Source organism: Argentina silus (assembly GCF_951799395.1).
Source record: "Argentina silus genome assembly, chromosome: X".
Taxonomy (NCBI): Eukaryota; Metazoa; Chordata; class Actinopteri; order Argentiniformes; family Argentinidae; genus Argentina; species Argentina silus.
In genome coordinates this window covers 33,516,119-33,625,715 of record NC_139653.1, presented here as the reverse complement: position 1 = coordinate 33,625,715, position 109,597 = coordinate 33,516,119, and the positions used below count along the sequence as shown (strand labels likewise).

Genomic DNA, 109,597 nt, shown 5'->3' with positions numbered 1-109,597 from the left:
AAAAGAGGAGATGCATTGTAAAATGTATTATAGGGAATACACAGATAGATATTTTTTTTTTTATCAGGTTGATACTTTGAGTTGTTACATTTACAGTTGGATTGGTGTGAATAGCTTAACAGGTGTAAGAGTAGCGGTGGTTCAAAAATGTCATCTTTTTGGTTCCCGTAGACCTCCATGTTAAAAAGTGCACTTTCAAGGTTGTATAGTTTAAGACGTTGAATAGGTATCAAAAACAAAATTCATAGCAATGAGAGTCAGACCACTCTGCACGTTGTGAAGTTGGATTGGTTTGAATAGATTAAAAGTTGGAGGAGGAGTAGCACTGGGAAGAATTGGAACTAGAAAAAGAAGTTCCAGAAGAAACTTTGTGGGCTTGTGGTTTTTGATAGAGAAAAAGTTTAAAGCTGGGTAGTTGAAAGAAAGTGATATACGAATGACTTCGGAAAGTGTTCAGACCCCTTCACTTTTTCCACATTGTGTTGTGTTATAGACTCAATTTAAAATTGATTCAATGGATTCAATCCACACACAATACCCTAGAATGACAAAGCGAAAACAGGTTTTTAGAAGTTTCAGTAAATTTATTAAAATTGAAATACAGAAATACCTCATGTACTTAAGTATTCAGACCGTACTTAAGTATGTCATCAACAAATCACTCAATGAGTTGAATTGCAAGGATAATAGTTCATGTAATTTTGGAACTAATATCTGTTTTTATAGTCTCTGATTTGCATAGAAATCAATTCACACACTATTTCATGCAAAAAGGTTAGAAAGAGAGAAGGGTTCAAAAAGTAGATAGATACAGCTAAATAGATAGATACAGCTCAAAAAGTATTTAAAAGTTGATTTTAAGTTAATAGGTTAAACGGTTTAGGCTATGCACACAGTGGTACAGACATGAATAGGATTTCAAAATCGAGTAAAGCTGAAATTACTAACCCTAGTATCAAAAGTCTGACTAGAGGTTCTTTAAGTGGGGTCTATACAGTTACAGTATGATGTTTTTTTATGCTCAATGTATAAATGGTATGAAATAAATAAATAAAAATAAATGAATAAATATAGATAGATAGATAGATAGATAGATAGATAGATACACATTTTGAGGTTAATCAGTATGGGTTAGAAGGTTAGTTAAATATAATGTTGTAAAATTGTGGAGTTCAATAGAAAAAAGCTTAATAGGTATCAGAAAGCTTTTATTAGGGTAGAAAAGATTTTCTAGGTAGTTCAAAAAAAGTGAGTCTTGTTATGGTAGCAGATAAAGTTAAAGATGGTTTGGTTGGATGGATGGAAATATAATAATAATAATAATAATAATAATAAGTATGTTGAAGAACAATAGTTGGACTTGCTGAAGCCTGTGAACAATTTAAGGGTAGGCTAAAGTATTAGACGTAAAGCAAACATATTCATGTTTAAGATGTCTTAATACATATCAAATACATCTATGCACCTATGCTGCATGTTTCCATTGATATTTGACAGGCTAAATCTGTTTAAAACAGTTGAATAAACTATCAACATATGCCATCAGCAGAACTGATTTTAGAATCATATTTGATGAGCAATTATTACGACAAAATTACCTGAATTTGATCGAAGTAAAAAACTGAAAGTGTGTGCACCGTGGCAAGGGAAACTGCTGAGTTGTTTAGATATCAGTTTGGGATGGCTACGATGTGACCGGAGTGAAATGTGCGCTGAAGGATCCAGTACTGGGTCCTCTGCCAAAGATGACTTTGGCAGGTATCTAAAGTGGACTTCAACTTCTCCTACACTATGGAGACAGCTTTAAAAATGGCAACATGAAAATCGAGTTCCGGGTCAAGAGAAAGTGGTAGTGGAAAGGAGAACTTTTTTCAACTCATGGGACGCACCCAGAGATAATGCATGGCTTGGAATGCAGTTTTAGCCATTTTCCCATTACTCAGAACCCGTTTTATAACTGAATAATAATCTTTATTGTTATGATTTTTGCCTATGATAATTGATGTGAAGCCTAAGTACAAGATAGGATTTGTTTGTGTGTGAGAATGAATAAACTCGATAAGTAGACATAACACACTTTATTACAAATATACATAGGATTTTTTTATTTTTTTTATTACAGATTACAAAAGTTTGTCTACGTACAAACACACAAACATACACAAACTATAAAATAAAGTTCAATAATCATCGTGGAATCTGCTTTGCTCGAAGCTTCTGTAAGGTTTTCTGTGCAGAGAGAAGACACACTATTCATTATGCATTTCAAATCAAATTGACCAACATTCAAATTAATTCACTATTTGGCCAGATATAATGTATATAATTTCTTTTTCTTTGGGTATTTGAATGTTACCTTATGGAACTCTTTGGCCTTCTCTCTGTTTTTGACATAAGACTCCTGTCTGCTCCTGATCTCCTTAAGATGCTTCACTTCCTCCAGTTGGTTGTATAACCTGCCAGGACAATCACGAGTGAGGTCAGTAAAGAGGAGCGTAAAGAAGGAAACCAGGCGACACATCAATGGAAATGTGTAAATTGGTGATGTTCCAGTGGCTACCTCTCTGTTCGCTGGTGCATGGCAGCCACATCCAGTTTCCTGTCCTCAGGTGTACTGATCCTCACCTCCCCCACCTTCTTTAGTTTGGCCTTACTCACTGAGGAGGGAGGGAGAGGGAGAGAGAATGTAGTTACTCTGACTCGGTAGTTGTAGCTACTATCTAAGTAGGACATTTTTCTGTGAGCAGTTACCAGTTACCTGGAAAGGCAGGCTGCAGCTTTGGCTTTCTCTGTTTAGAGTCCCCTGCAGCGTGGCCCAACTCTGTGCTCTTTCCTTCTCTCTTGGCCATAGTGGTAGAGTGGATCCTGGTGTCAGACTTGGTCTCTGCCCTCTTGGCCTTGATTTCTTCCACCCTATGGGCGGACCGGTGGAGGAGCGCTCTCCGTTTCAGCTGGAAGGCGTCCTGCAGGGGAACGCTGGGAGACGACTGGAACTCCAGCAACATCACTGGTCATGGGAGAGGAGGAACATCAGAGCATGAGGGGGAGTGGGGGGAAGATAAGGAGTGTGTGTGTGTGTGAGTGTGAGTGTGTGAGAGAGAGAGAGAGCGAGAGCGAGAGCGAGAGAGTGACAGAGTGTAAAGAGGCCCACCTGCATACGCGGGTGTTGGCTTCTGCTTTAGGTTGGTGTCCTCCTCTGGCAACAATGTATACTCCAACTCCTAACAAAATATAAAACCAATGTCATACAACCTAATGACTTGGTCCCAAACTTTCAGATTCAGTTTTAGATGGTCCAATTATCACAAGTGTCTATGACTGACCTTTTCCACCACTTCATCTTTCTCAGTGTCTTCTTTCTCCAATTCATCCAGACTCTCTCCCCCCTCCTCTTCAGTGAGTCTAAGCTCCTGGTCCTGTAGTGTGGTGTCTGTCAGGTGATCCAGGGTCAAGTGGGACTCCTCAAGGATCCCCTTCTCACTGCCCATCTCCTGAGGGAGAGAGAGTGGGTGACAGACATCAAACACACAACTCAACCAGTAACACCACACAATGCTCCTCTCAAACACATTTTTAAAGATAAAGACACAAATTGGCCCACCAGAGTTTGATGGATGAGTACAAGTTAAGTTAAGAAAATAATTGAAACATACATACCATTATCTGCTCCCAGAGTGGTAAGTTGGCATTTGAGTGTGACGGTAGCTGGACATTGGACTCCTGTTGGCCCAGGTCTTCAATAGTCAAACCACATCCATGTTCCTTGTGAACAGTCTGAGGTGTACTCTCTATATCAGCATCCCCTGCCTCAGGTGGTAGGTCCAGAGTGGGAACATCTTGCAGAGAGAGACCAGAGAGGTTGTGTGCAGCAAGCCTCACCTCCTCTGCCACTGGAGACACCACCAGATTCCAGTCATGGGGGAGGCACTGAGACGTGGTTAACTGGTACAGTGAGTCCTGCAAGGCAGACTGGGACTGAGATGGCTCCTCTGTTCTCAGGCGTTCAGGAGAGGGGTCAGAGTTGACAAATGGGTCTGTGTGCTCCTCCAAATCTCCACGAGGGGGTTCCTCTGAGCATGGAGAGAGATTGAGCTCCCCCACAGGTACATGGTCGCCTCCATTAGGGGAGCCCAGCTCCTCGTCCTCTTCTTCAGGGAGGTGAAAGGTCATGGAGGGCTCTGCAGTCTCATTGTGAGTGACTTCAGCCAGAAGAGGTTGGAAGGAGTCGGAGGCCGGATCCATGCCCACAGTCCTGTCTGGTTCCAGGGAGCTGCCAGAGTGCTGCAAGGTCTGGCAGTGTGGATCTAGGCCAGGGGGAGAGGAGCTCAGTGACTGGGCTTCAGGTGCTCCCTCTGTGCCGGAAGACACACCTGTCTGGGTTGAACCCCCTAGATCCACCCAAGTTGAGGAGTTAGCACCATCACCTCCTGCTGAAGGGGAAGACGGTCAGTTAGCATTAGCAACTAATTTGCTCTTGCATATATTCCTGTATTGTATATTCACATGGACAGGTTGAAGTAATGTTTTACTGTTCCGTTGTCTGTATACCACTTAACATACCGTTGATAAAAGTTATTACCTGAGCTCCCACTCTGGTGGGCAGCAGACTCATCAAATTCACCAACCAGAGGCCTCATCTCGTCCTGCCCATCAACTAGCCACAATGACGACTGATCCAATCCTATCTGGCCAATCAACTGACTTGCAGAAGACTCCCTCCCTCTGCCCAGAAATTGAGAGCTTGATGACTGATTTAAGAGCCGGCCAATCATCCGACTCAAAGTCAAGTCCCACCCTTGATCCACTCCCATTGAAGTTGACTGATCTGAGAGCTGGCCAATCATGCGATTAAGTGTGGAGTCCATCTCCAAGTCCCCATCCAGAGAAGATGATTGAGCTGTTCGTCGACCAGCGGAGTCCCTCCCCATGTTCATTCCTAAGCAGGATGACTGATCTGAGAGCTGACCAACCATTAGGCTGATAGACGAGTCTCTTCCCTGGTCTAGACCCAATGAGGACTGGTCTGAGAGGCGTACTATGATCCGATTGATGGTATTGTCCCATTCCTAAACATGGCGAAAGTGGGTACTTTGTGTTAATCGATGTTGAGGCTACTGCAGTAACACATCTATTCTTTCACCTTCTATTGCACGACATAAGGGGTACACAGTGTGTGAGTGTGTATGTATGTATGGATGAACACACACCTGGTCATGCCTCTGAGCTCCTGACTCTGTATGTGAAGGGAGAGAGTGGGGGTCAGCCCCCCATACCTGAGAGCTGTCTCTGCCCCTGTTCTCCAGTACCTTAGACCAGGGATGCTGGGACACAGAGGAACCAAGCTCCTCCAACACTGACACCTCTCTCACTGTAGGGGGGGGGAGAAAGAGTAAGAGGTCAAATGATAAAGAACTGATCAACCTGAAAACTGATCAAAGTTTTACATCACATGAATGAGAAAATATTGTGGTCGAGCGTGTGTGTGTATATGTGTATGTGTGTGTGTGTGTGTGTGTATAAATACCTGTTGGGTTCCCAGCCATGCTAAGGGAGACGTTGAGCTCCCTGGTGTATTTATCAATGATGCTTTGGATGCTGCTGTTGTGTAGGAGGGACTCTTGGGTGGGTGAGGCAGGATCAGACATGTTCCTATAGGATCTGTGTCTGGAGGAAGAGGAACCATTCAGCAAGGCTCCTCCACCTGGTCCAAACCCAGCAAAGACCAGGGAAGTATCTTCAACGAAACACATAAGAGTGAGAATCATGGATATTCAAATGCTTTAGGCCTAGAAAACCGGCGTGCACGCACATGCACACACACATTTCACCAGCTCTTCACCATGCACCTGCCTCACCTATTTCAGTAGAGTTGTGGTCCGGGTCAGTGGTAGCGTAACTACCAGAGGAGATGGTGGTGGAGGACAGACAGTCGGGCTCAGAGGGTCTATGGGCTGACTGAAGGGACAAACTCTCCAGCTGGACAGTGACATCACAGGGAAGACAGACAGATCAGGGGAATAGACAGAGGGCCTCTGACACAATACAGCAAATACTTACCTTACTTATAGGCCTATACAATAATGTGCAAAGATCTCAGGTTAAGTTTGAATAAACTTTAAATATACACAATGGCATGATAGCCTAAGTGCCCTGGCATTTGGCTTTAATGCCCTACCAAATTGTGCCCTTTCCAAGGCCTGGAAGAAATCATCATTAAATATGTTTTACATATACTTCAGGGAGAAAAAACTGTTCACCATATTTACATCATGGCTCACACACTAAGGGGCATACATTACTCTCTCACACACACACACACACACACACCAGTTCTAGTGTAGAAACGATCATGAAATATATAAATACAGTGGGGGAAATAATTATTTGATCCCCTGCTGATTTTGTTAGTTTGCCCGATTACAAAGAAATGAGCGGTCTATAATTTTTATGGTACTTTTAGTTGAACAAATAGAGACAGAATATCAACAAAGAAGTCCAGAAAAAACACATTATATAAAGTTATAAATTAATTTGCATTTAATCGAAGGAAATAAGTATTTGATCCCCTACAAACCAGCAAGAATTCTGGCTCATACAGACCGGTTATATGCCCGTGAGGCACACAGATTAGTCCTGTCACTTTAGGAAAAGTACTCCTAATCTCTGCTTGTTATGGGTATAAAAGACACCTGTCAATAGAATCAATCTCTTCCATTCCAACCTCTCCACCACCATGGGCAAGACCAAAGAACATTCAAAGGACATCAGGGTAAGAGTTGTAGACCTGCACAAGGCTGGAATGGGCTACAAGACCATCAGCAAGAAGCTTGGTGAGAAGGAGACAACTGTTGGTGCAATTATTAGAAAATGGAAGAAATACAAAATAACCATCAATCGCCCTCGGCCTGGAGCTCCATGCAAGATCTCGCCTTGTGGGGTAAGGATGATTATGAGAAGGGTGAGGGATCAGCCCAGAACTACACGGGAGGAGCTTGGTAATGATCTCAAGGCAGCTGGGACCACAGTGACCAAGAAAACCATTGGTAACACACTACACCGTAACGGATTGAAATCCTGCAGTGCCCGCAAGGTCCCCCTACTCAAGAAGGCACATGTACAGGCCCATCTGAAGTTTGCCAATGAACACCTAAATGATTCAGAGAAGGCTTGGGAGAAGGTGATGTGGTCAGATGAGACCAAAATTGAACTCTTTGGCATAAATTCGACTCTTCGAGGGAGAGAAATGCTGAATGCTACAATCCCAAGAACACCATCCCCACCGTCAAACACAGAGGTGGAAACATTATGCTTTGGGGTTGTTTCTCTGCTAAGGGTACAGGACGACTTCACTGCATTGAGGGGCCAATGGACGGGGCCATGTACCATAAGATCTTGGACGAGAACCTCGTTCCCTCAGCCAGAGCACTGAGGATGGGTCGTGGATGGGACTTCCAGCATGACAATGACCCAAAACATACAGCCAAGGCAACAAAGGAGTGGCTCAAGAAGAAGCACACTAAGGTCATGGAGTGGCCTAGCTAGTCTCCAGACCTTAATTAAATTTGTGGAGGGAGCTGAAGCTTCGAGTTGCCAAGCAAAAGCCTTGAAACCTTCAGGATTTGGAGAGGATCTGTAAAGAGGAGTGGACCAAAATCCCTCCTGAGATGTGTGCAAACCTGGTGACCAACTATAAGAAACGTCTGACTTCTGTGCTTGCCAGCAAGGGTTTCTCCACCAAGTACTAAGTCATGTTTTGCTTGGGGATCAAATACTTATTTCCTTCGATCAAATGCAAATGAATTTATAACTTTATATAATGTGTTTTTTCTGGACTTCTTTGTTGATATTCTGTCTCTATTTGTTAAAATAAAAGTACCATAAAAATTATAGACTGCTCATTTCTTTATAATCGGGCAAACTAACAAAATCAGCAGGGGATCAAATAATTATTTCCCCCACTGTATACAGTATATATAAATAAATAATGAATGAATGATAAATATAATATATATAAAATATATATACACTTCAGGCACAATTGATAGTCATCATGCGAGTATGTATACACACACACACACACACACACACACACACACACACACACACACACACACCTCAAGCATAATCAGGGGTATTCATAGTCCACAGAACCTCATATTGGGCTGGATTTCATCATTGAAATGGACCTCAGAGGGTGTCAATACATCAGTACTGCACAAACAAGTCAAATCTAACACTTGTTAGGCTATGGCTAACACACTTACCTCTGTGGGGGATTTGAAGGTAGTGGTTGCTGGACCATGACATCCAGGAATACCTCTCCCAGAATGTGAGGAGTGTTGAGAATGATCTGGGAGAGCTGGGGCTGGATCTACAAAGACAGGTAGCAGAGTGAAGGTAAATAGCTGAGCTGATTTCATCAGTCTAAATCTCACATAACTGAAATGAGTTGTCTCTAATATTCCCACATAACGCTGATATAACCTCCATGTCCCCTTCCTCACCACGTTCTGGAGAGGCTCCTGCCTCCAGCCTCAGTCTCTCCCTCCAGGATAGCTTTCTGGATCTGCCAGTGCCTGTCCCACTCCCTGTCCCTGTCCCTGTCCCAGCTGAGTGCTCCCCTGTACTGGACATAGAGATGCTGGACTGACCCCTCACTGAGTGCTCCTGCTCCTCTGTCTCTCTCCCTTCTGTGTGTGATACCCTCACACATTCCTCTGGGGCTGGGGTAGCAGAATCAGGCAATTAGAGACAGCATTCCTTAAGACATGGCCATAGGTAGGTTAGACAGGTACAGGGCACAGTTTACACAACACACAAGGGGGGGGGGGGGGGGGGGTTCACTGTAATTGTGTCAACATGTAAATGCTATGGATTTATTTTAAGACATGACGTACTGCATAACTAAAAGTGTATTTCCACCAAATGGATGTAGAAAAAATATGAATTAACCTGTTGTAGAATATAGGCTAATACAAACCTGGAGACTGGCAAACTCACGAGTCATTAGAGAGAAACGATGCTGCTAACTTTGGTGTACTCAATGATGTGTAGGCTAAAGTACAGTCAATATGCCTATGCCTACAATTTGAGATGCAAAAAAACAAATACTCACGTTACCAACAGGCTCATGCTAGCACAGCTCGTCAACATGAAAATGACATACTGAATTACATGTGCATTATAAGTAGCCAGGCCATAGATCAATAGGCTTAGGTTGCTTAGTTTGTCCCATCTTTCATGAAAAAAAACACTTTGGGCCCCATTAGTTAACACGGTTAATTATGCAGCCTAATCATCGCTGTCATCATTTATTAACTTGAAATTAATTGCCATCAAATGATGCCCATGGCAAAATCTGAAATTATAGCCTATCAATTTTTATTGGGCTCCTATATTGTCATCTTGCATTCATGATTGTGCGGTATAGCTACATGTTATTAATTAATTAATTAATTAATTAACTATTATTGAGAATATACAAAAGAATAATGCATGTACTGGGCTATACTGCACACAGAATTGGATTTTATGTACTTTAGTGCTAGTGTGGAATTGTTGTGGTACTTCTGGATGCAACGCGCCAAAGTCTAGCATGGTTCATAAGGTTTCCATGGTCGTTCTCAATCCCTCGCTCGTGCTGATAGAATCCCTGCGTGTTCCCGCCCCGTGGCTGGGTCAGACTCTTACATATGACGTCAGTGCTTTATAGAGGTAAGAGAAATGCTTCTATCGTCCGATCTGGGCTATTAAAAAAAGATTACACCGCCCAGGGCATGAATTTATGGATCTTACATATTTGTAGAACATCAAAGTCACCCTGGAATCAACTTCATTTGGCCAGGAACAATACAGACTATTTTTTTTTAATTGCATTGGGAATTGTTTACATTTATATTTAGCAGACGCCTTTATCCAAAGCGACTTACAACAAATACATTTGTTTAAATAAGTGAATCATCTATCCATCAGTCATCATAAGACAAAGTAACCAATGCTCAAACCAGGGGCCATAGGCAGTCACAATGCTAGAAGAAGGAATTTTTATTTTATTTTATTTATTTATTATAAATATTTATTTATTAACAGGGGTAGTGGGGGTGAAGAGGTCTTTACGAGGGAGGAGGGAATTGTCTTTTTGGGCAGAACTAAAAGTGAAAATTCTAATGGTACCATGAGTGGCCACTAGGTTTTGCGGCGTGCCCACCAGATGAGCGATTGATCCCCTGGTAGTAAAGCACTTTGGAGCATCATCTGTACAGTATTTTTCCAAGATGAAAATGACAAGGCTGCAAGAGATCGCTGTGAGGTGTTGGCAGCCCTTGTGGGCATGGCTGACCTGTGACCAGGCTGTTATTGATGGGCGTCTCTACTTCCTGGATGGCGCTGAGCTCATGCTGCTCCATCATCATCGTGTCTAAGACCCCCAGCCTGGCGCGGGCCACAGGGGGTTTGGGAGCCCGGGGTATTTGGGTATTTGATGGTGGGTGAGGGGCAGGTCTGCTCAGGAGCTCATTCTGGGAAGCAGGGTCTATAGAATATGAGAGGAAAAAAAAAAAAGAGATTTTATTTACATTTAAGTCATTTAGCAGACAGTCTTATCCAGAGCAACCTGCAATAAGTACATTTGTCTAAAGTAAGTGAATTAACTATACATCACAGTCATCGCGCGACTTTCAATAAGAATAAGTGCCACAAACAGTGCTAGAGAAAGGGAAGAAAACAATTGTTAGTTAGTTTATTTTTTTAATGATGTTGGATACTTAGATATAAATATATTTATTTCTCAGACACACCAAAATGTTCAAGATAAAATACAGGCATCCATTACAGTCATGAGAAAAAATTAGGACACCCTATGAAAACCTTTGTCTTCTTCAACATATTCAAACATATGGACATTTGATATTCATTTGAACAATATTGAAAAATTGAGGTAATATAACTAAACAAATACAACTGAAACAAATTATTTAAAAAATGATTGGTAAAATGTAATTAATAGAAATGCAATCTTCTTGTGAGGAAAAAGTTAGGACACCCCCACATTTAGTTCCACTTAAAATGCCTAAAATTATAATAAAGAGCACCACATCAGGTGCAAATGATTAGAACATCGTTACAGAGGATTTTGGAGGAGCCTGTCCTATTTAAGCCTCAGATATTTAGTTTGGTTTGCTCTTGATTGTTGAAGTGAGTTGCATCACCATGGCGAGATCAAAAGAGCTCTCTGAGGCCTTCAGAAGAAAAATTGTAGATGCATATGAGTCTGGGAAGGGATATAAAAAGATCTCCAAACTATTCGAAATTGGCCATTCCACTGTCCGGAAAATAATTTACAAGTGGAGAACATTTAAAACCACCACCAACATGGCCAGGTCAGGCCGCCCAAGCAAGTTCAGCATAAGAGCTGACCGAAAGATGCTTAAAGAAGTCTCCAACAATCCCAGAATGTCATCACGAGACCTACAGGTATCTCTTGCCACAATTGATGTCAAAGTACATGCATCCACCATAAGAAAGAGACTGAACAAGTTTGCATTACATGGGAGGTGTGCAAGGAGGAAACCCCTGCTGTCAAAAAAAAACATCAGGGCAAGACTAAAGTTTGCCAGAGAACACCTAGAGAAAGACCAGAACTTCTGGAACAATGTGCTTTGGACAGATGAATCCAAAGTTGAACTATTTGGGCACAGTAAGAGTAGACATGTTTGGCGCAAAACCAAGACAGCATTTGAGAACAAGAACCTCATACCAACTGTGAAGCATGGGGGTGGAAATGTCATGGTTTGGGGCTGCTTTTCTGCAGCAGGGCCTGGTCAGCTCACCATCATAGAATCCACTATGAATTTTGTATTGTATCAGAGGGTGCTTGAGGAAAATGTGAGACCATCTGTTCGAAAGTTGAAGCTGAAGCAGATGTGGACCATGCAACATGACAATGACCCAAAACATTTCAGTAAATCTACCAAGGAATGGCTCAAGAAAAATAAATTGAGAGTTCTGGAATGGTCAAGTCAAAGCCCGGATCTTAATCTTATTGAGATGCTGTGGATTGATTTGAAACTGGCTGTGCATGCAAGACACCCCTCGAACATCACACAGCTGAAAGAATTCTGCAAGGAGGAGTGGGAAAAACTTTCTCCCAATTGATGTCAGAGACCTGTAGACAGTTATAAGAAACGTCTAATTGAGGTTATTTCAGCCAAGGGGGGCAATACTAGCTATTAGGGCATAGGGTGTCCTAACTTTTTCCTCAGTAGGAATTGGCATTATTGTTAATTTTTCGTTAAATAAATGATTACAAAGTTACATTTTCATAGTTTTTTGTTCAATTACATCCCCTTTATCTATAGACATTGTTAGAAAGAAGATAACATATTGATATGTCCATATTTTTAAGAGAATAACTTAATATTTTGGGGGGTGTCCTAACTTTTTCTCATGACTGTACCTATTAGTTCTACCATGTCCAAAACCACTGATGAAATAAGAATAAACTGTAAAAGGTTTCAATAGACAGTCTTACCATTGGATACTGGCTGGAGGTGGAATGTGTTGCTCAGGCTCTGATTAGCCTCTACAGAAGAAGAGGTGTGCCCATTGGACTCCTCTATGGCTCTTAGAAGGGTTGACATCAGTTTGAGGCGGTCAGGCCCCAACCCCATGTCTTCTGACCCTGGGATACAATCAGCAGCCTCTGGATCAGGCTGGAGGTCCAACAGACACAGAGGGAGAAACAAAAATCAGTCAGTTAGGATTTGCATTCCTTAAAACGATTTAATTAACTTACAGTATCTCTCTTGCTTCTAGTTTGTGTTGGGTTATTAACATTCTATGTTTCCCCTAGATATTTCTTAGCAGAATGCAAAGACCTCCAAAGCAACATTCAGAGCACCAAAACATTAACTTGAAGCCAATAGAAGAAGTGCTGAGCTGTTCCCTCACCAGTGGAGTGACCAGTGCCTGCAGGGCCTCTTTCTGCCTCCTCCTCTGTTCCCTCTGCTCCTGTAGTAAGGCCTCCCTCCGGCCCTGCACCCTTCGCTGGGACTCCCGCAACTCCCACTGCTGCCTCTCCACCTCCTCCCCATAGGACAGAGGCCCAGGCCCAACCTCTGACTGGGTTAGCCTGATATTTTGGATGTGGTCAGTGCTTGATGGGTGCGGGATATGGGGACATGGGCGATGGGTAGGGAGTAGTCTGTATGGCAGGGGGTCCAGAGTAGAGGGGGGTCGCAGCCTCTCAGAGGGATGCTCTAGGACTCTTTTAAGTGTCATATCTTCCACCAGCAAAGCAGTAGCATCTGGTCTTTGGTCTCTGGAGCTTTCTGCAGCAGGTTCTCTTTGCATTGGTGAGTTCGTAGAGTCTATTTGCTGGCTGAATCTTGTCCTAAGTCCAGAGCAATGAAGGAAGGGAGTTTGAGCCAAGATGGAGGACTCATGTGTGGGAATAACCAGAGGGGTTGGAGATTGAGCATTGATGTTAAGTGATACTGGGAGCCCTCTATAGAGTGGCACAACAGGGCCAGTGGCAGGTTCTAGAGGGGATGCCAGGGGCATCACCACCTCAGCACCAGATGGTAGAGGATGAACGGGGCCTCTAGTACCAGTAGGAAGCCCCACTGCTGTGTTCATGCCTGGGTAATGGCTTCTCAGTGCGTGTTGGTATTCTTCCAGACGTCTGCGAGCCTGCTCCACTGACTGTTCATGAAGTCTATGACACAGAAGAATAATACAATAAACCACCTGAATAATCAAAACATCAAACACATTCATGAATACTTTGGAAACACATACATCAACATACAGTGCCCAGTGTAAGTAAGGGGACAATAAAACATTTTTTATTATTTTGGCTCTAGACTACACAAATTTGCAAATACAATTACTATGAGGTTAAAGTATAGATTCCCATCTTTTATTTGATGGTATTTGTGAAGAAATGACAACACTTTTTATACATAGTCCCCCTTTTTCAGGGCACCAAAAGTAATGGGAAATAGTCTAAAGCACTCATATTTAGTATTTGGTTGACAATCCTTTGCATGCAATAACTGCCTGAAGTCTGCAACCAATTGACCCCACCAGACACTGGGTATCTTCTCTGGTGATGTTTTGCCAGGCCTGTACTGCAACCATCTTCAGTGGTGTTTTTCCCTAATATCTTAGGAAATTAAATCCATGTTCAATCTGAACATTGACATTGAACTTCTCATTATTTGGCCCTGAAAATCTCCCTAGTTTATACTGCTATGGCAGTATGTTTTCAATGTCTATGTTGTATGATGAAGCACCATCCAATGAATTTCACAAATTATGTGGTATGCTGTAAATCTTGGGCAGATTTCCCCCCCAAAATTTCCACTTGCAATCATTCTAACATATGATAATATTCATCTCATCAGTCCACAATAGCTTTTTCCAGACCTCTTTTTAGGTACTTTTAACAACCTGACCATCCTTTTCGAGGATAACTAGTGGTTTGCACCTTGCAGTGAAGCCTCTGTAGTTCGGCTGGTGCTGTATTCTGCGGATGGAAGTTTCTGACACATTCAGGTCTACCCCCTGGGGAGTGTTCCTGATCTGTGGGACAGTTGTTTTGGGGGTTTTCTTATGGTGAGCATTCTTTGGTTATCCACTGTAGAAGTCTTCCATGGCCTACCAGCCCGTTTGTGATAACTGACCTCACCAGTGTTTTTTTTTCTTTTTAATGATGTTCCAAACTAATGATTTTGGCAAACCTAAGGTTTTGGCTATGTCTGGTTCTAATAATGGCTTCCTTGACTTTCATTGACACTTCTTTGGTCCTCATGTTGACTTGTTCACAAAGCTTAGAATCAATATTAGACATTGACAGCTCTATTATACCTGCACAAATTATGTGACGGAACACACCTCACTTACCAGAAACACTTGTCAAGCCAATTTTCCCACTACTTTTGGTGCCCTGAAATAGGGGGACTATGCATAAAAAGTGTTGTCATTTCTCTCTCTTTCGCTCTCTCTCCTGCTGGGCAACCAACATGTACAAAAATACCATTAAATAAAAGCTGACAATCTGTACTTTAACTTCAATTGTTTGATTTTAAATCTAAACTTTTGGAGTATAGAGCAAAATTAAGAAATAAATTCTTCACTGTCCTATTACTTACGCAGGGCACTGTTTAACATGCAGAAATCCCCTTAACCACACCTGTTCTGTTCCAGCAGACGCTGCTGGAATTCTCGAATTCTTTTGGAGTGGTCATCCTCATCTACTGAAGATGTTGGCTGTATGGAGAGGACCTAAGTGTTGCAGAGGACAGGCATTAAACCTCTTTATAGGAATGGTATGCAATGGGAAAGCCATAAATGGTTATGGACAGGTTTTTTACTAAAAGTTTACAAAGGTGTCCTGTACTTGGGTATTACTGTGATAGTTATGAATCATAACTATTGAAAGTGCTTAAGCACCACACACACACACACGTATGCACACAAACACACACACACACACACCTCAGGGACTGGAGGAAGGGTCACAGATGTCACTTCCTGGTCCTGGGCGGGTACTTCCTGTGTTCCAGCAGTGTCCTGGTGCACAGCAGCCTGCAGTACCTCTCTCTCCTGCTGGGCATCCTGAAGCAGCAGCTCCAGCTTGTGCTTCTGCTCCTCCAACTCCTCTAGCAGAGCTATCTGCTCCTGCTTCTCCCTCTCCAGCTGATTCTCCTGGACAATGGGAGCAAGAAAAGGTCTGAAAGTCAACTCACAAGTAGGGCAAAGCACATCGAAACACTCAACCTAACACACTAGACCACATTTAACATATTGCCTTACCCTAAGACACAGTGCACAATCAAGCTATATATATATGTCTATAAACATACAAATAGTAAAACACACCCTTCTCGTCCGCTCTGTTTCAAATGCATAGATCTTCTTGGCTTGCTCATCTGGGGGGAACAGGGTCCCAGCCACTATGGATTCCTCTGTTGTGTTCAAAGCTGAACAGATGATGGAAATAAATGATTTTTGGGGGGGGGATTTGTTTTAAAATCTTACATTTATTCAGGTACAGTTATGATTCTTATCAGTCTTCAATATGTAGCATTCAATCAATTCTATCTAACAGGGGCTCACTGACCTTGGGGAGGCTGAGAGGGGGCCTTAGGGCTTGTGGTCAACGGGCGGTCCGTCTCCTCGCTGGTCAGGGAGCCTGTCTCTATGGTCATACCATCTGTGGTCATAGCCAGGCTGCAGAGTGGGACATCTGATGGGCGATCATGCGCACCCTGAGTATTCCACTGGTCCCTTTGGGTCCTAATGCGGTTCAGGAGTCTCTTCAAAGCCTGTCTGGGAGCTCCCTCTAGAGGCCTGGATGGCTCTACTAGAACAGACACAACAAATCTTTTAGTCTCAGGAATTAGTTTATTTTATACACACTATCTAAAAAAATGTATTCAGCAACTCCATAGTTCCAACATCAGAGTCTTCAGCTCTTCACCTTGTGTTTGGGCAGATGGATCATTATGTTGTTCCTCAGATGTGACCTCCTCCAAGGTCAGGTCCAGCTCCTCGTCCTGGCTACCTGTGGTCATGGACATGGCTGGTAGGGGCTCTGGGACCAGCTGCAATACCAGGTCCCCTTTCACCCCTGCAGTCATAGGAGTACAAAAAAACCATTACTCACAAATATTTCATAATGAGAAATAACTGTACACTCACTACACATTCCTGACATAAGATCATGTTTCAACTCCCATCAATGATAGCAAAATCAACAAATAGTCTATCCTGCTCAGGTGCTGAGTTAATAAACATGCTGTAATAAAAATGCTGTCCTGTTTGGAAGCCCGCCCCCCCCCTTACTCCTCTCTCCCGTGTACATGTCCTCGAAGGCAAACTCCATGTCTCTCTGCCAGTCCTCCCTCATCTCCTGCCTTTTGTAGAGCGGCTGGAAGATCTGAGCAGGCATCTGAGCCACCACCTGCCTGCGCCTCAGCAGGTCTGTCTGCTGCATGTGCTCTAGCTCCACCAGGAGGCGCTGTCGGTCCTAACACAGGAACAACAACACCATGGTTACAGACATTCATTGAATGGTAATGTCATATACCTGTATTGTGTATACATGTGCATTGAAAGTTGACTGCTTTTAAGATGGAACAGTTTAGCACATAGCTTAACCATATTGGTGCTATTTTATTTTTTTACCAAAGATTGGTTTTAGGCTACATATCACAAAACGTTTCTATCACGTCAAACCAAGAGCAACAGTCTTCTAGATATTGTGCACTAGCATACTAGGTGTGCCTGGCAGTAGCTGTGCAACAGTACATTACCTGTGTGAGTTGTTCCCTCCTCAGAGCATGGTTGCCCCTAAGGCGCGCCTTCTCCAGCTGCTCCTGTCTATCCCTCTCCTCCTCCACCCTCAGCTCCTGCAGCCGCTGTGCCTCTTCCTCTGCCACCTCCCGTGCATTAGGCTGATAGGTCAACAGATGGTGGATAGACCAAAATACATCAGACACAAACCTCTATACAGTGCAGGGATTTGATGCTGTTGTTACAGTAGGTAATCAAGTTCACACAACACAACTAGTATACAACTAGTCAGATGGGCTAAAGGTTCAGCAATTTCAACTCTGGTTGTTTGAGATTATCAGTTGTTTTTTTATGTATAGAAAAACTACCTGCGTTGTATTCACCTCCCTGTCCACAGCAGTCTCAGGCATGTGATAGTGAGTCACAGAGAAGGCACCCACATCTGATTTCTTCACTGCTGGCAACTTCTTGGACTGAATATTCTATTAGGTGGAAAACATAAAATTGCCTTTCAGATCAACAAATAGTGAAAAACATTTCTGATATAGGTTTGATAGCCTCCAAGCATGTACTTACAGAAAACTGTCAAGTTATGTTTGTAGAATGTTGGGTGGAATGGATAGTTCTATATTTAATTAAGCAATAAAGTACGAGAGGCTGTGCTTTATCATGAATAAAGTCACAGCTGAGGGGCGTTGTTAGAAAAAACTGTCCCAGTGGTGTCACTTTGTCACTTTGTGACGTATGAACGGGCAGAAACCGAATCACAGTCCCCTCCCCGATTTCATTGTGGGAGACAATAAGAACTAAAAGTAATGCTACATTTTCCACATACTTCGATTGGGTTGGGTGGAGGGGGTGGGAGACTGGCCACTTTTGCTGCTCTCTCCTTCTCCACTTGTATGGCTTTACTCTTAGCCTGGATAAAACTTTAGAGAGGGAATAAGAACATTAGAGATTTAGCTACAGTAATGAAAGATGCCCATGATCATTTACTAAATTTCTATGATGCCAACCAGTAACAACATTCTTAGAACGAAGTGAATACAATCCTTTCATTGAGCTCACCGGTTTTGTTCTTTTTGCTCTTTCTGTCTCTGTGATTTCAGCTCTTTCAGGGCGCCTCGATACCGCTCTGCTGCTCGAACATGGTTCTCCTCATTTTTCTGTGCAATTGCCTCCCAGTCAGGCTCCTGTGGAAATATGAGCAAAATACAATGAAGAAATAAAAAGCTTTTCTCATAACATGACAGACCCATGGTAGAATAGAATATGTTTATCAAAAATATGCTGTCTTTTTTGACTTGAGGAATTGGGTGGGGACATTTTTTGTTAGCAACATTTAGGACTTCAAATCAAACTAAAGGAATATGCAATTTTGAAAGCATTCCTACATTTTCTTTGGCACTTCTGTGTCCCTCTCCTAGTACACGGAGGCTGTCCTGGTATAACTTCTGCAGAGTCTCCACCTTCTCCTTTTGCTGTCTCTCCCATTCCTCTTTCAACTCCTCGGCCAGGTTCTGAAGCTCACGTTCCCGTCTCTGCTGGACATCCTGGCGGATCTGCAGCGCGATGTACCGCTCCTGTTCACGCACCTGCCAGTGACAGGAGGGAGGCAACGAACAGCAACTGTGAGTGATAGTGACATTGAAATGTGCGACACACAACGATCATGCCAAATGTATTTATCAAATTAATATGAGCTAATAGTAAATAATCCAATGTATATCAGACACCAGCATTCATATCCTGCTGGTTGATTGGAGACCACGTTTGAGTTACCTCACCTGTTGTATTCGCAGCTTTCTTCTCCTCTCATGTTCTTCTCGTATGAGTTGAGCCTCTTCATTTGGACTTAACCGCAATCTGGCCACTTTTCTCTTCATTTTAGCATATAACCATTAGCGGTGTCTTCTCAAACAAAGCAAAGGCAGGTGGTGCATCTAGCTAGTGAATGCAGCTGGAGTTCAAAAGCAGAACATAATATATCGACGACGTTTAATAGTACTTGCACGTTTTTGCTGTTACAGGAAGGCGAACTTCAAGATGCATTCATTCAGCGAAAACAAACACATCAATAGAAGTTCCGAAAGTTCCTAAAATGAAGTAAAACCATCTTCTAGATGATCGTCAAAACAAACTGTTGTTTAGTAGCCAACGTCCATGCCAACGATAGACAGCGTTGAAATCGTCGTTTGACGTCATATCCTAATTCCTATATTTTAAACGGTCCACCGATGAATCAGGAAAAAGTTGTGTTCCTATGCTGTGTTCCAGAAGTCCCATTAATTGCATGCAATATGTCATAAATCTATCAACTATAATTGCTACTATATATCTGACTTTTTCCATTAACCTGCTCTTTGAACACAATATTTTTTTTGGTCTACCACACTTGCACTGTAGGTGGCACCAAAGCGTACGTGACATGCCAACACTGCGGGACTTTACGGACACGAACAAGACAGCGAGGCGCGTCTACTGCTTCCCCGAAGGTACTGAGCTAACTAGCTAATATGTTCTCCATTATTTCTTTGCAATATGTTTTTGTAGCTGTTCATGGAAATGAACTTGTCCTTCCCCTCATTAGTTGAGTTGTTTGTCGGTATAGATAAAGTACAATGTTACTGGCTACTTGGCTACTTTGCTTTTGTTGTGTGCCCATTTGTGTCTGCTAGTGTTGGCTAGCGAGCACCTGATTTTCAAGTGGGTTTTTGTGTTCCAATCATAGGTTTTCCTAAGTCTTCCTAGCCGTCACCATGTCGGGTGGTCCAGCAGTGCGTGTCAGCATCGAGTCCTCTTGTGAAAAGCAGGTGCAGGAGGTGTCTCTGGATGGGATGGAGACATACGTCCCGCCTCTGTCCATGTCCCAGAACCTGGCCAAACTGGCCCAGAGGATTGACTTTGGCCAGGGATCTGACTCAGATGAGGAGGGGACAGAGGCTGAGCCCAGGGACCAGGACTGGGGGAAACAAGAACTGGAGGAGGATGAAGGTGTGACACAGTCATAGACTGTAGTGTGAATTTGTCAAAAGCAGACAAACATATCATACCCAGACACCACTACTATACCTCTTTTGTTCCTGTAAAAAACATCAGCAACACTCATGATTTTAAGTAACTGTGCAGTGAGTTACACAGAACTGGTTAACTGTTAACTCTCTCTCCCACAGCCACAGTGAAGTTCCAGCCGTCTCTGTGGCCCTGGGACTCTGTGCGTAATAACCTGCGCAGCTCTCTAACAGAGATGTGTGTGCTCTACGATGTCCTCAGCGTGGTCAAGGAGAAGAAGTACATGGCCCTGGACCCAGTGTCCCAGGACCCCTCAGCTGGCAAGGTAAGCTAATTCTTAGTTTGTTTTCACCTATCCTGTTTCTTCAGATCAGTGTAAATGAGGGAGATGAGGAGAGTTTGCTCCTCTAGGGTAGGGTAGTTTGATATTTATTTATATTCTCTGGACCATTCTCACCCCTGATCTTCTCTCTCCCTTCCTTAGACCCCCCAGGTGTTCCAGCTCATCAGCAAGAAGAAGTCTTTGGCTACTGCGGCACAGATGCTCTTGAAGGGGGCAGAGAAACTCAGCAAGTCAGTGGCAGAGAACCAAGAGAACCGCAGACAGAGGGACTTTAACTCTGAGCTTCTCCGGCTCCGCTCGCAGTGGAAACTCCGCAAAGTAGGAGACAAGATCCTAGGAGACCTCAGCTACAGGAGTGCGGGTAAGGAGGTGATAGTGTGGACACAAGCTTTATGATATAGGATTACTTAATATGTCAGGGTCTTATTCTTATTCTGCTCAAGACTACATGCAATACATTCAAGTAAGGTTCTTCAAATGAGCAAACTGCATATTCCTTTTGCATATTTCTTAAATGAAAATCACAACATTATTGACTACCTTTGATATCAACTCCCATCATTATGCCTCTACAGGGTCCTTGTTTCCTCACCAGGGCACATTTGAGGTGATCAAGAACACAGACATTGACCTAGACAAGAAGCTTCCAGAGGACTACTGCCCACTGAATGTGCAGATTCCTAGTGATCTGGAGGGATCAGCTTACATTAAGGTCAATGCAAATTGCTAGTTATCATAGAAGAGTCTTGAATTAAAGTTGATATTTTACCTGGCCAATAACATTATTACATCTTGTCTTCCAGGTGTCAATACAGAAACAGGCCCCTGACATAGGTGACCTGGGCACAGTAAACCTTTTCAGGAGGCAACCTAAAGCCAAAGCAGGTATACACAGAGGATTTCTTGTAATCCTAGTCTAGCCTTGAATCATAGTGATTCAAACAGAGCACTATATTCTTTTTGTATTTCTACATTTTGTATTTGATGCACATATTAGCCTTTTCCACTCCAGATCATGCCAGCTAGAAAACCTTGAACAGTGGCTTCCCTCTCTCTCTTTCTCCTCAGGTACCCAGCCGTGGCATGTGAAGCTGGAAGCAGCCCAGAATGTCCTCCTCTGTAAGGAGATCTTCGCCCAGCTGTCCCGTGAGGCAGTCCAGATCAAGTCCCAGATCCCCCACATTGTAGTAAAGAACCAGATCATCTCACAACCCTTTCCAGGTGATGGAAGTAGACTTTAGACTTTTAAATAAATTATATATAGCCATTCATGTTTGAAGAATATCACTTTTAAATGGCTCATGAGCTTCAACTGTGTTCAACTGTCTAACCCCACCAAGAGTCCAAAATATAAGCTTTGTTTCACTCCATTGTTTGTAAACAATGTAATTCTAAACAAACACTCTATAGCTTAGATCTCATGTATGGTCAGTCCTTGAATCCTTAGCTCTATAATTTTATAAGTGGTTACATTTCTCCAGCCCCATCCCTCAGGTGTTTACCAACAAAAGTGGCAGGGAGACCGCTTTGTTGTTGTTTGAACCCCAGATTGCCCCCTTAATTCTTGTCTTACCAATGCCCTTCATCTGTTGTACAGGTCTCCAGTTGTCTATATCTTTGTGTCACTCCACGGGAGAAAAGAAAAACCAGAGAGCCTCTCCAGAGAAACCTAAACCAGACGACCACCTCTATGTCCTAGAACACAACCTGCACCAGCTCATGAGAGAGGTTAGACTAGTAGTTTAAAACTGGCCACCCAGGAATTTCTTTATTATTTAAATCTAAACATTTTAGTATTACACTTTTAACTCAGGCCTTCATATCTTTTTTTTGTCATATTGTTTTTTTTGTAAAAAAAGTCCCCTTTTTTTTGAGAGAGAGAATGCCTATGTGTACTCCTTTTTCATGTTTGTGTAGATGATGATCTATAATGATAAGCAATATCCTCTAACAGTTCCACAAGCAGACCCTGAGCTCTGTGGTGATGCCCCACCCTGCTAGCGCCCCCTTTGGCCATAAGAGGATGCGTCTGGCTGGCCCCATGGCCTACGACAAGGCTGAGATCTCCTCCCTGCAGCAGAGTGAGGGACTACTGGAGAAGATCATCAAACAGGCCAAACACATCTTCCTACGCAGCAGGTAGGTACACATCTCAATGGCAACATAATGGAGCAGGATGACAGTACATTTAACAGTTAATCAGTCTAGTTCAGGCTTTTATTTGCTCCTCTCTTTTCTCTGTTTCAGAACAGCGCGGACTATAGACAGCCTAGCCTGCCGTATTGAGGACCCTCAGATCCAAGCCCACTGGTCAAACATCAATGACGTGTATGAGTCCAGTGTGAAGGTCCTTATCACCTCCCAGGGCTACGAGCAGATCTGCAAGTGAGTTGACCACAGCCAGGAGGACAATTTTGAGGAGGTATGGTTATGTAGCCTAACAGACTGCGGCCTGTTGGTTAGGAAGTCCAGAATCCAGTTGCAGAGGGAGGTATTGATGTCCAGTTCACTGAGTTTGGTGATCAGTTTGGAGGGGATGATGGTGTTGAAAGCTGAACTCAAGTCAATGAACAGCATTCTCACATAGGTGTTGCTATTGTCAAGGTGGGACAGGGCGGAGTGAAGTGCCGTTGAGATGGCATCCTCTGTACTCCTGTTCTGACGGTAGGCGAATTGGAAGGGGTCCAGTGTGGGTGGTAAACAGGTCTTGAGTTGAGCTAGGACCAGCCTCTCGAAGCACTTCATGATGATGGGCGTGAGTGCAGCTGGGCGGAAGTCATTAAGGCTTGTTGCAGTGGAGTGTTTTGGCACCGGCACGATGGAGGTGGTTTTGATGCACGTGGGGACAGCTTCTTGGGCTAGGGACAGGTTGAATATGTCAGTCCAAACCTCAGTCAGCTGCACAGCACAGGCCCTGAGGACGTGTCTGGGGATGCCATCAGGACCAGCAGCCTTACGTGCATTAGTCCTGCTCAGTGCCGCACACACGTCGGAGGGAGAGAGTGTGAGGGGCTGGTGATCTGCAGGGAGCACAGCCTTGATGGCCACCTCCTTGTTGTCCCTGTCAAAGCGGCCATAGAAGTGGTTCAGCCCATCAGGCACGGAGGCGTCGATGGAGGGGGGGGGAGGTGTTAGTGGGTTTGTAGTCTGTGATGGCCTGGATGCCTTGCCACATGCGTCGGGGGTCAGAGTTGTTCTTGAAGTGATCCTCGATCCTTAGCTTGTGGTTGTGCTTGGCCTTTTTGATGCCCCTCTGCAGGTTAGCCCTGGATGAGCTATAGGCCTGAGCATCACCTGATCTGAAGGCAATGTCGCGTGCCTTCAGCAGGAGTCGGACCTCACTGTTCATCCATGGCTTCTGATTAGGGAAAGTGGTAATCCGTTTGAGGGTGGTGACACTGTTGATGTTGGAATTGATGTAGTCCAGAACGGAGGAGGCATATGAGTCAATGTCCGTGTGGGAGTCATGGGTGGCCTGTGTAGCAAACACACCCCAGTCAGTGTTTTCAAAACACTGCTGGAGCGCTGAGTCAGCTCCCTCTGGCCAGACCTTGACTGTCCTTACTGTAGGTTTCACCCGTTTGATGAGTGCTGAGTACTTGGGCAGTAGGAACAATGAGAGGTGGTCAGATTGACCTTGGTGGGGGAGGGGAACGGCTTTGTAAGCATCAGCCACGCTGGTATATACATGGTCCAATGTCCTGTCTCCTCTGTTGGGGCATGATACATTTTGGTGGAATTTGGGCAGTACAGTCTTTAAATTGGAGTGGTTGAAGTCACCCGCGACAATGAAGGCTGCCTCGGGATGCAGAGTCTGTTGTTTGCTAATGGCAGTATGCAGTTCTTTCATGGCAATCTTAGCATTAGCATCCGGGGGAATATAGGCTGCCGTGATAACAGTGGATGTGAACTCTCTGGGCAGATAGAAAGGTCTACACTTAACCATGAGAAACTCTAGGTTAGCTGAGCAGTGACTCTTGGTGATGGTAGTGTCCGTGCACCACGTCTTGTTCACATAAATGCACAAACCTCCACCTCTGGTCTTACCAGAGTCACCCGCTGTTCTGTCTGCCATAATCCATTTGTGTGTGGTGATCCGCAGCCGCAGTTCATCCATCTTGTTCGCCAGGGAACAAACATTGGCGAGGAAAAAGGCTTGGTAGTGAGAGTCGATGTGGAGTTAGCTTGAGCCTAGCTCTCAGCCCACCTCGGCTACCACGCCTGTGTTTACGTTTCCGAGCCGGTCTGGGGTTGCTTCCTGTCGGTGTAGCGGAGTTAGCTGGTCCCGCTGTTTTGGCAATCTCAGGTATTACGTTGATGGAGTTGGAGCTGTGCGTGGCCACGCAGTCGTGGGTGAACAAGGAGTACAGTAGGGGGCAGGATCCAGTTGCATAGGGAGGTGTTGAGACCCAGGTCCCTGAACTTGGTGACAAGCTTGGAGGTAACAATGGTGTTGAATGCTGAGCTGTAGTCAATGAACAGCATTCTCACATAGGTGTCCTTCTTGTCCAGGTGGGATAGGGCGGTGTGCAGGGCGCAGGCGATGGTGTCGTCTGTGGATCTATTGGGGCGGTATGCAAACTGAAGATGGATCCAGAATGGCAGGTAGTGATGAGTTGATGTGAGACTTAACCAGCTTCTCAAAGCACTTCATGATGATTGGGGTGAGTGCAACGTGTGGTAGTCATTGAGGCAGGTTAACTTGTTCTTCTTGGGGACTGGGATGATAGTGGTCGCTTTGAAACAGATGGGTATTACAGACTGGGACGAGGATAGACTGAATATGTCCATGGAGACAACTGACAGCTGGTCGGCGCATACTCTGAGGACATGGCCACGGATGCCGTCAGGACCGGCAGCTTTGCGGGTGTTGACGTGCTTAAAAGCCTTCTTCATGTTGTCCTTGTGAGCAGCGAGAGCCTTGATTTTTGGGGGCACAGTGTTGCTGCCGTCGAACCGAGCTTAGAAGTTGTTAAGCTCGTCCGGTAGCGCAGCTTTGTTACCCAAGCTGTCAGCTTTCTGTCTATAGTCTGTAATAGTCTGTAGTCTGCGCCACATACCGTACACATACTTTTGCACTATGCCACTATTTGCCACTATCTGGTTAGATGCCAAACTGCATTTCATTGTCTCAGTACGTGAACTCAATGACAATAAAGTCGAATCTAATCTAATACCTCTCACATCAGCGCCCTGGTATAGTGTTTCGACCTTGCCTCTGTAATTCCTTTTTGCAGTGTTGATGGTCTTGCACAGATCGCCTCTCGATTTCTTGTACTCTTTGAAATTGCCAGAGTTTAATGCGTTGGTCCGTACTTTTAACAGAGCACGGATCTCACCATTAACCTAAGGCTTCTGGTTAGGCTAAGTACGAACAGTGACAGCGGGAACACAGTCACCGATGCATTTGCTAATGAAGCCGGGAACAGTGTCTGCGTAATCGTTGATGTTGTTATTGTCCTTGAATACATTCCAGTCTGTAGAATCAAAGCAGTCCTGTAGCATAGAGTCAAATTGGCTACTCCAGTGCTGGATTAGCATGGAACACAGGGTTGTCACACTTGTGGCGATTGCATTTCGTTGTCTCTGTTGTCTCTGTACTTGTACTCTGCACAATGACAGTAAAGTTGAATCTAATCTAATCTAATCTAATCTAAAAGATTGGTGATGATAAACTACAGTATTTATGTGGCCAATTGTCTAGCTATATAAGTGAAATCTAGAAGAAAACCTGACTATGAAGAAAGGATATTCAATTACTCCCCATTCTGGTGTCTGTAGGTCTATCCAGCTGCAGCTGAACATCGGGGTGGAGCAGATTCGGGTGGTGCACAGGGATGGACGTGTCATTACCCTCTCCCACCAGGAACAGGAGCTCCAGGACTTCCTCCTTTCTCAGGTAACAACCATCTCACCACCACTCACTCACTTCAACCACTTTCTTACAATGTATTGTACTCCACCTCAAATATTAGACATGATTTAGAAAACAACAATACCATCCTTGGATATACACTTTGCCATCTTTTCATTAAAATAAATTCAAAATAATAATGACACCTTTTTGCCAGACCACCAGTGTGGCTATCTAGACCTACAGCACCCCCCTCTGTCTGTCTTGTGGTACTACAGATGTCCCAGCACCAGGTGTATGCAGTGCAGCAGCTGGCAAAGGTGATGGGCTGGCACGTGCTGAGCTTCAGTAACCATGTGGGGCTGGGCTCCGTAGAGAGCATCGGCAACGCTTCCGCTATTACCGTGGCCTCCTCCAACGGGGAGTACGCCATCTCAGGTAAGAAGGACAGATATTGGTACTGGGCTGGGGGTTGCATCTGGCAATGATGATGAGTGATGAACTAATGTTCATTCTCTCTGTAACCCCAGTACGTAATGGTCCAGAGAGTGGCTGTAAAGTCCTGGTCCAGTTTCCACGCAGCCAGAGCAAGGAGGTGCCCAAGAGTGACGTCATCCAGGACGGAAAGTGGAACCACCTGCGTGGCCCCTATAAGGAGGTCCACTGGAGCAAGATGGAGGGACGCAACTTTGTCTACAAGATGGAGCTCCTCATGGCTGCCCTCACGACTTGTCCTTAGGTCTGTCTCTCTTTCTCTCTCTTACAGAACTTGAAGCAGTATATACCTCATCAATAGTTGAAAATAGTAATCATGAAAATAACAATCATGTCTACATTGCGTTCTTCCTAGCCATTGCGATTTAGGGATGGATTTAATGAAAGAAAAGTTATCATACTTGGTGTATTTCTTGACCTTTTTATGACTTGTATGCAACTCCAGACAGCCATATTGAAAAAGCTGATAAATTGATATGTACGGCTTTGACGACATGGTTTTGAAACATTTTATTGGAAATGTTTTTTTTCTTCTTCTATTTTTAACTTTGTTACACAAATAAATGATCTGAAATAAATATATAATTTGTTTCCCTTGTGTTTCTATACATGTAATTGGAATGTAATGGCAGTTGTTTTGTAATATGTACAAGAAAAGAAAATATGCAGTTAGTCTTAAGGCACAGGTTTTCCCATGGTTGACAGTCCTTCATCTGTCCCAGGTATCAGTAACTTGATGAGATTAGACACTGAAGGTTTTCATTGATGTATAAAAACAACATTGATTCATAAAGGTGTAGGTCTCAGCCCTGATAGGCTTTTGCATAGATTGGCCTTCATATCAGAGAGGTTGCAGCTCAGTTTCATCATGCTCTGTGAAACAAAGAGGAAATGTTTCATAATACCAGAAAACAGCACATGGACAGGGCATCACCAATAACTATTATACTTTTAAACATATTTTACTAGTCAGTTTACTAGTTTACTAGTCAAACAACAACGTTGACACAGTGCAACAACGTAAAGTACAACTCCAAACTAGCCTGTGAGAATTTGTGTCAGTTTTACCTGGCATCTGTCGCCTCCGTCTGCATGCCTTCAGCTGGTGGTAGGCTTTGTCCATGAGCCACATGGAGGCCATGAGAAACCCAGCCATGGCGCTCAGCACTGCCGCAAACACAGACAAATACTGCAGATCCTCATATAGGACCTCTACAAAAACAGAAACGAACACAATACACCATGTCAATACTGAAGAACTGCAGTTCAGTCAGACCATAAGGCTAGATATAGAAACACTTTTGTTTCTTGGACTGAGGAGAAGTCACCCGTTTCATCAGAAGGGACACTTGCATACATTTATTCCACCACATTTAGGTTGAGTCCAAGACCGACCAACTCACCGTTCACCTTTAGGATGAAACCTGCATCTTTGCTGCTCCCTGATTGCTCTGTCACAGTGATTACATAGTAACCGGCGTCCTGCAGACGGAGGTCTGAGAGACCCATAGATCCATTGGTATGGGTGTGCACTCTGTCCCTGTAATCCATTGTAACATTGATAAAACCCCTGGGTTGCCAGGCCCCAATGCTCCTGCTCACACTGCCAGACATGTATGTCCAGTGTATGGTGGGAATCTCATGGCAGGAGATGTCCACGGAGAAAAGCACATCCTCTTGCACCGACCGGATGAGATTCTTTTGAGGAGACCGTATAGAGATGGCTCCAGCTTCCAGCATGAATGAAAGAGGGGAAGGGAGTAGAGAGGAGATGAGAGTGAGAACTTTTTTTAACTGTCAAACAGGCTGACAAATTTTATTTTGAAAATTTCCACTGGCCAGTTGGTCATTACCATTTGAATCAAAGGCTAACATACTAGAGGTCCAACTAGAGGTGTGTGACATTACACAGGATAAAGCATCATACACAAATATGGTCATCAGATAATAAAAAGATTGACAGAGGAACAAGACGTCAGCCAAAGGCATGTCATTAAGCTGCTGTTCATTGTCTCATAATTATGCTAAATATCAATTTACTAATCTAATACAGTATACAGGTTCAAAACCCACCAGAATATACTATTTAGGATGTAGGGAAACTATGTTAAACAGTGTGCTGATTCCAGGGCAGAATTTTTACTGACACAGCTGGGCATACATTTACTTTCAGGCAAACATAGGCCTGAACTTAAATACAGATACACACACTCATATTGAAACACTCAGACAAAGCACAAAGAAGAGTTCACATGTATGAATACTTACCTACATGGCACACATATAAGGTGATGCTGATAAAAAGAGCAACTTCCTGTGTATCCCAGAGCCTCAAAGGCCACATTAGAATCCCTGATCCATCAATATTATCACAGCTACGGAATGTCTACTGGGTCATTCTGCATCCTAATAAATGGCCTTTCTCTTCGCTGTTGCCTGTGTTCCTCCTTCCTTTTCTTCTGGATTGCTGCTTTTGTTCTGTTGCCGTATTTGGCCTTGTCGTTCTCCTTTATTCCTCTAACCTCTGTGCTCTCTGGCTACTGTCACTGCTCTCCCACGCATACCTGTGCATGGGCTACACCAGATTACCGATCAGACAGGTTCAGCAGGAGATTACTGAGTAAACATTCACACAAAGACACTCACTCTGAAAGAGAAAGAGAGAAAAAAGAGAGAGAGAGAGAGAGAGAGAAAGAGGAGAAAGAGGGGGGGTGGGGGTGGGGGTGAGGGTGAGGGGCAGGCAATAACTGAGTAAATACACACACACACACACACACACACACACACACACACACACACACAGGACCAGCTGAGGAAGAATAACCTACTGCTGGTATTCAAACTTGGACACACCTTGCTGAGCAGGTCAGACAGGGATATGTGTCTATTCTCATGTCTATTTTGAGCTGACTGCATCACAGGTACAAGTGAGTTGCCTGTATTCACTTGACTATTAGCTGCTTATTGGACACCGGTGTACTGGTGTTTCTTTTTGTGGTGGAGAACAATGTTGTGCATGTAGTTATGTTTATGAACAGTGGTGCAAAAGTGAAAATGCACAACACTGTCAATATAGTCAATGATTATCTCAATGTGTGTGTGTGTGTGTGTGTGTGTGTGTGTGTGTGTGTGTGTGTGTGTGTGTGTGTGTGTGTATCTACATCAAGGACCAATGCATACACTTTGATTAAGTCTACTGTACTGTCCTTAAATCAAATTATCCACCTTGTTGGATTTTCTCTTTAAAGCCCAGAAGAATTGTAAGTGTTGGTCCCAATTTTGATATGTCTCTGACACAGTTTTGCTCCTTTTGAGATGAAGGTGTCTTCATCAGTCATTGGGCAACATGCCAGCATTACTACATTTGATCTGAAGAGCGCACCACTGACCAGCCCACTGAGGCCTGCTGACCAGCCCACTGAGGCCTGCTGGGTTCCTTCATCAAAGCATTAGCAACAGATAGCTGTTGTTCTGAAAGTCATACTGTGTTAATGTATCTGCTGTTTTCAAGAATGGCTTCAAGAGAGGTAACCCTAATCCACAAGACTATGCAAACGTTGTGACATTCATGACAGTGTTCATGATAGCATGTCTGATAACTTATTTGACACATGTTGTAATTGGATAATTAGGTAGATCTTCCACAAAGCCAAAGTGTTTTTCTTATGATGACTGATACAAATGTACGCTTTCGATAACAGCATCTGCTAAATGTCAAAAATGTAAATGTAAAAATTGTGCTGATGTGTAGCACTCAAGGTGAGGAAACTATATTCAGTTCACCATTTAGTGTGTGATGGAGAAACTTTGTTTTCTTACAGTAATAGGAGTAGAGTCTTTGTTGGATTGTCAGTAAACCTAAACCATTTTTTGTGGCGTAAATCTTGCCTGAAGTTAATGTCACAGCAAAGTGATATAAATTAATGTTGACTTATGCAGTGGATTTACTGTATGTATTTCGTAGAAATCAAGCCATAGTTCTTTCGGAAGAGTGAGAAGAGTGAGAAGAGTGAGAAGAGTGAGAAGTCACCTACTGACTGAGTGCCGAAAGACTTGGGAGATTTACCACTCATGATCTTTCTTGTCATTTTGTACGTTTCTAACACAACTCAGTAATGTTATTGAGCCAGAATGAGCACGCCTCTCTGTTCCCCACAGTACACACTCTCAAATGCTTCACCTGTGATGGGGATGACAACTGTAAGCAGGAGACAGAATGTCCCAAATCAAGCTCATACTGCAGAACCGTGGAGACAGATAGCCTACATATTCTGCTCTTCAGGCTTATGTTACCACACAATAATTTAATCAATGTAAAAAAAAATGTGTAGACATTCAGTTGTCCTCTTCCTTCTTTCCTTAGCAGCGGACTCAGTGTCCCGTACTTGTGAGGAGATGTGCACCCCTGCTTTCAACCTCTACTGCTGTACAGAAGACTCAGTGTCCCGTACTTGTGAGATGTGCACCCCTGCTTTCAACCTCTACTGCTGTACAGAAGACTTTTGTGGAAACTGACATCCACTGACATCCACTGAAACCCAGCACATACTACAACTCACTTTCACTTTCTGCAACATAATTAATATGTTATAGGGAAATACACATATGTTTATGGAGATGATTATCAGTTCTCTACAAACTTATTGATTAAAAGCTATCCTTTTTTCAATTACAAACGTTGACTTTTATTTCAAAGCTTGATTTGAGTTGATGGTTTGAGACATTGATATTCACAGTAATGTCGGTATTATGGTAATGGGCATTTTCAATGCCTAGGCTTTGATGCTGGTGTAAATGTTCATGAATTAATACTAAGAGACAGGCCAACGAGCGTAGCCACTCTTAATCCCTGCTCCTGATGTTCCTGAGTGAGTGGGTCATCATGACGGCCTGTTGGGATGTGGGTCGCCAGATTGTGACAATGATGTGATGCTGCCGTATGCATCTGGGCTGGCAAGATTATCTAAATCCCCCCTTCCACTGAGGAGAGCTATGAGAACCTGCATTTCTCACCTTGCAACCCAACCCAAATCTCTCCCTCTGCCAGGCAACCCAACCCAACTCTTTCTCCGTCTGGCAACCCAACCCAACCCAACCCAAATCTCTCCCTCTGCCAGGCAACCCAACTCAACTCTCTCTCCGTCTGGCAACCCAACCCAACCCAACTCAACTCTTTCTCCGTCTGGCAATCCAACCCAACCCAACCCAACTCTCTCTCCGTCTGGCAACCCAATCCAAGTTTCTCCCTCTGAGGCTAAGGCAAACATGGGGGAATGGGATTAAAAGACTAAGAATAGGATTTACAAGTATGGTGTACATTAACATATTAACTCAGAAATGTGTATACTTAATGTTGTAGCTTTGCTTTTCTTTTTTTTACGAGACAAGCCACCTTCACACCAGAATCCTCAAGGAACATGAGACTGTGGATAAGGCCCTCCTTCTCCATATGCGAACTGCCGCCCACCTCATTGCTCTATTGATTGAAAAGATAGAAAATCAGGGACATGGCAATACAATTAGTGTGTTTCATCAAAACAATGTAACACCTATAAAAACCATCTCAACAAAGACATCATTTCAATTCTATATCAATATAAGAAACGTACCTGTACGAGCTGAATGTCAATGATTCGGTTGGTGTCGAGGCCCATTGTTGAATAAGTCCTTTGCAGAGTGCCCTGTGTGCTTGGGAGGCTGCACAAATTTGTTATGATAATTACTGAAATGCAGAAATCATTGTTAATTTATCATAGTAATAATATCATGCATTCAGTAATGATATGGTCCCTGACCCCAATGTCATGAGTCTAAACCAATCAAAATGTTCTACATTTAGTTTAGTTGAATATGGTAGAGACACTGGACACCTGGACAGAGACACTACAGCCCCTCCCCCCCGTCGCACCTCTCTCCATCCAGGAGAGAGACATTAACAAACTGTTAAAGAAACAGAACCCCTGCAAGGCAGCTGGACCAGATGCTGTCTCCCCCTCCACACTAAAGCACTGTGCAGACCAGCTGTCTCCAGTGTTTACGGACATCTTTAACACTTCACTGGTTGAATGCATGGTACCTGCCTGCTTCAAAACATCCACCATCATCCCAGTTCCCAAAAAGCAGAGGATAACAGGCCTTAATGACATGAATAGATGAATAGAATAGACAAATGGATAGATATAGGTCAGATTAGGTAAATGGATAGTTCTAGATTAGATTAGATAAATAAATTGAAAAGAGCGTGGGTCTCAAACGTTAAGAGGCAGATAAAGAGGGGCCGAGAACTTTTATTTGACTACTGCTGTGGGCGGAGGATAATGTGCAGAGACAACTTTCTGATTGGTGCATGCAAATGAGTGGAGAATCATGACGAAAATGTGCCCCTGCGTTGATCCCGCCCAATTTAGGCCCAGTGATTGTATGTGAGGGAAAATGGGGAAATGTTTAGATTGATATATCTCGAAATTGCAATGTAATACATTTCTCATACCTTTTTGGTGCTTATTATATGCGTACAAGTCTCCAAATAACATATTTACAAGGTGATCTGGCAATTGACTTGCCAGGACCTTTAAGAAATAAAAAAGAACATGATGACATATTTGAAGGCGTGCTGTAGTCACAGAGTAATACATTTTAAGTATGTGTGTAATGTTACTGATATTGTTTGTCTAATATTATAGATTAGGCCTCTGATGAATTTCTTCCCCCTATGTCACTCCATACATCTCATAAAGGTAAGGGGTTGACTATCATTTGCAAATGAGAAATTACTAAGTGAATCTCGACTATTCATACATGTGTGCAATTTTTTTAAAAGGCACTTAACATGTCAGTTGTCTGGTGAGTCAAACATCTTAATCAAACAGAGAAATATGGGTCAGATGTGTATTAATCTTCCAGCAGTTATTTTCTTTTCCATTAGAGTGTTCCAGATATTAGAGATTGAGGATTTGTGGATGAGTTAATAAATAACCTCTGGGGCTTTAAAGACAACCTTCACACTGTAACATGAGTGAAGTGTGCTTCATTCATCCACACATCCATCCTACACATACACACGTGAGAGAGCGCAATGGGGATCGACCAGATGACATCCCAGAGCCTTACTTTCTCTGAACAGACTAGGCAATTTTCTTACAGAAAATGAATTTAATTTCTCTCTCTACAGCACTTAACTGATTGAATACAGTGTGAGAGTGAAAGCATGGATATTAGGAGTTTCTGATGAGTAAAAGGCAGATTTTTTTGCAATGCTTCAACACCATCACTTTTCAGTGGTCAGCTGAAATGCAGCTTTGCATCATTGATTAATCTCTATTTAAAATAATTCAAGCATTATTAGGCAAGTGTTATGATAAACCAAATGTAGCCGACAGTAAGTGCAAATGTGACCATAGTGTGTATAATGTGTAAAATGCCATGCATGAGATATAGAGAATGATATTGAGGGTGAAAAAGCAGTGAGCTTTAAGTATGTCCCCTGCTGTGAAAATACCATACTTTCCCAATGCAGTGTGAGTACAGTAGTGTGCTTTACTGTATAATAAGAGCACAGGTCTCTGTCTCCCAGCCTTGACCTACTTCACATCCTAGTAGTGTCCATACCAATAACATGTAGCCCACTGTTTCTGTCCACAACATCCTCAGGCCACCTGCTTCTGTACACTAGGTAGGAGCTCATGCACTATTCAGTTTTACCTACTGTTTTACTTATGAAGAATACAAAACTTGATAACACATTCTATAAAATTAACACATTATGCACTGAGAATTGGGTAAACATTTCAACAATTTTTTTGTAGTTTTAAACTATTTATTATTCAGTATTTTGTATTTTTCCACTGAGCTTTGATAGTAGTTATTCTATTTCTATTTCCCTACCAACTGCAGTATTACTGTGATAATACTGTAATACTAATGCATTTATGAAATGTCAGTTTAACAAAATTAAACAAATCAACATTATGTTATTTACATTTACATATCTAAGGCTGAGTAACAGATGTAGTGGCATCAACATCCAAACCCAATTGAAAAGAGCTTTCCAGGATTTATCAAAAGTTGATAGTTGATGGTTTGAAATCTGTGTTGAGGCAACATTTTATACTATTCATTCTGATCACCGGTCTATAGGAAATAACTTCACTGGGGTGTGAATGATGATTTGAACTGCATATGAACTGTTGTGGAGGTCACCGTTTATATTTACAACACAGTCAACTAAACTCAAGTGCTCTATGTTGATACAATGATGATTTCACTTTTTACCTCAGAAATGTTAGCACATATCCATGTATCCATAATTACAGACTGAAAAACAGAAACATATTATATAAATATATAAGACTCATTATAGCCACATTATAGTACCAGCACAAAATGTCTAGTTTCTATCCATTCCATAGCTGAATCTGGCACTTCAGTGAGGCTTCTGTAGTGAGACCTGCCTTAGTGGAGTAATGGTCCCCCCCTCCCCATCTATTGGATTATAGGAGGGATTTCATGTGGTATTAATCTGAGAAGACAGCAGGCGGCCTTGACTTGCAAGAGCTGTTCTCTCTGTCTCTGTCTGCCCACAGCGCTCACCCACTCTAGAGGGAAGACATATAGAGATCTCTCCACCAAGATGAACCTTTTTTGCTTTTCTCTGGTAAGGCAACATCTCCTTCTCTACATCTCATCTGTACTGCTTCTATCTGAGATGTGTGCGTGCTACTTCTATCTGAGATGTATGTTTTCCTGGAAAGAAAACTACATGAGACATGGGTGGTTGATTTAAGATAAGCAGGGACATAAAATAACCAGAAAGAAGTGTTACTGCAGTGGCAAGATATATTTCTGTGTACTCTTAGGTGCAATTTGAGGCTCTAGGTATTTACCAATAATGTCTGTTATTATGAATGGAGATTTCTATTCAATAAAGTGCTACTGTATTACAGTAGAGAGAGAGTAGGCTTCAACATCAGTTTTCCAGATCACCCAAACATTAGTCTCGAACCATCCGTACGAGATAATGCCGTACGTCTGGAAATAATGGATCCAACTTTTGAGAACTTCAAGAAGGGATAAACAATTCTTGTTAACGGGGAGGTCTTCTACAGACAGACACCTCTACTGACAAATCAACTGAGTTGGGGTAGTTGGGGTTCAGAATGAAGGTGGAAATTGCGCTCTCTACAAATCAAAACAAATCTATATAGCTAGGACTGCTAACATCGGCAAGCCTCTAGAAGTTAGCGACTCATTTTGTGTTCGGGGGAGATGTTGACGATAAAGCACAACCAGAATCGGAATCCTTGCGTGTGCATGTCCCTCCGCATCTGTCTATAGGACTTGGAAGACAATTAGGTTTCCAGACGGTATGCCGGGAGCATATGCAATTCGTGGGAGGCAACAAATCTGGCCCCGCGAGACTACCTATACATCGGAGATTACATAGAAAGTTAATAGCAACGAAAACAACTTCAGATGGAGGAGTGTAACATACAAACTCCTCTGTTTGGACAGATGTTTGGGATGTTGTACACAGTTGAGGATTAATGACTCACATGTGATTAGACTTCTGATTGCAGCCCTGTTGTTATTATTCACCATCACGTGTGCCAGGACCTTCTGACAAGTTTCCCAATACTCAGTATTCACCAAGGATCATAGTAGATCATAAAAAGATCTAAAATTGCTGATTGCATTGTGTATAATTAATACTGCCCCAGTGATGGCTGATTCGATTTTTTTGCCTACTGTGTATCTAGCATTGCTTTGTACATATGCTTTAACATTAAATGCAGTAAGGGTCAAGAGTGAGTAGTTGTTTGTCCAGATGTGATGATGGATTAAGACATCTGATCTATATGTTCTTATAAGAAGTCCACCCAATTAAGTTGAATGTGAAATTGTCTTGTTTCTGGCACTGCAGTTTGTGTGATTGTGTGAACCTCTGCCTGTGTGTGTGTGTGTGTGTGTGTGTGTGTGTGTGTGTGTGTGTGTGTGTGTGTGTGTGTGTGTGTGTGTGTGTGTGTTTTGTTCAGGAGGGTTCTATGGACAGTCTGTATGAGGCGGTGCAGGACTCCAGTGATGCTCCAGTGTACAGCATCCCCAGTCGCTCCTCCAGCCGCTCCTGCAGTCGCTCTTGCAGCCCTGCTCTCCTGCTGGATGAAAACACCAAGTGGCGTGGCTCAGGGCGATCCATCTCCATGGTAATCACACACAGACACACATAGACACACACACACACACACACACACACACACACACACACACACACACACACACACACACACACACACACACACACACACACACACACACACCCATACACACACAAAAATGTTGTATATATCCTTTGTGCAACCAGTTAGATAAGAGTATTTCATGTCTGGAAATGATCAACTGCATTGTGTTTAATTTGTGTAATGCCGTGTCATGAGTGTCAGTTGTAGCCATCTGGACAAACAAAACCAAATCATGTGTGGTCTGTTCTCTCTGGAATTGGGACTTTTGGCCACCAATGGATCAGATTGTACCCTTACAAAAAGCTGATTATGAAATTATGATAATGAAAACAATCCATTAACAGCTGGGTCCTATAAAGTCAGATCACTCTATTCTGTTTAGTTGTAAAATCATGGAGATCACAGCCAATATTTTCCCATATTCGTGCAATCTTGACTAAACCACAAAGACATTATTCACAGAACAATAAATTACACTTAACATAAACATAAATTTATTCAAAAATTATTGAAGATAATTTCTTTACTTTTAGGAAATATCCCAAATGCAGAACACCAACTCAAAAAAGAAGAAGAGAAGGTGAGCTGCTATCAAACTTTGCACTGTTTATTTCGACACAGTGTTTGTGCAGGATAAAATGGAAGGTCAATGTATCCATACAAGTGAAAGTGCAGCAGTCTGAGGAAAATGGCTGCAAAGACACTCTACTCTTCCTGAGGGATAATACTTTAAGTCACAGCTCCATACCAGGCTTTTTCTGCCCCTATGTAGATTTCACACTCTAAGCCCCCAAGCATCTGTCTATTTATACAACGCTCCCTGAAGCAACAGTCGGGGATTGGGAGGAACATAAACCTACTATTATAGTACAAGTTATAAAATGTCAGACACTGTATGCAACGTTTTCGTTTCGTCATCAAACCAATCATGTTGAGAGCAGATTAATATTGCATGCAGAGAGACGACCCCCCTGGTGATTGTCGTGGAAGCAGGAGCTTATGGCTTTGTGCTAGTTTGAGTAAGTGGATTCAAGACCATCCACTTGCAGGTCTCAGCCAACACCTGAAGCTTTATCTGCATTTGACAGGAATCAGGATGTTCTACTCTGAAAGCTTCATCAGCAGTGCTTTGGAGCAATCTCTATGACCTTGTAATCTGTAGACTAACTGGACAAAGAAATGTTGAACCTCAACCATGCCTACATGAGTGAATATCATGAGCAGTATCTCTTATTTTATCACCTTTAAATACAGGTATAGCTTGGGCTATCCTGTCATCTGTGTTGTGGTTAGACAATGTTTTAATGCCTTAATACATGTTTTCAAATCTACTGCAAATGTCCCTGGGACTTCAACTGTTAGTGCAGTGCATCCCCATGCTATTGTATTGTGAATAGCCAAAAACATGAAGTGAAATACTGACAACTGTTTCTGATCATTTTGCTTTTAGAACACATGTATCGAAATCAGTATCTGACAATGAAGCACTAGGTATGTAATGGCAGTTCTGTATTGTCTTGTTTATTGTACTGACTGCAATGAATATTGGCAGGCTATTGGTGGCTATGATCCCAAAGTGTTTAGTATCGTAAATCAGGCAAAAGTTACGTTCTTCTCTTTAAGCTTATAGTATGATTGAAGACATACTAATATTCCACTCCAAAAGGGTAAATCCTCAGCAAAGAAGCATATATAACATTTAGACCAACTAGTCAAACCACAGAATGCATTAATAAACAGTCAATTACCATGAGAATGTTTGACCTTTGAATGTGGTTATTGTGCTGTGGGTAAAAAGATCAGTAGGTCTGGTGTTTGGCTGAGAAGGCTACAGTATTTGTGCAGTGTCATTGCAATGAAGTAATCCACCTTTTTGGAGGCCACCAAAAAATAGACAATTGGAAAGCCCAGCTTAAACTCTGATTGCTAGCCGTCATAACCTACTTGGCTGTCTGCACTCTGCGCCAGTCACTGACTCCATTTTGATTTCACTGTGGCCTCCTTTGACATCAGCCTCCCAAATAAACCCATAATGGTTTTGATTTTCCTCTGTGCAGATCATGCCGGCTGCGATACCACTCTCTGGCTGTCCACCAAAGCCCCAGAACATTTACTCCACATCAAGAACAATCAAAACCAAGGTATATTGTGGCGAAATTTGGGGGTTACATTTTACATTTACATTTACGCTGATCTATGTGCTCAGGTTCATTTGGACACTCCACAGGATCTGTGGAGTAGCATACAGTAGGGTCCTATGTCTGAACTGATTCAAATTGTACTAAATCCTTCTTTCAATGTGTGTTTTACAGACTGGGGTTTTCTTACCACATTGTCAGGCATTGGATTAATTAAATGCTAGCAGGGAATTAACACTGTGGGAGAATCATAAGAATGACAGACAGTACACAAGACAGACAGTACACAAGTGTGTTTACAGTTACATGCACCTATATGTAACTTTATTCACAACAGTAAAGCATATCCCAACTGGACATACAGTATTTGAGTCATTTGGCAAATTTCACAGCACACAAGCCCCAATGCTATTTTGGAACGACAAAGATACAAAACGAATATGTTGTGCTTCACATAGCTGAAACAGTGGGTCAGGATCACTATGAAGAGAGTACTTACTGTATTTGCCTAGGTTTGGGGATGTCAGAGAGACTTGGGGATGTCAGAGAGAGATGTCAGAGAGACAACAAATGCTAGTTTTCACATCCAAAGACGCTCTTGGCCTAAATGGGAGACTCAGAGTTGGTATTGTTTTTCCACTCAGAGATGGGTAAAACCATACCCAGAGCAGATGTCCAGGCAAAAGGAGGAAGAACACGTCAGTCGAGCACAAAGAAGACAGAGAAACCACCACCTCCACCACCACCACCACCACCACCACAGGTAAACAAATGATAACCCTCTGTGTTTTTTTATTTACATCTTTGCAATCTAATTCAGTCTGCATCTGATTAATACATGTATGCAGAGTAGAATCCTCAGTGTTATGCATAACCTATAATGTCCAAAAAGTAGAGCTAAAGAGATCTAGACTAACTTGAAATAAAGTTGTATACCATTTGAAAAATATATAGAATGGTGTTGTTTTGTTGTGCACAGGGTGCAAGTTATGAAGGGTGGGCTCTGGCTCCAAACCCAGATCGACCCAACAGCAGGCAGAGAGACTTGGTGAGTGACCCTCTGAGTGCCATCCCATGCCAGCTCTGAGCTGAGTCTTACAATGGCACAACAAATGCTAGTTTTCACATCCAAAGACGCTCTTGGCCTAAATGGGGCAATCAATTAACACAAATGCTGATTGAGTTTTAGTGCAGTACAGATGGTCCAGGGAGAGGGGTGCCCCCGTAATCTCTGGGCCACATGACAGAGAGAGAGAGAGAGAGAGAGAGAGAGAGAGAGAGAGAGAGAGAGAGAGAGAGAGAGACAGACAGACAGACAGACAGACAGACAGACATAGAGAGAGGGAGAGAGAGAGAGAGAGAGAGAGAGGGAGCGAGCGAGCGAGAGTTGCTGGGTAGAGGGTGTTGCCAGGACTCTCACTAATGCCCACCACAGTGTGAACCAGTCGCTGGTACTGCTGCCAAGAGTGGATCAACACTTGGGCACTCAGAGCCTAACAGTCCCAGTGTTGACAGCTTGGCACAGAGGTTAACAAGACTAGTGCAGTGTGCTGATAGCCTAAAATGGGATTTGGCTGCAGTAGTGCCAATATGTCACCCAAACAAAATGAATGAGCTCAGGACAGTTTTTGCATGTGTGTGTGTGTGTGTGTGTGTGTGTGTGTGTGTGTGTGTGTGTGTGTGTGTGTGTGTGTGTGTGTGTGTGTGTGTGTGTACGAGCGTGTGAGAGTGCGTGTGTGTGTACGAGCGTGTGAGCGTGCGTGTGTGTGTGTGTGTTTTCTCCAATACATTTACAACCTCCCACACTGGCATATGTATATTGTATGTACTTTTATGGCGCACAGATTGTTCATGCTAACGGTGATGTGATAGAACCAAGAGAGACAATCAAAAGGAGTCATAAGGCTGGGAAGAAAGGCAGTGGAAAGACTGGAAAAGAGACGGGCAAGAAAACACAGGACAGCACAGGTAAAATCTGAAGGAACACAGAAGAAAGACGTCAGACTATAGAATTCCAACATTGACATATAATAAAGAATAACCGTCTAGCAGAGCAAGATAAAAGCAGATTTGAAAGCATTTACAATTACATTGTTTACACACAATTGAGTAAAATAAGCTCATATGTTGGGTTATGATGGGGTAAGACAGTTGAACTAATATCCACATTTGTCAAATTCCCTTTTCCCTTTCTCTCTCTCTCTCTCTCTCTCTCTCTCTCCCTTCTTCCCCCCCCCCCCAGGTCATCGTCCAGCAGGGCCCATCCCAGTGGTAGGGCCCTACTTGGATGTGGATGAGGCTCAGTGGCCAGACAGGACATCAGTCCCTGGTAGAGAAGCTCTGCTCCCAGCACAGGAGAATGCCACCCCGGGGTTAATGGAACTGAGGACCGGGCCTGGAGGGGCCCCCGACCACCAGCACTGGAGCAACCCAGCTGAGAATGCCCCGGCCTGGGGAACCTCCTACCACATCTGCCGCAGGCCCCTCACAGAATACCGTGTCTACGCCCATGACTATTCCCTGCCCCGGGCCAAAGAGTGCGAGAAACTCCAAGGGTTGGCCCATGACGGGAGTCTGAAACGGGACCCCTCATCTCAGGGTGTCCCCCACGCCATGCCCCGCTCTGTCACCGATGTGGATCTCTGTGACTCCAATGTAAGTTAGTTACTGTTAAAACATGGCTGCTCTTATAGATCAGGCCTCATGTGGAATTTTGACTTACATTACTTATTCCAGGCTGATTGAATCTCATGCTGCCTGTCCACTAATCTTAAATACATACAGTATATGATTTATATTTATATAACTATATAATAAATATGATTTAGCATTACTGTATGTATACATCTGATATTCAGTGAGCACAAGCTCTGAGTGCTCTATATGACACAAAGCTATTATTTTACGGTGCATGTGTCATAAGGATAGATTATCATCCCACATTATACATCCCAGTGTTGTGATTGCATAGGCCCCTATAGATTTATCCCCTCATTTGATTCTGAGAGGCATCAGGACCTATAGGTGTCACTGTCAGTCCATTGAGTATAGTCATAATACTAAAATGCCTTTGTCTAGATACTGATTGTCACTGTCACTCCAATGAGTATAGTCGTAGTGTAGGTACATTTAAACGATACCCATGCTGCCCTCTAGTGACATCGCTTCACTGACTTACATTCATGGTGGAAAGAACTTGTAAATTATTTATTGTCTTATTGGGAAATCTGGGAGCAAGATCTTCTCCTTACAAGAGATCAACAACTGCCGTGTATTTCCAAGGGTGGGGAGGGCCTGAAGAAATAGATTAGAAACTATAATCCTAGATTGAGACAATCATGGCTGATTGTATGCAGTGGGATTAGGCAATGTTATTGTCCATAGCATTCTCTTATTCACCATTGGTCAATTGTAGTTCTACAATGTAGGCTAAACACTGCTGTAAATCCTCTCCCTTTAACATCAGAGGAGAGTTCATTCTGTATGTATGATATCTGAGTTCAACAAAAGCCAACATTTTATGCATAAACTCTCACATGTGAGATTTATACCTTTATACCTTTAAAAAAAAAAACAGTCCAGGCTAAAGCCAAATAGATAATGATGAGTTGGGACATTCTGTAACCAATATGAAGTATTGTAATCTTATAACCCATAGATTATATAAAATATTGAAATTATGATTGGTTTATTGTGGCGATATACAGTATATATCAAACTTGTTTTTAAAAAGTTAGTGAACAGTTAATTCTGTACATTTTCCATACTGAGGGTAGAGGAAAAGGCAGAAACTATTTCGACATCAGAGAGTTGCCAATTTTCAAAACATCCTGTGTCTGCTGTTCATAGCCTTAACACTTCCGTTATTTCATCTTTCTGTCCTCACCCATGATTTTGAAATTTGAACAAATAAGAGAGAAGGATAGAATGGATTTATTGTGACAGCATCAGTAATAACCTAATTTCCCTTTTCCCCTCTGGCTTTTTTATTTATTTATTTATTACAGATTAGGCCTAATGGTATGCTTCTCCCATGTATCTTTTGCATTTTGGTCTTAGAAATATCCATATTAAATCACACAAGTTTATCTTTCATGATTCAAGTGTGTGTCTGGGAGACTTTTTCTGTTATCCATGCAGAAGCCCAACCACCACCATGGTGACAAGGTTACAAAACTGTTGCACGTAAATATAAACTGTCATCACGGTGTTTCTAGAAATTACTGTCAAGGTTTTGAAAGGCAGACCACAAAGTGCTCATTTAGCAAAATGTGTTTTCCCCTTTTGGAACCGATACCGTGGTAATAGACAGAATGTTTAATTGCCTCACATCCTGTGTGTTGAGGAAGTCAAGCAGTCAGTCTGAGTTGCTGCATTTAGCAGCTTGCTGTTATTCAAATTGGTTAGAGCAAAAACAGGACCCATTTGTGAACAAAATAACAGAAAATGTTACAAAGAGCAGCCTCAAATGTCTCAGACAAACCAAAGAGCATCAAACCAAAGGTAGGTGGAGACAAACTATTTCTATCTATCTATCATAGAATGTCAATTTCTGTGACTGATGGTCAGTCTAAAGTCTTCATTGACATTGAAGTGCAGCAAATACAGTACGTGGTCAACGTTTTAAAGGGTCAATCAAATTCATCAGAAGGCCTTGAATGCCTCGCTACTCTCCGTGTGAGTATGGCCTTTGTATTTAATAGGGATTTTTCAGGGATTAATACATTCATATAATCATTTTGATGTTCTGATGCTGAGCTAGTGGGGTTTTGGATAGAGTATAACTACTTTTAGTTTATGAACATTTTAAAAATGTGATTTTTGAATAATAGAAAGCATTTGAGAGAACATGATGGAATAGACTGTTTTTAGATAGGCTACAATTTAAAGGTTGGTCACGCAACTATAATCTATATACAGTATTACAGTACAGTAGGCTATTTCACAAACACATTATGACAGAAGTGAATTAAAGTAGCGTGCCAGGATTCTAGGCCAAAGGCACTACAGCTGTTGAAAACAGCAGTGTAAAATAAAGGCAGTGTAAAGACACATTTGTTCTGTTCGTAAGACTGTTACCATTGAACTAGTACTTCATGTATAATTCAAAATGTAAAAGGATAGTAAGTAATCATTAACCCTTGTGACGCCTTGGGGTGGTGTAGGGGAAAACCAACATGTACTGTATTATGAAATGTTCTAGATTGATTGTACATCTCACGTAAACATTACATCATGCATATACACTCACGGGGCACTTTATTAGGAACACTATACTAATACTGGGTAGGGCCTCCCTTTGCTCTCAAAACAGCCTCAATTCTTCATGGCATTGATTCCACTAGATGTTGGAAACATTCCTTTGAGATTCTGGTCCACGATGACATGATTGCATCACGCAATTCCTGCAGATTTTTCAGGTGCACTTTCAAGCTGTGAATCTCCCGTTCTACCACATCCCAAAGGTGTTCTCCTGGATTCAGATCCGGTGACTGGGAAGGCCACTGAAGAACACTGAACTCATTGTCATGTTCATGAAACCAGTTTGAGACAACTTTTGCTTTGTGACATGGTGACATGGCTGCATTATCATGCTGAAAGTAACCATTAGAAGATGGGTAAATTGTGGCCATGAAGGGATGCACATGGTCAGCAACAATACTCAAATAGGCTGTGGCATTCAAGTGATGATTGATTGGTATTAACAGGCCCAAAGTGTGCCAAGAAAACATTCCCCATGCAATTACACCACCTCCACCATGAGAAGGTGTACAGGTGTTCCTAATAAATGCTCGGTGAGTGTAGATGCCACATGTCCTCATGCCACTGTGGCAAATATATTTAAAATCTGTAACCACTAATGTCTCCATACAGCGGTCCACCAGTTTTGGCAGATTTGAAGGTCTCAGAAATCAACCATCACCAGTCCTGAAAGAGGAAAATGGAACAGTGGTATGACTAATACTCATTATTATACATTTAGTCTTGTAGGCTACATGTACTTATTGAGTAATCATTCACATTGAGGGCTCTAACCTAATTCCCTTAGGAGTCACGCTAACAAAAAGCTGAAATATGATACTCTTTTTTAACACTGTATTTACAGTGTATTATGCATTAACTGATGCTTGTGTGTGTGTGTGTGTGTGTGTGTGTGTGTGTGTGTGTGTGTGTGTGTGTGTGTGTGTGTGTGTGTGTGTGTGTGTGTGTGTGTGTAGGTTACAGAGGAGTCCGGCTGTGAGAGTTCTGATCAGACCAAACCAGGAGGACTGGGGAAGAAAATGAAAGCCATCTCACTGACCATGCGCAGAAGGATGGGCAAGAAGCATGTTCAGTCCTTCTCTGAGGAAATGGTGAGTCACTCGCTAGTATGGCTGCCTCTTCATATCCCTCATACACTATGCACTGTGCAGTATGATGCACATCATGTTTTTTTCCCCCAGTTGATATCTCTCATTTCTCATTTCTAAGTACCCACATCCTCAAACACACCGTTTACAGGTTTGGTGACGCAATACGATTTAGTGTTATATAACTGAAATTAACCTAGCAGTGAATTATTAAAGTTGGTTAGAGAAATGGTATCATGGAACCTTGTCATTATTTGCTATCTACAACTGGAATCAATGTCCATGTCTTTTTTCATAAACAAAAATCTCCTTAAAATCTCCTCAAAACCATATACTCATTTCAACAGCATCTTGGAAGGAATCAGCTATGACATCAAACATTGTTTTGATAACTCTCATGTGTGCACATGTGTGCACATTTAACATTTTAACATTTAAGTAATTTAGCAGATACTTTTATCCAAAGCGACTTACAATAAGTACATTTGTCTAAGTAAATGAATCAACTAGTCATCATAAGTAAAAGTGCCATCAGCAGTCACAGTACTAGAGAAAGGAAGAAAACAATTTATTTTTTAATATTTTTAATTTTATTAAAGGTCAGGTAATTAGGGGGTTGGGGGTGGAGAGGTCTGAGAAGGAGGAGCCCAGATGCCCAACACTCTTGTTATTTCCTCCGCAGGCTGAGGACACAGACAGAAACCCAGAGGGAGAAGCTGAAAGCAGTCCCCCCTTAGAGAAAGGCTCTAAGGGGAAAACTAGCAACTCCCTGGAGAGCCTCTACAGTGGCCAGAGCTCCTCTAGTAAGCACACACACACACACACACACACACACACACACACACACACACACACACACACACACACACACACACACACACACACACACACACACACACATACGCACACACACACACGTATTCTTTTCTGCAGTGTAATCAAATTGTGTTGTATTGTGGTCTGCTGGTTCAGGTGGTGTTACCAGTGTTTCAGATGGGTCCAATAACAGGGACAGCCTTAGGCTGGACGAGGTTGGTTCTTACAATGGACAGTTCTGTGGGAGAGCCCGGGTGCATACAGACTTTGTCCCTAGTCCGTATGACACAGACTCCCTCAAACTCAAGGTAAACACAACAAAATACTATTGCAGTGACTTGTAGTGTGAATTGAGAAGAGTACTATAAATGTGCATGTTTGGAAACACATGATTTAAGTTGAGTTCAATAAATCTTACAGTTTCTCAATATCTCTTCCAAGGTTGGAGATATTATCAGCATCATCAGTAAACCTCCTATGGGAATATGGACAGGCATGCTGAACAACAAAGTGGGCAACTTCAAGTTCATCTACGTTGACGTTCTCATTGAGAAAGAGAAAGATGACGAGGCCCCAAAGATCAGACCTCAAAAGCTGTGCAAGAGACCTCGACCAAAAACACTACTGGAACTACTAGAGCGCCTTCATATGGAGGTGATTTCCCTGACTCAGTCAATATGGCTGTCAGTTAGCTGATCTTGACAAAATAATGATCTTCATTCAACCTGTATTGAAACAGGAAGTATAATTAAATGAGACCGAAAGTACAAAAGTCATCACATTTGTGTCAGCTGAGCGATGATGAAAGGCAGTGGGTGAGATAACATAGGTCATGGGGAATGCTTTCTTTGTTACAGAAGTATGCATCTGCATTGCTCCTCAATGGCTACCAGACAGTGGAGGACCTAATGCACTTGCAGGAGAAACACTTGATAGAGCTGAACGTACTCGACTCGGAGCACCGTCAAAGGCTGCTGGCTGCTGCAGCCTGCCGCTACACTGAGAGTGAGTGTCACAACAAGTACTGTACTTCTTTTACCTCAGTTAACCATTTTTACTGCAGAGTGCATTCTGAACTATGCTCCAAAAAGCAGCATCTTGATATTTGCATAATGAGATGCTTATCACTGATTCCCTGGTATTTGTGCCCATGCTACATATTTAGCACTACTCAAAGAGAAACTGCTTAAATAGGCACAATTCCTTCCTCTAACCTAATGTCTTACACAACAAAAAATCAACTGACATAGTGTATTGATGTTTACATCCACAAAACACATTAAATCATGTATGTTGGTCTAAATTGTGGCTAAAGCACATTGCATGGCTGTTGTCAAGCAGAGGTTATCAGCCAGTCACTTAACCAAGCTTAACTCCATTAGACTGATGTGAGAATGGCAACCAAATTATCAAATTGACTGGGTTTATTGCAACCCACAGGTGTGTCAGATTGTAAGCAGACTGCATTGTTCTTCTCCCCACAGGTGATGATGTGAGGGAGAACGAGGAGCCCAAGTCTTCATCATCACACATTCTAAAGGAGGAGAAGAGCGACTGTCCCAGAGACTCTGGCTGCTTTATTCCATCTGAGTGCCCAGAAAACAGCAAAGAGGATACAGAAAATCAGCCAGACGCACATACAGCTGACACCTAAACCTCTGCAGATATACCTACATTAACATATTTTATAATGAGTGTATTAACCATAATTGGATGTGTAATTATGATGATGATTATTATTTCCCACCATGTTTCTATGTTTTATGTCTGTATTTGGTTTAGACTGCAATGTGAGATTTAATTAATAAAAGTTTCCATATATTTATTGTTCTTTAAAATGTAAAACATTTTCCCTCATAAGCCTTCATTGTTATGCACCTGTTTCTCTTACCTTCTAGTCTATTTTATTATGATGTCTTCCTTTTTTGTACAATACTTAAAAATCAACTCCATTGTGTGTGTGTGTGTGTGTGTGTGTGTGTGTGTGTGTGTGTGTGTGTGTGTGTGTGTGTGTGTGTGTGTGTGTGTGTGTGTGTGTGTACATTCATCTCCATGTATTTTCTTTTACACATTAGGCCTACTGTGTGTCAATAGTACATAAAACTCCAAATATAATGTTATCTATGCTGTGTCACATTATATAAAATATATTTATGCATCAAATTCTGCATATGTTTTTCAGCTGAATGTGATTTCAATGTTTTATTTAAATAAATAAAAACGGAACGTTGTGGTCTTGAACATACCCATACTGGCTCGATCATTTTCATGGGAGATGAAGTTTTTATGTGCGTATAGCCAGTGACGTCTATATTGGACTACTTTACCCAGAAACGCCAGACCGCAATCTAGAGATGACGTGTGGTTTACGGTTATCATCTAAAATTTTCTGAACATACAACCTGACTGGTCACAGCACCATTCATAGACTGATGCCAGTCGATTTGGGATTTAGTTTGACCTCATCTCATTGTTCGGTTGTGACCAGTATATACAAATGGCTGGAGAAATGTCTATATTTGGTAAGTAGGAAGTTTAGCTCATACATTAGTTTTGTTACACAGTGAGCTCTCAAATCAATAGCCATCTATGATAATGATGACGTCCTTGTAATTCAGACTCTTCTAATTCAGAATTTCTATGGTCACACTCAGAGTCTTTTGTCGTCACGACCTCTTCTACTAGCTATATGATGATTTGCTTTGGTTTCTAAGCCAGCTTTATTTTGTAAGGACATGTACGGGGTTAGCAATTCAGCACTTCCTTAACAAATCCATGTTGCAGGTTCTGCCGTTCTGGCTCTGTTTTTGGCCGGCTATCTGGGACAACAGTACCTGCCTCCCCCGAAACCAAAAGTCATTGGTTTAGATCTGGGGACAACCTTCTGCTCCGTGGGAGTATTCCACCCGGGGACTGGAGAGGTTGAGGTGATAGGAGATGAAGAGGGGAGGAAAAGCATCCCAAGTGCCGTGTCATTCACCTCTACCGAGGTTCTCGCTGGTCACGAGGCTCAGGATCTGGCTGACAGCAATCCCCAAAACACCATCTACGATGCTAAGCGGTTCATTGGGAAGCTATTCGAACCTGATGTCCTTGAGCAAGAAAGTGCTCGTTACCCATTCAAGGTATATGACAGCTACTCTCCCAGTGAATACATGTAATTATCCACAGGGGACAATGACATACGATCAGTCTCCGTTTGTATGTCACACACCACTGGGACAATTTTAACGAAACTTGTTGAAACTTGGTGAATGATGCCTCTTGCCGTGAAGATCGGGCATTTCCAAAATTACACTGATTGGCCCAAGGGGGATGCTACATCATTCGTGGGGAACAACGTTTTTACTGTGGATTTGATAGTACTGGCCTAACTTGCTGAATTAATTGAAGTTACAGTACACAAAAGCATTGGCCTACCAAAAGCTCATAACCTTTTGTTATTTGGCTGCATATCTCTAATCTTGTACACTAGCCTATAAATGTTGCATTATAATGTGTATTACATTGTGTACTGCATGCTTAGCTGTCTCCTGGCTTTAACACCATCTCCCTCTATTTCAGGTAATAAACAATAATGGCAGTGCTGAGTTTTTTGTCTTCACAAACCAATCCTTCACTATTACCCCTGAGTTTATCGGGTCTCGGCTGCTTCTGAAGATGAGGAAGATGGCGGAGCGGCAGCTTGGTGTTCCCATCCATAAAGCTGTCATATCTGTGCCCGCTGAGTTTGATGAGAGACAGAGGAACTACACCATCAGGGCTGCCAACTTGGCCGGTCAGTCTGTCACTATCCACATTCATATTTTATTTGATGTGTACACACTGTCTCTGTAATCATAGGACTACATGGGATGCTTTTAGTAGGCAGATGCTAGTGAAATGTTTCACATTTCAGAATACAGTAGTCCAGACATTAGGATGTAGTGCCCATCTTTAATGCTTTAGGCTATTACTTATCATAGACAGATAGACGAGTAGAATCATACTCACCAAATCCTAAATCACATTGCTCTAATCAAATCTATACCCCATTGTTATTAATGCAATTTACAGTATGCCTGACATCTGTCTCTTTGGTACCCTCAGGGCTTGACATCCTCCGTGTGATCAATGAGCCCACTGCTGCTGCCATGGCCTATGGACTCCACAAGGTGGACGTGTTTAATGTGCTGGTGGTGGACCTAGGGGGAGGCACTCTGGACGTGTCCCTGCTCAACAAACAGGGGGGCATGTTCCTCACCAGAGCCATGGCAGGTAGGCAACTAACTGAACTCTGTTCAGCACCTTTCTCAGACGGTCCCTCTCATGTTGTGGATAGTGTGGTTGAGGTTCAGTTTCAATTCAACTCTTGAATTAGATTGAATTGGATATGCATTTTGAGTGGATTGTCCCATGTTGTAGCTAAACAATGATCATTAGCCATACAATCCACTAGGGGTGTAACGGTTCACCAAACGCACGGTTCGGTACATATCTTGTTTTTTTGGTCACGGTTCGTTTTGGTTTTGGTACAGCGCGGAAATGAAATGCCAACAGTTACTAGTAGCAGTCTGATGAAATCAGGGAGGGGACTATTGATCGTTCTCTGTCTGTTCATATGTCACATGCTTCTGTCCGTTCTTATGTCACACACTTTATCTCTGACACCACTGGCACAATTTTGACGAAGTTTGGGTGAATGATGCATCTTGCCGTAGAGATTGTTAACAGTTGAGGTGACGCCGATTCATATTGTGATGGTGCTGCTAAAGTCATAGGTTGTTATCATTAAAAACGTCATAAGATGGTGCAAAGAGGAGAGAGCACCTCAGACAGTACCTTTTGGCCAATTTACTGTTTTCTGTAAAATCCTTGGAAATTAGTCAAATTAGCACTACACGTTCTGGTAACTAGTCATATGTTTGAATTATCACCAATTCACACAAGGAGGGGCACTTCATCATTTGTGGCGGACAACATTTTTCCTCTGCACTTGTTATTTTTTGTTTATTTGGCAAAATAATGTTTTGAAATGCTGTAAAATATGCCCATTTGAGACTAGCTTTCTTTGTTTACATCCCATAAGGTTACCCAACACTTTAAGACAAGTGTTTTTCAAAAGAGATGTACACCTTTATAGTAGGCTTATTGCTTCACTCACATTACATGATTCCATTTAATCAAAAGTTAAAAAGTAAACTCAATGAGTTTATAACTGAGCTCTGATTTTGATAAGTTCTGCGAGTTGTGCCATGCGACTCACGATTCATGATTTCTCACGTAGCGAAACTTCCACAATTATCAGGGCAGTTACTGTTGTACATGAGCAGCAGTGTTTGAACGAAATGACAGTGGGGTAATGTAATGGGCTGTCACTGTTAAGTAGCTCTCTGTAGCCCTGGAGGTTCATATTCATCTGTAGTAAGTGAACAGAAGGTGCATTAACCAATTCCTGGACAACTTGGGCTTGCTTATATTCAGTAGAGTGGGTAGCCTACTACCTGTTTGCTGAAATGGGGGTGAGAGGGAAGTTTATAACATGGCTTGAGCACTTTCTATTGTTGGAAACCCCCTATTCTCAACCACTGAAAATGGACGCATATCTGCTGATAAAATGTATTTTAATTTTGAATTAATAGACTGAAAAGCTGGTTAATTGCGTTGGTTGCGCATAGACTCCAGTTGTTTTAACCAAATAGCCTACATTGCTTTTTCAGCCTCAAGAGGCATACAACGCAGCATAGGCCTATAGTGGTTTTAAAAAATTAAAACAATTAATTTAGTTCACAGTGCGAAGCGAACCGAGGTCCCTGTAATGAACAGTTCACCATGTACCGTTACACCCCTGCAATCCATACATTACAATTAATTGAAATACAATAACTTTACCGCTCTTTAATAGATGGTACTTATTGGTAGCTAATAATGTTTATCCTCTATCTACAAGGTAACAACAAGCTGGGAGGCCAGGACTTCAGCCAACGGCTGCTCCAGTACACCATGGAGACAGTCCGCCATGAGTACGGCATTCAACCCACCCTTAAAGAGGACATCCACCGGCTCAGACAGGCTGTTGAGGCAGCCAAACTAAACCTCACCCTGCAACCCAGCGTCCACCTCCAGGTACCTCTCCACCTGGAGCTTCAGGGGGGTTCTGAGGTATCACAGGGGTCAGTGAAGGAACCAGTCATCTTTCAAGTCTCCATCACCCGCAAACTGTTTGAGGAGCTCAATGCCGACCTCTTCCAGAAGATTCTGGCTCCTGTTGAGACTGTGCTGGCTGAGGGCCACCTTGGGAAGGAGGAGGTGGATGAGATCGTTCTGGTGGGAGGATCCACTAGGATACCGCGGATCAGAAGGCTCATCAGCGAGTACTTTGGGAAGGAGCCCAACACCTCTGTGGACCCAGACCTGGCTGTAGTTATGGGGGTGGCCATTCAGGCTGGCATCATGGGGGGCTCCTGGCCCCTGCAGGTCAGTGCCATCGAGATCCCTAACAGGCACTTGCGCAAGACGAACTTCAACTGATAGGCAGCAGTGAAAAAATGGATGCCATAGAGACTTGCTATATTAAATGATGGTCTGCATTTTAACTGTATCATGCTTCTCCATTTTCACCATGTGTGCAATAGTATGCTGAGGTATGCAAAATATCATCTCCGGCAGTAGTAGGAAATATTCTCCCTGAGAAGCTAATTTTACATTCCAAATGCTTAACACCATCACAGGTAAACTGTTGACATAATTATGTTGGGCCTCTCACTTAACAGCTGAGGCAATGTAGATCATTGTGAGGGTGTTCAAATCAGGGAACACTTTTTTTTAAGAACTGTGACCAGCCAATACATCTTCAGCTATTTATTTATTTATTTCCAAATAATAGAGCTGTGAGTGTTAATGTGTGTATGTGTGTTACTGAACGTGTGTTTTATTTTGTATACGCCCATCAGTAGATGACACAATGTACTTGTGCCTTCTCAGAGAGCTGCTATAAGGTTTTAGTGAAGTGCTGTACTGTAAGAGGCTGGAGCTTTGACCAGATACCAGATATAATGAAGATCCACCATTCCGTTGGTGTTCTAGTGACTTGGGTAGCATTCAGACTAGCCTTGTGGACACACAACCCACCTCTTGCCATGTTCAGCTTTAGACTGCAGAACTCAAGGTGGACTGTCACTGGGATACTGTATGTGATGAAGTTGTGAGGAAAACAAGAGACATACCAAGTATTGCACTTTTGGGAATGTAACTTGTTAGTCAACTTCATAATCATTCTGGTGCAATAGCATGCATGATTATTTTAATGATAAGAATCAAATACACTGGCTGTCCCTTACACCACTTATGAAATGTACTTATGAGTGTATAGAAGTATTCTGGTATAGGATCAACGGCTCAGCTTATGGTGCCTGAATGTGTTACTGCCACATATAAACCTGGTAAACCATATTTATGGTCCTTAGTAAGCCACTGGATTTTGAGAACATTGTATGATTTACTATTAATTGTGAATCTTGGGCAATACTGTACACTCATTTAAGACCATATACTGTACAGTCCATCATACATTCCAAAATCACAATTGAAGTGTTTTACTTCAGGGCTTATTGATAAAGCAACAAACAAAAAGGACATTTCAATACTGTATGCCTTGGATATTGTACTTATATTGTACAGAACCTTATTATTAATAGGAATTCCAACAGATTATCTTAGATTTAAAAGATCTATTTTTGTACTGCAAGATTACTCTATTGTTTTCAAAGCACCCATCTCATATTGCACCCTTGGATGGATGTTTGACCAGCTTTTCAGTCTATTAAAATTCCATTCCTCAACCCTGTCTGAATTTCTGCTTCACGAATGTTATGTTTTCTATGAGGGATTTTGTAGAGCCATGAACAAAATGAAAACAAGCTTTAATACACATGCAACAACTCAGAAATGATTACAAATCCATTTAAACATGAACTAGTTCATGTCCAAACAGTTGAAATACAGGTTAATGCTTTTGCTTTCCATGAAATAATTGTAATACTTATATAAATAAATTAAATACTAAACAAAATAAAAGCAATTTGTGATAAATTAAGATGTTTCCAGCACATCTATTTGACTGATCAGATCCAGCAGATTGTCATCCACTAGCCTCTGGGGAATGTAGGAAAATCTTGAGTAACTTTCACATTACTGTAAAATAATATATCACAAACACTGAGATCCACTGTGGTGTTAATGGCATGGAGTGCATAATATAACATACACATATTAAAATGGGGTTGCCGTGAGCTACTGCTACTCTATAATGACCAATATCTATAAAAATAACCTGCACAGAAAAAGCACAATCACTTTGGTATCAGAAGCACTTTAATGTTGACTTCTGAGGCACATTAATATCAAAAGAAAGTGAATGAATACACAGCTTGATCTATTTCCTGACCCTGTGTGAACCATTATGATACTCAATGTCCCTTCAACAGGTTATAGCTTTATTTTCACAGTTAATACACCATACTCGATTAGCCGCTTGACATAACAAATATTTTTCATGTCAACCGGCTCACATAAACCAAGTGGTATGGTGCATTTAGCTTTCTAACACCATACCTTAAGTACAGGTGTAATTCATTTAGCTTTCTAACACCATACCTTAAGTACAGGTGTAATTCATTTAGCTTTCTAACACCATACCTTAAGTACAGGTGTAATTCATTTAGCTTTCTAACACCATACCTTAAGTACAGGTGTAATTCAAAAGCGGTTTATCAAGTAGTGAAATGACATGACTTCCAGAACTTCCTAACACTTTTGCCATTGTTCTGCATCACCTTTCAAATACACCTTTCAAATACAATTCTCTGCTGGCCGTTGCATCTAAAACAACTATATATGTACAGCACACACTCACTTGTAGAACTGCACACTGGGGTAAAATGTCTACACAGCCATAAAACATACAATACACTATACCTGTATCCTTAAAAATCAAACCACATTCACATGAACCAAAACCATCACAAAACTCATCCAGTAGACATCTCATCAGTTCTCTATGCCCAAGAGCGCAGCTCACAAGTCACTTGATATGGTCACCATCACATGCACGGATATATGTCCAAAATGTGTACTAAAATAATTATCTTACATTGTGTAAATATTTCACTGTGAGGAAAAGGCAGGACCCTCTGTAAACAGCTTGATCGTGTTTTTGTTTTTGTTCCTACAATAATGTAATAATAATTATAATGATACAGCACGCTGGAGTGCCAAAAGAAGGCAGGAGCACGCTATGCTGCACATGTCAGTTTCATGCTGAAATAACGCCTCTGAAATAACTTTTATCTGCCTGACTAAAACTTGTGTCCACAGTGCTACTACAGCTTTGAGAAAAGAAAAACAAAACAAGAAATGATCACTATTTTGAAACAACTCTATATTAACAAAATAGTCTTGATGTAAGAGAGCATTGATAACTGAAGGGCCTCAAAAGCATCTAGAAGGGAGGAGAGGCCACAGATTTGGCGAATCGGTTCGTAGTTCCACATTGTATATGACAAGCAAAACACAACATATTTACACAATGTACAAAGTAATAGGTGGTTTCCGGGTTTCTTCAGCAGTCTGTCAATCAATCAGTAGCTTGGATGGACAAACTAAAAACTATCTGGATGCACTGAGTAACACAAGAATAATCTGAACACAGACAAGCAGATCACTTGTAAATGCCTCCTCTTCCTGGTCTCAGTTTCCACATGCTAGTTGAGTGTCTTTTCAGTAGATTCACATTGGGAGAGTCAGAGTCAATGGCCGATGCCTTCGTTAGTGTAGTAGTCATAGCCATTCTCCATGTAGAGCTCCTCAGCACTGCCCACTCCATTGCTCACCTCTGGGGGACACCAGAAAGAAGGGAAGTCAGTATATATAACTAGCTCTTTCTCTCTCACACACGCAAACAGGCATGCCCGCACTCACAAAATGAACTGTGAAACCAAACCAATGTCACTGCAACATCATAAACAAATCAAACCATACCACTCAAAATCACAGATATCTCTCAATTATCTTCCTTTGGTCTGGCTCTGTTAAAACCTGGCTGACCCCGCATCATCATTAGACTCACCTTTCACCCCCACCATGAGTGGCTGGCTGGTCAGAGAGGGGAAGGCTATAAGCCCCCATACATGACGCGGGTCTCCGGTGGGGGATGAGAGGGGAGGCAGGGCAGGATGGGCAGGTACACAGAAACAGAAAGGAGGGATGGGATGGGATGGAACAGAGGGTCACTGCCGGAGTGGAGGAGGATGGAGAGATGGTAGGATGGAGAGGAGTGGAGTGAAGAGGAGTGGAGGTGGTCACACACGCAGGATGAGGCTGCTACTGCGGCTGACCTTGGGAGGGACATTCACAAACATTCAGAGAGATGCATGCTGGGATAGGGTAGCACACTGACTGTGTCTATGGCTGTCTTCCCTCATCTCATTTTCTATGTGACCACTGATTGACTAAAGATGAAAGCAATATAAGAGAATTCCCAACCCACCATCATTTGACCTATCCATTGCTTTCAGATCAGTGGTGAAGTGGGAAATGAGACAAGGAGAAAAGCCTTTCTAGAGTATTAAGACACAGAGACTCACAACGCAGACCAACACAAAGACACACACAACGTGCATTGAGAGGGACACCTATGAGTGGGTCCTCTGGGGGGGTCCTTACCGGAGAAGATTAATTTCTCCTTCATGATGTTGACGTCTCGGCTGGACCTCCTGACAGCGGCACTCAGCATGATCTGCTCAGGGTTGTAGCTGCGCATGCCACTCATCCTCCATCTGCAGTGGGACACACAGGAGAGATCAGGGCCCATGCCACGGCTCTGGTCACACCAGATTACTGCTGCCTCTGCTCTCATATACTTGTATGTACTGTACTGTACATAATGGCTACCCTGTGTCAAGTTGTATGCTTTTTTGTTTTCAATACTTTTAATCAAAACTTGGATTTACACGAGATCATCTGTGTCACATTAGACAGAGATGAAATAATATGATCCCTTCTGATATTGTAAAGTAATGAAAAGTATCTGAAAATGTTATCTTTGTTCTCATTTTGATGTTGTTGGATGCCCACAAAAATGCAGGAATATTATTCAAATGAATGCTGATTTTGACAACATCCTTGGATAGTGTGACAACCTTAAAATGACAAACAAAACATGTTTCTGTTGATTTCTCTTCAGTACTAAAAACATGAATCAAATAAGATTCATAAGGTTAGTCAACACAGGAGTCTGGTCATAGAAAGAAAAAATAGTCAAAAGACTCTCCTCTAAAGACACATACTGATCAGTTAATGACCATTTGTGACTGGCTTTGAGCATCACATTAACTAGAGAAATATCTGAGATAAGGGGGGTTACTTCCCCAGAGCCATTTTGTGTAGGCAGAAGAAAGAGGCACTTATTTCAAATACTAGAAATGAAAACAGCTTCTTGCCTCAATAAAAAGATTCTTGATTAGATTAATGGTGGAGCATAATGAAGCTAATGATAATGAAACACAAACCAAGCTTTCAATACCATAAATAAAACCATGTTTTGGGGCACTTGAAGAAATTCCGCAATTGATTAGAGACTTTCCATCATTCAGTTAGTAAGATGGACATTAAGGCAATAGTGACTAATAACCATTTGTGCTGTGTGGGTGAAAGCATTGCTTATAGTGGCTGTCTGCCACTAAGGCTCAGCACTAAGCTTGCTTGTCTTTATACTTGGCATAAGTGGCAGCAGTGCAGTACAACAATATAGGTGAGAAAGTGAGAGAACAGAAAAGAGAGAGAGAGAGATTTTGAGATTAATAGAATAGAAAGGTAATGGCAGACAGAGATGATGAAATGAACTTGAGAGAGAGAGAGAAAGGAAGGAAGGAAGAAAAGCATCATGGGTCAGCAGAAGTGACCCAGTTACCTGATCATGTGATAGCTGAGATGCCAGAATGCAGCAGAGAAGAGGAGCATGCACATCAGGCAGAGCAAAGAGGGGGAGGAAGTAGAGGAAGAAGAGGAGGAAAAAGGACAAAAGAAGGCGGAGAGACAATAGAGAAGTCAGTTCAGAAGCCAGCAGCGGCCAGCACTAAGCATAGCAAACCTACACCATACCATACCAGACCATACCATTGAGACCTTTTCCCTCTATCCCAAACTAAGGGCTAGAAAAGGCTGTTGTCAGGTTGGGTCTGTTTCCCAAATTAAGAAATTAAGTAATTAAAAGAGAGAGAGGGAGAGAGGGGGAGAGAGAGAGAGAGAGACAGAGGGAGGGGGGGCACTTCCAGGTGCAGTGCGCTCTACAGTACATTACATAGACTAAAGAAGTGCCAGTGATGGTCTGTATTCCTCCTCTTCATTTGACAGCTAAATAAGCCAAGAAAGAAGAACACTTACTTTTGGAACACGAAAATTCCTATTACTACTGCGAAGGAGATGACATCGGCAGCGACCCAGATCAGGCAGTATTCATCTGGGCTCTGAAACGACACAAGGCCTCATCATGGCAGACCACCAGATGGCACTGTCTCCTAAAAATACCCTGCTACGATGTACAGTACTACAATGGAATCTAACCAGGGGAGGCTGGTGGAGGCAGAAATCGGAGGACATGCTCATTGCATGCATGAAATGGACATGTGTTTGATACCATTGCTCATTCCATTTGATAACATTCCTTATTCTATTCCATGCATTACAATGACCCCCACAAGCCTCCACTGTATCTGGCCTATATTAACAAAGTATTAAGATATTATGTTATAACTTATGAGGAAGTTAATATCCAGTAATGTTTGAGTAGAGGAATTCACTGTCAAATACAACATAGTTTGAAATAAAGTCTACAACTTGTAGGCTTCTATTCTTTTGGTGAAATATCATTGAAGACCATGCTATGCCAGGCTTAACATCACCATGGTTACGTCCGGGTGTTCCCTGCACCCAATAATGGCTACACCAAAAGAGTGCTGAGAAGACATAGTGTGGGTGCTAAGTGTGCAGTGGGGGTCTTACCATGAGCCAGACGGGGTAAGGCACCTTTTTGAGGATGTGGGGGGCTTCAGAAGAAACTGAGGAGACCCCACTGCACCACAGCACAGAGAAGAGCCATGGCTCGTTGACGGTGTAGAGGGTGACGCTCACGTTGCTCCTGGACAACTCCCTATGAGAGGAGACATGCAGAGCCACAGGCAGTCAGTGTATACATACACACATTTACACACAAATACACATACATACAGTAATACATACAATGTAAGCTGTACATCTGTTTACATTGACTAAAACATATGTAGCCTTCAGTAGATGAAGTGCAGAGTGGCATATTAGAAGAGTGGTTCCAATGAGTTTCTAATGAGGTTATACTTCCTGATTTACCCAGTATAGATTTTTTATTGGACTAACAACCAGTTGCCTAGCAACAGGCTCTATTAGTATTATGTTCAGTGGTTTTGGCATGTTTGGTGTGAGAGGTTGTGATGCATAGCATTAATATACTGTAGATATAACACAACACACACTATATAGTAGGTTTCTATGAACGTGATTGAATGAAGCTCCAATCCCCTACTCCCCCACTTTTCCCAAATGAATAGTGTGTGTGTGTGTGTGTGTGTGTGTGTGTGTGAACATGTGCGTGCACGTGCGTGTGTGTGTGTGTGTGTGTGTGTTTGTGTGTGTTTGCCCACCGGACATCCAGAGTGCTGGCCTGGTTGTAGCGCAGTAGCAGTCTGCTGATGCCCTGCTTGTGGAGGGCCTGAGGAGGTTGCTTCTCTACTGACGTCTGCTGTAGGCCTGGAGCTATCTGTCTGACCATCCCTCTCTCCCAGTCTGGGGTCCACATGACCTAAACACACACATGATAGCAGTTTGAAACTGGATATCAATATTGTGTGTGGTAAAAGGAGGTCTACATTTAAGCCTGTTATACATTCCCTAAGGTTCTTTAAATATCCACTGAATAAATGGGTTTTCCTCCACTTGCTAAAGTACACCATATACAGTATTGTTGTCACCCTCACCAGGTTCTGTGCTATCCCTGACAGCCGTATGACGTCCAGAGTGTCGTTGATCCAGCTGTGGTAGCAGGGGTGGGTCGGCGGGGGTCTGCGCAGGGTGAAGACCACTGTGTGGTTATGGGGGGCAGCCAGCCGTAGCAGCTGCTCCAGGCTACACACACTCTGGTTCCCAGCCAGCCTCATCTCCATCTGGGACATAGACTGGACTGTCCAGAAGGGGTCGTCCTAGAGCACAGCACACATCAATCAAAGTCAACGTTTTTATTGTCACATACTCAGCAGTGAGATGCTTGGTTCACACAGGGCCTCAAACTGTGGTAACACCTCCAATAAACTTCTTAATTGCAAAAACTAACACCGTAACTAAATACACAATATAAATACAATACAAATTATGGAATAGCAATAGATTATGACATTTAACAATATAAGGTTAGGCGGTAGTGAGCAGTGCAAAACCAGTCATGTGCAATAATATAAACATATCTGTTGGTAGTGCAAATATCCTATAGATGGCAGCAGTAGATAATGTGAAAAAACAATAGCAGCATGTTGGTGAGTATGTGTGGGAGAGTCAACAGGATAGCTTATTGCTCATCAGTCTCATGTCTGTGGGGTAAAAGCTGTCACAGAACCTTTAGGTCCCATGCTGGGCGCACCGGTAATGTCAGCCAGATGGGAGCAGGGTGAACAGACGTTTCTGGGGTCAGATAATCAGATACATCAAGTGTATTTGTGGGATTATGCCAAATCCTAACAACAAACAGTTATTTGATGACAGATCAGAACAGGGTTGGGGTAAATTCCATTTTAACTCGGTACAAGGAAATAATCATCATTGAAAATATGTCTCCTATTCATCAATGACATTTCAGTTCAGTTGAGTGGAAATTAAGTTGACCCAAACAGTTTTTACTGAACTCCTGAAAGCAAGGGAAAGCAATATGAACTCAGACAATGAGTCTCAAGTCAACTACTCCTCCATGGAATACTGTGTCCTGCAAAATCAAGACATTTTTTCATGTTATCATTGAATTAGACATTATATGACTATCAGTGTGTGAAGACTTCTTTTGGCAATCAGACAAAGATGGCATAGGCTACAGGAAGGAGTGTACCATTTTCCATTAGCAGGGGTGTGACAGTAGTACCTTCAAATACCACTGCCCTGCATTGAGGCTGTGTAAGTCAGTCCAGTTGAAGAAAGAGGCGTCGTCCAGCTGTCTGTCTGGAAAGACCTTCCTCACGTCTGTAGTCCTCCTCAGGGTGATATCTCGCATCAGGAAAGGCACCCCGTCAAGACTGAGGCCGGAAAGAGTCAAACAGTCAAGTCTACTATAGCATGCCTTTGATTCAGGATTATACACTCTGATGAAATATGATGACTTAAATGTGCTTTCTCAGAAATCACAGGAATTACCATAAACCCCTGACGTTTTCACATTGACATTCCTGTGATATGAATATTAGGAACTGAATTATGTCACAAGGCGTGGAGGAGTCAAGAGTGGTTTGATTTAAAATACAGAGCAACTTTCATGTTGCTTCACCTCACCTTTAAATAAAAAAATATTCTCTCTCATTTTGAGTTAACCTGAGGTCGAACTAAATGGGAAAAGCACAACACATAACCATACACTACATTATTCAGATTCAAACACATCAAACCTAGGATTAGATCCTAAAGCAATCAGCTAGAATAGATCAAAAACAACATGATGATCCTCTTTTAAGTCATCATAGCGTGATATACAGTAGGTTTTAAAATAGGTTCCTAGATTATGCTTGCCTCAATGGAGGTTCAGAGATACACAGTCAATGACTGTGTAAGAATTGTTCACTTAAACACCCTTTGTTAAATCAGTGTTCCTCAGTCCATTCCTGTTCTCTGTGTTACCTACATTGTGTATGTGTGTGTGTGCGTGTGTGCGTGTGTGTGTGTGTGAGTGTGTGTGTCTCCAGTGGATCTGGTCAGCCTGCTGGTGTAGGGCCCTGGTTCTGTTTGTCATCAGGTTTAATTACTCAGGTCAGACAAAAAGGATGAAAGGTCGGGTGAAAGATGGTTGGTGGATAGAATGGAGGGATGTATGTGATACGCACAACATCTTCCACAAAACCACCAACATGCACACTCAAACCAACCAACACGCATATGCATTCGCACACACACACATCTACCACACGCATGTATGCTCCACACATACAAATGCATGCATGCACACACATACACACAAGATCCTCTCCCTGCTCAGCTCTATTGATCTGGCTACGGGTGCCCCCTATGTGTGTGTATGTGTGTGTGTGTGAGTGTGTGTGTATGTGTGTGCGTCTGTGTTCGTTACCTGATGGCCACGTCAGCCTCCAGCCCACTGACGTTCATCTGTAGAGCCCTCCGGAAGGACATGAGAGTGTTCTCTGGAGCCAGCTAGGAGTGGAGGGATGAATATCAGCATAGGACTGTCTTGACTGTTTAAGAGCTCTCCATTACACACTTAGGTTCAAGAAACAGCGTTTAGCTTCTTCATTTACATACAGCTGGATAATAAATTAGATTTTTAAGGCAATTCATAATTAAAACACGCTGAAGGGTATTCTTATTGATGTTTTATGAGGTCAAAGAGGTTCATATCAACCAATACTCACTGGACAGAATGCAATCTTGTGAAATGGATTTCCATTCCTAGTAGTTAGTTATAAGTGAAAGCCAATGGACTGCTTGTTAAACAACACAAACAAGGGGCTGTTGAGCTACATGGCCATATGAGTGGTCAGTCATACTGTAGTTCAACCTGTGAGTAGGGAGGGTATAGAGGCCTGTAGAAATCAATGTATCAATGTGCTGCTGGGAAATAAATTCAGTCATGTGACATGCCCTAGCCTTGGGGGAGTTCTCACATCTTCAAGTCTTCTAACTTCAACTTTTACTGCCATGTTGATCAATGACAACATGCCTCAACTGGCTGGAGAGCTGGGTGTGGTTGTGCCGGTTGGTGGATGAATGTTTGTAAACCAGTTGTTAGGATGATAGGTGTTGGCAAAAACATCGGATCTTGGTCTATTAAACACCCTATGCCTGTCACATAACAACTGCCATCTTACACCTCGAGCAGGATTTATTCATTTGGCATTTGGCTGACATTAAATCAAACACATGAATCTAAATATATAAATCAGTCCATTGCTTAGGTAGACATGTGAAACCTCATAAATCATACATGAAATGCACCGTTCAATTGAATACTCAGTTTGAGCAGCTCAAATGAAACAAGGAAAACGGTTTTGGTAATGATGGTGAAGGAGAGACTTGCATGGAAAAAGTACAAATGCTAGTACAAACTGAACAAATGCTAGACATCATATAAATTCGAATCCCAATAACTCCCACAGATTTGTTGTTAGGCGCTCTCACATACAGTATAGCTGCCTCTAAAAGCCTGGAGAAAGACCAGCAGACAGGGTATCTGTTCCTGGGCTATTTTCAGCTCTGGGACCAGAGGGTCATTAATATACTAGAACAGCCCAGGGTGCTAGAGAAGTGAAAACATTGAAGAGAAAAGCAGTTTCTCTACTGCCCTCTACGAAGGTTACATATCTACAGTATACACTATTAGCATATCGTGGGAGGTGTGCATCACAATACAGTACAAGCCCTATGATTGGGCGCTTGGGTCGGCTGACTCACCATGGGGGCCCCCTGGTGGCCGATGACGCTGGGGCGTGGTTTGAGGTGGGAGTGGTCCATAATGCAGGGGGAGGTGATGGAGAGAGGGGCCATGTAGAGGCCCAGTAGAACACTCAGGTAGAGCAACATGACTACTACCTGGAACCCTGGAGAGAGGCCATCACGCAACATGCTTTTGACTGTAGCCACAAATGGTTGTTACATTGAGGTGAACAATCATTTAGAAATTAATAGAAAATCTAGGACCTCTATGGTCAAGACAACTATCATGTGATTTAGCTCGTCATGAATGTCTATGATGTTGTTTAAATATTGTACAGCCGGTGGATGGATTAAATCTTCACATGCTCTAGCTTTGCTGAAACTGGTTGACAAATTCCTAAACTAGCCTAGTGAGTTCAGCTACTGCGGCTCTCGTATTGAATGTCACTGATATAATGCAACTGTGACTGGATGTGGAGCATGTTTTTACAGTATAAGGCCAGCTTCACTATACAGCCTAAAGAATTGCACTTACTCCTGCTCCATCTCTGTGTTGGGTAAGTAATAATAGATACAGTATTGTAGTAGCGCACACTGCTTAAGCCAGGTTGAATGCATCAGAAGAACTCTTGTTGCTAGACACGAGCGAAAGCCTTTACCCGTTGCCCTCACAACCTCTTAGGTATTCAGACACGTCTCCTCCAGAAGATGCTGAGTTTATGTTATGTGTCCAAGACCTATTCACCTCTGCAAGCCACCACTAGACCAGACGCTACATTACAAATAGTCTATGTAAAATAGATGTCATGGGAATGGTCTGATACTATAAATTAATGAATAGAGGTATTTCACATTTGACCACAACAATTACGTTTACTGTATTACATTGTATAACAATGTAATACAAACACAATACAGCCAAGCGTACATGCTCTAAAACATCAGCACTGATTTAACATTCAGGTACCAAAGCAACCTAGCACTTGAGAAGCTCTGACCAGTCTCTCCTGTATGTCTAACTACCAGTGTCAACAACAGCCCTAGTAGGCCTAATGTGTTTTGTTGGTTCTACATCACGTGAGTGCAGAGGAATGTTCAGTATGCCTGCCACCCTACCCTTGTGTACGTGGTGTTAATCATTCACCAACCACTGTGAACTAATTTGGGATTAGTGATCAGTAAGGTGGACAGTTACAAGGACAGCTTACTTGTTTTCTCTGCGCGGGCGACCTGCCCAGCCACCAGCCAGGCCAGAGCAGTGACAGCCACCAGGGCACCTATGTGCAGGAAGGGACCTGTGGCCTGGTAATGGGATCAGAGGTGTGACATTACTGACACCATTTCAGGGTTAATGCTACGGCATTACAAAGCAGTGTTAAAGCAGTTTTCATTATATTGCATGGCTAATTAAGTGTTGACACAGACAGTGCTTTAATTGCTTTATGGAGGTTTCTAATATTCTTTCCTATATTGAATTTTGCTACTGTATGAGGTTACAGTATTCAAGTGTCACTACATATAAGGCCAATGTGTATCCCCGAGTGGTGATTTGTTTTAAACTAACCTGGAGTGATATGGGGATGACAGTCCATTCCTCCCCCCATGTTTGATTGATAGTTATCACCCCAATGATGGTGGTCAGCAGCGCAGTCGTGACTCCTACCTGAGAAGGCAAACAGACAGAAGTGAACCATTGGACTCTCTCTCACACACACACACGCACACATTGGTGCACACACACACACACACACAGGCGCAGACACACACACAGGCGCAGACACACACAGAGGCGCAGACACACACAGAGGCGCAGACACACACACAGGCGCAGACACACACACAGGCGCAGACACACACACAGGCGTAGACACACACACAGGCGCAGACACACACACACACACACACTTACCTTGTGGAGCCAGTGCAAGTTCAGCTGTTGCCCAACTGCTATGTGGCAAAGTGCTAAAATCTGAAAGATTAGATGTATACACAGATCAAAATCCCAAAACATGGAGAGACAAAGGTACTGCTTTCAAAACAGGTCAACATCTGCTCCTATAATCATAACTTTCATGTGTGGGGCTAGCACAGATGTGCTTGGGAACACTTTTTTTATGCTGCCACTTTACCCCCACAACATCTGGGTGTTGCCAGGGCTCGGCACAGTATCAATACCATCTTGCTGTGAATGTTTGATGAGACGACATAACTCACCATTAAAAATGCAATATAAGTAAAGCCGGCAGCAGTGGTGGCCAGGATTGGAACAGTCCCGTCGCTCCACTCCCCAGAGCGGTTATATAAAAACCTGCAAGAGCAGGTTACAAGAGTCAGTTACATAATAGCGTCTCATCATCATCATCAGACGGTATCATATTGTAACCAAGAGTAGGGCAGGCGACGGTGCTGGACTCATCTGTGAGCCAATGAGAGGATATATGCCAACAAAGTAGGCCTGCAGATATAGGAGGGCATTTTCCCTAGATACTGATCTAAGATCAATTTAGTGTTTTTCACCTCAATGGTTCAGGTCAGGACTTTGGGAGGGTAAGGGTCCAAGGGGTCTCTTTGTAACATGAAGGACATTTAAATGGATGTAAAACAATGAGTTACAGTTGCAATGTTAAAGACCCAAAGCCTGCATTGAAATGCCAAGACAGGCAAAGTTCTAGTGCCTTTGAGAAGGATCCCTTGCCTTCATTGTTCTAATAGAATTAGCAAGCAGACAGCCAAAAACACAACAAAGGAAGCTGCTTCTGAGCAATGGGGGCAGTTGCTAGGACAGAATTGGGGCCAAAGAGATTATGTAATCATAATGTTAACTGCTGGCAAATTATCTCTGAAATACAAAGTGGGATAGGAACAGAAGGAACAAAGATGTCCTGAAGTCCTCCCTCCCTCACAGACACACAGACACACACACAGACACACACACACACACAGACAGCGTGCTGTCAAGCTGAGGAGTGTGACAGGGGGTCTCAGAGGGCCTGGGCTACCACAGCTGTAGAGCAGCAGGGGGAGTCACATCGAGCCTACACTGCTAATTACATTCCCTTCCTTATCAGTGATTCCACTGGCAACACAGCCAGGTCACCACCAATGAAAGCTGCTTTTGAATACAGCAATACTGTAGAAGACAGCACTTCACAGGGAGAGGGAGAGAGAAAGCGAGAGAGAATGAAAGAGAGGGAGGTAGAGGAGAGCACAGGGAGGTGGCAAGAGTCAAGGGAATAACCTTGGGGGGACAAAATTAATTGTACTGTACAAGAGACTCTAGTGTTTTTTCTCTGTTCCCTGGCTCACAGAATAATTGTCTGACACAAGTCAACCTGATAGTCAACCTGTCTGATCTTATGGCCCATGGCAATTGTAACTCAACTGACCACAACAAAGCTGCAATATAAACAAATCCTCTGGACATTCTGTATGGAGGCATAGTGTATTATGTAAAGTATCACCTAAAAAAGTGCAACATAAATCCAAGTAATTTTTAGTATACCCTCAAATGAAACAAATATTATTAGACCTCAATCGAATGTTCAATGTGTCTTGCCTCCCTGATAACAGAACCAATACTTCCAGTGCCTTTAAGACAGGGGTGGGTTGGTTTCATATACATTAGATTTGATACTCCATAATCCACCAATGAATGGCCCATATTATGATTGACTGAAGCCGACTTGGGGGCTACAGGGTGTCCCTGGATCCCTGTGTGGTCTGATAAAATGTCCACTGTAATCTGCACTAATAGAGGCCTGACCTGTCCATGCCCCGCTTAGGAGAGCTGCTAGGATTATCCCAATACGAGTATGGGCATCCATGATGGACTACTTTAAAAACAGCTACATTAAGGTTACAGAGTAAAAGCATTCTCAGTTTTGGAAAATGTTGAAAAGATAAATGGAGATGATGACAGCATTTACAGAGAAAAGATTATTCCACATAAATGTCAATCAATTAAAGTGAAGGTTGGAAGACCATTTAGAGGAAGCTTGTTCATTTGAATGGAACACATGGCTGATGGTGTTGATATACTGCATGAAATCATTGAGACAATAATCATGTACCCATACCCCCCCCCACACACACACATACACACACCTGGTTACTCACCAGTTAAACTCGTTGTAATCATTGTGCGCTTCCCACCAGAAGTAGAACCAGACCAGGAGCAGAGAGAAAGTGAAGAAGAGAATGAGGGACCACAGGAACTCCCACTGAGAAATAAACACACAAACAAACACAATTAGAATCATCAGCATCAGCTCCATCAGCATGTGAATACTGTGGAGTACTACTGCTTACAAACAGTGATGCACTGTACCATATTGTGGGTGAAAGCTGATGAGAACTGTACATAAGCCTTTTCTCAACATCAAAATCAACAAAGACAGCATTCAACTCTAAACAGCTGTCTTGTAAAGCTGTCTTGTCTGGTTGGCTCACCACTGGGTGACCAGCCCTTATCTGGCCAAACAGAGTACCAAAGACTATAATCTAAATGACTGTAGAGCAGCTAGGACACATACTGTAAACTAATGGCTCAGCCTTGTCTCATAGCCAGCATTTTTAAACACTACTCAGATGAGGCAAAGTGACTGGTTACTGTATGAAAAAAACAACACTGGGTTAGGGTCTGTTTAAAAGAAAACATTCATGATGTGCATTATAGAAGACACACCTGTTATATCAGCTACGGGTGGAGGCTAAATATACTAGAATCCTTGATGTACAAAATTGCACTTTTTACTTCAGACAACAACCTTTGACCGTTTCATAACTAAATAAGTTAATTATTTCACATCAGTCATGAAATGGAATTAGAAGTTAAGACCACACAAAAAGAACAGATTGGCACAAAATGTTAATTAACTATAATTGGTGTGATAACCCTTAGCCGTCAGATAATTGAAAAACACGGAGCAGGAATGACATGGCCTCAAACAGGATTTGCACCCCAGCCCTCAGATTAGCATACAATGGAATCGCCTGTGCTTATGCAGTGGGTACAGCCTGGACCCAGATCTGTTTGTGCTTTAGCTGACTATCATTGACATACAGTACCATACATGTATCACCATGCCATAGATAATATGCACACTGATCTGGGTCCAGGCTGCAGTGAATCAGTTAGCTAAAAAGAGTAAAATGTAATTAAAAAGCCCAAACAAAGCTGTCTGTATGTTCTCCTTGGTTGCCTGAAGCCAGGCTATTGGCTAGCATGGGTGGTTCAGACTAAGCCAGGCCTGCTGATGGGTCAGGCAGTGATGCCAGCCTGAGCGCCTTATACTCTACACTCCCTCCATGGGCACTGGAGAGAGAGAGAGAGAGGATCAGAGGCAGAGAGTAGACTTATGTGTTTATGTGGACATGTCAAACAGCTGTTTAACTATGCATGTCAATTACGCAAAGGGATTCAACAGCTTTGGTGAATTGGGGCTTAGCTTGGACATACGTTATAAGTGAAGCTTGAATATGGTGTTTCTGTTTTTATTCACCACTGAAATTTCTCTCAAAAAACTAAACTCTTAAATGTATAAAAGAATAGTATTACGTAAAATAGAAAAATAAGTTCCAGAAGAAACTTTGTGGGCTTGCACAGTCTTATTCTGGTTGTGGAAATAGTTTAAAGATGGTTTGGACGATAGATAGATAGATTTGTTGGGTGGTTAAATAAAAGTGAGATAGTAGGATGGACCAATGGATAAAAGATGGTCAGAGGGTAGCATATAGGCAGATAGTTAAGAGGATAGATAGATAGAAGATAGGATGATGGCTTGGTAGTTGACAGAAAGTGAGAGTAGGATGGTCAGGAGAATGCTGAAGCAAGCCCACTAATAATAAAAAGCAGGAAATAAAGTCTGACGAATAACAGTGGTGCGTTGCTTCACAAGAACACTAATAAGTATGAGCAAAAACGATAGTTGGTCTTGCTGAAGAAAGGCCACTAAAAACCACAGGTTACAATGAGAGTATAAGTATACAGTATATGTATATTGCAGTACAAAGCAAAAGCATGGTACAGTAGTTCACTGTTTAAAATATGTATGTTGTCATTGCAGCGGTGGACTACGTCAATGATGCGACTGGGGCAGATAGTAGTTGAGTTGCACTATAGTTGCAGACACTCGCTCCCCTCTGCAATATATTTAATCTTAATTTAGAAATGACCATTGGTTCTATGTTAGCTTGCAAATTACACTTGTAAAGGAGACAAATGCAATACAACTTTGATTAGGCCTATAAATCACATTATGTACATATAATTTTTAATTTATTTGTTATATAATAATATAGTTATCTCACACAGTATGCTGTGATCTTCCCTCTAACACAACATTAACAACAGTATTAATGACTTCAATGTGTGTGTCATTGAGGTACACTAAAGCCTATCCATTAGAATTGCTTAAAGATGGTGGTTGTTTTGCTGACGTGTAATATCCCCAGGAAAAATGCTAATAAACTCACTACCACTGTTGCGGTAACCATGCTCTGCCGTCGTTAATACATTAATATATAACACTGACCTACTGTATGTGTTACAAAATAAACTAGCCAGCCTACAGGTATCTCTACTCTGGTCTAGCCTAGGGGTACTAGGCTGTCTAAAAGGTTCTGCGACTGGTCTGGATGTGTGCATTAACAGGAGAAGTCGGAGTATGCAAACAGTATTGGGTGTACATTCCCCCCTTCTGACTCACAGGTGGCAACACGTGTCTCTGCGTGTCTTGCAGACATTTCTGCTTGGATGTCAGCCAACCACCTCAAGCTCAACCTTAACAAGACTGAGCTGCTCTTCCTCCCAGGGAAAGCCTGCCCTCTCCAAGACTTCTCCATCACAGTAGAGAACTCTACTGTGACCTCCTCCCATACAGCCAAGAACCTTGGGGTGATCCTTGACAACCACTTATCCTGTGTGGCGAACATCACAACGACAGCACGCTCCTGTAGATTCTTCCTCTACAACATCAGAAGGATACGTCCATTCCTCACCAGAGAAGCAGCACAACTTTTGGTCCAAACACTTGTGATCTCTTGCCTTGACTACTGCAACGCACTCTTGGCTGGTCTCCCCACCTCCACCATCAGGCCTCTGCAGCTCAACCAGAACGCTGCTACCCGTCTGGTGTTCAATCTTCCCAAATTCTCCCATGTCACTCCCCTCCCCCGCACCCTTCACTGGCTCCCGGTAGCAGCTCGCATCAGACTCAAGACCCTGGTGCTCGGCTACCGGGCGGCAAAGGGAACAGCCCCTCCCTACTTGCAAGCAATGGTCAGTCCCCAAACCCCTGCCCGATCACTCCGCTCTTCCACCTCGGCTGGCCGCCTGGCACCACCGCCTCTACGTGGATGCAGTAGCCGCACTACTCGGTCACGGCTTTTCACTGTCCTGGCGCCCCGCTGGTGGAACAAGCTTCCCACTGCTGTCATGACTGCAGAGTCACTACCAATCTTCCGCTGTAGATTGAAGACCCATCTCTTCAGGCTACATCTTAATGGTCCCTCCTAAAGACCTCTTCACCCCCACTACCCCCCAGTACCAGCTTCTCTCCTGTTAATTAAAAAAATGAACTAATTTCTCCTTCTTCTAGCATTGTGACTGCCTATGGACCCTGGTCCGAGCATTGATTACTTTATGTTATGATAACTGATGGATAGATGATCCACCTACTTAAACAAATGTATTTGTTGTAAGTCGATTTGGATAAAGGCATCTGCTAAATGCCATGAATGTAAATATAAAATGTACATGGCTCTGGGGAGAAACAGAGAAAGTGGCTTATCCACGAACAGCTCAAGTGAGGCATCGGCACTGGATAGCCCCAGTAATAATAATAACTCATTACCCCAAAACTATGGTAAAACAAACCAAGTTAAAACATTAAAGACTAGACATGACTAGAATAGATGCTGCAAAGACCACTGATCTGCTTAATGCCATTGAACAATATGACAAGCCCTTGGTGACTTCCCCCTATATGATTACACAAAGCCCCCCTTACTTGCCATCAGAGAGCATAGTAATAGTACCTACAGCATGGTTTTTATGTGTCTTGACAGGGAAGTCATGTGGTGCAGGTTGGGGGCTGACTGACCGGCAGGCTCCTTGATCGCACTGCTCTGGCCGTGGCCCCCTTCTGGCCCCCTTCTGGCCCCCTTCTGGCCCTTAATGACTACCAGGCAACACCTGGAGCTGGGAGGGACACGACTTTGGAGTGATGTGAGGGGATATTGTTCACCTGTTGTGACGAGTGAGACCCTGGTCAGAGCAAGGTAGATTAGAGCTGTGACAGTCCTGGGAGTGAGATGGTCAATTAGTAGCTACCATGCCGGGGAGTGCAGACTAAACGTGTGGGTCTTTTCAGACTAGTATTGGTGAAAGTGAAACTTGGTGTGTAAATAATATGCAATGCAACCTTCTATTTAAGTGCATTAGTGAATTGTGTCTAATTAAAGAGAAATGTATATGAGCATAACTATGTTGACTTCCATCCATCATTCCAACTCACATTCTACCTAAGAGCACCGTAAAGCTGTACTGCATATGCTACTTGTTTGACTGAAATTGTCCTTCTTGTTAAATTTTTCCTCCCCTGCTCCTGTTTGTGAGCTCATCTATCAGAAGAGTGGGGTGATACTGCCTTCCCTATGATGACATCACATTTGCATGGCTTGCTTTAGTCTGAGTGGAACACCTTGAGTGCTGGGCCAACACAGGAGCATTAAAAACAAGAAATCAGCTCAAAGGGTAAGGGTTACTGTAGTCTGTTGAATCATGTCTTCTAAACAGGCATAACATAGTGTCACACCCATTTCCTCACATTCATCATTCACCAACAGATTAAAACAGCTATAGTGCTTTTAGTGAGTTTAAACAGTCAACTTCGGCCACAACTATATGACTATATGATAACTATAATATCAATGTAACTCAATCCATTATGTCTGAAGACAACGCAAACACAATATTGTGTTCTCAACAGGGCCTGCTCACTATGTATTGTGGGAGTGGGAGAGGGAATATTACTTTTCTCAACATGGGAGAAAATGTATTATCTTTTTAGAAATGTGAAAATTGATGTGCTGCTACGCTGAAGGAAGCTAAAGTGGAGAATAGCATATACAACATACCCTAAGCTGACCTTACACAAATAATAGAAGGATAAAAAGGATCAGGGGGTAATTATGTTCAGTGTAAATGTATTACTGTAAATACTTACATTAAAAAAAAAAAAAAAAAAGAACATCTGAAGATCTTCCAGAATCACTCAAAGTCTCAAAAAACTCAAACTCAAAAAACTCAAAGAATGAAAAATAAGTAGCTAAACTGAGGTCAAACTGAGGTTACCCCCCTCAAAAAGTCCAATAGCCATAATTTATCCTCTATAATCCATGAGTTATTATAATTCAGCACGGACCCCACATCTGCATGGGCACACCACTGTGACAAATGTTGATACTCAGTCAATCATGCTCTGTGTGACCTCACTATGCCAACAAGAAGCCATTGCACTGACAAAGCAAAAATAGCTCCAAGACAGTTAACATTTGAATCATTAATGTCTAGCAATGCAATGAACAGGGGCTCTGCACTAGCTGGAAAGTGAGCAGTGTATTCTGCAGTATTCTCCACTAGCTCCATCCAACAGCCAAGAGTGTATAATGACTATTGTGATTCGTCCAGTGAGGCACATCTTCCCCTCAACCTCCCAATATCAGTCATTAAAAAGGCAGCCATTACCCATACCCGTTAGGAGGCCTGACTATTACAGCGTCATTATGACTATAGATCTGGCTGCATTAGAGAGACATTGATCCAGCACATGCCTGGTGCACAGTCCACCTTCTCTGCAGATCAGTTACAGAGGCCTCCCACGAGGAAGCTCATTTAACACATGGATATTATGATGCAGTGCTACTAAGCCTCCACACACACAGTACAGTAGCATCTCTGCCCTACTTCTGGCAAAGGAGTGAGCAGATTGCAGTCTCCTGAGGGGCTGTCTTTCAAATCAAGCATGCAAGCATAGCATGGGAATCTCAATAGAAAGAAATGCATGTCGACATCTACTGTATTTATGATAAGCCTTTGTACAGTTTGTTTTTGAAAAACTGACGTTGTATTAAAATTTTTTGTTGTTGTATATCCGTCATGACGGAAAATAGTCTAAATCTAAACATTGTAAAAAGATATGTAAAAGGAGGTTGATTTTCTATCTTACACCAACCATAAAGAGACGATGGAAGATAACTGAGAGACAATGTTGAACCAAAACAGTGCATAGACAGGTTAAGTGTTATTTTAGGATCATAGAAAGGCAGTCAGAAAGTGTAATTGAGGATCTCATACCAAATGTCAACCAGACATCTACCCACTGTTCCACTTAGATGTTGTTCTGACGTACTCTTAGAAAAATTGTATTAACATGTGACAAAGCTTACCTTTAGATTATTGCATTGTAGTTGTAAGCAATCCTTAAGTCTATGTCCACCTCACAGACCCAATCTTACCTTGGTAAAATATTGGTATCCAGAAATAAATGAAAGGTCTGCTTGGATGTGAATTGTATATGAGGTTATTAGCCGTATCCCAGGTGAAGACGCATCAAAAAGTGAGTACAGCTAATTAAAATGTAAAATTTAATCCTGATTGATTATCAATGACACCATTCCTCAGATAAAAGTGAAATACAGTGGGGGAAACTATAACAGATTTTACCCTAAGTATCCATTTGGTTAGGAAGTTCATGCTACATCAATATTAGACTTTTAACTTTGTATTTATGTAAAATAAGCAACATTGAGACGGTCCGTCAACAGCCAATGTTATGAAAACTTTAAATGTTCAACCAATGGACAATCTTGTAGCATCGTTAGATGATGAGCATTAAATGACAACCTTAAGTCAATGTTGAAAAATAACCATTACATTACAACATCTAATAAACTGTCAATTCCAACCAACATTTGACTGAACAACATCCATCAAATAACAATGTCAATCCAACATTGCAACAGCTAGAGATCCAGCGTTTGGATTTTTATATCTAAAAACACGTTCAAAAACAACACCCTCACAACCGTTGTACAACAACAGTTTGGTTGCACAACGAAAAATGCCCATGGTGGTGTTTTACATACTGTAGGGTAAAAAGAATCATCTGTTGTTTATGTACAATATGTACTGTATATACAGACTGTTACACAAAAAGAATACTAAATACTAAATGTTGGGATGTAAACAGTGGCGTTTCGTCATTCAGCACCAGCAGATGGAGTTGTTGCGTGAATTAAGCATCACCCATGTCATATAATTGTATCTTCATATCCTACTGTTAGCAAATCGAATACATTTTTTTTAATCTTTGGTTAATGAAACATTCACGGCTGTGCTTTAGTTTGGTTTCCTTGAGTATGGAAGCTCTGCGTGAAATTTGCTGTTTTTCGCAGCTGGCTCAGTGCTACTGTGTTCTATGGTAGTGGGGCCAGTCCTGTTCGGCCCCTCTCTGTCAATGAAACAAAGTGAGTGGGGAAAATGGTTGTGCGCATGCTAAAAGTATGCCTCTCTGTTGAGTCAAAGGCCAGCACAAGGCTCCACCGGCCCCACGGCCCCTAGTGGTTCAAAAAGGTGCTGCAGTCATCTTATTGATGAGCTACACTGTTCACTGTTGCCCAAGGCGCCTTGTTTATTGTTTAGATGTCTGCCGCATCTTTACAATTGCTTTCCCGTGGGGTCTGCTGCGTGCAAATTGGACTGACAAAAGTAGTCACATAGCACGTTGGAAATAGGAGTTGCATGACTGCACCCATGAGAAACAGTTCAACATATAACAACAATCTTAAAATATATTCTGCTCATAGGCTGTCTTGATGTAGGATATATCCAACTGTGTTCATCATGATGGGTGATGTGTTTTGTACTGTGGTTCCACTGAAATGGATCTGAGCATTTTTGACAGTGGCCCCACCAAAATGTTGGAGTTAAAAACGCCACTGGATGCAAGTATTTCTTGTTTTGTTGCATTACTGTATGTGTTCTGATTAGAGCCGGACTGATACTGGATTTTTGGGTCCGATAACGATGCCGATTTATGGGGAGCAACATTCACTGATTTAACTTAACTCACTTTTGTGCACAGTTTTAATAAGTAAACAATGGCAAAAGGATGCTCTTAATGCTGATTAGGCAATAATCCATATCTCAATAATGACCTGAAATGATCTCCATTGATAAATAGTGCAACATTTATTTATTTTATGTGCAGATACTTATGACAAATCTTATGCCAGTTTAGTGCACTGCATATTGATATCAGTGATTTGCTGTTCAATATAACTTGTGACAGTTTGATCACCCACTGAATTACTTTTGTTATACTCAGTATATTTCATTTACAAAAACATACAAAAACACACTGTGAAAAGCATTCTTAAAACATAAGAGTTGCCAACCACTGTAATTTCCAGTAATGGTTTATTCCAGCCCTCCCCAAGTGGTATATTCCGCTCTCTAACAAGCCTGCGTTGTGCAGTCCCTGCTGATACAGTTAACTGGAACTACTCAAGCTGCTTGTGACAAAAGTTAACTAACATCTGACTCTGAAATTCATAAGGATACAACCTAGCCATGTTAACTGGTGAAATAAATGTTTGGTAAATAATATCTTACTGTGTGACTGTCTTGTTCAGTCAGCATCCTTTTAGTTAGGAACTGTGGTAATTGCCTTCAGCCCAAAGAGCTAATGTTACTTAAAAAAATTCTGCCACTTAAGTAGCCACTCCAATAGCAGAAAACACCAATAAACAAGTATCATTTTTGTGTGGAAAAACCAAATTAGAGATTTTCGATAATTTTGGAATGTGAGGTTGATGCGCATCGGTGGATTATCTGAGGAATATGTGCCAATACAGAGATATCGGCCGACAATATCGGTGCTCTGATATATCTGTCGGGCTCTAGTTCTGATGCAGAGTTATTATGATGGAAATGTGCTGGACAAACTCCATTCTGCAGTTAGCATTTATTGAATAAAAGCAAACCCAGACTATTCAAATTATGAACTAAGGTCCTTCCCCAACTAAATCAACAGAAATACTCAAAATCCCTAAATTCTTACATGAAATCCCATTCTGTTCAGGTTGCATCATTGAATTACTTCATTTCACATGGCAAAACTTCACATGCAAGGTAAGGAGAGCATGGACCCAACTCAAATTATCCACAGTACTATACACACATGCAAAAATGTGCCTGAGGGATAATGTTAATATACACTGAAATATGTGCCAAGTGTATTTAATGTAGAACACATCTTTGAACACTACAATGAAGAGTGGGGGGAGAGACTGGGTTCTGTCCTGTTCTGTTCTGCTAGCTTGGGTGTCCTTGGCCAAGGCAGCAGCTGGTGAAGCTGTCCCTGAATCACAGCGTCTCGCAGCTCTAATCCTATCACTGCCCTGCCTGGTCTAGCCTGGCCTGGCATGGGGGGGGGGGGGGGGGGGATCATTTGTTTGTTGTTTTACCCAGCTGACCATCAGGACAGCCCACAGAGGACCAGGGTTAGAGCGCCATGCACATCCTCTCTCCCCAGTAGTGATACCAACTTGAGCACTAGCAGCACCAACTATATGCCATTTAGCTGATGCTTTTATCCAAAGCGACTTACATTGCAGTGAGTGCATACATTTCAGTATATATGGTCCCAGCAGGAATCAAACCCACAACCCTAAGCGTTGTTAGCACCATGCTCTACCAACTGAGCCACAGAGGACCACCTATAGCTGCAGCTAGCCCTCCTCAGACCTGGGACGCTGGTGATCTCATCTCACATAGCTTAATCTATTCATGAACATTTTCTAAAATAACTGAATTTGTTGAATATTTCAAATAGTGGCTAATCTCATAGTTGTATGTACATATTGTGCTCTTGATCTTAAAACACTGTAAGCAAGTTGTCCTTTGGCTTCAAAACATGGCCTGGAGTGGTCCAGTGGTCTAGCACCATGGCCTACAGTGCACACATATGCCCTGTCGGCATGGGTTCGAATCAGGCCACATGCCTGCTGAGAACTTCTCCGCTTTCTATTTAAAATTTACAGTAGACACTAAGACACTGTTTATTATGTTTAGATAAATATCTGCTAGGATTAAGGTATACTGCTGGACACAAACAGGATCTCTTTTAATGACAAATTAATTCTAGACATTAAGTACATTCAAATAATGAATTATTTGAATGTTTACTTGCTCATAAACAAACTCACACTGCTGATGACAAGTAAATTGAAAGAGGATGCACTTAAACCCAAGATACCTTGTAGTGTATCATTAGTGTCATATCCATCTTTCATTCTAAATCTAGACAAAACACATATATGAGCAAACAAAGCATTAGCCATATGCTTGACGATGAACAAAAAGGACTGAAACACCATAAAGGAAAAATATGAGGTTAATTTGGCAGCCAAAACCGCCCAGCTGTTGTTTTTGTTGTTAGGGTGCCTGCGGACTTTAATAATAATAATAATAATAATAATAATAATAATAATAACAGATCCACATGGAGTAAGTATACTTATAATGGTAGGCAATTACTGTATGTAAACAAGTGCCTCTTGGCGTGACAGTCAGGGAGGGATTAGATCTGATAGACCGAGCACACCTTGGAAGAGAGAGGCAGGATTCAAGAAGATTAGCCCTCCCACTGAATTTTGAGGACTGAATGTTTCATCCCTAGAACAGGCAAATTGACAGGGCATACAGTTAAATGCATTTATTAAGTAATTATTATTAATTATTATTATTTATAAGTGCAGAAAAGGATATTTACATAGAGGGCAGTACAAAAGGTTATCTGTTTTTATTAGGTGACCGTTCATACCATTGCTTGGTTGGTTTAATGTGTCATGACTCAAATTAATTTCAAATTACCATCATTTCCAACTCAAATGATTATTTGTACAGCAAAAATGTTAAAATGACATTCGACATTCAAAGGCCTAGGAGAGTGATTTGGACTTTGCTGTATTAATCACAGCAACTATCTCCCCCTCATCTAGCTGGTGGGTCCTCAACTCTCAGATCAGACTAGATGCTCTCTCTCTCACACACACGCACATGTACATGCCTTTGCCTCAGTGTCTGGATATGTACCTGCATAACAGGCTCCAGGGCCCACTAGCACACTGTCATTGCTCATTATGTGTGCTAAGTCACACAGGCCCCCTCCAGTCCCACAGAAACATAGAGACATCCTCATAAACCCTTGTTAACTTCTGCCTATGACATATTTAAAGCTTCTATAACCTTATATTGTCACAAAGGCATGTAACTGTACCCAACACATTACCATGTAACAGTGAACAATGAGAGGAAAAGGATCCTGTGTTACAAATTGACCGAGTGCAATCTACAGTGCATTGGACTGTATTGCGTTGTCTGTCTTCTATTCAATGCAGTGTATGTCAGTGAATGTAGACTTCCCCACCATGCTGTACTGAAAACAAATTCGACCAACCTAGGTTGTGTGGCAATAAAAATAACATATCTTGTCATGCAACATATAAATTACTATCTTGGAGAAAACATACTCTAAGAGTATGAATTACGCTGTTTGAGAGAAGCTTTGAATCCTAAGCAACCTGCCCAGTGATGAGTACATGTTGTTTGAAGTACAGTAGACCAACATAAAGCACTATAGCAGGTATCAAAGCTGTGCGCTGGAAAACCTTTTTAGTGCACAGGTGAATTGATGGGTGGTGGTGCTCATTTAGAATTTCCTGTCTTTTGCGACTTTTTTTTGTTTTTTTGCCATGTGAAATGAAGTAATTCACTTAAAAAACAGTTTTTGGTGATTAATCTCCAGGGTTTTTACACCGGAAGGTGATATGCTGTTAAATGTGTGAAAAAATGTGATCCCATCACTATCCTGCGAGACGATACCATTAGAAAAGCAAAAACATTTAAGAATTAGGCTTATTCATAAATGACAGTGGCTGACATGTTTGTATACAAAACAAAACTTTAGCCACCTTAGGCAACGAACAATAGGCCGGTAGTGAGAAAGCGACATAGTAGTACGGATTTTTTAACCAACACAAATTGCATGAATGTCGCAGAGCATCAGCGATCAATCCAGGTAGCCAGACTCGAGGTTTGGAGAGTATGAATAACGTAATAACCCTCTGACGTGTCACCAGTAAACTGAGGGGCTGGACCTATCTCTTTATGTAAACACAGTCAAAGTAAAACTACGATAGGAACAAGGATGGGACATGGCTGACCTGTTGTTTTGCAATGTTTCTCTCTCAATTAAAATAATAAATTGGCATGGGCTATTTGGCATGGGCTATGGCCACAGTACTAGCCTGTTCGTGCTTTATTAAACCGAATAATTTGAGAAACTTTTTACATCATTTTTTCTTGAGTATTCTATGGTATGTTATGCATTGAGTTCGCTAGCCAGCTAGCAGCTACCATCGTGTGAAAACGTAGTGAAGGCATGTCGCCAAGCAGGTCCCAATATAACATTAGTTGCAAACGTTTGCAGGCGAGCAGTTAACTACGTGGATTTAGCTACTACATCACCGGCATTGTCATTGGACATTTGGAGGACGTATTATGCCATTGACATTGCATGGATTATTGGACATGGTTGTCACAGAGGAGCATCAGAGTTTGGATGGAACAGCGGTGAGATCGGCCACATAGCTAGCCATTATTAATTATTAACACCACACCTCCAGTGTGCTAGGCGGGAGGGGCTGCTCCAAAGGAACCTGGCCAGATACGGCAAATGATCTCCAGTTACACACAAGTACTGTGGATAGCAAGCTAATGTTCTGGTTTATCGGGCATAAATGACCGTTAGGGTATACATCGATATCCTAGCAAAGGCACCCCTTTCAGCAATTTCATTATGATTATCTGCCTAGCTTTTACATAACGTAGTTAGCTAGCTATAGTCTAGCTAAACGGAATCTAGGCATGGCCCCAAGGCTAGCTAGCTGTGATTAACGTTGTTAGCTATGGGCAAAACGAAAATATCACACCCAAACCACAGTGTTTTTAATAAACCTTTTCATTTATTGATTTGATGTCATTATCAGCAAACATCATGGCCAAGCTCTGATCCATCCACGTCTTGAAACCAACTAACTAACCTGCTACTAGTAGTGCGTTGGCGGCAGCACATTCAACAGCACAACACATTGCAGTTTAGAACGTTCACGTGAGACTAGCATTCATCAAAGCAGTCTGCATTTTGGTCTTCACCATATATCGTCAATGGGCACGTGAATGCGATATTTTATACATTTAATAAAAACGGTATTACCTACTAACTTAACTCGGTCTCGACATTACCTCTGGGACATTACCTGATGGGATCCGAAAGCCGCATCTTAATCGGCTGTGTAGATATTGCTGTAGGTCTGACTAGCTAATTATTTTAAGGTACCTGGAACGAAATGGCTGAACGAATTGTTAAAATATTCAGGGGATGTGTAGACATTGGCACGTTAAACAGACATAACAAATGGCAAATAAATTGGTGGTTAAACGGTTGAGAAATTAGCCTAGGCAATTTGGCAATTTAATAGTGGACATAAAGCTATAACAAAACAAACAAACATTGAACAGCCTCTGGTTTTGTATGTTGTCCTGTGTTATTTCACAGACCAAGGCCACACAACTCCTATTTTTGGAGCCTTTGTGCACCCGTCACATAAAGACTGGGTAAATGGAAAACATTCAATTATTACTGAGGCCGGATCAGCTTGCAGTGCCAGTAAGAGACAGGCTGTAGTCTCATACGAAGACCAGGTTCACAAAGAGAACGAGTCGTGCTGCTCTGTTCAATATAGAGCTCAAAGAAGAGATGGGAGCCACTGCTTCTATTCTGAATCTGCGTTATGAATGAGTCCCATTTGAAGTAAGACCGTGGCTTCTTGTAGATCAATGATTCTGTCAGGCTGACACGACATCACATGTAACTGATACCTGTGCTTGATTGGTTGTCCAGATTGTGCACTTGGTCATTAAAGATGCATGTATGATGGAAACTGATATTCAAACTAACAGACAATTCAGTGTATTATTTGAATACCTTAATATTATTGTTATTCAATTGTAGCTGTATTCAAATGCATGTACATAATATTAGTGTTGCTAGCGGCCCCAGAAAGATAGCACAACATGACAGAGGATGTTGGTATGCAAATTCTGGCAGAAGAGATTGGCAGGGATGCAGAATTGCACAATGGGAGGTATATCCGACAGTACTGTGCACGCAGACAGCTGACTGGCTGTTTCTCCCAGCGGGTCAAGCACCACACATCACCATGGCCAAGGCTGGGCTTCAGAAACGCTGATTCTGCAGTTCAAAATCTATCAGCCTAAAAGACAGCAATGCACAACAGGAAGCCGATTCGCAGGACCCAATAACCTCTGAGGATGAAAAAATCCATATAATTTGTTATATCTATGCTGCTTTTCATTTAAATATGAATGTGCTCTCCAAAGATTTTCCAAGAACTAATGCATTCTCTTCCTGAGGGCAAATCGGGTAGGATGGAAAGGTCTAAAGAAATAGCTAATCTGTTAAAGCATGCATTGCACGTTTGACACTCCTGCTCATACCTATAAATAGAAAATAGGCACTTGAACATACTTCTGTTGAGTTGCACGTGACTTTAGTGGGATGATACTGCATGTTACGGTGTGTGGTATTGCATGTCTTACCCCTGAGGAAATGGTCTGGTGTATCTTTTGGGCCCTAATTTGCTTCCGCTAAAGAGCACCACTAAACCATGTGCAAAGATCGTTTTGGTAATTTGGTGTCACCGCAAAGCAGGTCTAGCCCAAACAATACAAACTTTGCACCAATATAGGTGGGGCAGTAAATGGGAGTGTCAGTGGACTTGTAAAAGGGAGTTTGCAAACACCTATGACGTTCCACATTCAATAATTACCAATAGGCGAAAATGGGCACAACAGTTGTCACTTGTCTGGGATAATCCCTCATACCACTAGTACATCTATAAATATGTGGAAGTAGGCCTAGTGTATATTCTCGCTTTAATAAAATCTGTAAACTATATTCCCTAAAACATCAAATGATCAATGCTAACCGAATGTGCCAATTAGTAATTAAATCATGGAATGGTGAATGTCTTTGATAGGGTATAAAATCAAATAGGAGAGTATCATATAAAATACGTTTGGACAGCCTTTACGCAAACATATGGTTGTCAGAATCATCCTGAAAGTTGTCAAATTCCACTTCTTTAATCCATAGTAATATTTGTGGGGGAACATAATATAAGCATGCAACAGGCCTATGTAAATCCACCCCCCATACTTCCTTGCCCCCACTGAATCACTGATCATTAGAACTGTGCACATCGCTCTCTTAACAGGTTTAACATGCATTTCCTTTTACGTTTAATATTGTTATCCACTAAGTAGGCCTACAGTAGGCTACTGTAATAATAACCATAGAGTCCTGATGGCATTTACAGAGAGGAAACTACACTAAAGTGGCAGGTAATTATGGATATGACTGGGTGTTGCGAGAGATACAGAATTGCCTATTTATTTAGCTGATGCACATGAGAAAAGTTGCGGCAGGTTCATTGAACCGTTACAGCATCTGCAGACCTGCAGCTGGTTGAATTTGGCACGCCAGTGTAGGCTTGTTGAGTGCTTAAATTATGATATCATAGACATTTCAGTTCGTGGAAATCCTGATTGGCGAGGAAATTGACATCTTCATTCCAGTATATTCAATTATCCCCACCCATTCATTACCAGAGACCTGCCCTACGGCTCTATGCTAACTGAAACTTTGCTGAACAACATTACTAAAATAGCGGCCATGCCCACTAAAAACGTAGTGTTGTGCAGCGCTGTTTCAGTCCATCAGCTCTTTCCCATGCTTCCTCTGAGCATCAGGTTAGCCATTAGATGATGGTGTGTAGATCAGCAGCCCTTCTACTCCCTGTGAAATCATCATCATTCCTGGACTAAATCAACGGCAGGCCTGAGCATTATGTAAAACCCACTCACACAATTAAAGCTTTGGATGAATGTGACCCAAGGGGACTCTGAATGCTTGATTAAAATCAAATATTTGAAGCACTTACAGGCTTATTCATAGGACATGATGGTGCTTTACAGTGACAAAGTCACCTCTACAGAGAAAGCTCAAGGTTTGTAAGGGGTAGACTTGCATGCTTATTTGGTAAGGGATAGCTTGTGCCTCATAAATCAGTGTTGAATGATAGGGTCAGTGTAAGCTAGCGTCCAAGATGAGAGAAGAATATAAGAGGTATCTTGTCCCACACACACAGAGAGAGACAGCCAAATAGGGTATTTAGTGTATTTTAATTAATCGTGCGATATAATCCTGAGCTGGCACAGGCCAATAGGCAGGCTGCTTCCCTAGGCTTAGGTTCCTATTGGCTGGGGATTATTATGTGCATTGGAATAATGTGGGTTTGACTTTGGGTCATCCAAACATGTTTTAATACCATATCCGCAAGAGAGGGGTTATCATCAAAAGCAGGATATCCTCTCATTGAATCTAGCCTCTTTTGATACATTAGGTTGTGAAAGATAATTCAGACTAGTTACTGTCATGAATGGAATATAAACTGCTAGATCAACAAAATGGGACAGTAGGTGGGTCAAATCCCCAAACTCTAAAACCATGTTCCACTATCCTATTGGCATGGGAGTGGACAGATGAAGGGACTGGTACACTGAGATCACATTCCGTCTTGAATCAATTCCTACCTGTAGCAGACACGTGGGTCAAAGACCTTCCAAAAATAACAACCAATACAACTATGTGCACCAATCCCAGTTTACCGTTTCCATAATGGTCAAGGGTTAGGACAGGACTGTGGGACAGAATAAAGGGCTGCCAAACAGAACTCACCTTGGTAGTGTCGTCATGCGACCGCTGGTAGCGTTTCCAGCGACATCCATAGATGCCTGTAAGACATGACAAACACAGCTGCCGCTCGTAGACCTGCAGGGGTTGGTGCTTCACCATGCTCCTTCAATCCTGGCCCCGCCCCAGACCACTAACATCCCATTGACAGCACAGGATCCTGGGAAATGGACAAGAAAATTTAAAACCATTAGCAGATCCCTCAATACATTTTCCTGGGAAAATATAAAGAGATGTACATGAAAAACACATACTTTATGAATAATTGGTTTGGAATCCAAAGTGCTGTGCTGTACTACCATGTAAAAAAAGTGACATCTTAAAAGTGTCATCTGCACAACCAATGGTTAAACTGAATATAATTACCTCACACATTAATTAATTATCCCAGATTCATTACCATACCCTCTTAGGGATTTTTTAATTTTTTAATTTATTTTTTTATAAATATTACTGAGCTATTTCTCAGAAGATAGTTTGAAAATGTTCTTGTATCTAGGTTTCAAGATGCCCCCTGTTAATTTGTTGTTGTAATTCCACTATCAAAGCATACAAAGCGTGGCACAAAGTGTCATTGAAGTAGACTAATTAGTGACATGGAAAAATAAAACACACGCTAGACTGAAAAGCACCTTCACTTGATACAAAGCCAAGACACAAGTTACATTTTCCCTTCCCAAGTCCTGTTTCCAATGACAACTGTGGCTGCCAGTAGCTTTTGTCGATATTTAAAAAGTTGGAGTAAAATAAAAATCAAATCATAAAAAAAATAACTGGGTGAACCAAGCCTCTATTGAACATTACTTTAAACTACAATGACATTCTTTCTGTGAGTATCCTATCTCCCTCAGAGGGTCAGAGAATGTCTGGGTCCTGGGGTAGAGTGCAGAAGCAACAGGTGAGTTGTCCACCCATGTGTTGCCCAGGGCGTGGTGCCCTTTGGGCAGGAGCCAGCTTTGGCATGGATCTGTGACTAATCACATCTAGGTTGCTCAAGGACTAAAGGCTAGGTCCTGCTGACTAATCAGCTATAATAATAATAATGAAATTAAGCCTTGCTGCCTCTTATCACAAGTGTATCACAGGTCTTCAGTGATATCATGCAGCATGTTATGCAGCTGAAAAATGCATGTTGATTACAATCTGATTGTAAAACAACCCTGATGTTATCAGAGCGTACTTAAATAATAGCTAGTAGTATACAACCCAAGATGTGAGTTAACAAATTATAAATAAACATGGAAACAAACAATGTAAATGCAAATTGCTGCTTAACCAGAATGATTAAAATACAAGCTTCTATAAAACCAATTTGAAGTGTGCAAGTTGTTAGCCCTCCTATTGCACAACCCTAGAGACAGCGCAAGCCTATAGATGAAATGCTGTTTTTAAGAGCGATTTGGGATAAATGTTAATTACTCCCATCAGCTTGCAATCAGGGTGGCATAAGCTCTCTCTGGGCAGCCGTTTATTTGCATCTTTGGAGGGGGCTGGGCTTCCTGTCATTAGTGAAACCGCTGTGAGAAGGGCAGGGTGGCTCCAGGCAAGCTAAGACCCTGTCATACCTTAGTGGGAGAGGGTCTTATGGTGCAGCTCCATGACCAGACTCAGGCTGGACCCATGTAGAGAGGGAAGCTTAACATGCTTAACATACTGTATGAGAGTGTTTAATCATCTTATCACACTATCAGTCTGGGTAGTTCAGCAGAGAACGTGGACACGGGTTTAGAGGAGGCTCAGACACTGCTGTGCTTCTACTGCAGCTATTTGGCTAATCTGTTTTTTGTCTAAATAAATCATATTGGTGGGTTGGATGCATAACACGAGCACAAACCATGGTCTTAAAATCTGATGTGGATACAAACTGCTGTCCTTCCAAATCCTTCGCAAGCTGGGTTGCTACCATCAGCGGCCTGCTGCTAATCCTGCCTGTACTGTAAGCATATACGTGTGTATCTAGGGAACTGAGGAATTATACTTCAAGATCTAGTGAGGAATAGATATAATGCATAATTAAGTAGTTCCTACTTCTATTCTTGGGGGCCCATTCTGTGTGTAAAATTTAGAAGAAAGAACTTGTGCGTCGGCCTTCTTTCCTGCTCCAATTTCACTCCAATAACGCTCACATCACCAGCTCAGGGCATGATATATTTTGCTGATATTCCAATAAATCAAAATGCATCGAAATGTGTTAAGTCATGATAAAGCCATGCCAGCCCTCCTACTACTGCCTTCCAAGCCAGTGTCACTTTCACATTCATTCGGTCAGCAAATGGTCTGTTTTCTCATTACTTTAAAACAAACATGGTAACTATTTTCAAGATTAGATGTCGGAGTTAACACTAGAAGCCCCGGCCCTCATTACCTCCATTTGTTGACGTTAGTGTAACAGTGTAATCATTAAATGAGATCAATATAAAAAAAAAGAATGAACTGGTTGTGTTTAGTCAGGACTTCATTAGAATATCACATGTATTTTAAAGAGCTTACATATTGAATATAACATATTGACGGACAAAATTGGTGTAACTTCACATATGCCACTGTAAAAGAAAAAACTGAGGTCAAATGTGAAGCACCAATGCTTGATAAGTAAAACGGAACACAAATCGTGGTAATAATGTCATGTAATGAAGTATAATGATACATATTTGCAAGAAGGTATATACACCAGTAATTTGCTAAAGTTAAAAAGTAAAAGTGGACACAAAATTGCTTCTTCTTTCAGTGGCTATGCGCTTTATGCAAATTCGTCAGTAAAGTCCACAGACAAAGGCTCTTATGCTTTACCATGCAAACCACATTCAAAACAAATACTGATGTAGTCTCCTGGCTTATAACAATCAATCGAATTACTCACTAGTGTTCCAAATGTCTGTAATCAGGGCAAATTTGTCCCCTCAGCCCATATCATCAATCAGACACACATACCTATAAGCTACAGTAGCCTACATACACACGGTAGAGAAAATATGGTTGTTCTAATACTGAGAGCAAAGCTATGGCTTTATGCAGACACATACTGTAGCCTACATACACACACAGGAGGAGATATCATAGGATGCTCATTGAAAACAAGGTCTAAATAGAAAAACGGTATTTTGACATTATCTTTTATTTGGAGACTTGGTGTGCACTGGCTTCTATTCACATGTAATCGTGCATTGATCATGCAAAAAAACTGTTGGGTAAGCCATTCATAACTCTATGGTCAGTTTCGATTCACCATGATGAGGATAAATGTAGCAGGTTATGATTTGGAGATGTTGGCTATCAAAAGCTGTTGTAGTCATTAAATACTTTCAGATTTCTTTCTGTATGATTGGAACAACACTATTATGCTAAAAACAGACATTTAGAAAAAGTCAGGGATGGAGGAGGGCATGGGTTTCACAACGGCATTCTTTTTTTTTTTAATAGTTTTTTTTTATTTTTTTTACACAAAGCTGGCCTGTATGGCAGAGTAGCAAGAAAGAAGCCTTTTCTGAAAAAGTGCCACAGTCAGTCTCGTTTGTGCTATGCAAAAACACACCTGGAAGATTCTGTTGCCATGTGGAAAAAGGGTTTATGGTCAGACGAGACTAAGATTGAACTTTTTGGACTGAACTCCAAGCGCTATGTTTGGCGAAAACCAAACACAGCACACCACCCAAAACACACCATACCTACTGTGAAGCATGGTGGTGGCAACATTATGTTGTGGGGATGTTTCTCTTCAGCGGGGACTGGGCAATTGGTCAGGATTGAAGGGAAAATGGATGCTGCCAAGTACACCCAAATTCTTGAGGACAACCTGCGTCCCTCTGCTAGACAGCTGAAGATGGGCAGGTCATTCACCTTCCAACACGAAGGTGGCTCTACAAAGTATTAAATCAGGGGACTGATGACTTTTTCCAACCCTGTAATTCTTGTTTTTCATTTTTTATAAATTTTCTGAATTGTCGCCTTTTTTTCCATTAGTTTGATGTTGTATGGCTAAATGTGTACATAAAGCTGGAAAAAGTTTTGATTTCAGGCTGTACGACAAATATAGTAACTATTTCAAAGGGGTATGATGACTTTCTATAGGCACTGTAGTTTAAAAAGTACAATACAAATTACTATAGTTTGACTTGCTGATGCAAGCCATATAACATAACATATATATTATCTCGTTCATGTTCTCTACACCCCTACAAACCTTATTAACAATAATTCGGCTTACTGCACCAATAATTCATTTAGTTATGACATTCAAAATGGAAGTGGTATCTGAATTGGATTTATATCTCTCCATTGGACTTTCCTATTCCTATGTATAAGGCATATTTCTTAACACTAAAATGATATGCAACATGACTCCTCATATGATGTTAATCAGTAGATACTAGAGAACGTTAATGTCAGTTTCTACTTGTTTACATGTAACATATTGAAACTAGGGATTAATTAACAGCAAAAATCTGACATACATACATACATACATACATACATACATACATGGCACACTATTGTCATATGTCTACACTCCTAGAGACATTATAAACCATCATTGGTCGTACTGCACCAATAAGCTATTCAGGTAAGGCCATTCAAAATGAGTGTGGCCTTGGCCCCAACGATATTAGCAGCCATTTTGGGTATAAGACCCAAGACCAGTATAAAATGTGGTGCTATTATCACAAAAGGCATGATTTCTTCAATATGAAGTCTCTAGCCACACCATTAGGGGGAGAGGGAAGTAAAATCATTTATTACACAGCAGCAGGTAGCCTTAGGCCTAAACGATAACATACTGTAGTTCTCTGAACAGTTATGTAAAGTGTAGGCAAAGTTGGTGGTCAAATGCAGTCACTAGAACATTAACCAGGAAGCCTGACACAACCATTGTGTAATACATACTTGGTGAATCTATTACTACATCACTAACATTTGTTTGAAACTTGTCAACATCACTTGACAAGTTAACGAGAAGACACATGCTGTACAATACAGTATCCATGGAAATGGCTGCATCTTCCTGGTTATCGGTGTCGTCTTATAATGTATGTGAATGTTGCAACTTGTATAATACTCTCTGCGCAAAGGTCAGGTGATGAGTAGCATTAACAACAGCTGATGTGTAATAGACAAGATATGTGCTCCATGCCTGGGCACGCAGACTTAGCCTTAGATAAAGACAACAACAATGTAAAAGAAACATGTAGGACTACATGGTTTTATTCATGGCAATGTAGCTACTGCTTATAACACCACATGGATAACACCACATGGATCTCTAAAACATAAAAAAAAAAATGTACTTGTAATAATGAGAACAACTTCAAAGAGTGTTGACAAAACTTAATGAAAAAAAGATCTGATGAATTTGCAGCAAATGTAACACCTTGGAGGAGCACAAGCCTCATCGGGTTTTCACAGTGTGAGTACGAATGATCTCAGCCCCTCCTCAAGGCTGTATATTAACATACACCAATTAATCATACTTGCAGCACGATAACACGATAACTAAATCATGTAGGCTACATATGTCAGAGTTTTAATCATTAGGATCAGATTACAAATGAATACAGTCATTGTATTTGAAGAGCAATCTTGTGCTTGCACTCTAAGTTTGATCTAGTTGACAGGTCCAACTCTGACAAAATGTGTCTATGCAGGCAAAGTGCACCCTCAAGTCACCATTATTGTAGCTTTCCAGAAAGAATTATGCAATGATGACCATGGCAAGTAAAGGAGGATGTCACCATATTGTAAGGGGCCATCGGAGTTGCTCATTGTCTGTGACTGCCAAACGAGCCCAGCTCCTTCTACAAAGCCTGTGCGTGTCAAAATATTTGTTTCAGGGGTCAAACAACTTGTTGAACTCCCTAATGTCTGGGAAATAAGACATGATGGAGGCAGCCCAGTCCCAGTCTTCTATTCTGCTGCCTCATTTCCTCCAATCAAAGAGACAGAGAAAAACAGAAATCTGCAGAGTAGGAAACGCTTCAGCAGTTTCCCCAGCAAAGAACACTGCTTTTAACCACCACACAGAGGGAGAGGCCAAGGAGTGCTGGCCTTGTGTGTGACCAGACACCACACACATTGGGAATGGAGCATGAACAGATTTCTCCAAGCCTCTCAGCTGAGGAAACAGGAATCAGGAATCAGGAACACTCAGGAATCAGCTGGACCAGGAGCTCAGACACTACAGACATACTTTACATTTTCCACAGTGTCAGATTGAAAGAATCTTACATTTCATAAAGAGTAAGACAATTTTAGACAAATAAAGATAGATGTAGGGATAACCTATACATTTATTCATGAATTTTCCATTTGACAACAGTAGAGCCCGACTGATAATGGATTTTTGGGGGGGCAATATTCACAGATAACATATACACTCACCGGCCACTTTATTAGGTACACCTGTTCAACTGCTCGTTAAGGCAAATATCTAATCAGCCAATCACATGGCAGCAACTCAATGCATTTAGGCATGTAGACATGGTCAAGAACGTGGCACGGTTGTTGGTGCCAGACCGGCTGGTCTGAGTATTTCAGAAACTGCTGATCTACTGGGATTTTCACGCACAACCATCTCTAGGGTTTACAGAGAATGGTCCGAAAAAGAGAAAATATCCAGTGAGCGGCAGTTCTCTGGGCGAAAATGCCTTGTTGATGCCAGAGGTCAGAGGAGAATGGCCAGACTGGTTCGAGATGACAGAAAGGCAACAGTAACTCAAATAACCACTCGTTACAACCAAGGTATGCAGAAGACCATCTCTGAACGCACAACACGTTGAACCTTGAAGCAGATGGGCTACAGCAGCAGAAGACCACACCGGGTGCCACTCCTGTCAGCTAAGAACAGGAAACTGAGACTACAATTCGCACAGGATCACCAAAATCGGACAATAGAAGATGGGAAAAACATTGCCTGGTCTGATGAGTCTCGATTTCTGCTGCGACATTCAGATGGTAGGGTCAGAATTTGGCCTAAACAACATGAAAGCATGGATCCATCCTGCCTTGTATCAACAGTTCAGGCTGGTGGTGGCGGTGTAATGGTGTGGGCGATATTTTCTTGGCACACTTTGGGCCCCTTAGTACCAATTGAGCATCGTTTAAACGCCACAGCCTACCTGAGTATTGTTGCTGACCATGTCCATCCCTTTATGACCACAGTGTACCCATCTTTTGATGGCTACTTCCAGCAGGATAACGCGCCATGTCACAAAGCTCAAATCATCTCAAACTGGTTTCTTGAACATGACAATGAGTTCACTGTACTCCAATGGCCTCCACAGTCCCCAGATCTCAATCCAATAGAGCACCTTTGGGATGTGGTGGAACGGGGAGATTTGCATCATCATTTGTTTTCAGAAATAACAGTTTCAATAATTACCTGAAATAAATAGAGCAACATGTATTTGTTATGTCCACAGTTACTTGTACTATGCCAAATGAGAATTTCACATGTTTAGTGTACTGCATATTGATATCAGTGATCTAACTTGATGTGACAGTTCAATTAAATAATTATTTGTTTATGCTCTGATATTTTGAGTTGAGTGGAACTACACACCCAAGGTGCTTGTGACAATAGTTAGCTAGAGCGTCTGACTCTGAAATTCATGGATACAACCTAGCCATATTAACTGGTAAAATAAATTGTTGGTAAATAATATCTTACTGTGTGATTCCTTATGCCGAATAACTCTCTTGTTCAGTCAACATCCTTTTAGTTAGCAACAGTGTTAATTTACTGCACTTCAACAAGCTAACATTACTTTACTAACATTACTAAATTCAGCCACTTCAGTAGGCGCTCCAATAAAACACCACTAAACAAGTTTATTCATTACAAAAATCCATATATGTGTGAATTTGCTCTGGAAAAAAGCAATTACACAGATGTTCTATAATTTCGCAATATGAGTCTGACGCCCATCGGAGGATTATGTGCATTATGGGAGGAATATGTGCCGATACAGATATCGGCTGATAATATCGATGCTCCGATATATATGTTGGGCTCTAGTCAACAGATCTTTGCTCAAATTACTACATTACTATAATATCTCTAGAGAAGTAGGTTAACTTTTAGGGTATGTAAAGTGCCTTTATGGGCTTCAGTGGCATTATTTCAGATAAATCTCTCATACAGTTAGAGACATAAAACCACAGCCATCTCCATGGAGACTTGGGCTAGCCAACCCCACAGAGGAATGACAATGACTTGAGATAATGGAACGCTGGCGAATCAACTTTATTGAGAGGCTGATAATAATCAGATCACTGTTGCTAAAGCCAGCTCAGTGTTGACGCGTAAGAACGTGAGTGTCTTTGTGCCACCTCTGACAGTCTCTGTGACTCATCAACAGCTTTAATTAACAGGTGGTTTTCTTTCGGTCAACTGTGAGAATCTCTTTCACTCACTACCCCTCGCCTCTCCAAAAGTTATGACACAGCTCCTCATCCCACTCGATTAATTCCCAATGCCAGGGGTGCATATTCATGACCCAGTGCCTTGAGAGCCAGGGAACTAAGCTTTGGCTGGCCAGGCCTCAGACTATAAGTGTGATGTGCAGCCTCTGTGCAGGTTTGATAGAGCTCTGTGTGCAGTAGGTGGAATATTGAGTCTCTATTTCAAGTCCTGTGCCGGTCTGCAGCCTCAGGCCCAGTGGAGCACACTCAGGAGTGCACTAGTGAAGGAGTGGGTATGGGAGGTATGTGGGAGTATGTATGCTTATAATATCAGACCCATGTCAGCCCGTCCTATGAAACAAGGGCACCATCAAGGTGACTGATTCGTAATATTACTCATGTACCCAGGAAAACTGGCATTATTCTTAATATACTGTAGGCATCCCATTGGGAAATAAAATGTTTGTTGAGTGTGGTCAATGTGGTCATGAGTCCACTAATAAGGACAAATTGGACTTGATTTTCAGAGGCATGATGTGCATGAACTGTCTCCAATGAGTCATACGAATGTATGCATTGTGGGAATCAAATAAGAAGAAATCAAGTTCACTGGTTTAAAATGGAAAGCCATATGACAAAATGAATGTTAGCTTGTGTATTTGGTAGCTTGTTTTGAACAGTGAATTAAATCAATTAGAAGCATACAGTATTTGTTATTGTCCGTTTTCAGTGCATTTTTTAATGTCATCTCTGCACCTCTCTAGATATAGTAAATCTTACTACTAGCGTTATCATTTAAGATTCTGGATAATCAAGTAGTAACATCCCTTCTCATTGACAGAATAACACCTCAAAACTAAATAAAGTTGAAGCTCATCTACTTTTGGAAAAGCAGCATAATCTAACTTTTTTTCTGGTGAAACCAATGATCTTAATAAACTGAAAATGGGCAATTGCACAGTAACAGAATTACCCTGGGACTCAATTTTTCACTTTCAAACATATGCAAAACAAAAACCTTAACTAACTACACAACTCTTTGCACCAGGACTGCTTCTAACAATTCCAACTGAACATTTTTTTAAAACTTAATTTAAAAAAAAAAAAATCACTTGTGCAGCTTGAAATGTGCAGCTTCAAAGTTCTGTAACGGTCTCCCTGTGTTTTTTTATGTAACCACCATTCCCCAAAACTCCAAAAGTTAAATATCTGCTCCAAGATTACAATTTAAGATTTAAATATGTCTGCAAAAAGAGTGGGGTGCTAGTTATCATATCATACCTTGAGTTTGCAAATATCTATTTTGGTTGTTCAGCTACAGTAAGTGGATTTACATCTGGTAAGAGAATGACGGTAACAGAATTACTAAATGGGTCCGTTACAGGAATGCATAATTTCTGGATTTGAATGTCATTCTGTACATGATGATGTAGCGAAAATAGACAAACAAAGGTAATAATGTATTCTTTTATCAACTTATATATAACATTAAAAAGGGAAATAGATTTTTTTTAAAACCTTGCGAAACACAAGAAACATAAATCTGCCTTTGAAACTATTAATTTAATATGATTTAAATCAATGTCTTTTTCTTCATTATACGAAAATAAAATAACCTACACTTTTGGCGGCAAAAAAAAATTATTTGGAAAAAACAAAATACAAGTAGGCCTGTGTCATGTGTAGACACAGAGACACCCAATCTGCTCCTAGATTACCTCAGAGATAGCCTCTGCAAAATGAAAATGTTCTTAATTGTCTGCAACCGATGTGGGAAGGATCCTAAGGATCTGTCTTAGGGACACCACACCATACTGTGTGTCAGTGCGCTCTTTCATGATGATGATAAACCTTGATGTCCTTTTTGTAGAAGTGTGCAACATGCATGTCATCATTCTGAATGGAAGTTACTTGCGGCCCATATGTGTGAGATTTGCTGGCTTTGCTTTCCCCACTGTACTCAACAACAACGTAGTCTCCATTTATTGGAGGTGAGGATGTTGATGCGGTGCTTGGTGAGGTTGTTGATGCAGTGGTTTGTAACTACTACTGTATGATTTCCCACTATTTCTCATAATCTTACAGAAGCCAAACCATTTCCTAAAAATGAAATATAAATGTTGATATTAGTTGACCAGGGTCTAATACTTGAACATTAATGAGGTTTGATGTTTTTCTAAACACCTTTGAAGACTTTTGACATGTTTGACCAGAGGTTAAATACTTTGCTTATGCCAATTTTTATGATGCAAGATGAGTGAGACAGATATTTCTGACTTAATTTCCCCAAAATATACTCTTAGTTTTGATACCCAATTTGATATGCTCTGAGGAATTTCACATTTCCTCATGCGTCCTTTTACAAAGAACTGCTCAAATACATACAAGGGGCCTGCGTAAGCAATGCGACAGTGATGAGTTTTTTATTCTTTGGGCTCTATACTTCAAAAGTTTGGATTTGAAATTTCTGAGGTTAAAGTATAGATTCTCAGCATTTATTTGAGGGTATTTGTGTACATATTGGTTTCACCATTTATAAATAAGAACACTTTTTATACATACCTATTTCAGGGCACCAAAAGTAATGAGACAGATTAATATAATGTCCAAATTAAACACTCATGTTTGGTATTTGGTTGACAATCCAAACAAATCTGTGACCCATGGACCCCCCATGGACCCCACTGAACGCTGGGTATCTTCTCTGGTGATGCTCTACCAGGCCTGTACTGCAGCCATCTTGTCGTTTGGCATTTGCTTGTACTTGAGCAGACAAGATGTTTCTGTACACATTCTGCTGCTGCCGTCTGCAGTTAAATCATCAATTAAGGCAAGTTAGCCAGTTCTAGTGACAGCTATACATGCCCTACCAAACACCCCCTCCACCATGTTTCACAGATGAGGTTTTCTCCAAGCTCTCCTCTTGCAATCACTCTGGTACATGATAATATTCATCTTATCTGTCCAAAAGACATTTTATAGACCTCTGCAAGCTTTTAAGTACTTTTTAGCTAAATGTAATCTGACCATCCTGTTTGAGGATAACTAGTGGTTTGCACCTTGCAGTGAAGCCTCTGTAATTCGGCTGGTGATGTATTCTGCAGATATAGTAGTCTCTGACACATTCATGCCTGCCTCCTGGAGAGGGTTCCTGATCTGTGGGACAGTTGTTTTGAGGTTTTTCTTAATTATGGTGAGCATTCTTCATCAAGCCAATTGTCCTATTACTTTTGGTGCCCTACAATAGAAGGACTATGTATAAAATGTGTTGTCATTTCTAAATGGTGAAACCAATATGTACACAAATACCCTCAAATAAAAGCTGAGAATCTCTACCTTAACCTCATAGTAATTGTTTAATTTCAAATCCAAACTTATAGAGCCAAAAGAAGACAAAATGCTTCACTGTCCCTATACTTACGCAGAGCACTGTAGTTTATGGAAAGCAAAGACTAAAAACAAAACAAGGCATGATGTCATCAAATAGTGTTATGTGATTGGCTGGAAAAAAATATTTTCTATTTCAGTGGAGATAGCCAACTGTGATAAAGCCCTGCATATGTGGATCATGTTGAGCATTTGTGCATGTACAAGTGGAATGTTTGTGCCAAAATTCTGACTGTGTTTGTGTACTTCAAAAGTGCTGTGTTGAAATGATTGTATCTACACAATGCAATGCTTTTATGCATAACATTGGAAAGATGTTTGTGAGAGCATTTACTCACAAATCTTTTTATCTATTTACAATTTTTTTTTAATTTATTGAAATAATTTTTACAAATACAAATAAAGTGTTTGTGGATAGTAAATTATATTTGTGCTTTGTGTTGTTTTTTTTTTACTGATGCATTACTGACTATCAATTTACAATAATAGTCAGTAAAGCATCTCCATACCAACACACACTCCAATCTAATAGGAGCCTATGATAAATCACACAGTAGTTGGTGACGTCTAACCTCTGTTCTGGAGAGGCACTGCTGAGCACGCAATACTGTACTCTAGTTGGGATTAAAGTGTTATACCCTGGCACCGTGAGCTACAGCTCTAATTGGGCAGAGGCTAGTCTTGGATATGGATGACCACTGCCCGTGAACGATCAATTTGAGACATTGATTCCCTCTTATTAGGATTAGGGCCATGGGGGTTGATTTATTCCTTTGTAGACTGATGAGGATGTCACTGGTGCTGGTCCAATAGGTAGAAGTTTAGAAAGTCCCCACTGGTGTGACGATGTTGCGGGAGTTTCAGCTCATGTTGAGCATGATGGATATGTTTACATTGCAAGAGTACTGTACTGTAGCTTGCTGTATGAACTGTTTCAAGCGCACTGCGTTTTGTACAGTATCATAGCCTCGGTAGGCTAAAAGTGTGGTTTAGCTTGTATACAGTAGCTTAACTTTATGGTGGTGATAAAGGCTGTGAAGAATGTTTGAAAAGAGAATGGTTGTTGCGCCATATGCGTATGCAATGTGCGCTGCGTTTTGGAGCCATATAGCCTTGGTAGGCTAAACAGGTTTGGTCTAGCTTGTATAGCTTAACTTTATCTTAAATTTTGCCTGTATTGGATATCCGACAGATGTATTCAGCCCAAGACACCGGCAGTCGCTACGTGTATCAATAAAGAAATCACTAACAGGTTTGTATGGTGATAATTGTTTTATTTACGGTCTTATTCACGTTTTCAAATACTGTTTACAAATTTAAAAAAAATCGATTTGTGCATACATTGTATTGGACACATTTGATATATGAAAAATACTTTTTCGAAGGTTGTATTCATTATAATAAGCCTTTCGCAATCGCTTGCTTGATCATTTCTGATGATGAATTACAATGGGAGGGGATGGAGAGAGGAGTCGCTCACAGTCACGATCAAGCAAGAGAGCGGGAGAGAGAGAACGGGTACAGCAGAGCGTGTCCAAACCCAGGGGTGCATTTTTTTGTATGCCGGTGCGCTCCTCCCAAATAGGCAATGGCATTATGATAAATAATGTGTGAACAAAATCAGATTACATTATTTTATTTGTTCCATGTTTTAACGAAGATCAAGATTTAGCCGACTGGTAGTTGTTCTCTATGACAACTGTATCAAACAGACCTGTGTCATAAAATCTCACTTTTGGCACGTTTCTATTCACAGACTAAAACCTAAAATCCAATGTGACTGTTGGGATTGTCATACTGACAAACAAATATATGCAACGCTTATCAGAGCTGTTCATAGGCCCTGTGTCATCAAGCTGAGATTCGATCAATTCATGCTTTTCGCTTACACTAACCACTACGTTATTCTCCCATCAAAAGTCACCAGAATTGCTTGTTTAACATGTGATATGCAACACAGCCCTCCCTTCACACCCTCACATCTTTTCCTGTCCTTGATACTGTATATTAGCTTCAAAACATGGTGTTAACGTAAAACTGTCCCGCTTGGCTCTGAGGAAGGTATGTCTTCTCATGTGAGATCACCCTCTGTTCGCGATGTAGCGATTACAATTCACAATTTATCACATTAGCGATCAAAATAATTGACTAAAACTTTCCAGAAGATGAAAATAATCAGATGGTGGTTATTGTTTGTGCGCGCTGTGAAATGCGCGCTGGTAAATATAAACCAACATGGATGTTTGCTAGGGCAAGACGCATATCTTCACAGCTCTTATACCTTGTGGTGGCTTTCGGCATCACTTCACGCCGTGAAATTTCTGCAGCGACGGGACTTAGACGTACCCTGCTGAAATGTCGGCCTGTACTAAACCCCTACCTACTGTATGTTTCTCAAAACCAAGCAGCATCACTAAAAAGTATATGTAACTTTTACAACATACCATTTACATTAAAAATATAGATTTGTTAAAAAAACAATAACCCAAAAACCCATCCTTTAAGCTGCAAAAAGCTGCTGTCCCAGAACAGTTTTCCTTCTGAGCTCTTTATGTAAATTACTTATTTTTCTGCAGACTGAAGGGCATTTCCTTGACAGCTGACAATAAGTCCTAGTTCCTCCATGCATGCAAGAGAGACGCTGTTACTTGTCAGATAGGCTTTGAGATGTGTGCAGTGCAATGGACCAGGGAGCTCAACCTTTAAAGCTGTTACGCCCCATGCATCTCAAAGAGTCCTGATGTTTTATGGGTTTGCACAGGGGTTCTCTCCAAAGCCATAAAACATATACATATATCACCCTTGGAGCAAATAACCAAGGTAATGCAGGGAATCAAAAGCCCCATTCCCCCAGCTGTATTGTTTTCCCTCAGCCATTCCTGATCATGTGCTGGAGGAGTAATGCTATGAAAGAAGTTTCAGATGGGAATAATTCATGTGTGAATCTATCACAATATTTCAGTATAGGCCTATTCATTTTCTTTGACTGTGAAGAATAATTCTGTATAACGTAATAACCTAACAACTCCTCCTACCCGTGACAATATTGACGACAAATCGTGGCCTCTCTGGCATTATTGCTTTATTACGGTCCTTAAAGGGGTTGACGCATGATAGAGCTGTCCTTCAAATACATAATAATAATAAACAGAATGAATGGAGATGTTATGTAAGCACTTACTTGTCACTTATTCAAGGTACCCTGGCTCTCTGATTTCTATAAGCCAAGACACTGGGATAAAATAACAACTCAGGAGTATTCAACACCTACTGGTTAAGAAATGCGGCTACCAGAACATTTTGGTCTGTTGAAGAGAGGGGCATATTAAAAGCTTACATAATATCTCAGCACTTGACGAGATGTTTTTATTGATTATTGATTCGATATCATATGCTACTGTACATGCTGCTGTTACATGAACCAACAGCATAATCTATTCTAAAAATGAGTTTGAGCAATATTGAAAAAACATCTATGAGACTAACCATTTGATTTCACACATTGCACATGCTACTAAAATAACACTACAGACAGAAGGACAGGCCTTGAGGAACTGTGCACTATAAAAAATGACTGACAAGCCTAATACAATAGTTTTTCCTTGGGGGTGACATAGTTGAGTCCGAAGGAACAGGCTTGACAGTACATGAAGCTCAAGCATCAAATCAAAGTCTAGCAGGAAGGCTTAGAGTCTCCAGGGAAATAAAAAGCCTCCCAGTCAGGCCCTTTGAGACGAAGGCTAGCTAGGCTAGCTTCTAGATAGGCACCAGGAGAACAGAGTTTACCTCAGGGCAACTAATAACTCTGGCAGTTTCCCATAGCCCATATCCACACAAACACAGAGTAGCCAAAGAACATTCTTCAACGCTCTGCAGAGGGAGGAGTCCACTTTGTGGGTCAAAAAATAACAAACCAAAGGAGTTGAGTGAAGATTTTTCAGACTGCAGGACTTATGAAACACCTTGGTACAGCCCAGCATGTTAGCTATCTCAATGCAAAAACAAGAACACCTGATGGAATATCTTATCTATGTGTGGATATCAGGAATGGTGACATGATGAAACTATACACAAGTTGATCTGTTTACCTTTTGGTGAGGAAAGCAAAGGTTGCTGAAAGTCACACACACACACACACACACACACACACACACACACACACACTTTTGACACTAGAAGTTATTAGGGATATTGCTCACCTTTTAAAGGTCCAGTATATAGATTTTAGCTTTAAAATAGAAGAGTCAAAAATGGCCATGATAAATTGGTTAAGAGTGCTGTATTAGTCCAAACAAATGATTTATGAAAATCTGGTGTCGGGTAGGACACTGGCCTTTATGTGCCTATTTCACATTCATCATGTGATGTCTCAGTCAGCATATTGCCACCAGGGTAGGTAGGAGCATCTGGAATCAGAGCTCCAGGATGATTGATCAGTTGCAGCTGGAAATAGATTCAGGTAAATATAGCCTTCTCCTTGGGGAGACAGAGGTATTACCTTCTGGGCTGGGGCTGGGGCTGGGCATCAAGCCATCCATCTGAATATGTCTCATCCTCTATTGTGTTTCATACCACTCTGCTGTGGATAGGATCATTTTTAGTCATACCTTCATATTAAGTTGCCCCTATATCTATATAGTAACACTCATTTCTAAACTGAACTAAACACTAAGAAAATTATGCACTGACAAAATGTTTACATTGCACTGTGTATGTTCATTCGCCATTGATTTGTAATTGCATGGTAATGGAAACCACTCAACTCCATTTGTCATATCAGTAACAAATATCAATGTTAATTAATTTTGTAAAATGGAAGCAAAATGTAAAGGAGATAGAGTGCATACACAAGGCATTGCCATTAGATATAGACAGATATATCGTAGCACAGAAATATCTGCATTGGCACATACTCCACCGATAATAATTTTTATTAATGAATAAACGTGTTTATTGACGTTTGCTGTTACTGGAGTGCCTACTGAATTTAGTATGACTGAATTTAGTATTAACGTTAGCTCTTTGGACCGCAGTCAATTAGCATGGTTGCTACCTAAAATGATGTTACTGAATAAGAGAGTTATTCAGCATATGGAGTCACACAGTAAGATATTATTTACAATAATGTATTTCAACAGTTAACATGGCTAGCTTGTATCCATGAATTTCAGAGTCAGACGTTCTAGTTCAGTTTTGTCTCAAGCTGCTTGGGTACTGCACGACACAAGTTTGTTTACTCTCGTGAAGAGAGCAGAATTTACCACTTTGATAAAGTTCATCTTGGGGAGGGGGAGGAATGGAATAAGCCATTACTGGAAATTACGGTTGTTGGCAATCGCCAAGTGCAAGGGGTATTCTAATAGTATGTTTTAAGAATGCTTTTCACAGTGATTTTTTAAATGTTTTTGTTGTAAATGAAATGTAACTAAATATAACAAAAGTAATTCAGTAGATGACCAAACTGGATCACAATAAGTTATATTTAACAGCAAATCACTGATATCAGGGCGCTCAGGGGCGTAGCACACTAAGGCGCATACCATATCATCGCAAGGTCCCTGGTTCAATTCCGGCCATCGACATATCCTGCATGTCATCCCTCCTCTCTCTCACCCATCCTTCCTGTCAATCTCTACTATCTCTATCCCAATAAAGCAGAAATGCCTTAAAAACATATTTAAAAAAATAACTGACAATATGCAGTGCACTGATCATGTGAAATTCTTATTTGGTAAGTAACTGTGCACATAAAATAAATAAATGTTGCTCTATTTATCAATTGAGATTATTTCAGGTCATTATTGAGATATGGATTTTTCCCTAAGCAGCATTAAGAGCATCTTGTTGCCATTGTTTTCCTATGAACACTGTGCTAAAATGGAATTCTGTAAAAACAAATAAAACAATAAAACATAATAATCGGTGGATATATCGGTTATCAGTGGATTTTGTCCCCCATAAATCGGCATTGGTATTAGATCCAAAAATCCAGTATCGGTCAAGCTCTAATTGCCATATCTAAATTGGAAATATCAGGGGACAAGTACAATCAAACCCTCAACACAAATTTGCCCAAACTTGGTTTCAAACACTGTTTACCTCTCCTTTATCAGCAACCAATTATTTACCTCTCTGTTATCTTGTGGTCACAAAGTATGTTTGCAGGCGCCGCGTATCCCTCATAGTGTGGACAGCCTGTGATTTAGGATGCCACAGAAAGTGGAGGAGAGCTAACAGGATAGTGTTACGGGCCACGGTGGAATGTCTGGCTGATGTAGGGGGATAATTAAAGGCAGCAGGAGTGGCTATTAACCAAAAGTGGCAACAGGGAGGCCAGAGCAGAATTAGTTGCCAGGTTACCCACACTATAATTCAACAGCACAGCTAGTACATTCACTGTAGTGACCATCAAGACACATAGATGGACTGTGCTGTAACCAAGGCTACAGTAAATGAGTTTGCACTCTATAGTACACTGTGTATGGTAAATACTTGTCCTTGAACTATTGTGAATGTTACAACGAATATAAATGATGCTCATTTCTGAGAACTCTTAAGTACTGCTAGACTTCATGGTCTTTACTCAGGGGCTGCTTTGAGGCTGTTGCCTGCAGGCTTGTCTGAGGCCAGCACTGTGCCTCACCAATCAAAACAGGTAATGTAATGTGTGCTGTTGGCTTGAAATCGCCAGCCAGAAGCAGGTCTATTCTGTTCAAACACAGTCCGGCTGGCTCATAGGCTGGTGTCTGCCTCCATGGCTGCTTCTCTGCTCTGAAGGACAGCAGGTATAAGCCATCAGCCATTAAATTTTCAGAAGCCTTTTCAAACAGTATTGCCGCTTCAACTGATCCCATTCCTTCCCATCAGACTGTTGATCTGTTATATTGTTTTAATAGTATGTGTCAGGTCACCCTAGACGCTGTGGCTCCGTTTAAGACCAAGAAAAAAGGGGTGGACAGAGCCACACCCTGGCTAAATGAAAGCACCCACGCTTTAAAAAGGGAGTGTAGAAAGGCCGAAAGAAAATGGCAGGTCTGTAGACTCAGCATTTTCTACATTCGTTTGAAGGATCTGATGAAGGAATTTAATGCTTCTGTAAAGAAAGCGAGAGGAAAGTATTTGTGTTATCTGATCTCCGAGACCTCTCATAATCCAAGAATACTATTTCATACTATCGACAGAATTGTAAATGCCCCATCAAACAAGGCTACCAACCATTCTCTGGAAGAATGTGAAAACTTCTTGCAATTCTTTATTAAGAAAATATCAGAAACCAGATCATCCCCCCCCATACATGTCCTGTGACTCTTACTTACCAATTGGAGGCAAACCTGGATTAATTTGTTCCTGTATCAGATGAAACCCATATCAAGATTGTATCACACCTGAAATCCTCTTCTTGTCCCCTAGATATTGTCCCTACTAGACCAGTAAAGGAAGTAATGGAAACAGTCTGCCCCAGATTTTGGCTATTATTAATACTGCCTTACTTTAAGCATGCTCTTGTCCAACCGCTTCTTAAAAAGCCAAGTCTAGGCCCATCAGTTTTAAACAATTATAGACCCATTTCTAAACTCCCCATTTTATCCAAAGTTTTAGAGAAGATTGTCTATAATCAACTGACTAGCTATATGAATCAAAATGATTTATTTGAAAAGTTCCAATCTGGTTTTGCCCGTCATAGCACTAAAACTGCTCTACTTAGTCACAAACGAGCTACTTTTAGCTGATTCAGGTCAGTGTTCCATTTTAATTCTCCTTGATGTTAGTGCAGCCTTTGATACAATCGATTATACCATTTTAATAAACCACCTTAAATATTGTGTAGGGATTACAGACACTGCCTTAAAATTGGTCTCCTCAAATCTCTCAGGCAGACAGTTCTCTGTTGGTCTAGGAAAGTCTGTCTCTTCCTCAGCTCAAGTGAACTTTGGTGTGCCACAAGGCTCCATTTTAGGCCCAATTTTATTCTCATTATACATGCTTCCACTAGGCCAGATTATTATTTCCTTTCACTTTTATGCAGACGTCACCCAGTTATATCTTCCCATTAAACTCTGTGATTTGTCCAGTTTAGCTTCTCTTAATGATTGCTTGAAAGACATTACATGTTGGATGTCCCGGAAAGTTTTACAATTTAATGACATTCAATCAGTGGTAGTCATATTTGGCCCTCCTAGCTCCACGGTAGCAATACAGGACAGTCTTGGCTGTCTCTCTGCCAAGGTCAAATCTTCAGCTTGAAACCTAGGGATGATATTTGATGCTGACTTCAACTTCGAGAAACAAATCAACAGTTATGTTTTTATCAGTTAAGAAATATTTCCAAAATACAGCCTTTCTTGTCATTTGCACATCTAGAAAAAGCCCTCCATGCATTAATCTAATCTCATTTAGATTATTGCAACTCCCTCCATTCTTCCCTCAGGATAAAAGTCCCTCTCACAGTTACAGATAGTCCAGACTATATTTCTAACCTTTTAATCCACAACAAACCTCAGCGCAGCCTAAAGGCCTCTACATGCTTTTGATACTGCCCTTATTCTTTTTAATGTGTTTTACTGTGTTTATATTTTTGTTTTTATCTGCATATCTGTTTTATCTGCACACTTGTAAAGCACTTTGTAACACTGTTTTAAAAAGGTGCTATATAAATAAAGTTATAAATTATTATTATTATTATTATTATTATTATAATCTGAAAATCTCCACTTGAGGTTTGGAAGAAGAGTTTCTTCTGCTCTTCTTTATTGAAGTCGGAAGCTGCTATGAAAATGTTTGAAATGTGTTGAAGTAGCTCATATTAAGGTGGCAGTTACAGTGGGAAGATGAGGTTCCCTGTGGTTGGTTTTGTAACCTCTCAGATACTGAGGAGAATTGATCTATAATGCAAAGCTATTACAGTGCACAACAGGAGCCTCTATTAATACCCTACTCTTACCGGCAACCATATAATTGTCTTGCGGATTAATACTGGATAGCATACTGGATAGTGAATGATAAATTGTGATCATTAGAAATGTATGACAAAATGAACATAGCAATTCACAATGTATCTTATTTCCAAAATGTGAACAAAAGCCCTATGACTGAGCGGTTTTAATATTTAGTAATATTTAGTTCAGTCTGAGAATCATCACTCGAGACCATTCATATTCTCTGGATAAACACTTTTACTGAACAGGTAGATTCCTGTTTCCTTACTGCTGCCACATACTGTAATGTGTTACCACACTAATCAAAAAGATTATAGCTATTTTTAAACAGTGCTCAAAAGGGTGCAGTTTTTGCCAGCAGGTAACATCTGTCAAGGACAGTAAGGGGGATGCCTCTCAGTGGCTGACTTGTTCCTCCACATGTATAACCCCAGGCAAAACCTTGCAAAGTTTCATTTTGTCTTTGGTGGGCTGAATTAGCTTCTCAGATGATAAAATCATGTCTCTTCCCTTCAAAAACATGAGTCCTCTGAACACACAATGCTTTGACCAGTCTTATGTGGCACATCATTTTCCCTCTCTCCCTTTCCCCCCACAATACGAGGCATATTGTCTGGCTCCCTCCCGGTCTGTCTACCTCAGCCTGGCAGGTTGAGGGAAAGTCATTCTGGGGTTGGATCCAAATCATTGGATAGGTGCTGCTGATACTGTGGCCTGGAAAGGAAACAGCTGACAAAGGCATCCGTGGCATGCAGATACAGGGAGCCATTGTTGTTCTACAAATTAATGAACGCCATTGGTGCCTTAACTCGTACTGCTCTCTTTGGCCCTGTGTGTTAAGGAGAGGCAGCAGTCTCCAGCTGCCATCTGTATGCATGGGCAATGGATGGTAAAGGGCCATCTGTGTCTGCTGCCATCACACAGAATTGTGTCATCTAACGCATGCAACTGTGGTCTGTGCTAGACATGAGTCTTTACACAGGGTTGGGGTAGTCAGGGTCAGACAGGCAGGTCCGGTAAGCCCAGACTTCTATGGGCTTTGAGAGTCTCCCCCTTTCTCTACCGCTCTCCATCTTTCTCTCTCTAGGCCCCATGCAGAGAGAGCTATGGCACCACTGTCTCTTCAAATCATAGAAAGGTTCATTTCATCCTGGTTTTAATTACAGAATAAACATTTTGCTTCAGCGAAGAAGAACATCATTGGATCTGTGACTCAGCATATGGTGGGAACATCACCACACTCATACTTCTCCAAATACAAGTCAACTTGTTATTCTTGTTTCCTTTCATTATGGGGGGTAGAAATATGACATAACTGTGTGCCTCCTGCTTTGGGTTTTGCTTTGAAGATAGCTAATGTTCCCATCAAACTACTGAGACAAAGTAAACATGCCAATGCCAATGATGTTCAAAAGAGTTTTAATTGCTGGCAATTAGTGGAGAAAATCCTTACTGATCTAATAAGGTGAGACAGGCACACTACCCTTTGAGCAAGAACTAATAATATACTATTTTAACATACTGTTAAATAGTACTGTATCATAGGTATACTTGATGTTAATGACCTTCCTTTTGGCACTGACCACCCCACCCCCCCACTGTCCTCCTGTGATAGATAAAGGGGTGGCTCACATTGCTCATCTCGCAAGGATGGGGGTGGGGTGTCCTTACTGAAGGTGGGAGGGTAGTTGAGGGACTTAACTCCAAGGGGACAGGCAATAATAATAGGCTGTTTCTCACCATCTTCCGCTCCCACATGTTAATTAAGATAATACCATGCTCTGCCATCTCTGCTAAATTGAGGGAAACACACGGTTGCCTTAGTGATTGGTCTTATTATAGATGGAAGTCTACATATCTTGGCTGTTGTTTTCCTCAAGGAACACTAGCTATAAAAAAAATATGGCATACTCTCGGAGGATGAACATTCCTCTGGCAGTTTATGCCCCCCAGAGCAATTATACAAGCAAAATGGGCTGGGTATTCTTAGATAAAGTGATATGTTAAGCCTTTCAGTATTCATTGCCTAATTTGACTCACACGCAAGGATTGTAGAGTGTGAAACTATGAATCTGTCAACCCAGAGTCAAGGAATGGGTATCCCTAACAGTGTGTGGGTAGGAGTGTGAATGAGTGGTTGAACACAGGGAACACATTACTGGATTACTGTTGTGGACACAGGTGCATTCCATTGAAGCATTCTCTGTTCTAGTCTGTCCTCTTCTTATTTGTGTTCTGTTACTATTGGGCTAATATTTCTGTGTTCATTTCCAAATAAAGTAATGTCATAAAGTTTCGCATTTAAGCATAAATATGATGAATCATGTTTATGTTTTCTATGTTGGTAACACTGTACCTACATTAAGGTTGCATTTATAAAGGGTTTTATTCATGGTTAATTTAACAATTTCAACACTTTATGATATGACATTTTATGATAGTTGTTTGTAACTCAAACAAACTCAAAATGTTTCACACCTACTACCTCTAGGCATCAGGTCTACGTCATAAGAGATCCTCACCAAAACCTGACTGGTGAGAATGTTCAAGTAAAATGTGTGCTACTTCCAAAACATTAAAATAGCCTATTATGGTTAAGTCAATATAGCTATTAGTGGGGTGCAATCAGGAATGACCGGTAGCGTGATTTCCTCCCAATGGTTTGTTGTCCCAAATGTAACCCTGTCTCATCAAAAACAGCCATTGTTGTTTTGACGCCTCTATTGACTTCAGAGGTGTGAATAATGAACATGCACGTGAGACAAGGTGGTGAACCGTATCGGCTAACTCGGCTACATGCCTTTACAGTATCTACAATCGCAGGACTAGGTTGCCTACCGTACCAATGTCATTCAAACTTAGGTAAAGGCTTGACAACCACATTTTCTCTAAACAAAACAAACAACTTTCCTTAACGGTGATTCACCAACTGTTGGCTCTCTTTGCTCGCATAATAGATGCTGAACATTTAGATTGCTCGCATAGCCTACCTCTTTGACAACACTTACCTTTACCAATTGTTTCCGCCTTTTACTCCTTGGAATTTGTACAACGTGGTTTCACAAGTCCTCTGTCCAACCAATTGTCCTCAAGCGGCAAATGGGCTGTTGTCTGTGTCAAATGTATTGAGGTGGGTGGCCACTAAAGGTTGTAAAATAATGCCGAGGACAAAAGAAAAAATGTCCTGTCACATTCAGTTTCAAACCTCCGACTAGAAGTTATTCTTTTAGGTTATATGCTATATATTTCCTAAACTGCAACGGGTAACAGTCTTGCTTTGTAGTCTATTATCAGTAGTAATCCGGGTTTGAGTCCTCTCTGAGGTTAAAGGCATGCCTTGTTCTTGAACACTGGGCGAGTAATTCAATCGAATGACTAGTGGGCGGAGTTGCCTTTATCGTCTGCCCTCTTGTACCGTAGCGTCGCCCATTCCCGAAACAATCGGCACGCGACGTCCCTGTTGTATGTAAAGCGGCAAAAGGACTATTCACTATTTCGAAAATCCACACAATGTAACAAAATATGAAATAGGCCACGCTTAAAACTATATTGGTGTTTCTATTGTGCACTATCACCAACACACACAAAGCTTATTTTTATGGGCCACTAAACAGATAATCACTTCCAATAGCCCAAATGAAACAGTACCATTTATTCTGTAATGGTTAAA

At 41.6% G+C, this 109,597-nt stretch overlaps 6 protein-coding genes across 9 annotated transcripts; 3 read left to right on the top strand and 3 right to left on the bottom strand.

The window, feature by feature from the left end:
- Positions 1-2,082: 2,082 nt before the first annotated feature.
- cep295 (centrosomal protein 295) lies at positions 2,083-19,456 on the bottom strand. Of its 3 annotated transcripts, none has more exons than XM_083696258.1 (28): positions 19,086-19,456; positions 18,693-18,893; positions 18,367-18,491; positions 18,134-18,227; positions 17,667-17,780; positions 17,319-17,459; positions 16,849-17,032; positions 16,484-16,633; positions 16,124-16,366; positions 15,883-15,983; positions 15,499-15,708; positions 15,194-15,285; positions 12,949-13,714; positions 12,530-12,710; positions 10,340-10,531; positions 8,505-8,723; positions 8,265-8,371; positions 5,856-5,976; positions 5,525-5,734; positions 5,208-5,368; positions 4,580-5,066; positions 3,658-4,430; positions 3,324-3,491; positions 3,152-3,221; positions 2,759-3,007; positions 2,561-2,657; positions 2,357-2,456; positions 2,083-2,229 (listed from the first exon to the last, which is right to left on the bottom strand). In XM_083696258.1, the coding sequence occupies exons 1-28, from the start codon at positions 19,182-19,184 to the stop codon at positions 2,188-2,190; spliced, it is 5,697 nt and encodes a 1,898-aa protein (XP_083552384.1). In that variant the 5' UTR covers positions 19,185-19,456; the 3' UTR covers positions 2,083-2,187. The 3 variants fall into 3 exon arrangements, with proteins under 3 accessions (XP_083552384.1, XP_083552386.1, XP_083552385.1); XM_083696260.1 differs by having other exon boundaries at positions 3,658-4,427; XM_083696259.1 differs by having other exon boundaries at positions 16,124-16,363.
- A 285-nt stretch (positions 19,457-19,741) lies between these two features.
- med17 (mediator complex subunit 17) lies at positions 19,742-27,593 on the top strand. Its single transcript, XM_083695865.1, has 13 exons — positions 19,742-19,793; positions 20,030-20,292; positions 20,472-20,635; positions 20,795-21,014; positions 21,229-21,365; positions 21,457-21,538; positions 21,722-21,874; positions 22,251-22,381; positions 22,608-22,792; positions 22,901-23,038; positions 26,435-26,552; positions 26,786-26,945; positions 27,038-27,593. The coding sequence occupies exons 2-13, from the start codon at positions 20,058-20,060 to the stop codon at positions 27,244-27,246; spliced, it is 1,932 nt and encodes a 643-aa protein (XP_083551991.1). The 5' UTR covers positions 19,742-19,793; positions 20,030-20,057; the 3' UTR covers positions 27,247-27,593.
- Positions 27,498-29,568, bottom strand: vstm5 (V-set and transmembrane domain containing 5). The gene is made up of 4 exons (XM_083695866.1): positions 29,271-29,568; positions 28,406-28,732; positions 28,071-28,214; positions 27,498-27,875 (listed from the first exon to the last, which is right to left on the bottom strand). The coding sequence occupies exons 1-4, from the start codon at positions 29,344-29,346 to the stop codon at positions 27,844-27,846; spliced, it is 579 nt and encodes a 192-aa protein (XP_083551992.1). The 5' UTR covers positions 29,347-29,568; the 3' UTR covers positions 27,498-27,843.
- Positions 29,569-37,042: 7,474 nt separating this feature from the next.
- LOC310822346 (SAM domain-containing protein SAMSN-1-like) lies at positions 37,043-48,606 on the top strand (the record flags this gene model as incomplete). Its single annotated transcript, XM_083694690.1, has 15 exons — positions 37,043-37,201; positions 37,771-37,817; positions 38,688-38,728; positions 39,295-39,378; positions 40,020-40,138; positions 40,355-40,423; positions 41,731-42,030; positions 43,819-43,878; positions 45,250-45,327; positions 45,594-45,728; positions 46,408-46,528; positions 46,698-46,849; positions 46,983-47,195; positions 47,399-47,546; positions 48,026-48,606. The coding sequence occupies 15 exons, from the start codon at positions 37,043-37,045 to the stop codon at positions 48,193-48,195; spliced, it is 1,896 nt and encodes a 631-aa protein (XP_083550816.1). The 3' UTR covers positions 48,196-48,606.
- A 326-nt stretch (positions 48,607-48,932) lies between these two features.
- On the top strand, positions 48,933-56,324 carry hspa13 (heat shock protein 70 family, member 13). Its single transcript, XM_083696012.1, has 5 exons — positions 48,933-49,063; positions 49,326-49,666; positions 50,106-50,319; positions 50,631-50,798; positions 52,471-56,324. Exons 1-5 carry the CDS (start codon positions 49,039-49,041, stop codon positions 53,049-53,051), a joined length of 1,329 nt encoding a protein of 442 aa, XP_083552138.1. The 5' UTR covers positions 48,933-49,038; the 3' UTR covers positions 53,052-56,324.
- A 353-nt stretch (positions 56,325-56,677) lies between these two features.
- On the bottom strand, positions 56,678-109,245 carry LOC310823223 (glycerophosphodiester phosphodiesterase domain-containing protein 5-like). Of its 2 annotated transcripts, none has more exons than XM_083696010.1 (16): positions 108,936-109,245; positions 85,196-85,370; positions 68,364-68,467; positions 66,462-66,555; positions 66,157-66,216; positions 65,812-65,910; positions 65,456-65,549; positions 64,266-64,411; positions 62,926-63,008; positions 61,735-61,885; positions 60,587-60,808; positions 60,254-60,411; positions 59,580-59,727; positions 58,962-59,044; positions 57,243-57,355; positions 56,678-56,914 (listed from the first exon to the last, which is right to left on the bottom strand). In XM_083696010.1, the coding sequence occupies exons 2-16, from the start codon at positions 85,310-85,312 to the stop codon at positions 56,901-56,903; spliced, it is 1,686 nt and encodes a 561-aa protein (XP_083552136.1). In that variant the 5' UTR covers positions 85,313-85,370; positions 108,936-109,245; the 3' UTR covers positions 56,678-56,900. The 2 variants fall into 2 exon arrangements, with proteins under 2 accessions (XP_083552136.1, XP_083552137.1); XM_083696011.1 differs by having other exon boundaries at positions 59,604-59,727.
- Between the last annotated feature and the right edge of the window lie 352 nt (positions 109,246-109,597).

Bases quoted from the DNA above. Each gene is read 5' to 3' on its own strand.
- cep295 (XM_083696258.1), bottom strand. From the start codon at position 19,184: ATGAAGAGAAAAGTGGCCAGATTGCGGTTAAGTCCAAATGAAGAGGCT. The intron at 2,658-2,758 runs GTAACTGGTAAC...CTCCCTCCTCAG, and splicing joins GCTGCAGCCTGCCTTTCCAG to TGAGTAAGGCCAAACTAAAG. The intron at 2,230-2,356 runs GTAACATTCAAA...CTCTCTGCACAG, and splicing joins AGGCCAAAGAGTTCCATAAG to AAAACCTTACAGAAGCTTCG.
- med17 (XM_083695865.1), top strand. From the start codon at position 20,058: ATGTCGGGTGGTCCAGCAGTGCGTGTCAGCATCGAGTCCTCTTGTGAA. The intron at 21,366-21,456 runs GTCAATGCAAAT...CTTGTCTTCCAG, and splicing joins AGGGATCAGCTTACATTAAG to GTGTCAATACAGAAACAGGC. The intron at 21,539-21,721 runs GTATACACAGAG...CTTTCTCCTCAG, and splicing joins GCAACCTAAAGCCAAAGCAG to GTACCCAGCCGTGGCATGTG.
- vstm5 (XM_083695866.1), bottom strand. From the start codon at position 29,346: ATGTGGCCTTTGAGGCTCTGGGATACACAGGAAGTTGCTCTTTTTATC. The intron at 28,733-29,270 runs GTAAGTATTCAT...TCATGCTGGAAG, and splicing joins CTTATATGTGTGCCATGTAG to CTGGAGCCATCTCTATACGG. The intron at 27,876-28,070 runs GTAAAACTGACA...TTTGTTTCACAG, and splicing joins ACGGAGGCGACAGATGCCAG to AGCATGATGAAACTGAGCTG.
- hspa13 (XM_083696012.1), top strand. From the start codon at position 49,039: ATGGCTGGAGAAATGTCTATATTTG. The intron at 49,667-50,105 runs GTATATGACAGC...CCTCTATTTCAG, and splicing joins GTGCTCGTTACCCATTCAAG to GTAATAAACAATAATGGCAG. The intron at 50,799-52,470 runs GTAGGCAACTAA...TCTATCTACAAG, and splicing joins CCTCACCAGAGCCATGGCAG to GTAACAACAAGCTGGGAGGC.
- LOC310823223 (XM_083696010.1), bottom strand. From the start codon at position 85,312: ATGGTGAAGCACCAACCCCTGCAGGTCTACGAGCGGCAGCTGTGTTTG. The intron at 66,217-66,461 runs GTGAGTTATGTC...CTAATCTTTCAG, and splicing joins CTTATATTGCATTTTTAATG to ATTTTAGCACTTTGCCACAT. The intron at 59,728-60,253 runs GTGGGCAAACAC...CTCCTCTCATAG, and splicing joins GCCAGCACTCTGGATGTCCG to GGAGTTGTCCAGGAGCAACG.